Source organism: Solea solea, chromosome 7 (genome assembly GCF_958295425.1).
Source record: "Solea solea chromosome 7, fSolSol10.1, whole genome shotgun sequence".
NCBI classification, from domain to species: Eukaryota; Metazoa; Chordata; class Actinopteri; order Pleuronectiformes; family Soleidae; genus Solea; species Solea solea.
The window spans coordinates 15,398,565-15,542,743 of NC_081140.1; the positions used below are offsets into that span (position 1 = coordinate 15,398,565).

Genomic DNA, 144,179 nt, shown 5'->3' on the forward strand with positions numbered 1-144,179 from the left:
TTAACTTTATGGATGGACTAACAAGGAGAGAGAGAGAGAGAGAGAGAGAATTCCAGGAGAAAGCCCCAGTGTAAGACACTGAACATCTGTTTGCGCTGTTAACACAGGCAGTTGTCTTGTACAACATGGCAGACATTTCTCCAAGTGCGTGGAAGTAATTGCATTGTCCTTTTTTTTTTTAGAAAAGCCAACATCTACCTTAGGCGTTTTAATTGCCAAATGGACAGAGAACGTGACAGCAATGCTTGGCCATACTGTGTAAAAAGCAGCAATCTATGACATGATTGATTTTCCTCAATAAACTTATCAACAATTTTGACTCTGTGCTGCTCGTGATGCAGCCAAGGATCATTCAAATGTGTTAGTAGTGACTAATGTTTGAGTTTGTGCAGGGGAGATGGAGATTACTTGTGAAAAGGCTTGAAGAGTAAAACCTGGGGCAAAGAAGGCACATGGACAGAAAATAAAGTTGGTGAATTACAATCGTGATGACGTGAACACGTTCCTGATTTTCAGCTCATAAATAGTTTCGCAACAGAACCGAGCTGAACAGTTTGACACCAGTGATGTAGTAGCACATAAAACGCTGAGATATGGAGTTAATCATTATAAGGTAAATAATCGCCAATAAAAATCAGCTCAAATATTAGCCCCCCCCAGATTGTATGCTTCAGTGTGTATAGAAGTGCCTGTATACCAAAACCATCAAACATTCTGTAAATATTTAATCATCAGTGGTTATAGAAGTAGTTAATACCCCATGATACAGTAAGTAAATGGCCCTTAAAAAGAGGAACCCATGTTTGAGAAGCAAAACGGCCTTAAAGATTCAAGATTCAAACAGTCATTCAGGATTATGACAAATGTCAGACAGTTACATTGTTGGATTATATTTTTTTACTGATGCCAGCAGAAATTTGGTGTTGTATGTAGGATGAAGAATTTTTCTTCAATTTTTTATGAGCCTAGGCATCATATTTTAACTGCACAAAACCTATAGAATCACAGACAGACTTTATCTGTACAATTAAATAAATAAGTGGAACATGTATAGTATGTGTAAAAATAGAGAAACGAAAATGGCTGTCACCTAGGTTTTGTTTTTATTTCCTTGCACAAGTCCTACACTAATGTAATGTTACCTGCTAATATCATTATTATTATTTTTTTAATTGCCAACCAAATAACATATATTAATCATTTGTTTTATACATACATTTATACAGAGTAAAATGTTGATTAGTATCTGTCAAAATTCAAATATAACACCAAAAGCATAATAAAACAATAAAAAGTCAACATTGGCTTCTAAAATACAGAAGCCAATGTAACGAACTAAGTAATAATTGACAGAAAATGGGAATACTGAAGAAAGACGATTAAAGTATAAGTAGATTAACCCAAATGAGCAAATTCACATTTAACATAGTTTTTCTATAAGTTTGTGATGTTTTTATTCATCATTAATAATTTGAGAATGAGAACATGTAAGTAAGATTACTGCACAATTTTAGTTGAAGTACAAGTTTGGTTGTCTGTTGGAGCAAATTCCTATTTTCAATTAATTTTCCCCCCCCCATATTTTTTCCAGTTCATGAGTAGTTTCTTGTCCTCATACTCAAACATGTATATAGATCATGTCTAATATAAAGTATTTTCTTATTAATGAAATGTAACAGGCGGTGTTAAATGGGGATACTGGAGTAAAAACACAAAACAAATCTTATTTTTAGCGCAACGAGCTCCTCACTGAACTCGTACACATATAGTACATACAGTTATAAACATTTGAAATAAAATATGTTGGGTTTTTGGGGTTTTATTATATGAATGTGATAGTCGTGGTTTAGTCACCGCACGTGTTAACATGGAGTAATGAACAGTGGTATCATTAACAGAGAGGGTGTGTTGTAATTGTGTCCATGAACCGCTGGGCGAGACTCCCTCTCTCTCTCTCCCAGTTTCCCTCTGTGTCTCTCTGTCTCTCTCTCTTGGTGAATAGGAAGGCAGCGACAGCAGCAGATGCTGGATCCTGGAGAAGGTCCGCCATTATCGGGAAGCTGAAAAAAAAAATAGACTTCTACACACCGTCACACGTTTAGCCTGCAACGTTCGGGAGGAAAACACCGCGGTTGGACTCCGTCGAGCTCGCTGTTTGGTGTTCGCTCCACGGTTGTTTTTTTTCCGCTATATGAAGGCAGGGCACTGCGACCGTGCTTCCATCCGGACTCTTTTATTTTTGACACAACAAAGGAAATAATAATTGCTCAAAACAACGTGGTGGTGAACCAAGAAGGAAAAACACACCGAAACAGCTCTTTTCCCTCACGCCTCCCCCTTCCTGGTGTCCAGTCCGTCGCTGAAAAGAACGGAGAGTTTGAACAGCATTTTTTCCCCTTTTCTTGACGAGGTTTTACTTCTTTTTTCCCCTCACACCGAGAGAGACAAGAGAGAGGTGTACATGTGAAAACTTCAGACTGCTGGAAAAGGGGGAGTACTTGACGTGGAGAAGAAAATGGACAGACAGTGTATTTAGTGAGAGAAAAGGAGCGAAATAATCGATGTGAGTCGGGATAGGGAGTGTTTTTCCTCTGCTTTCCCCCCTCTTTATTAAAAGTCTTTCACCGGCTGTGACTCGCAGAGATAGAGTGAGAGGAAGAAAAGGAGTGGACGACAACTGCTGGACAGGGAGGAATGCTATGGTATGTAGAGCACACACTTCTTCTACACCGAATAAAACACGTGAAAGGGCACATTTATGGGAGCGCGAGTGTGTTTGAGGAGAGGTCTAGCTTCAAAGACTTTTACTTATGCACACACACACACACACACACACACACTCACTGCTGCAGCATGGCTTGATAAGAAATTTAAGAAGCTGCGAACAAGAAGAAAATGGGAGGCAACCTCCAGTTCTCCCCTCCTGAGTGCTGGTGTGATTTTTTTTTTGTGTGTGTGGGAAGCTAGTAATATTACTACTCTTAATACATAATAAAAATTGTAGTGGTGGAACATTAATGTAGTGAAAATACAGTAAGAGAAAGCGCATCTGATGTGGGCTAGGGCTTGTCTGGGCTTGTTTTAGAATGGCAAGTTTACAGAGGAGAAAAGGAGGTCATAAAAATGGATCTTGGCCAAACATTAAAATTGTTTGCACAACAACACCTGGAATGCATTGGTCTTATCAGCCACGGGGAGAGGAACAGCTCCAGCATTACCTTGATTACAAGGACTTGAATTATTGCAAGGGAAATGGGATATTTGTGCTGTTATGTGTATCTACAACAGGACTATCCGGCAGCTGCTATGACTGTGCTCTTTATCTCCTAGTTACATTTAGCCAAAGCATTGATAATATATATTTTTAAAAGTTTTAAATCCTTAATTGTAACTGCATGACATTTTTATGTGGTATGTTTAAAGCTGAAGCAGCCACAACCCCTTTGGTTGTCATCAGCTTTTAGGTCATGATAACTACAGGAATTTCTTAAACCAAATTCAAAGGTACATGTAAATGGCTTCCTGGTGACACAATTATCCACGTTCCCCTTTCTTTTACTGTACCTGCCTCTCACGTGATTACGTTCTGTCCACATTAGCTGCCCAAATATCTCTGATATTTAACTTGACTCTTCGGATTATTCTTTACCCAGCAAGATGAGGTTTATATAGGCTGATTGGGGTCACCTTTATGGTTACAATTAACACAAACAATATTCTGGTTTTGTGCCAGAAGTAGTCACAGTATGCCGAATCACACCGGCACTGCAAAGTGCCCCATCAGCCACTCCCTTTCTGTCAGTCCTTCCACTAGACTTCAGTACTTCTCTTTTTAAAAGTGATTCTGCCTCTAAATTATCAATTAAATATTGACTGTGAGCATTTTCACAGGGTGACATAAGTGGGTTATCGGTAGATTTGTAATATGGCTTTTACAGGGAGGGTCTTGGTTTTCTGTACTGCTGTGTCACGGTCTATAACAGAAGAAGAGCAGCAACCGGACAACTTGCAGAGTCAGAGTATACATGCAGAGGAGAAAATCGATTTATTGTCTGTGTACGTCAGACTCCGCCTCCATAGGTGGCGCTGTATCTCTCTATAAGCTAGTGCATATCGAATCAGTTTCCTGTTGACCTGTCCAACACAGAAAAACAACTGGTAAACCGGATGGACTGTGCTGCGGTTCTGTTTTGTACCTGCTGTATGTCTCATCTCTCAGCAACAGTACTGTAGTTTATACGTCTTCTTTCTTTCTACTTCCGGGTCAAAGACCGGGGAAGAAATTTTGGTGCATGCGCAGAATGCCAAGTCTGACTCCAGTACAACTAAGCGTATACATTATTCTCTTAGTCCGACTGAAATCAGACTTTTAACATGCATGTAAATGAGTGTCTTCTGTGAAAATTCAATTGCACAAGATGATTATTGTACTTGTAATTTGTATATTTATAATGTGGATTTGTTGAAATGTTGTCTGTTTGAAAGGAAAAAGGCTCACTAAGATGTGCATCTTGCAGTCTACATTCAATTCAAATGTATTTGTATAGCACCAATTCATAACTAATATATTATCTCAAGGCACTTTAAGGTCAAGACCTTACAAATATGAAGCTGAGCTGGCAATCGTTCACACCTATATTTAGAGCTGTCCATTTCTGATTGAATCGCTCAAGACACAAGTTGGTGTCATTTGTGGACATGGCCCAAGTTGACTCATAAGTCAGCATTTGCTGGCAAAGGGCCTGGCTGAGTGGTTTTTGATGAGTTTCTATTCCTCTGATCTTAATCAGCCATATTGGGAGCACAATGCTAAGAAAGAAGTTAACACACACGTTTTTTTTTTGATAAAGCACTCAGGTAAATGCATTAGCTGTTAGCACTTCTCCCGTTCTCAGCTTGATAGGGCCCTTTGCAGCACAGTCACACCTCTTCAGGAAGCCTCTTCTTCCTCTAATAGCTGTGCCATTTGTCTAGGCAGCAGAATAGCTACCAGCATACCCACTCTTTCCTGTCTGTCTGTCTGCCCGCCCACCCATCGGCTGCAGATTGTGTTGCGAGTCCCTGGGCTAGAACATGTTCCTGGGATTAGAGGAAGGCGGGCTTTGCTCGTTAGGATGTAGGTCAGAGAAGCAGACGCATCCTTTTGATGAGGACACTGAATGTGAGAATCCCATCCCATATAATATGAATTCCTAACACAGGGTGTGAAATGCTTTGAGAAAAAACAGTGCTTAAATTGTCAAAAGGGGACCAAGTTTGAAATGAGAACGGTAAATTTAGGTACTTGGTCTGAAAATATGCTTTAAATCAATAAGCTCCGTTGTGTGCTTGTTATTTCATTAAGGAACAATTTGTTTGTGCCTTATACTGCTCAAACCTTGCCCCATACCACATTACTTCCACGTGTCACTGTTTCAGTGGCCTCTCACCTGCTCATTTGTAAAATCCACAGCCAGCATACCTGTCAGCGCAGTGTGACTCCATATGGCAAGAATGGGAAATTTCCTCACTCATTAGAAAATGTGCTGTTGGCCAAATCTCTTCTCTCGTGTATTACAGGAGGGGTTTGCTTGTGAGTCAGTGTAAGTCTGTGTTTGATGGAGAAAGGAGCTAATTATAGCGGGCAGCTTTGGAGTTTGCTGGACCAGATTACAGTCACTCTCCTCTCAATGGCTGCCTTGTTCTAGTGGCTGATTATTAGGCAGAGAGAAGTGCATTCTGGGATGATTGTATCTGAATTTCCATTAGAAAGTGTGCCTATCTCAGTTGAACTGAGGTTCTCTTCTCTCACCACTGTTTCAGCTCCCTTGCTACTTACAGATTTGCAGATGGGGACAGCTTGACGTAAAGGCTCTGTAGTGAGCTGCTGCTCTGTTTTAGAGGCAGTTCAACTTTGTACCCTGATGACCTGACCCCTATCAGTAATGCTGGCTGTACATAGTGTGGGATTGAGTGACCCATTGATAAAAATATCAGGAATATCCTCCAATAGGGGTAGGACAAAATAATGATCTGGTGATATATATCGTTGTTCTTCCCTGTGCAATACAATAATTGATACACCAGGGTGAATATTGATAATTTAATTAACAATTCAAGGCACTCAAAAGTAAACAGTTTCTGCCAGTTTCACTCACTGGGTGTCGCTACTTCATGTCTCCTTGTGACGGCGCTGCTCAAATGAATGAGGGAAACATGGCTACCTGGCTGAAGAAGAGTTTACAGTGGGATACTGGTGGAGAAAGCTACATTAAGAGATGCTCCATCCACATGCAATACATAGACAGTGCACTTTGTTCTCTATGTTTTGAATAAATGGAGAAATCCCAATGGCTTTGACTTGTGGCTGTAAGGCATTGGTGATATAGTTAAAACTAGCTGTCACCGATGGTGACTGTGGAGATAAAGGAGCAGTAAGTTAAACCACAGAGGAACGGTAACCTCTGCACGTGAGCAGCCCTGCTTTGCTATTCCAGATACAATTACACAACAGGGGTGCAGAGGTCATGAAGAGGGAACATGAGGGGAGAAATGGGCTAGGCTAGAACTATGAGCAGCAAGAGAGTGACACAACAAAGTATGTAGACCGTTGGAGAGGGGGAAAAAAGCTGCAAGAATGAGAGTGTGAAGTAGAAACTCAGCAAACTGCTGCCAGGGTATGCTCCTGGTATGTGCCCTTTCAGCTTTGTCCTCAGGGATCAACCAATCAATGACAACCATAAGTGACCCTGCTGCTTGGCTATTGGCCACAGCTGAATTCCATGAGTCAGCATGTCCGCAGATAAGATGTTATGATTGAGTTGCTGCCAGTGAAATGAGGCCAGTGTCCAGAGTTCAGTAGGTTTGACATGATTGTACCACCTAGATGCATGCAGTGAGTGCCCACATTGTACATAACCCTCAGGATCTCCATGTTTTATTAACTGCATTGGGGATTAACCTGAAAATGGAGGCTTGTTATGCATCAGCACTCCATTACGTTATCATATAAAGGGTATTATGGCTTCTTATTGTTTTCCAGTGAGTCGATGTTTATGCTAAACTTGGGATTTTAAAGGATGGAAACCTCTCACCCTCAGAGACAAAGAGGCTGCCCTGAAATCCTCCCACACAAGTATTAAAGGATAACTTCAGATTGCCATCTCAGGACCCACATGTACACTCACTCATTTCTCACACTTACCTGGCACTTATTAATTTTTGTCTCGACCTGTTGCCCTGACCTACCTTAATCTCCTCTGCTTCATTGCCTAAATTAGTCTGGAGTCAGGAGAAGAAGTGTCTGTGTGTGATTGTTTGACTTTCTTTCTGAAGATTCTCCTTGTGGTGCCTTTCAGTTTCCTTTAGGAACTGTGCTTATGATGCCGAGTTGTGTTGGGGAAAATGAGAGGCCAGGAATAGTGAATAGGATGGCAATAATGGAGTATGTTTAAATATACATATAACAAGAATAATATCCAAATATATATAAACTGCAATATAAATATATTATGGTATCTACATAATATAGGTCTAGTTTTGAGGAAAAAGTATATACTGTATATTATAAGTATTCTAATTTACACTGAATAACAAATCTTTTTTCAAAAAAGATTGGCAACGTGATTGTTGCCTGTTACAATTAAAACATTGTCAAATGAGTTCACACAATGCTGATTAAGCGCCACACTGTGTTTCTCAGTATAGAGGTGTTTGGCTTTTGTGTCACACAACAACATTCCCCCATCTTTAAGGAAGGTGGTTACAATAGCTATGTTAGTAAAGAGAGACGGCAGCTAATAGTAGAAATATGGACTATGGAGAGTTGTCCTTTCAGAAGGCTCTGTAGCTTGATGTTACCGTCTGCCTCCTTGGCTGAAAATGCTAAAAAGCACCCCTGAAGTTGCCCCGTAATTATCATAGTTCTGACTTGTGCTAGGTTTATCTCACAGCAGTATCTCTGTCACTCACTCCAGAAGCTTGGTTAATGTGTGTCTTTTCCTCTAGCGGCTTGTTTTTTAGCTTTTATCAGAAATATGCCTATAGTGTCTTTATAGTGTGTGTGTGTGTGTGTGTGTGTGTGTGTGTGTGTGTGTGTCCGAGCGACTCAGAGTACAGGTGTCAACTATGAAAACGGGGCATGTTTACTGCTCTTGTGGTGTATAATATTACAACTTTAAATAAACCAGCAGCTGCTCTATTCAAACTGTAAGTAAAACCAACAGACTGTGTGACCACCTACAGCCATTTGCGGTCTCTAATTGTTATACTTTAGCCATTATATTAACATTGTGTAGTAGATTATGGTGCGTGGTGGATGTGTATGAGTGTATAAAATGAAACAAACTGCGAGTAGAGGCTAAATGTAAGACTGTGGCATGATGTATAGTTGCGTGTGTTCTCTGGGTGTGTTTATTTATCTTGATGTCTCCAACATAGTGTTGCTGCCTGGTGTTCTGACAACTTCATTGGAAGTGCCTTTGTTCACGCAGCACTCAGGCAGAAGACAGAGAGGTGGAGAGAGGGAGGTAGAAACGTGTTTCACTCCCAACACATTCTAATGAAAGTTGACAGGTTTAATCACAGACTGATGAGAAACATAGTAAAAGGAGAGTGACAGGAGTTGAGAGGTGAGGGAAATAGAAAAGAAATGCACTAGCAGGCAACCATAGGTTTGTTTTTTTGAAGGAACCTCACTTTTTCTCACTTTCCACAAACTCCCCCTAAGCTCTCATTTATCACAGTTGCTTCCTTCTGTCTTTTTCTTCTCTTTTTCAAGTAATCTCTGAAATATTTATGTTTAGATTTTCCTGTTCCCATAGCCCTCGCCATCCACCAATTTTTCTGTCCTCGGAGCGCAGTAGTGTTATTGTCAACAGTGGTTAAGGACACAGGAAGGACATCACCTTGTCACTAGATGTTTGTCTCAGATGCCACTTCAGGGAAATGTGGCCATGACAGTGGTGGCCTATGTCATCTCCTCAGCATGCACCTGACACTCTACCCCACTTACACAGGAGCACACAGAAACTTACCATGTTGTGATTAGGTATTCTTAACTTGGAGCTTGTCCCATGCGTTTTTAACATTTGAAAATAATTATGATAAGCATTTATGGTTGATAAAACTCAGCTTTGAAAGTTTGGAAGTTTGGCATTGAGAGTGTCTACTACCTGAAAAAGAACCACTCTACATACACAGTGTCTATGGCTGACCCTTCCTCATCCTCACAACATAACTGTCAGAATGGTTCTGGCCATTAGGCAGCTGTGTGACAGGGGACATCATATCCTCTTTAAGGTGAGAAGATAAGGTGGCTGTTCATAGCCATTTGTTATCACAGGCTGCGAGGCCCCAGACACCTCCACATTCCTTATCTGGCCAACTCCCAGTCTCGGGCCCAAGTGAGAGTTCATGTAAGCCCAGGGCTGATGAGTAAGCACAGCGCAGCCTGCAGATGGCTGGGCTTTCTGCGATCGATCGCAGCACCACAGCCTGACTGTCACCCAGCCACCACTTAGCTAATGATGTCCATACCATTGTCTCACAGCTTGGTAAATGGCCATAAACCAGAATGCAGCGACTAACAGTGGCGTCAGTGGGAAAGATAGATTTAAGCAACTGAGACGGCACACCCAAAGCAGGCTGAGCCAAGTGAAACTGCGTTATGCTATCTTAGGATGGTGACACAGTCCTTTCTTATGACCACTCGCACTCTCTTTGTCTCTGTCCACTCCCCCTTTTTTTGTTTTTGGCTGTCTTTATTTTGGTGCTGATTAGCCCATCTGCATGACTGAGAGACAGACTGACCACTTCTTCAACAGTAATGTTAGCCTGGGTTTGACCTTTATTAATCTGATTATAGCTGCTGGGCAAATATTTGTTTGCGTTTAATACGGTTGTCGTACTATAATTTCAAACTCTGTTCTGATACACAGGAAAATACTTAATATTATTATCAAAACTAATGACTGCAGCAGTGATCAACTAGAGGAGTGAAATAATAAAAAGGAATCCAACCTATTTTTAGTATCCGTTATTTGACAACCCTAAATGCTCTTAATGAGACATGCTAAATGTTTAGATTAAGAGGCCATTTGAAAATGTGGCCTTGACAGATGTACAGTATGTCCACTGTGTGTATTTTAAATGGGCTTTGCACTGAGTTGGGTTTTCCTTGGGGGTGACATGGATCATTTGTCTTCTCAGTGCCATAATTTCCCAAGATGCAGTTGGGGCCCCAAGGTCCATAGCTCTTATGTCAGAGTTCATTTCCTGTTGCAGTTCCCCAGCAGCTCCTGAGGATCCACCATTTTGTGGCTTTCTGGATGAGGACTGGAGAAATGTGTCTGGATTCACTAATTTCACTCGATTAATTTTTAACCCCAAAAATGTTATTCATAGTGTGCAGTTATCTAGGACTCAACTGACTCTCAACCAGTGTTGTACAGGCTGACGAAAGTCTCTAGGAAACATGTAAAACCGCAGCACAAGATTATTTATTGTAATGAGTTGTAAAGTGAGTCAGTTGCACGTTTTAAAAAGATGACCTCACAATAGTTTTGCTGCTGTTTCAATTTCTTATAATACTTTTACAGTCATACATCATTGCTGATTGGAAATGGCCGCAAACTCTAAACCTGAGTCTGCTCAAGCCCTGCTTCGCCCTCTTTTGCTATGCAGACGTCTATCTAAGTCCTAAGTTGTGAAGATAAAAGTAAGGGAAACATGGGTGAAGAATGTAAACAATTGTTGGAGTTGTTTTTGGTTTGACGGTTGTTCAGGGAGAGGACAGCCTTCACCGCACCATTGCTCGTGTTATTCACAGTTGTTGGAAAGAAGAGAATGCAGGGCTTTTTTCCTAATGAGGGAAAAGGTTGTTGGGAATGTAGTTTGTCAGGTCAGGACGAGCTGGGCCTGTTGTAGCCTAAATTCATGAGACTGCCAGAAAGAATATGAGACAAAGAAAGGTGAACCTCGGTCTGACACTGTATTTATTTATTTCGAGTGTCTGTGTGCGCAGTTTGTATTTGTTGAATGTGTGGTTGTTAATTTGTTATTTTAGTAGCAGTGTTTTAACTCGGGTGAGAAGAGTGACAAGCACAGTGACTTGTTATACACAATAGTGGAGGCAGATTTTCCCTCCTTTCCTTTGGACTAACATTTGGACTTTGCTCTTTGCACAGGTAGGTGAAAGATAAAATGTGTAATGAGAAGCTGATTTACATTGTACAAAGGGTTTTTCAACTGTTTCGTTTTTCATTTTCATATTGAGCCATTCATGAGACCGATTTTACAAGAGACAGCCTTTTGTCACAACAGGGTGATTGACTTTTTGTAGTAGTAGTAGAGGTCAAACTCGAAAAGCTATGCATGTATTTCCAGTAATGCAACTCATTAGTGACAGAGCATACCAATATTTTGTCAACAAAGCTCTTCCAGACTTAATTTACAGGTAGTATAGCTCTCTCCTGGATAAGTAATTTGACTTCCAATCAAACAACCACAACTAATGGTACTTTATGGTAAGTTAATGTTAATGTTTTTTTTTGTAAGTGTAGTCTTAAACACATTGACCTTAACCCTTTGACCAACCATGAAGGAAGTTGTTTTTCATAATAGTCTGGTACCTGTGCATGCCGTCAGTCTGTCTGTGTTTCTTCATGCTGGCTGTTGTGTTTTCAGTTGCTGTGAAGGGCAGGTAGTGAATCACTACGACTGTGAATGACCGTTTGGAGTTCAATTACAAGGACAGTGGTAAAAACATTTTTTTAAAGGACGGATTGGTACTCGCTAACCACAGTGGACTTAATACTTGATACGAAATGCAACATGACTTGAGAGCATGTAAACACGGTTTGATGACACTTCTGGCTTCATAGTGTGCAGTCAACAACTTTCAGTCCAGAGCTGTAATTATTGTGGTCCTATTTAAATTGCTGCCCCCATGTATAATTGCATACATTTTAAAATGGCTCTGCTGTTTCTAAATAGTGCAATTGAAATTTTTTTTTTTTAAATTAAAATGAGAAGAATTAGTAGTTTGAGCTGATAAGCGGGGGTCCGTGGTAATCATCTACTTAATGTAGACTAAATGAATGTGTGTATGCGTGTGCGTTGTGATACACGCACTCGCATACACACATTCATACACAAGTACGACTGTCGCAGTAGGGGCCACTCAAAACACCCTCATGTGGAGGATAAAGTAGTAGGCAATGAAAGAATAAACACAGCTCTATTATTATTAAAGACCCAGCATAGCATACTAGCATAATTGGAAACCTATCAACGTTCCTGCACTGTTCATTACGGGGGTTCTTTACCTCTGTTGTACTGCACGTAAATGTTACATGATCTGCATTCATTACATTAATGAATTTCTCTCTCATGTTTAAGGTAAGCACAAGAAGAAACAATAATTTCCCCTTTAGGGAGACTTAGAATGCTCCCTTTTCACCTCAAATAATAATAAAAAAAGACCCTCATTCTGCACATTCACCCCACTCGGTGGCTTTGTTCCCTCACCATCAGTGCTGCCCTATATTCTTTCTAGAAAAAACCCTGCTTATGTTACAAAACAAAACCAATACACATTGTGATGGGATGGTGAAAACAACCTCTATGACGTAAGCAGCAGCATTGTGTGGTCCTAATATAGTACTGCAGTATAGTAACATAGTATGGTGAAATTAATTTTCAAAATCATTATTTTAAATAAGATATCACATAAATAAGACAGGGAGCTATGATTAAAATTGTGTTTGCCCTGTAATTGTAATCTTTTAAATAAGCACTTAAAAATCACTACTATAGCAGTAATTGCCCATGATTTTTCTGTCATGTGTAATTGAGATGACTAAAAGAAGAAACTATCATAACAGGGATGTTGCTTCCATTATTCCTGCCAACAGCTGGATATTTACTGTGAAGTCAGAAAGAAGGAATGGCCAGAGTTTGATAATGACTAAGAAGATATAAGAGCCATGAGTTTAGGTGTTGGCCTTTACATGCCAAATCTTTTAAGTCCTGCTCTTATGATTTATTTTTTTTGCAGTCAAACGATCTGAACAAGTGGCTGGGACTGGTTTAACCTGTCCTTGAAAAAATATTCAAAGTATGATGCATTTGCACACTGCCAGACTAGAAGAATTCATCATAATCATACACTATAAAGACTTTCATCCTCAATATTTCACAGTGTAAATAATACCCTGCCTCTGTCGCCAGTGTTTGGACACAGTGAATCAGATTCTAGGATATTGTGCAACACTGAGTGTTCACATTCAGTGTAAAGACTGTAGAGCACAGCTTACATCTGAGGCCTTGCCTTTTCCTTTTCCTCCTTCCCCACCTCCCTGAGGTCACAGTTGACAGGAGACATGGGTGGGTGATGTCATCTGCTCCTTAGAGGATCTGGGGGTCTTCAGGGATCCTGTGAGGTTGGGCAGCTTTTCCAAAAGGGATAGACAGGAAGCAGTGATGGCAGTGAGAGGGAAGGAACAGCTCGCTGTGGTTCGACTATGTTTGTTTTCTTCACATGTCAGGGCTAAAGAGGAGGACACAGGATGTCCATGTGAGGGATTAATACCCACAAAGAGCTCATTTGTTTGTGTGTATGTGTGTACGTTATGTATATACAGCTGGAACCATAAAGTCAACAAATTTGAATTTAAGATGTTATTAATTAATTCAGCAGTGTTTTTGTAAATGCTGCCAAATTTGCCTGTTTTTGCTTGATAGTTATCAGCGAGACTTTCAGATTTGCATGTCAAGCTGTGGGAGTTTGCCACTTTTTGAGCAGAGGCTGTTTAAACTCATGCTGGGTCATCAACATGATGCGCTAAACACTGGTGCAACAGTTGTTGGAGCTCTCTGAGATGGGGTGGTGCTCCCGGGGCTTCCTGATGATGTGCCATAGTAAACAGTTCTCGGTGCTTGCTGCACAGCTGGTGCACACTTGACAAACCTCTGCAGTGCATGTAGAGAGGTTTGGAAAGGAGGCTGTTGACTGTTGAGGTTACTCTGAACCTTGGTGCTCCCTGGTGAGCCAGTTCAGTTCACTATTGGTACAGGTATTGGTACCACTTTCTTTGGTATTGTATATTAGGCACATAAGTTTCAGTTTGCATCATTGTTGTAATTTACTCCTTGGTGCTAGAGTCCAAGTCCGAGTTGTCAATGTCAAGTTGCATTTAAGTAGCTGACATACAAATAACTGATCTTTAAATGTAAAATCACATAATAAATGTATAATTAACATAAAATAAAATTATATATTTTTTTTTAAACATTTCCTTTCCTGTGAACAGCAGGTGAAACTTGTATACACACTACATTAGATGCACTTAACTTGAACAGAATATTATTTCTTGTGTGTAAACTCCTATAATTATGGTGCTGCTGTTTTGTTTTATTCACGGCTCCAAACGACAATGATTGTAGTAGTTGAAGATCATAATGTGTCATTGAAGACTGTGGTTTTTAAAAATAGTTTTCGCTTAATCAGCTGTTGTCGGCTCAGTGAACAGGCTGGATGGTGTTGCACAGCCAATGCGCAGTGCAGCTCCAGACACATCAGCTGTGCTGCCAGATCCTTCTCAGACTGTCTTTCTTTTAACTTTATATTTAAATTTTTAATCTTACCCTCCTGTGAGTTCTTTCTGTTTCTCCTTGCACTCAGCTGTGTGCCGTGGAGCATCGTCATCACACAAGCAGAACATATTTTGAGACGATTGTCAGTTTGGTTTTGTCAAATTGGCTGGACTTTTAATTTTATACCTGCGTATGCGTTAATGCTCATTTACACTGTACGTGACCGTGATCATAGTTACAGCTGTGGGTCAGGGAAAGTCAATGCCGCTTACATAGAAAAACAGAAATAAATGCTGTCAGATGCTCTGTTTGTTGTCTTTGCTCAATTTAGAGGTTGAGCAGCTTATGATTCTCTGTGGCATAGGAGGCTGAGCAGTTGTGCTTTATTCAGCTCTACTACAGAAAAAACTAAACACAGCTACATTAATTGTTAATAACATGTTATACATTTCAACTGACACCACTACAAAAGTTTTACAACAACAGTCTGAGTTGTTGACTCCAGTGAATCCTGGACATAAATCGGACACAAGTCAGAGTTCTAGACACTGGTTTACGTTGATCTCCAAACAAAACCATGTTGTTGTGTTAGTGATGATCCATTTGGGCCACAACCAAATAACTCACACTGAATAATACTACACAAGTTCTCGTGAGGGTGTTTATTTATCCTCTTTTTCTAAACTGAAAAAAACTTGACATGCTTTTTATGTCTTTTCATTTTTGCTCCTGAAAACGTGCAGTGTCTTTTGGCTCCAGTCTGACGCTGACATTTTGGTTTACAAGCCATTTTGTTATTGGTCAAACTGCTCAAACCGTTCACAATAAAGGGGTGCAGACTGAAACAGAGCTTGTCAGTGTTCGAGGTAAAAGGGGTAAGAGAGGCAGAGAGGGAGAAGAAAAATAGAGTGACTCAACCAACACAGCTGAGGAATAATGTGAGGGCCTGTGGGGCAGGATACAGAAAGGACAAGTGAGTGCAGGGGAAACGGGCAGAAAACTGATTATAAATGACAAATCCCTAGCTCTTGCGTCCAAACACTGTTAGCTGCTGTATCCCGAGGGTGGGAAAATGCAACAGTGATAACTCCAAACCAATCCCCTGTTTTTATTCTGTGAGCATGTGCGTGTGACTAGGTTTGTGTATCGAGACTCCCTAAATTCAACAGCCTGAGACAGGAAATTTTGTCTGTCCACGCCTCTGTCCTGCAGTCATCATCTACCTGGTGCTTGCTGCCTGACTCTGATTGGCTGGAGGGAAAGTGAGGGATGAGGTGTTGTCACCTAATCTGCCAGCAGATCGCCACTGATGGGCCTCTGTAGAATGGCTTTAGTAAATAACTGTTCCAGGGAAGGCAAATCCCTTTTATCTGATAGCAGCTCTCTCTTCATCTCTCATTCCATTCCAAGTTCCGCACTCTTTCTCTTCACAACATCAGTCAGGCTTTGACTTTATCTCTTTACCTCTACCTTGCTCTCCTGTTCTCATCCTCTATCCCTTGTCCTCTACTTGTCTCTTTCTTTTCTCTTCTTCTTTAATTCCTTCCTTTTTGTCACCTGATTTCACTACCGGTGGGCCTCAGACGTACTGTGAATGAGATGAGTTGGCATTAAAATGGGAACCTCTGGCTCATCAACGTTAGAACATTACAGCACGTGTGTGTCTCTGTGTGTGAGCATATTTCCATATCTCTGGTGTGTTTGTGCACATTAAGAAGATCGACCTGTTTTCACAGCAGCCATTTTGCCTTACTCATTTAGTTGTGAAATCACACAAGCTACAACAGACCTGTACATCCTGTCAATATGTGGATGATAATGATATTAAGGGTCATTTAACTGAGGAAGAGTTAAAGAGAAGTTTGGGGGTGAGATTAAAAATTAAAGTGTACTTGTTTACTTGCAAGTCACTGTCTGGATAAACCCCCCTGAGGCGGGGGAACATCGCTTGGCATGGACATTTGAGTGGAGTCAAATTCTCAGTGACCTCCTGTGTCTGGTTACTGCCACCAATCACTCATGCAAAAGTCACTGACATGAAGCATTTCTGATGTCACACAAAGCGACTGCTGCAGTGGCGAGACTCCAGTAATTAACGAGCGGTGTATGGGAAGAGGTGGAGAAGCCTTACACACACTGACACACACTTTACTTGAAGTGTGTTTTATTGTTATGCTGTCGTGATGGAGTGTTTATAGCTGAATAATGAATTGAAATATTTCAATATTGCAATAGCAATGAGAATAAATGCTAATATGTTTAAGAGGAACCTGATTATTTATGTTCCGCATACAAATCACAACACAAGCTATCTTTCTGTCTTTTCAGATGGCGCAGTTTAATGATGGTACATAACATTTGTCTTTTACTAAAACATCAACATTAGTTAGTCCTCCTAATCATATCATGGCAACATAAATCAACGTCATCCTTCTTTTTGCTTTATTTAAGAAACACAACTTAGCTGGTTGAGAACATGTCTGCAAACATGATCAGGAACTAGATTTTGTCATACTGAAGCTGGTGTATCCTGGAGTTTTATTAATTTTTCTGAACCAGGATATTATTATGCAGATCCTGGTCATAACTGGAATGCGAGTGTCCATATGGGGATAATTGCTCCTCTTCGGCTCATACAGCTGTTAAGCCACTAAATTAATCTGTAATATTTAAGTGTTACTTGGACCACACCGGCTGGTGATGTCTTGTTACACACTCACATAATGAGCAGGTTGTATGGCCTAATTCTGGCTGGTGCACCAATGATGATTGGAATAACAGGAGAACTCATGTTAGTGCAGCCCCACCCTTCTTTATCGACTCTCCCCCTTGCAGTCTGAAAGGAAGCATCTGCCTGCACCTCTGCCTCCCCAGTGCTTGCCACACATGCTTTCTCTTTCTCTCTCTCTCTACAGCCCACACTGATATGGCTCCAGCTATTATCCATCCAGCTCATGCCAATGTCAGAGCCTCTAATCTCTCTTGCATAAAGGCCATGCAAAGGGAATTTATGTTCCTCTGACACAGGAAGAAAAGCAGAAGCGTGGAATCGTTTGAGCAGGTTGACAGATAAGGCTCTTGTGCTTTCTGTGTGGTGTTTTTTAAGCCATGTTAAGCTGCTTAATTAGACATAATCTACAGACCCCAGACTGAGGCAGAACTAATGAAGTTAAAAGACTCAAATCCCATCCTACCATCACACTCTCCTCTACCCCACATCATCACATGCACCTCTCTGTCTCTCCTCTACACTCCTCCTCTCTGCTACCCTCCATCTCACTCTGCTTTTAAGACCACACTCTCCTCGCTCTTCCTCCCTTTGAACAGCATTCATGGCTCACATCACACCCAAACCTCCTGTCCTGCCCAATAAAACTATTACCACAACAATTACAAAACAATTATTTAGTAGTTAAATGCTCATGTTTGATTTTGTTATTGGGAGAGGTAGATGAGATTGATGCAACCGCTTCAATGTTCGGACAAAAATAAAAACAGGCTGAAAAGAAAATGCCTTGCTCTCTACAAAGTGTAAAATATTTTGAATACTGGATCTCATTTAATGAGGGCAGAAATTAAAATGAAGAAATTGTCATTTGTGATTGTGACAGGCGTTAAAGTGATATTATTTCACAACTGGTGTCTCTGATCTACTTTCCACTTTATTTGTCATTTAAATTTGTTTGCTTTTATCTAAAGTTTGTTATAATTAGTAAAAAAAACCTAAACTATTATCAGAATAGTTTTCGAATTAATTTAACAATAATTTAGCAATTGTGCATAGCTGGGTGAGTACCTGTTTACTTTTCAGCCATTTTACAGTACATGTTGTCCATATACCAGCTCCTTGATTTGCCCCCATGTAGGTGCTGTGTTTACATATCTCGCCTATCTCTGCATCTTGTCGGACCAGCTTTCTTTGTCCTGTCTTGAGTTTCCCCTGAAGCCGAACAGCAGTTATTTTCTTTCACAGGGGAGTGGTTGCCAGGCTAGTTAGTTTGTAAAAGCTCATCCTCTGTCCAGTAGGAGATTGCACCTGACCATTGTTGGGTTTCATCATCGACATGAATGCGCTGCCTCACTGCCGATGGTTTGTCACGGAAATTGTTTCACCCCATTATGTTGCTGCCTCTTTTCCCATGCTGTCCTTCAGCCCTCCTTTCCACCTCACTTCTACCATTTTATTCTTTTGTATTGTCAAAGTCAGTCCTTTCTCTGTGCTTTTTGCGCGTGTTATTGTATATTTGCGTTCTTTTAGATGAGGCAGGTGAAAACGACGGCCTCAGCCTTTGGAATGAAAATTACTTTTAGCTCTTATCAGCTGCAGACACTTATCAAATAATGTCTTGTGCATATTTATTCTGCTAAACCTCCTTAATTCTGCTGTCTGTCTGTCTCCTGCTGCCTCTCATCCTTATGTGACAAACCACACAAACCACCTGCCCCTTTCAGCCCAGTATGGCGGTCCTGTTTGGTGGATCTGAGAGTTGCTGCATTCTGGTCTTGCTTGATTAGCCAGTGTGTTATGCTGTAGGCAGCTTTGTTTTGTTGCTGAATGGGCTGTTCCACTGAGAGCACAGGAGACGACGAGCAACGGGGTGATGGATAGGTGAAGGGTCGAGTGGAAAAGCGAGAGAATGTTGGGGAGGAAAAAGGTAAAGGGAGGAATGATATAAAATGATTGGAAGGGAGTTTGATAAATGAAACGGGAGAACGGGTGAGAGCAGAAGGGGACAGCGGAATTAAAGAGAGGATGATGCAGAGGAGAAAATAAAAAATAAAATAACCTCCTCCTGTGGAGAGGAAAGATAACGATGAGTGTTAAGAAATGCTGAGGTGAACAGAAGCCATATCTTCCACCAACACAGCACGGGCTAGTCTGTTTGCCTCCTATTCATTGACCGACTTTCTTTTGTGTGTGTGTTTCTGCCTGAGGAAGTGTGTGTGTGTGTAACTGCATACACATTACAATACCTATGGTTTATATACAGTTTTATTTTAGTTTCAGCCCACAAGAAGGAGATCTTGAGCTTGAAACAATTCTCATGACATGACGAATCCCTGCACTGCACCGTTTTAATACATGCATGATGGACTTTGATGATGTTTCTTGTAAAATATGGAAGGACTTGTGTGCAGTAGTAACTTGATTCAATCGCTGCACATACATACACCTGGTATATTTCCTTTGTACAATTAACAGCTGGGCACTGTAGCTGCTTTAGCTTATATTGATTTCATTGACTTGACAGGGTCAGCTGCTTCACAGCTTTAATTCCTGCAATGCTTTTAAACTAATGCACTTAAAACATAACCGTACCCCTTTCTACCTTACATCTCCCTTTACCAACAGTCTGCCACTTACTCCGAGCTATTGTCCACCTGGCTTCAAGCTACCTGTAATCAATAGCGAAAGAAATGTTGAAAATACTGTTACATTTGTTTTTCCATAACGTAATTGAAAAAAACTGGGATTTTCCTTCAACAACCCAGAACAGATATGAATGTACATGCAGTCATGCAGAGAGCCTCGTAATGAGACAACAGTCTGTCAAAGTTAATTAACATTAATTAGCTGCAGCTGAGTGAATTTGCCAATAACCGTTGCCATTATTGACGGTGAAATCAACAGTTGTTGTCTTAAGCTTTTGATTCCATCAGCTTGTTAATAGGCTTTTAATTATACTATATCACAAGCCTCATTTCTTGTGACATAAAAGAAATGTTTCACTATTTCAGTACAAAAATATCGCTCAGCCACAAGTCCATATATGTTAAACTTTGACATCTCATACTTTCTCTTCATTCATATACAAATGGATGCATTTGGAGGCATAAACACAAATCCTCAACAGCTCTCCTAAACTTGCTCATTCCATCCTGTGCCTGCTGTCTCTCTTTATCTAGGTAACGAGAAATGGAGGATGATGAGAGAGAGCCCAGGCAATTAGTGTTTTTTCTTCTTCTTTGTCCAGTGTAAAAAATAAAAAATACATTTTCAGTTGGGCCTTTTTTTCCCTGAGATGTTAGTGTGTGTAATTCTGTTTGTCTCTGTCAGTGTTGTGTGCTTGGTTTGGTGGAAACAGAGTATGTTGTGGATGGAATAAAGCCCACTGTGAGTGTTGACAGTGTTGCTTGTTGGTGCTGTTGGTGTGGATGAATGCTGAGGACTGTAGGATGGATTGGGGAAAACAAAACTGTTTTTTTCTTCTTTTTACAGAGTGTGTCTGAATTCTACAAATCTCTCTGATAAATTCAAGGTTGCATGCTTAAATGAAAATAAAATATGAGCCTCCTCTCTTCTTGCCTTTCTCTTGTCACTTTCTCTTCTTTCTTGATCAATTTAACCAAGCTTGCGTCCTTTTCGTTCGTCTCAACGTTTCCACTAATGGTCTTTTTAATAGACGATTGGAGAAGAACACACATGCACACATTCATCCACACACAGACCAGAGACTGAAATAAAGAAGCCCTTTATCTCTCCCACCAGAGACACTTGGTTCATGTGCTCGCATGCAGATGAATATGGATGCAAGCCCGTACACACACACACACACACACACACACACACACACACACACACACACACACACACACACACACACACAGAACAAATAACCCTGTTGGACTGGTTGTGATGCTGACATGGGACGTTGTGCGATGCATTTGTGCTCTTGGTAACACAAGTGTGTGTGTGTGTGTGTGTGTGTGTGCGCGCGCGCTTGTGCTCACTGCTGCCACTGTGAAGGGATCTAGACTCTCCAGAGGCATGGTGATGAATGGGCATGTTGTCACTACTCAGGTCCCACTCTTCGCGCTGTCTCCATGCTGCATGTTCTTTTATTATGCCACAGTACTGCATGTGTGGTGTGTCTGCACAAAGTGTGGGTGTGGCTGGGGTCTGTGTTAATGTGGCTTGTGTAAAACAATTCTTGTCTGCGAGGTTGTTAAGATGTTAATTTGCTATATGCATGTGAACAAGGTGTTAACACATAGGAGGTTTGAATGATGTTGAGAAACCCTCATGTGGAGCTCCACATCCTTGCACCTGTGTGTGTTGACTGATTGCTACACACACACACACATTGCATGGATAATTATGTGTGTCAATGGTGTTCAGGCAGTAGGAGAAGGTGTCTCCTGTGCCAGCGTGTAGAAATGTCAGTGTGTGAGTCTAAGGCTCTGAGAAAAGCGCTGTCAAAGCAGAAGCTGAATAATTTGCCTGCAGACACATTCATGATACGCCGTGCATAAATTTGTCTTCCAGTAGACCAGGCTGTGTGGTTTACAGATCGTGTGTGATATGAGAACCCATCACTGAATGTGAAGAGTGTTTCCTCGTGCTGGTCTATACATGAATATTTGTCCCAGTGGGACATTTCTTAGAAGACATGGAGACTATATGCACTACACACACACACACGCATCTTTATCTCGAGAGGAGAGTAGGGAATTTCAGCCCTTTAAGTGCTTAATGCAGATGAATAGGAATGTGATTTATGTTCAGTGGATGTGGAAGCAGGTCATTCTAGGTTGCTAGGCTATTGGAGTGCCTTTTCAAGGCTACATCCACACTACTATGTTGTCATTTGAAAAGTTTTCAGCTAGCATGATCACAAGTAAGCTGCGTCCATGCTAACACACCCATAAACATGTAGCATGTGACCGTTGAGGTACACTGGGCCTGTGTGTGCCAGGACATCGGCTTTATCCTCTGCAGTTGTTTGCTTACGCCTGCCTCACACTAGAGGATAATTGGCCAGATTTTGGTCCCAATCTGGCCCTTACGACATTTGTGGGTGCCTTCCGATTTTAGGCTGATTTAAACAGATTTTTCTGGCCAGTGTGACGGGTCAACAGATGTGATTTTAACGTCATCAGATGGATCAGGTTCTCCTCCATTTCAAATTGTAAGTATTAAACATGTTTCATATTTACGGCTGAACAGCGAGCGAGATGACTGGGGAACAGATGTTGTGTACTTTTGTTTAGAACCGTAATTTATACAATCCAAGTTGAGTCCGTCTTCTCGGCCATGACTTCATCCACAGTGTTTTGCGTTTCTCAACACAAAATATTGCACACACAACAGCAGCCGGCAGTCCACTTCCATGTCTGTTTATATTCTGAAGTCACGTTAAATCACACGAGTTTCTGTGAGATCCAAAATCCCTGAAATCTCCTCCCTGAAATTGTTTGATTAAATGCCAAGTGTGTGTAACTGCGTCTCGACTAGATCGTCTAGTCTGTGATTTCTCAGGATTAAAACATTGAAAATGGGTTACAAGGTTCGTTGTGTCTGTGGTCTCCCACATTTTTTAAAATCGAGTCCGATTTGAAAATCCTCTAGTGTGGGGCAGGCTTTAGTTTCAGAAAGTACCACGAACAATAAACAACTGCTAGTAGAAAATGAAAGCAACGATTACTGTTATGAGGACCACAATGTGGTGAAGTTTTGGATCTAAAATGGCACCAGCAGCGTTTTTGAAACGTCTGTTTTTTGGTGAGGTTGAAAATGCTGTTATAGTGTGGACGGTAGCTTTATCCAGAGCAGAACTTGTATATATTTGAAATGTAAATGGAGTAATATGTTGGCTGTAATGATGTAAATGTAACGTTTATCATCATTCCAACACCTGCACATATAGTCCATATAGTCTGCAGTAAATTAATCTGGTGTGGAATGTGTTGAGGACAATTTGAAATCATGATGAAACAACCGCTGGTGTAGGTGTTTGCTGTCGATTGTCTGTTTGTGGCTTAACATGGGTTCAAAAATCCAGGGTATACCCACTAATTTTAATGTGAAAAAGGCTCCGGACTAAACAAAGCCACTCAACAGATGCAGGAGGCGACGGCAAAATCACAGCAAGGCTTTATGTTATTGTTGGACACGCATGCGTGCGCTCACCTTCTGTCTCGTCAGTGATCTAAATGGGAATCTAACTGGAGGTAAACCTGTCATTGTGCAGAGTAGACCCGCAAACATACAGCCCGACAGACCAGTTAATGTGGAGATAAAGGGATAGTGTTTAATAGGCAACTGAGGTTTATTAGAGCTAGAACAGTAGACTTATTTTAACAGGGCAACATTTACTATTCTGGACTATGTCAGATTGTGTTTAAATTGTCCTCACTGCTCCTCGATGCATAATCTGTCTTTAAATTCTTCTCATTTAATTCTGGTCATTCATTATCATACCCCCCCCCCGATTGTGCCAGGAAATTGATTTAGCTTCTATCATAGGTTGTTTCTATTGAGGCAAGAGCCTCACTTGAAAACTTAAACATCAGAGTGGATTGTGGGAAGGGAGCCAAGAACAGTCGGCTGCTACTGCCACGTGCCACAACCTCTGAAGGATTTTAAAGGTTATTGAACACTGGGAACTAATATATAGGTACATGGCTTTAAATCAATGTGGTTTATAAATTGAAAAGTTGGAGAAATCTCTCTGGCTGCTGTATTGACCAATTTAAAATAACTTTTTTTCTGCAATTAAGTTGCGAGTAGCTGCAGTAACAGGTTGTAGTTTGTGACTGAGCGCACAACTTTCCCTTACTTTTCACTTCAGTAGCTTCCAAAGATTTCTTATCCTCCCTACACTTTCTACCACCATGACAGCAACTCTCCAGTTTGCAATGGGAACAAGACCGGCTTAATTTGTTTGTTTATTCCTTTCTTTGCGGAACCCAACCCCCCTACCTGTATAGAAGATTCTATCATGTTTAAATGTTTTGTTTGCTCTCTTGCTATGTATTTTGGCTTTTTATGAAAGAGCCCACTCAAGGTCATTTGGCAACTGTGCCTTTTGAGTCTCTGCTCCCTCTGCTCACATGCAAATACTTCATTTTTCTCTTGGTATTGAAAAAATTAAACTGTTGACTATTTCATACCTCGCTCCCCCACCCACCACAACCCCCCTCTTTGCTCAAATCCCCATGGAGACAGGAGAGGAAGAAGAAAAGTGAGCTGTGTAGTGAGATTTGTAAGGGAAATGGAAAGATAAATACAAAAGAGAGAACCTTAAGTCCCCTGATGTGTGTTGAGTAGACTCTAGTACAATAATCCCTCTTTATTTTCTCACTACGATCACGGTAATGACCTTAGCCTCCTCTCATCACTTGACGGCAGGAGACGGGTAGCGCGTGCCTGACCCTCCTTTGTCTGACATCGAGGATTAGAAAGGTTTAATGATGGTACACACAGCTGCATGTGTGCATTTATGATGCCGCAGAGGCTGCATTAATACTGGTCCAGTACTGTGAATAAAAACATGTTTTAGAATGGGGTGGTTCTTTGGGGTGTCTTTACTACTGTTTTGTCCCTATTTTTTTTATTTAGGAATAAAATAAGAACTCACTAACATAATTAACAAAGAGATTGCATGTTTAAGTCATAAATTCACCTTAGTTTAGTTCTATTTACATACCTTTTTCCTAAATTCCTTTACAGAATATGGTCAAAATCACACTATTATAGACAGAAAACCAACAATTTTCATTACTGCTTTATATTGTACACAGTTGTAATTAAATTATATGACATTCTCTCTCTGGGTTCTCCGGCTTCCTCCCACAGTCAAAAACATGCAATATGGAGAATTTAATGGAATAATATTAATAATAATATTCAAGATAAGATAAGATTCCAGTTAAATTACAGTATTTATGATTTAAATTCCATTTATACATTTTTTTTTAATTTCAGATCTTCTCAGACCAAAACAAAGCATAACTAAGTTCAGACCTTTTATATGCTAGTGTCCTAGTTTTTTGCCTTCCCCAAGAACATGGAACCATATCATGTAACATAATTAGCCAGTTGACTCATACAAACATGGGATATGATGTAGTGTGGAGCAACAGTGCCAATCAGAGAGAGAAGTGGGTATGGATCGAAAGAATAGTGTGTGTGTGTGGTTGTATGTAGTGATACACTTGGATAAGTGCCAGAAGAAAAGCTATAAAATCCAACCTGGTTCTTTTCCTGTTTAAGTAGAAAGTGTGATGTAATTCTCACCCCCTGCCATTTCCTGAGACATTTTCTTCCTTCTGGCCCCGAAAAGGGAACAGAGCATAGAAAATAGTTTTAATAACAATTTTCAGAATATACATATTAATATTAACAAGTATAAATAATATAATAGCCTACATACAGTACATAGTATAACTTAGAAATACAGATTTAGAAATGTGGAGGAGGATGAGGTCAATAGATGTCATGATCGATTTTTTTTTTCTAGAGTTGTACAGCGTATAACTTCTCTTCCAGTTTGCTAATCTCTACAACCTTTCTCAGCAGGTCCAGACTTAGAGACTGCTCACTACCTCCAATTGTCACTCTCAAAACAGGCTAAAGGTCTCAAAAGGTGGGAACAGCTTTTGCTAGCCCGGGAAGAAATTTAAAACATGCGCACTGTTAAATCAATAGCTTGACATTTTGGGATGTCCCCTCTTTAGTGTCCTGTAGAGAGACGATCAGAGCCAGAGGACCATTTTCTCTGATTGGCCTAAAGAATGCTAACACAGAGAAATGGTTGGCTTGTCCAAAGTTTAAAAACAAAAATATTCCTCTAAAGTTTGTTAGTGACATACTCTATATTGTCTTTTATTGTCTATTATATTTTATTTTATTGTCTTTTACACTTCTGCTTTTGTACAAGTAGTAGCCATTCCACAACTTCCAATCTTATATTGAGCTAAGCTAGCTGAATGTTTTGCTTCCATTTAATAATTAAGACCAAAAATAAATAAATAATATTTTTTAAGTTTATTTATTGTATAATACCGTTTTTTGTGTGTTGACCACTGTCCTTTATGTCGGCTTGGAGGGACAGGGTTTAAGACTTCTACTACAGCTATAGAGAATGATTTTGGCATTTGTAAGAGCTTTCCACTGCTATACAGTATACATAGTGGTGTGCATGTGCGTATGTACAATGTTATTCCTGCCTTACGACTTATTGTGGTCAAATAAATCAATTTGCAGTATGAAAACAAAACAAATACAAAGCAAAATTGCACTTACAGTTCTCCAGTGACCACAGGATTGCCATGTATGCAGTAGAATATCAAATAAGACAGCAAGAAAGGTTGAATAAGCTGTTTCATGGTTCTACATGCGCACGGACACAATTACACAATAGTCTGGCCCTTAGGAAGTGTTCATCTCTCTATGCTAATAGCTGACCCTAACTCCGTCGACTGTGGAGAGGGAACTGTAGAGCGGGGAGACAGTTACAGTCAGTGAGCCTTGGCAGGGTTGAACAGTGAGCTTGGCCTTGGGCCGTAATACCGCTGCAGCTGCCGGCAGATCAGTGCGAAGCAGCAAAGTCTTGAACTGTAATGGTGCTCTAGTGTCTGTCTGGAGACTGATTTAAAATGGATGACCAAGCATAACCCCTGTAACCCCTGGACTATCTGCCCCAGAGCCTGTCAGCCTCCTCCGCTCAGACTGCAGAAGAAGCTCAGAGGTGACACGCCCACATGTAAGCGGAGTGCTTTAAAGGTGATGTGTTCACATATACTGTAGATATTGTGCGAGGAGCTACTCGGGATGTTTAGAGTAGTTATCCACTGCTGCACTGAATTTGGTTTCTGAAGTGACAAAGCTGAGGGTATTTTAGTTGGGAATTATTAAAGCATGGATGGGTTTTATTTGTTTGGCTGTTGTTTGCCCCCCTGCATTTGCACTTTGGTGATGTTGCTCATGGGAGGGCAGAGAGGGAGAGAGAGAGAGAGAGAGAGAGAGAGAGAGAGTGCAAAAAAATTAAAGTGTTGGAGAAAGAGGAGGGGTGATTGGGGTGGGGGCTCTGCAGCCATCTGCCTTTGTGCCAACAGTTGGGTTTCTGTGGCAACCAGTAAAAAGTCATTACCTTTAATTGACACCGTGGCAGGTTCAGGTGTTTTCAATTGTATCATTAGCTTTTTTCCTCTCTGCCGTGACTCACCCTTCTTTGGCAGCAGTCCTCCACTTCATTCTGGGGCTCTTCATTTCCCCCCCCGCTGTGTGTCATCCGTTGTAGTAGTGTGCTGTGGAGCTTTCTTTTCGCTTCCTCGGTGGATGATTTAGGGTGTTTGTGCGTGTGTGCGCACGTGTGTGTGTGCGCGTGTATCTCAAGCACGTGTCTCCTTCTGTACGTTTATCTTGTTCCCAGGACATGCAGCATGATGCCACTATGTTTTCAAATGCCAACAAATATTGATGGATGACATGGTGATGGAGCAAAAATGATCAGGGAGGAAAGTGACATTACCTTAAATCTTGCATCGGAGTGGAGACAACTGTGGAGAAGGCAGATGGCAAAGATGTAGGGAAAGTGGTTGTCTCTTAAGAGGGGGCTATTTCTTTCATGTTTAGGCATGTCAGGGTGATGAGCAATCGTAAAGTAGTCCTATCAGTGCACCATTAGCCGACCGCAAGTGCTAAGCACTTACCAGAAGCCTCTTGTGTTAACCACCTCCTCTTCTCCGCCAGTTCTAACTCTCTCTCTCTCCCCCGAACTCACGTTGCTGGAAACTCTAATTCCTCTCCCCCTTTATCTTTCATTGCCTCATTTATGATTTGAAGAACTCCTCTACCCCTCACTACACTCGCAACAAACTTTTGTTCTTTTGTTTGCTTTTATTTCATGTCTGTCTTTTTTTTAGAGTTTGCATTTCCAGATGGAAAATAACAAGAAAACGTTGCTTTGCTCTTGTGTCTACGAACAATAAAAGCCTTTAGAAGACCGTAGTCTCTAAATCAATTTCTTCATAACAAGGTGTTTTTCAACACATTCACCAGCTCAGCCAATCTTTTCCAAAGTGTCCAGTTCAATAAAAAAGTAAATGTACAAACAGCTTTATTGGGATGATTTGTCTACAACTGTTGTTTGAATCTAGGTTGTATCTTTAACTATCAGAGAGGCTGTCAAATCTAGTTTGCAGTGCAATGTCAAGCAAAAACCATTTATTAGTGCTGTTTGCTTTACTAGCCTTTCACAGAGCAGGGATGAACTGGGAAGACTGACTTTAAATGCGATTGAAAGTGGCACCTCCTGAATAGTCTTCTTGTGCTACTGGCAGGGTACGGTGATGCTGCTGCCCGGCCCGGGCCATTAGCACATCGACTCCACACACATGACAACAGTCTGTATACAATGTGACATTCACAGCCTTGCAGTGGTGCACGTTAGCTGCCGGCATATGCCATTTGACATGCAGCCAGTGTCTTGCATTTTCTGAGCACATACTGTAGAAAAGTTCATATTATCTTCCATTTCCTTCTTGGCCCAAACATGTTCCTTAATTTCTGTCATTTTCAGATTTAATTGGTCTCAAGAATCAGTGGTGCATGAACATTTTTCTTGGCAGAGAAGAAAGCTCATTGCTCAAAAAAAAACACATTTTGTTTAAACTTATGAAATCTAAGCAGAGAGAGACGTGAGATGTGAACGTGCTGTATCTACATTGGAACATATGGCCTAGGTGTTAGATGGTTGGATGGTGGCCGCTTTTGTGTGTGTGTGCCATCTGTCACCTAGTAACAGTTTGGGTGATCTCTGGTTGATGTAAGATCTCCCTGTTGAGATCATAGCACATGATTATATTCAGAGCCGGCAGGTTATAAGTCCAGATGGAGGGAGTTAAGCAGCATTAACCTTGTATTCTGAATGGTGATCAAAAGGAAAATGATTCTGTTACTTGAACTTCAAAGATAATGATATTCAAATGTTAAAGTCTTGGCAGCTGTACATTTCTGATTCCTGTGTTTTCTCACTCCATCTATATTTGATATATACACTGTATATATATTGAATAATTAATCAAAATCAGTTATTTAGGGACTGTAGTGTGGCCATACAGAGAACCTTTCTAGCTACTTTGTACCTCTACATATGTCATTAATGCAAAAATAAATGTGATTGTGGATTTTCAGATACAAGGTTTGAATACAACTCATATTCTATGTGATGGAGGAACTCCCCAAGCATTTTTTTGCAATTGAGACTGCACTAAGAGTTTAGTCTTACAGTCACAATATTCACAGCAGTAGATAAAGTAATAGAAATGAGGCTGTGTGTTCGCAGCACTTCGCTGTGAGTGTGCACAGCTTTCCCATCTCCTTCACCATCTGGAAAACACACCCAGCAGATCTATTAAGAACCTGCTCTCGCGAAGGATGAGTGCTCCACTGAAAATGGGTTAATAATTACAATTATATTAAAGTTAATGTATGTAGCTTTATAAATCATTGTATTTTATGTGGATACCGTCATTGCCTTAGAGGCCAATTGTGGTTTCAAAAAAGTTGAAGTTATTGGAAATCTAAAGCACGTAGTGCTGTCAAATTTGTTTTATCAAGAAATGTTCTTAATATATGAAGTCTTTTATTCCAGAGTTCATCATCTATGTTAGTTTTTTACAGGAAATAGAGAGGACGATGCGCAGTTCACTAACTGTTTATTCTATTATTCAACATTTACTTCTCGAGTATTTTAACTCTTTGTTGAGGAAATCCATTATGCGCAGTCTGATTTTAGTTGTAAACAGAGGACGTACTGGAAGCAAATTTCAATTTACAACAATGATTCATGTTGTATATTCTTTTGCTTATGAACGTTTACAGTTATGTAAAATAATTAAAAAATAATTAGTTATGTAAAATAATTAAAGGTAAATGGGTAAACCCCATTTTTTAACACACACACCACTTGTGTCTAACCATTTACAGGACCATTTACATTCAGCAGCTGCTTCAGGTGGAAGTTTAGGTGCTGGTTTTAATGACCCCCCCCCCCCAAAGACTTTAGACACTTCTCCTCCTATAAATGTTGTAATATTTAACCACAATATGGCTACATTCACATGTGTGCATGTTTGTGCATTCACAACGCATCAGCCCTCATTCCCCTGTTAGGTGGATTAGACTTATTTGTGTACAGTGTAAATCTGTTTGTTTATGCTGTTTCATCAAGTTGGGCTTGGAGGACAGGACAGCTGTATTGGATGTCTGAATGTGTGCATACACTCGTGCTGATGCAGACAAGCTTCTTGGCAGAGGAAACAGGATCAGATCTATGCGTGCAACATCACTGGCACACAGTCTGCCAGTCTGACAGAGGCTGGGCTGTGAGGTTAGATACTTTATGCAGGAACAGGAAGCTGAGAGGCAGCAAGAAGGAGCATGCTAGGATTGAGTGAGGGCAAAATATTGGAAGAATATGACAAGGGCCAGAGGCACTGAAAGAAATGAGGAGCAAGATGGTTCATACCTGGCAGATGGCGAGGAGGGGGGGAGTGGAGACCCACAGATGAGATTTAGAATCAAACCAAAACAGACTTGTCTGTCTCTCTGTCTGACCTTGCATGTACAGCAACATTTGTTGTTCTTGTTGTTTTACTTGTGTAGCCTGTTGAACAGGGATTTCCAGGAGGAAATATTTCCATGTAGCACAGTGGGCCTTAGTGTTTTATCCATAAAGTTCAGCCACTAAGCAGCATAAATGCTTTTTATTCATTATTTTTAGTGACTGCCTAAACTATAACAATTATTATTTCAAAGAGCCCCAGATTAAGCTTCAAAAAGCCAGTTTTTATAGTAGAGTAAACATGCAAATGAAGATGTCTATGAAGTTCATCGTAAAATAGAGTGGGACATCAAACCAGCGTATTTGAGAAAACAAATCAGAGGGTATGTGTATTTTTAATATGTTGTAGTTTAAAAAAACTTCACAGAAACAGCATGTGAAGGTCACAGAGCTGTTGCTGCAGAAACACTGAAAGCCAATCCTTGAAGAAGAAGCCATCTTGATGTGACTATCTGTGCTTGAACGTATGAGTGTATCAGTCGGTTCAAAAGTATTGCCGTCACTGTCCACGTTCCAACGCATCATATTTTGCTGTGTTATCAGTGAGGTCTTCTGGTGCAGGTTAAATGTTAAACCACAATGACACACTCCTCTGCAGCCCTGTTCCCTCTGTCTTATTCTTATACCAGTATCTTGCATTGTCAATTGTTGAGTTACTGTTTGTGTCTGTTTTTTTGTTTTTTGGTCTTATATTCTCCTCTGATCCTGCATATCCTTCCTCCCTCTGTCTGCCCATTTGGCTTTCTCCTCAGGGGGTCTGTCTGTCAGTATCGGGGGAGGGGGGCACTTAAGCCAGTGCATCGTTACATTACAGTAGCTTAGCAATAGCTGTGGACTCAGTAGTGAGTACAGGATAAAGTGAATATGCATTTCTGTGTCAGAGTGGGAGTGTGCCTGTTTAGATGGGCTAGTACTGTATGCTTGTGCTGCTGGAGAGACATCTTAGGTCTTTTCATGTGGATATATCTTTATGCCATTGGATCATGCTAATGCACAGGCACGTGATCTTGCTAAGTGAAAGATGTGAATAACACAGACTACTGCTACAAGCCCTAGTTAAAATGCCTTAATACAAAGAGACTTTGTGTTTTATAAGGGAGTGATAGATTGATTTGCACTGTGCTGATCCCTTAAGCCGTGTTTACACCGAGTGGAACAGTTTGGTTTGGTACAATACGGTGCATATTTTGTTTGTGTTTCCATTAGGAGTAGTACTGTCTTGTTGAGGCAAACGGCCACAAACTGAGCAGAAAAATAAAGCTGCTGGATATCCTCCGTTGTTGTCTGTTGTGTCACATTCGATGTCACACTACGTATCGCGCTGATGCGGCTAGAAAGCTACTGTTCTCAGTCGAAACGCAAGCCTGACCCAGGGCTTTACCGTTCCTAACCCATACTGTACCAAACAAAACCAAACCGTACCATGATGAAAACGCGGCATTAGTCGGTGTTTTTTACTGATAAGAATAATTTATCACTGTCTGATTTGCTTGTGTGGTTTGATTGGTGCATTTTTCTGTTGCCTGGCCACATGTGAAATGCATTAGCAATAGGGAGGTTGCAGTGTTTGTTTTCTGCTGATGTGCATACACATACGGTAGATGGGAACAGCAAGGAAATTTATATTTCCTGTGTGGTAAGTGATGGATGGATGTGCTGTGTTTGTAGAGGAGACAAATGACTTGTGTTTTTGTAGAAACACCGGACCACAGAGCACTTTATGTAAAGTGCTCTTAATGTGGTGTGTGGAACCATTTACATTAGCTACATTTATTTGACTAATTGTTAAACATATGGCTATTTCGGATGGGTATTGTTAGGATCTTATTGCTATTGGTTCCAGTACTGCTTTTCAAAACCGATACTTATCAATACCTTGATTCCATTTTTTTTCTATAATTTAGGAGGAAATGTGAGGAAAAGTGTACTACTTACCTCATCACCAGACACCAGGGTCCTCTGTTTAAAGCAATGTACGGAAAGGCAGTAAATCTTTTATAGAAAATTGGCAACCCCTCTGTTCTATGAGCAGTTTTTCCCCAGAGTCCTGTTTCCTCATTTGGACTTCTGTGTCTATTGCTTGACTGATATTGTCAGTCAAAAATTGCTTAGTTGAAACATTTTAAGTTCTTAAAACCGATGCATATTTAGTAAATTGCCACACATTTAAGGTCTGGTTTACACAAGATGCATTTGGTGTGCATCACGGCTGTGTTGCGTGACTGCTGTGTCGAGTGTGTGTGTTCACACTGCTGCGTTTCACTTGTCTCCCCACAATACAAATATATTTATGACCGTAGGTTGCCAACTTTTCTCTTGGTGCCTGTAAATGTGTGTGTGTGTTGAAATTATGAAAATATGGTGATATAAATTTTTGCTCATACCGCCCAGCAGTATTCTGTTAGCAATAGCACGGACACAATCAACCCCCTGTGTTTCCCCTTTCACTCATATCTGTAGTTTTACTCATGAGACAAATTTGCCAAATTTAGTGAAATGAGCCCAAACATTTGAGCGCTTGTCCTCTGTGATGCTGGAGAATAAACAATAAAGTACAGCATCACACATAATTGCCTGGTATTTACAGCTTTGGCATCATTATGGGACTGTTACTTCAGCACTGACCTCTAAAGAACTGGTACCACTGTACATTTATCTGATTATGCACTTTATATTTGCATTGTGTCGTTTTGCTTCTGTCTTCATCAGCACCCCCACCCGTGTTCTCTTTGTTCTCTATATTCATCAGCATTCTGCATATTCATCTGACAATACCCTTGTCCAGTGAAAGCACAGCGTTAACAGGAAGCGGTGTCGGTGGAACGAGTGTGTCCACCCACCCACACCTCAGTCCTCTGTCTATGACCCACGTATCTTACTAATGGACAAGTCTCTAGAGAGGGTGAGGAAATCGGTAGGAAGAGGAGCGTGGGAGAAAGTGATGGAGACAGTGCTTGAAAGGAAAAAAAAGACATGGGCTATATGATTATTATGTTGCGGGATAGAGGACAGAGACAGCAGAGCAGCAACAAAAGGAGAATGTGGAAGTACAGACTTGCATCTGGCAGAGGGAGGGAAAGAAGAGACAAAACATTTTTCTGCACTGAAGCAATGGGATAGACTGTTGTATTTAGAGAAAAAGGGCGAGAGAGAGATTTTCCCTGCTGCCTTTCTGTCGTCATCATCGCCATCAGACTCGTTCATGACTATTTCACAACTCTTGTTTCTGTCAACTCCCAGCCTACCTGACTGTATAATACTGTACAACCGGAGGGCTTGCTGGGAATCCATGCAAGCTTGCTTGTTTATTTTTGCTCAGCAGTTTTCAATATGTAAGACTGAAATAAATACAATGTGCTTGTTATATTTGAAAAGCCTAAAATGTGTTTATTGCCTGGGTACAATATTAGAAATAAAAGTACTCGCATCGTTTTATAGTTTTTGTGGTTCAACTCTGTAGTTATTAGGCTTGTGTATCAAAGCAGTGGGGACTTTTTTTGTGTATGAAAATAGGCATGAATGAAAGTCAAACTCTTGGGCAATGCTCCCTTGCTAACTCGTCTTTGTAATGAAAGGAATGCAGCCACCCCGTGAACGATACATGGTCTCTTTTCATGGCCAGTGAACACAGCCTCTTCCCTGCTGGTCTTAGTAGCACGTGGTATTATGAACTTCATGCACTGCCGCCCCAGTGTTAGCTTCAGGCTGCACTCCAGTGCCCTACAGATGCATCCTATCTTCTCATCAGGCCAACTCATCCAGGCCTCACCACACCCTGCTTCTCTTGCCTGAGGGGATTGCAATGTACTGCTCAAATGACCCAGACCATTGACCTCTCTCCCCTTTCCTTCATACCCATTCTTCTCTTTACCCCCACCCTCTCCGTGTGCACTAACTTCCCACCCCCTGTCTCCTCCCCCATTGCCTTCAACTCCTTCCTGTATCTCTTCCACCACCTCCTGCTCTCTCTCCCTCTCCTTTTCTGCTTACCCTCATGTTTCTGGGTCAGATGCAGTGCAGGCCCTAAGCTATCTGTGCCTCGGCCCTTAACAACCTTGGGCCTTGAGACAATGGTATGTGGCTGGACATGCGCACCAGACACCAGGCCTCAGGGTAAATTGGGACTAGCTGCCTGACTGCTCTGCAACTGGAGTGCTGCACTAAGACCAGTCAAGCACAGGCAGCAGTGAAATGTATCCCCTAAATGACTAGGTCTATTGTGTATGAAATGCTGTAAACACCCAGAAGACAGAGCGACGAAAGAAGCTGAAATATGTGGCTGTAATGTCACATATGAGTTTCAGTTTGTTAGTTTGGGTTGGGCACATCAGTCTCATGAGGCATTTTATTTTCCACCATTATCTGCCTGCTTCATTCTAAACCGCTGCATCCTCACATCACTTAGGATTGAATTCTGAGCTGTCATGTCACCAAGGTGGGCCGGAAAGGGAAAGAAAACTGTTTTATGTCCTTTTTTCCCCCTTTTTATATTTATTGTACTGCAATTCTGTATGACACACACACACACACACACACCTAACCTGCACTGCATAAGTTGCAGTACTGTTTTAGTTGCGTGTCCCAAAATGTGTGTGGACTTGTAGACTGACATACAAAATGCACACATATGAACATTCTTAGAAAAGATAGGCGGGTCACTGAAGCAGCTGTTAGCAAAGCATCTGTATGCGTGCTGAGCCTGTCTTGTCTCGAGCACCACAGGGATTTTGGGAGTGTTGGTGTTTATTTAATCCAGACACCCTCACAACTGGTCCCTTCCATGACCTATTTAACACATGACACAATGATACCCAGGATGCCACATAGTAGGATAAAATCTTAGTCGCCTGTGTATGTGCATGTGTGCCTTTTTCTGTGTAAACTCTCATAGGACATTTGTGTTAATGTAGGTCTGCTGTATGACCTCTGTACTTTTCTGTTAATGTAACCCTGTCAGCTTACAAGACATCTATCACAAACATGACAAGACAGTTCACTCTGCAGATACAGAATAGGCACTAACCAACCCGAAATCCCCTGTGACCCCCAAAAGGAACATTTTGATTAATTTCGAAGAAAGTTAATGCGATAGCTAACTCTATATATCCTGCATAGATATATAGATAGATATATCTATCTGTGATATCTATCTATCTATCTATCTATCTATATCTATCTGTGGTATATATATATATATATATATATATATATATATATATATATATATATATATATCTATCTATCTATCTATCTATCTATCACATGTAATTGTAATGGGACAGTATTAGAATGAAAGCAGCTTGCTGAGTTGCAGTTTGGAGATTTCACATGTAACCTTTGCTCATGTAGATACTATATAAATTGATGATAAGCAGATTGGATTCATGTTTCAGTTTAACCGGTGGACCATATCCAAAGGGCAGCAAGTCATGTTTTGTGGTTGATTGCAATTTAGGCTGTGTGCCCTGTAATCTGAACATGTGAATTAATCTAGCTCAGCACAATGCACCTTATTATTGCAGGGACTATCTCTTTGGACACTTTTTTTCACATTTTTTATACAAGTTTCAAACACAAGACATGCAAGACATTCTTTTTGATATTAATTCCCTTTTCTGCTGGCATTTGGTTTTACACCTGGTGAATGACTGTAGTATTTCCTCTGTAGTGGTAATGTTTTGCCTGAATTTGCTTTATAGAGTGTTTCAAGGCTTTACTGTAACTTCCAGCTTTGCAAATGGTTGTGGGGTGATTTTTTTTTTTCTTTCTAAAATGTGTTTCAGTGTAGTGAATTTCTTACTCCTCCTACCATTTCCTTTTCATTGTCTACCCTTCTGGTGTATCAGCATTATACTGCGGCCACACCGAACAAAAATGTTTGCATCACGCCATTCTCATTATTTGTGCCACAAGATAGTTTCTGTGCCATTTTGTGTGCCTCTGTTTTTCCACTAAACTTCAAAATGTGTCATTGTATGAGGCAGAGTTTTCGCCACGGTGCACATCCACGATCCACTTTGTGTCCAAAAATTAACACCATATCAGGTGTGACTGCTGCATTAGACTTTGAAGTTCATCTTTGTGCATCCACAGTTCTCTGTTGTCTGACAAACTCCCGTTTCCACTGCAGTGAAGGCTTTGTCTGCTTTTGTGCACTCTGTCAAAAGAGCTTTTCATGATTAATAGTGGTTTTAATGTCTGTTTTAATACATTCACGCCTTAGTTATGACATGGAGGGGGTAGTCTTATACTGCACACTGTGTGCTGGCTGTCTTGTCTTATTGGGAGGTTTCTGTTTCTTACAAATTGTCCTGCAAAGAGAGGCCTTTTTTTTATTAAAAAACATGTCAAACTCCTCATCTTCACACTCATTAATTAATTTTTGCCATGTGTGTTTTTGGTGCACGTGCTATTTCCAGCAAAATTGTTGCATCTGCTTTACATATTTAGATATTAGTAATGATACGTCAGCCAACTATGATCCATTTGTGCAGGGCTATTTGGTGGGGAACAGAGAAAACATATTTTTGATGGAGACAAGTCAGCCAACATGCAGTGCAGCCTTTTAAAATTCAGATGGCTTTCCCTAGTTCGCCAATTAGTAACTTTAGGTCTGGAACATTTATCTCCTTTCATCTTCCTGTATATGTCTTTCATTTATTTTTCAAAGTGGTGGTGTGTTTGTGTGTGTGCATGTTTTTTGTGAAAAACCTACACAACTTTATTTTACTGCTGCTGGCAGTGAGATGACCAACCAAACTATTAGATATCAGATATTAACTAAAACACATAGAGTCTCAGCAAACATGGGGTTATAATGTGGAGGGTAGCCAGTGTAACTGTGCACTTGTGTAATCTAAAATGTAAATGCTTTCACTAAGCTACAGCTGTTTTAATTAATATGCAGTATTCCAGCAGCTTTGCCACTGACCTCAATCTCTTCAGGACACATTCACTGCAAAAATAGGATCACAGATTCAACATTATTTACAGCACGTCGTAGGAACCTCGATGAGAGACACAATAACTTTCTAATGATAAAACCTGTGATTGAAATGGAATGTATTTTCTTAAATTGTTTTCATTAATCATATCTGCTCTCCATCTCACTCTCTCTCAATTTCTATCTATCTTTCTATCTCTATCATGCAGGGTCAGTCTCCAGCCCAATAAACTCCCGTTGCATGGAAACCCTCCTTCCTCGGTAGCCACCTCCTCTCCCTAGAGCTAGTGGCCAACATGGCAGGATGAGCCTCTGCCAGCGATGATGATGGCCAAAAAGCAAGATGTGCGGGCGCCCATCTACAACCTGGTCGTGGTTGGGCTGTCCGGCACAGAGAAGGAGAAGGGCCAGTGTGGTGTAGGCAAATCCTGCCTGTGTAACCGCTTTGTCCGGCCGAGTGCAGATGACTTCTACCTAGACCACACCTCTGTTCTCAGCACAAGTGACTTCGGGGGACGTGTGGTGAACAATGACCACTTCCTGTTCTGGGGAGAGGCTGGTCGGACCATGGAGGAGGGGCCAGAATGCCGTATGAATGTGGTGGAGCAGACAGAGTTCATTGATGATCAAACATTTCAGCCTCACAGAAGCACTGCACTCCAGCCTTACATCAAGAGGGCAGCTTCTACCAAGCTGGCTTCAGCTGAGAAGCTGATGTACTTTTGCACAGATCAGCTGGGGCTGGAGCAGGACTTTGAGCAGAAACAGATGCCCGAAGGCAAGCTAATGGTGGATGGCTTCCTTCTCTGTGTTGATGTTAGCAGGGGTATGAACCGTAGTTTTGAGGACCAGATGAAGTTTGTCACCAACCTGTATAACCAGCTAGCCAAAACGAAGAAACCTGTGGTACTGGTTCTGACCAAATGTGATGAAGGAGTTGAGCGCTATATTAAAGACTCTCATACCTTTGCCCTTGCCAAGAAAAACCTACAGGTGGTAGAAACATCGGCACGCTCAAATGTCAATGTTGACCTAGCTTTTCTAACACTGGTTCAGCTAATAGACAAAGGTAGGGGAAAGCCCAAAATTATCCCTTACTTTGAGGCACTGAAACAGCAGAGTCAACAAATTGCCTCAGCCAAAGACCGCTATGAGTGGCTGGTCAACCGAATTGTGAATAACCACAATGAATCATGGCCCAGTGTCAGTCGTCGCATGCAGTCTGCCCATGAGTACAAGGACTATGTCTTTCTTGAGGGGACAGCTAAAGCCAAGAAGCTGTTCCAACAGCATGTACATAGACTCAAACAAGACCATATAGAGAAACGTAGGAAGGCCTATCTAACCACTCTACCACAGGCCCTGTCTGTACTGTTGCCAGAGCTGGATGAGATAGACCACCTAAGTTGGTCTGGAGTCCAGAAAGTCCTTGAGACAAAGAGAGATTTCTCTCAGTGGTTTGTGGTTTTAGATGACACCCCTTGGGAGACCACACCACACATTGATAAGATGGACGATGATCGAATCCCCCAGGACCTTCTGGAGACCCCTGCAGCTGAATATATCTATGAGACCCACCTGGAGCAGCTAAGGAATGAGCGTAAACGGGCTGAGATGAGATGGGAGTTCAAGGAGAAACTAAGTGTCTCTCCTTTCATCACACCAGGGAAACCCTGGGAGGAGGCCCGAAGCTTCATAATGAATGAAGAATTTTACCACTGGCTGGAAGAGGCTGAATATCTGGATATCTACAACAAACACCAGAAGGAAATCATTGACCGAGCAAAAGAAGACTTTCAGGAACTTCTTCTTGAATACTCTGAGCTCTTTTATGAGCTGGAAGTGGATGCAAAGCCGAGTAAAGAGAAAATGGGAGCCATTCAGGAGGTGTTGGGTGAGGAGCAAAGGTTTAAAGCCCTGCAAAAGCTGCAAGCAGAAAGGGATGCCCTGGTATTGAAACATATCCACTTTGTCTACCACCCCACAAAGGACACTTGTCCCAACAGCCCACACTGTGTGGACAGTAAAATAGAACAGATACTGGCCTCCCGTTTCCCTACCCGCTACCCATCATCAGACATTTCAAGACTAGAGGGGGGGAGGGCTGAACGGATAAATCTTGTCATCCTAGGTAAAGATGGCCTAGCCAGGGAAATGGCAAATGAGATAAGAGCCTTGTGCACCAGTGATGACCGGTATGTGTTAGATGGCAAGATGTATGAATTAACACTACGTCCGATTGAGGGCAATGTACGTCTACCAGTCAATTCCTTCCATACACCAACCTTTACACCCCATGGTTGCCTATGTTTGTACAATTCAAAGGAATCCCTCTCTTATGTTGTCGAGAGTCTAGAGAAACTCAGGGAGTCAACTATAAGCAGAAGGGAACGGGAAAACAGCTTAGCCCAACTTCCACTGTCCCTCCTACTGGTCACCAAGCGGGGGGTAGGATCCATAGGGGATATTGGGGGGGAGACAGCTCAGACTCTTATTCAACAAGGACAGCAGATGGCCGGAAAGCTGCAGTGTACATACTTAGACCCTGCCTCTCCAGGTATGGGGTATGCACGCAATGTCGGCGAGAAGCAGCTCAACCAGATACTGAAGGGCCTCTTAGAAACAAGGAGAAGCATAGGGAGCAGCTCTCCCCCCTTGCCTCCATCTTCTGCCTTCAGAGATTCTCAATCCCAGCCAGTCCTAGAGGCAGACCTGAAGATAGTCATGTGTATGATGTGTGGAGATACGTACGACCTAGACCAGCTCCTTGCTCCCTTTCTGTTGCCCCAGCATTGTCGTCCTGCCTCTACTCTTAGCAGTGGCACCTCCATTATGCTGGATCTCAGTATAGGAGGTCAGAGGCAGAATATTGAGCTGTCACTACTCTCTTTCCATTCCACATTCTCCCTCCGCAAAACCAGACTAGTCCATGGATACATTGCAGTTTACTCTGCTCGGCGCAAGGCCTCTATGGAGACATTATGTGCTTTCCTGTGTGAGGTCCAAGACATCATCCCAGTCCAGTTGTTAGCTGTAGGGGAGAGTCAGATGGAGCTGTCAGACTCAGAGTCAGCTAAGGAGCAAGTGAGTCAGGGAGATGAACTGGCACGTGAAATAGAGGCTAGGTTTAACACAGTAATATGTGGACATGGTGGGGTAGTTGGGGGGCTTCATAAGATAGACCTTTTTCAGACCTTCCTCAAGGATGTTGTAGAGAAGCGCACTATTGTTGAGGCAACACACATGTATGATCATGTGGCTGAGGCATGTACCAATGAAAGCATCAGCCCTCGCTGTGGCTCACCCAGTCCAGTTAACATTCTTATGGACTCGGAGGAGGATATCGACGCATCACCACCTTACCCCAACCTGAGGGATGATGGTAGTCTGTGTTCTCACTTAGGAAGCTTCAAGTTGCCAGATTTGGATTCAAGTGATACCTCCTCTGTCATTTCTGAGCTTAGCACCTTTGAGAGCAAGCTTAACAACAAGATTCCTCCTCAAGTAAAGCCCAAGCCTGTGCGTAAGGTTAACCTCAGCCCATTCATGGACCATCAAGGTGGCCCCAACCGCCGCTCCCAAGCTGTTACCTGGGCACCAGGTAGCGAGGGTGGCTATGACCCCTCAGACTACGCCGAGCCCATGGATGCTGTGAGCAAACCTCGACTCACAGAGGAGGAGACTATTTACTCTGTCCCCCATGACAGCACACAAGGCAAAATTATCACCATCCGCAATGCCAACAAGGGTCATGCAAATGGGAGTGCTGGTGGGAATGGTTCAGACAGTGAAGCTGATAGCAGCTCACTGGAGCGGAGGAGAAAATTGTCTGCCATTGGAATAAAGCCAAAACTTTACAGAGACAGATCTAAACGACTTGGCAAGTTCAGTAGTTTTAGAACAAGCTTCTCAATAGGCAGTGATGATGAGATGGGGGGTCCACCCAAGGCTAGCCAGGATGATGGAGCCCAGAAGGACAACTCCATCGAGGAGAACGAAGACCCCAAAAGGAGAAATATCCTGAAAAGCTTGCGGAGAAATACAAAGGTTAGTATGTGTTTTCATGGTACAAATTAGAATTTAGAAGAGTGCTTCATGTTATCTGTATCTAAGCAATCAATGACTCACTAAGGTATGCATGTGCAGGTATTTATTTTTGCACATAATGGATAAAATGTCCATAGATACCAGTATTGATCTCTGGCTTAGATTCAACCCCTATTTGCTATGGTGGTATAACTATATAATCACCATGTTTGAGAAATAACTCATCAACATACTGTAAGTTGTTCTGCCATATTTCTGACAGCTCTGTGGGAGCTCTGTTAATTAGCCAGATCATCAGAGGAAAAGAGGCTTTAGCCACTAAACTTCTAAACCAGAAGGCAGGAATGTAAATGAATAGGGACAAAGGCACAATATACACACCATTACATCTGCTTATGCACTTTTATGTATGTATATGCATAGTTGCTTCATATTTCCCAGTTTATTAAAGCTGAAATAATTATATTTCACATTCTCCAAGATTTTGAAAGAGTCAACCTCCATCTTATTGTTGTTATTATTATTATTATTATTATTATTGTAATAATAATAACAATAATTATAATAGTGGTGCATAAAGAGTGATACAACCTAATGTAAACATTCTTGCTGTTCCAGATGTTGTTACTGGTAGATGCTGTTACTGGTAGTAGTAATGAGCAAACGAGAGAATCACAGCACAGGCGTCATGTACTTAAATAAAACTGTCACTCCTTAATTGTAATCTACAGAACATAAAGGTGGAATCACATTAGCTCCAGCCTCGCTTCTTTTATGGCTTCTTGTCTCAATGGCACATTCACTGCGCCCTTTGACAACATAAATGCCAAAGGATTCAGTTGCATCACTGATCCAGTGATCAACAACAGTGTCATTTAGTTAATTAAGCCGATGTTGTTTACTGTCATCAGCAATGTAGTGCTGCTTCATTTTTTCCCCTCCTTCCATTCTGTTTTATTTACAGCGTGTCTTCCTTTCTCACTGATTCATACTTTCTGCTTCTCATATTCATTTCACACTTGATTTTTCTCTCACTCTCATTCTCTCCAGTGCTTTCCTTTCCTTTTCTTTTTTATTGGCGAACCAGTATCTCTACTTTCACTAATTTTCCAGCCTGTCTGCTGCATCCCTTTCTGTTTCTGTGCTTGTCCCTAAGATGTGTTTTTGTGATACATTTGACCTGACACCATTAGGCTTATCAGCCTGGCATGCTGTTCATTTACATGGCGACAGGCACAGAATTGCCTGCTGAATAGGAGTTATAGCTGCATATGTTGTGCATGTGTGTCTGTTATAATTACCGTGGCTGTCAGTTGGGTGGAACAAGAGGGGGTGGTTATTGTTTTCACACACTCAGCTGTGATATCCCTGTCTCTTCAGTACCTGTGTAAAGGCTATCAGATCACACAGCTCCTAACTGCTTATACTTCAGACTACCAACAGAATTGAACAGCTCAGTCTCTATAGTTATGAAGTGTAGCTTCAGTAGCACTGACTTTACCCAACGATGTGCCCTGACCTTGTACTCAGAGGGGAGCAAGTCGAATGAGGGATCAATAAAGTATCACATAACACATTTTAAGCCATGTTTTAGAACAAATCCTCCGAGAAAATTAAAGCCAGCTTAATTCCGATCAGTGTCCTCATCACTACTCTAATTAGTACCACTGATTTGTGCCCTACAGCAGGTTCTGTGATCTGGATGTCCACATAACAGGACATTATGGCTTACTTGTGTTTGTAACTAAGTGATCGAGTTCCATCACCTGTTTTCTAAGCAGTTGTCTCGAAGATAAAAGCCAATTGTCAATCTCCTGCAGACTGAAATCCCCCCAGGATGACATGTTATTGAGTTATGTGATCACTGGAGAAGTGTAGCAGTGAGTGACTATGGGTCGGTATAGAACCAGCCATTACTGTTTGTGTGAACTTTGATGAATAACTAGCCACAAGTCAGATTTCCAGTTGGCTCTGGAGTGAAGGCTTGGATTTATGCTCTGTTAACACCATCCTTGTTACTAAGTACTGTCAACCAACCAGTCAAAATATCCTTATTAGTAAATCTATTGTATCTCTATCTCTTTATGATGACCAAATACATATGCCAAATCTAAATTTAAAAATAAAACAGCTGTCTGAGACAGAAAATGAAATGCAGTTAATGTATCTATGTCATGAGAATTATAATTTTATCTGCCAGTTCTTACTGATACCATTTTAAAACCATTTCACCACAGCCATTGACCTATGACCTATGTTTCTGTACCACCGTCCCCCAGTGAAAGGCCAGAAATGTCCCCCCTCTCTCTCTTTCTCTCCCCTACAGCTTTCAAACCTCCTCAGGCAGTAAGAGGAATGCCTCACATTTTTCATTCACCTAGTTCCAGACCAGTGTCCTTATGCAAGAAATAAGTAAACAGAAAAAGAAGTAAGAGTTGTGTTAGAAAGGATTGACCTCTTTTATTTATTTTTTTAGTGGAGAGGGAATTGTGGTTTTGTTTTTCAGCATTCTACATCATAAAGTGTATGTAAATGCACACCATGTTGTCCCTATGTTATTATTAAGGAAATGTTTTGTTTGTCTTTTGTGGTAGAGGTCTGTTTTGTCTTCGTAGTGCTGGCAACGTGTCCTTTCTCAGTCAGCAACTCCGTGGAGTGGCCAGAAGGCAAAACTGCAGGGGTAGATGAAAATAAGAGAGGAAAAATGGTTGACAGAGAGAAGGGAGAGAGTGTGCTGAACAGAGATACACAACACAGTCAGTGTGATAAGACATAAATAGACCATGAGATGTCACTTGGACTTAAAAATAAACAAGCTGGCAGCAAGTCTGGTAACATTGTGTCTATTATTACTAGCCACTCAGTTCACTTAAATATGCGTGGGTTTTTGTGCACTTGTGAACACATGTACTCAAACCTCACTTGTACAGTTCATGCTTAGATCCTGAACTAAACCCTACAAGTGTATTGGTGTCGGTGTGTGTGTGAGAGTTGATGGGGAGTGTTACAGAAGGATTGGGCACGACAGTGGGGGAGGTAGCTCAGAGTGATTTGTGAAGGAGGTTCTGTTAGGAATTCACTCATGTGGGGTCGTAAGGGAAAGATAAACGGGAAACAGTAACTGTCTTGCTGGGAAATTGCAATTCTTTAACCTACATATTTCATCATTGGAAGTTTTGTTGAATGGAGTGTGGACTCTTCCAGTAAGCCAGTCAGTGTTGCTGAGTCACCTCATAGAAGTAGTAGTGCTCTTTTCCCAGATCTTAGTACAGAAAAACACCTTAGCCTTAGTCATGCTGGATTTTATAGGGCAAAACCAATATCGTCTATTTGAAACAATATGAAATGAGTCATAGACAGATGCTCAGCCTTTTTAAGCTCTTCTAGCGGAGTAAAAGAAAAACATAATGTGGCTTTCAGTAACTGTAAATATAGTAGTGAATTGGGATAGAATTTGATCAAATACAAATCATTTTGGATCATTTTTAAATTTTAAATTAAATATTAAACAAAAAAGGGAACTATAATAACTACTACATTTACTAAAATTGAGAACATTACAATGCACATTGTAATGTTCTCAACTAGAGCCAAGAATTTCGCTGTTAGAACATTTATCACAGCAGTTTTCTTCACCAAGCCTCATATGCAAAGATAATGATGTATTTTTAACATCTACATATTATCCTGTACTATGGGGCTGCAGATGTTTTGCTCATGCTGTGTTTGGTAGAAACCTCATAAAAAATGATAGCATGGCGATATTGAGCCTGCGGTAAAATGAGATGGATCACAGAATTATTCCTCTAAATATTCAGAAGTGCAAAAAAAGCTTGGGCGAGCACCCCAGTCTTAATTAGTGTTTCCATGCTTGTTTCCTTGAATGTGCAGCAGCAAGGCCAGTATCCGGAGTAGAGGGCTTGCTGAGCTCCCTCTATCTAATGAGCACTCCTGCCTGTGTCTCAGGCCTGCACCTACAGTCTATGTGCCCAGTCAAGCATGCAGCCTTGCCTGACTACCTTCCTGCCTGGCCAGAGCCTCGGGAGGCTTACAAACCTACTAGAGATCCAGGCCTTGGGGGGCCTTCAAAACTTTCCCACTCAAGACCATTAAAAGACTGTACAATTACTGCTGATGCCTTGGCCAGAAGGAGGCAGGCAGGGAATGTTTCACGAGTGTATTAGAGGTCTCTTAACAGGAGAATAACAAGGGTTAAAAGTAATTAAACAAGAACTTAAGGTGTTTGATTATCTGAGAACTGCAGTGCAGAGAGAGAGGGAGCAAGCGAAAGTAAAAGAAAAATGCAGTAGAATGCCAAAGAAAGAAGGGCAAAGATGAAGAGACAGCAGCTGATATATATATATATATCTCTCTACAAAACAGGGTTTAAGACTGGGATGTATGATTACTTATCAGTTTAAGGTTTGGAGGAATGTGCTCGATGGGTGTGTTGGTACAACTGTTAAACGGGCATTTTAAAGCAAGGTGATAGTCTTTCCCATCTAAATTGAGTTGTTTCAATTACATTCCCTGTAGGCATAGTGTTATTTTGGGAACATGTGCCTGTGCCAGCAGTGTCATAAATATAAAATGTTACTTTTTGAATCCTCCAATTAATCAGGTGTTTCTTTCTTTAAATGTTTTCCCCAGAAACCACGACCCAAGCCCAGGCACTCCATCTCAAAACCCATTGAAAGCAACTACTTTGGCATGCCACTATCCACCGTGGTCTCCCTTGAAAGACCAATCCCTGTCTTCATTGAGAAGTGCATCCGCTTTATTGAAATGACAGGTAAGAGTCTCACTCGAGTCATTTAGACCACTGACATCCTGATTTTGTATCTTTGATACCTGCTTTAAATGTCATCCTCCTGACATCAAACGCAGACATTGAGTCATTGTACACGTGAACATGCATCTGCTCTTTTATTGAGAACGTTTTTAAAACTAAGGTTAAAATAACTGTGAAAATGCTCCTTACATGAAGATAATTATCAAGTGTTTTTTAGTGGCAACTCCCAAATTGTTCCAAGAAATGGCATCAAGCAGATTATGGCAGTTTACGTTGCCTGTGGTTACAGTCACAGTATTTGTGCTTTAGAATGAGTCATCTGTGCCGCATTCAAAAGCAAAAAACAGACAGGTTTGTCATGGTGTTTTATGTTAGTGGTGATGTGACTTTACCAAAAACACTACAGATAAACCTTAACTACGGTAAGTGTAAGCTAATGGTGTGGAGTGAACAGGTTTTCAGTCTGTTGCCTCCAATCATTGACAACCTCCTCTCCTCTCCTCTCTGCGAGTACTGGGAGCACAGATGTGATTATGTAGCTTTTTCAAACCATGGTACCCTGTTGCCCAGATGTTACCCTCCTGCCAGGCAGTTCACATGCCCCCCCTCCCATACCAGCTTGCCTCTCATGCTGCCACTAGTGATTACGCTAAACCCAACGTGACTTAGCGTGGGGTTAATGCCTGTGTATAGATATTAAAACACATATGCTTATTCTTGCTTGGGCTTTAACCGGGATTGTAGAAATAGGGTTCTCATCAACACCTTGAAAGCACATTCTGGCTGATCTTTTTGGGCTGTGGTAGAAACCTGGATTAAGATGGCAGCCTCCATAAAACAATCCCCTTGCTTAAAGCACACTCTTACAAACATACTGATGGATAGTATATTCAATTTCTTCCATATCCTTCGTACATGTTCCACAAATGAACCCTTAAATTCCTCTGGAAATCAACAGCAGCTTTAGGTCTCAAATAATCCAACCAACCCCCGTTTGAAAGACTGGAGGTTTGCCAAATTACTCCGTGACACTTTTTTTTTGTGATGTGAACTGATAAAACTTTTTGCTGGATTGTTGGTAAAGAACAGCTAGAAGCAACAAACAAGAAAAGTACCATCCCTGAGGTGAACCGTGGTGAATGTTGGCAGCTTGCCATCATCACGGAGTTAATGAATTCAGCTTATCATGGTGTTCACGGCCATCCCAAGATGTTCAGGATAATGTCGGTGTGGCTGCCTGCTGGTAGAGAAGAAGTAGAGCAGTTGGATAATGCAGGGCAATGAATCTTAACAAGAGTGACATCCAACAAATACAACCTTTTTTGTAGCATTTTTACACCAAATATCGTAAAAGTAAAACTAAGAGTAAACCATGTCTGTCAACATTTCCAGGAAAACTACAGAGGACTTGATGGTGGTGTTGCTTGTTATCCTGTTTTTTTTACTTTAATGCTTGTCTGAAAGGTAATGCATTGCATTGAATCAAGTATGTCAAAATATTCCCCTTGCTTACTGACATGCCGGTGCATTCCACTGTAATCTGTGTCCTGATTCTGGACTCTGTGCTTGTGGATTACTGCATTCTCAGTGTAGGAGTGTAGGGGCAAAACTCTAGATAACAAGGCATCCTGTCAGATTTCACCTTAGCTGTTCAGATGTTAACTGAAGCAGTCATAGCAGTTAATTCTGGATGAAGGAGAACTAGTTGGAATATATGGTTGTACAAATTGTGTATGTGTGTGTCTGCTCTTCAGAGGTGTTTTTCACTTTTTACCCCCTCAGTATTTCTCCTAATCCTCCCCCCCCTTCTTTGTGTGTCCTTGTTTCTCCTGTTGTGCTCATCCTTCTCTCTCTGTCTCTCCAAGTACCTTCACTTGTCAGATTTGATTTCTTTCATTGACTACCTAACCCATATTTTTGCTCTTTCCTGTCCAATTTTGCCCTCTCTCAATTCTCCCAACCACAATTGTTTTTCTCCGTTTATATTTCATCAACCTCCTTCCCCCACTTTCTCTGCTCTCGCCCCTTCCTGTTGTCAGCATGCGGTGAGTGTGTATTTGTGTATGTATCGGGGTATGTTTTAGTCAGTTAGTAACGTTTAGGCTCTGCTCTTTTGTATATGACTTGTGGTGTTGCTTGAAAAATGATTTATTTTAACTGATACATTTATACGAGTGAGTTTTTCATCAAATATAAACACATTTGTGAGATTGGCTTTTTAAATGTGAATATGTTCTGGTTTATTTGCACTTCTGTGACTGTAAACTGAATACATTTGTTTTATGGACAAAAAATCCCAAACATTTGAGGATGTTGTGAAACACCCCTATCTTTTTACACAATGTTCTGCCTTTCATAGATTAAACTGCTTAAACTGTAACCTTGTGAAAAGAATTGTTATTTCTAGCCCTAAGTGTGCAGAACTATATTATTTCTTATTTACAAACCAACTCATGTTGTAGAGAATGGCAGACACGCAAACAAGAAATGATAGTGACTGGAGGAGAGGAATGAGTTGCAACAGCTTATTTATTTTCGTATGAAGTAGCTGCAAGTCAGACTTAACTCATCCCGTATCTGTGTGTACAATATGTGCATGCAATGACACTCACAGGAAATTGCCATGCAGCGCTGACATTGTAGTGTGTGATTATGAGTGACGTCGTGTGGCTGATCCTGGACCTGCAGCTTTGACCTACATCCTTCCCTTTTCCCCCCTTGAACAAAATTACTCTGAGTTAATTTGTCTGTATTCTTACAAAATGTCATTGAGAGTGTGTGTGTGTATATGTATGTATATATATATATATATATATATATATATATATATATATATATATATATATATATATATATATATATATGTGTGTATATATGTGTGTGTGTGTGTATATGTGTATGTATGTATGTGTATATGTGTATATATAGTAGACAACTTATAGACAACTATAGCAGACAACAACTTTATATATATATATATATATATATATATATATATATATATATATATACATATACATACATACTTGCATTTGTGTTGAATGTGTGTGTAAAGAAAACAAAATTCTGTCAAGCTGCATATATTTTTTCTTTCCCAAAGTTTTAGTTGCTTTCATTCATGCTTCACAACTCAGCCTTTTGTCCTGAAGATTAATAGGAATGTATTTTAGGTTTTAAATGTGCTTTCTGGGTTTGTGTGGGTTAAAAAAAAAAACAACTGTGTAAAATCAATCCACGGTAGACTGCTGCTATCTCTCCTCAGCTCTGGCTTTGTCCCAGGAGTGGTAGCCTCAGTGTGCTTTGCTCTTAGGTGCCGAGGTGATGAATGTGTTTAAGCGTGTGCAGGCATAGCTGCTGGCCGTAGGAGCCTCCATAGCAACGTAAAGGGCAGCACCCAGCGACTGCCTGTCTCCATGGTAAACTATGAAGTCAGCCTCTTGGCTGCTGAACCCAGAGAAATGTTGGGGTCTCAGCTGATGTTGGATGATCAGCTGGGATGTTGTTAAAAAAGGAACGTGCTGCAGCAGCACAGCTGTGCAGTAACTTTAATTGCATTTTTTCAGTGACATATACAGAAATATTGATGGATAATAGCCTACAGCAGAGGTCTCAAACATGCGGCCCCCCAATCAATTTCATGCCGCCTGCCACTTGATATCAAGTTATGAGTTATTTCTGTATGCTTTTTAATTGAAATTAATTGAAATTATGTGAACTATCATCATTAATAATATTATTTCAATGTCTTTTTCTCAGAAAGTTGGACTTTTTTTCACTTGACCGGCCCCTTACTGACCAAACTAGACACCCCTAGGTCATTTGAGTTTGAAACCCTTGGCCTACAGGAAAATAAAGTTATCTGTAAATATTATACCAGGGCGAAAAAAGAGGATGCAGATGAAGCGTTTGTTTGTTGCAGGAAGTTCTCGTATTTACATTGACCCCAGGAAGTGCTCCTTCGGTGTTTGAACCAAAAGGAAGAGCATGCTGCCATCTGTCTCGAAAGAGAAACAACCTTTTCGTGCTGGACTGTTCTTCCCCCGACTCTATCACTCTTTTCCGACCCCTCATCTGTTCTGTACTGTAATACTAGGGTAATATAAGCATATTACCCTTGTTTGTATCCCTCCTTATCTTAATCCTTTTTTTTTTCCCCCACTCTCACTTTTATCACTCTGACCCCAACTCCTATGTGTCTTTGCACTCACCTCCTATCTTTTTTCATCCATGGGTGCTTGTCTTATTTTCCCCCATCTCTCTCACACTCTCTCTCCCCCGCCACTGCTACACTACTCCCCTCTCCCTATCTATCCCATCCCTGTTTTTCTAGTGTCTGGCTCGAAAAGCTTTTGTGGATAATTGATTGGTAGAAGAAGGAGGATCGATGCTCTGTGCTTTGACTGAGAGCTCTCTCATTTCCTCCCTGCCTCTCTCTATCTCTCCCTCTTTTTCTGCCACTCCCTATCTCCCCCATTCTCTCTGGATTGCTCTTTGTCTCCCTTGATTGCCACCAGTGTGAGCAAAGAGGGAGTTGAGGGTGGGAGGTGAAACCTTATCTTTTTGTATACTGGGAAAAAAAGTATTAATGAAGCAAAATGAATCGAGCATTCACTCACACCAGCTATCTATGTGTGGATGTTTCCTTCGTTAGGAAAATGTCATGAGGGAAGAAAAATGATGCATCACCACAATTCATTTAAGGTAGTTTGATGTGTATTTACTAAGGCTGCATATGCACAGAAGGGTCCAGAAAGGGAAATATACAAAGATGAAATATGTTGGGAGGTGGTCAGTATTTGTCACAAAAAAGTTATTTAGTTAGTTGTTAAAAACATTGAAGTAATGTCACTCACATTGTATGATGAGATTGCAGAATATAGTAGGTTGTTGGTTGAAAGGTAACTAAATCAAACATACATCCTTAATATTTAACTTACTGATTCATCCCAGTTGTACACCACTGGACCTACCATTAGCCATACAATACTTGGTTAAAAAAAATGTATTTTTCAAAGAGGAAGTGAGGGAAACAGAAAGGTAGACAGCGTTCAGTAAAAAACAACACCTGGTTTTTCCTCTTCCACTCTGCTGCTATCAGTGGGACTGTTCTGCATCTCTAAATAGGAACACATTCATTACATAGGTCCAGTTTTAGAGGTGTGGATTTTCTCCAATTTCCTGTTACAAAGTGCTACATTAAGAACATATGGATACACAGCTGAATGTCTCGGATCTCTGAGTAAGTGGTATGACTGAATTACATTTTAGGAGAAAAACACATGGTCTCCACACTCTCCTTTTTAAAATGGCAGAAATTAAAGTAACCCATGTTTGTTACAGTGCACCAGTGGGCTCTTAGCAAACCTGCAGGAGTGCTTTACAGGTTTAATAAATAGTGCCTATATTGTGTTTAGATGAAAGGGGATATACAGTAGGAAGAAAATGTTTAAAGCAGCCTGCAGTAGCCCTGCTGCCTCAGCTCTTCTATGCACCTCAGAGTATGTCAAATGTGATGGTTATTAAGTAGCTACTTTAAATAATTTGATATTTGTGGCAAATGAAATCCATGAAAAGGACACTGAGCTAATAACATTTTCTCCTTCACTCTCTCTTCCCCAGGCTTGAGCACAGAGGGCATCTACAGGGTCAGTGGAAACAAGGCAGAGATGGAAGGCATGCAGCGACAATTTGACCAAGGTGCGTTCTTCTTCATACTCTACGTCATGGCAGGACATGTTTCCAAAAAATATTATTACAATAAAAAGGTTAAGCTGATATAAATTATTGTCACGATAAATCTCAGATACCTACCAAATGAGTTTTGCTTTTGAGTGAAACTAGTTAATTGTGGTTTTAAATTTCTTTATGGACAGAAAACAACATTTTGTGAAGCAGAGAAACATTTCTGAGGGGAAGCATTCTTAATGATTATGTTTTGTCTCAAAATATGTTTGCAGAAAACATATAAATACATGTCTACCTCTTCATTCTTGCTTCCAGTATACATTTACACGTTGCGTTTGAAGGAAAGTCCATGAGTGTGTGTGTGTGTACTGTATGTGTACTTCTATCTATAACAAACCTGGACCTTCTTAATTAACCAAGGAATGTTAATTCTACCAAGGGAATTGGCCTCTGCTTCCTTGTAGACTGTAGATCAGCCTCCTCAGTCATGTACCTGCTCGTGTGTGTGTGTGTGTGTGTGTGTGTGTGTGTGTGTGTGTGTGTGTGTGTGTGTGTGTGTGTGTGTGTGTGTGTGTGTGTGTGTGTGTGTGTGTGTGTGTGTGTGTGTGTGTGTGTGTGTGTGTGTGTGTGTGTGTGTGTGTGTGTGTGTGTGTGTGTGTGTGTGTGTGTGTGTGTGTGTGTGTGTGTGTGTGTGTGTGTGTGTGTACTCACAAATGCTCCCAATGTGTATGTCTGCCTGGTGTGGGCAGTTAATTACCTCCAGATTGGTTTGCTTAATGAAGCATGTCGCTGCCGAGATAGATAGCAGAGCAAGATGGCCCGTGAGTGTGCACGTATGTGTACTGTGTGCACACGCCTGGCTGAGGTTTAATCCCGCTCAGGTAATCAGAATTGAAGCCCTGCTTTGAATTATTCTGAGCCTCGGGCCAATGTGACAAGACAATTACAGGTGAAACTGCAGCACAGGTGTCTCGTAGTCTTACTGAAGATGGCACTTGATCACTGTGCTGAAGATTAAGATAAGTTATTGCAGCAGAAAGCGGCATCGGAAGCACCACACTTTGGAAGCTCCCAAAGTGGTAGACCCTCTCATACTGCTCAAGAGCTCTCTAACCTTATCTATATTTGCTTCTTCTATCTGCACATACTGACATTGTAAAGTAAATGTTCTCAGGAAATGACTTTTTAATTAAGCCATTTGCACACACACACAAACACACACACACACACACACACTCTCACTCTCTCGCAGGCACAGACACGAGTGGCACAAGTAGTTTTGCTCTCTTTGGCTATTTTAGGCTGTGTCACCCACCGCAAATGATTCATTCTACTTTTATTTTAACTGAAACTAACTAATAAATCAATCAATCCATCCAATAACTGCATCGACAGTCCTTTCTATTGATGTGCAACATTGTCTATAAGGACTTCAAATCAAACATATAAAAGCAGTTTCAAACATGAACTAAGAAAATATACATTTACATCTAAGAAATCTTTAAAGTTTTTAAAGCCTGTCGAATTGCTGAACGTTTGTTTTTTTGTTTTGTTTTTTTGCAGCAGGATTCACATAATTATGAAATAATTATGTGAAGTCATTCAAACAAAAGTGTTCAAACATTATTTAAATGTTACGCACTACACTTTTTGAACGTAAACTTAGCAATTGTATTTTTAAGTGAGTATTTTGTTATTACACCTTATACCCTGTGTGCGAGCAAGCATAGTTGAGCATGTGTGTGGTTTTTTTTTTTTGAATATGCAAAAACAAATGTGGTAGCATCTATAACGTTTACTTAATTTCTATATTTCCTAAGAATTAAATCTTTATGTTTCCACAGTTTAAACAGTGTGTGTTTGTAAAAATATTATGTCTCAAATGCCCATTTGTTGTTGTTTAGACCATAACCTGGACCTGGTGGAGAAGGACTTCACCATCAACACAGTAGCAGGAGCCATGAAGGCTTTCTTCTCCGAGCTGCCTGAGCCTCTGGTGCCCTACAACATGCAGGGAGAGCTGGTGGAGGCCTTCAGTAAGTCCTGGGGTGCTACATGAGGGAGGGATGTGGGCAGCGCTGTTCACTAAAACCCGAGTTGTATTGGATTTTGCCTGAAATCCTCTTCCCTTTATCGGAACTTTTCTTCAACCTAACAAGCAAAACTCTAACAATCCAAATCCATCCATGGGGAGAATTGGATTTGCCACTTGGTGAGGAGGTGGCAGAGGCAGGAGGAAGGGGGGGGGGGGGCGGGGTATTCAGAGATTTAAGCCGGAGGATGCAGGGATGTTTCCACATGATGGAGGCTGTGGATAATGGTCGTCTAATGAAGTCATAAGAAGAGTCATATTTTAGATAAATGAGGGCACGCCCGCACTCTTCAACACCTCTCTGTTTTTGTGTCGCGTAATCTGTCAGAATGCAGATTTAAGGCATAGCTTAGTCGCCAGAGAGATTTATGCCCCAGGGACTGCAAGGTTGCTTTACTCTCCAAACTCTGCACGTGAATGTGTATTTTAATGGCCGCAGCGAGACCCTTCAGCTGTGACAGAGACATGACAAAGCTCCTGTGGTCTGTGTTGCAACAGATGAAGAGAGGAGAGAGTGAGAAAAGAAAGTGCGGTGGAGGTAAAGACAACTTCAAGAGAGCTTTCACAAGCAATAAAAAACACCACGTTTGGCTCAGCATATAATTTGTTACAGAATGAGAGGTGGAGAAAAGGGAATGTTCAGAAAATAATCTTGGGCGGATGGATTTTGTTGGATGTTGTCATGGCAGCATTACTTTAATTGAGCTGCAGGAAGTTAGTTTTGTTATGATTACTGATGATGGATGTATAGCAAGAGGAAGTGGGCCTGTGTGAAGTCATTCTCCTCAAATCTGTTTTTGATCCAGACTGACCTCATTGAGGGAATACACACTCCAATTCCCTGATTGTAAATCGTGTTTGTGATGTGGAGGAGAACATCTGCTGTTCTCACTGCTGCTCTCAGTCACACACACACACACACACACACAGGATGGACTGTGTTAGCTGGTGACGTCAGCTCTTCTGACTCACTCTGTGCTGCCATCAGGCTTAACACACCCAATACTGTGTGTGTGTTTTTTGTGTGTGTTGCTGTATTTTGTAGGACACTGTGCAGGGTGGATGTGAGGTATGTTTCTCCTCTGGAATGTGCAAGGTCTTTTTTGTCTGAGAACTGCAGTATGGAGTCCTTTAAATCACATGTATGTGTGTGTTTTCATCACTGGAATGTGTGAAATATGTACCTTTTTGTAAGATGAAATCACCGTGACCTGCACTGATCGTTTGAGTGTCGAGTCCAGGTGCTTTCACTGTGCTCTTCCCCGCTCTCTTGTCTCCTCTTCACTGCCCCCGCTGAGCCTCCTCATCGTTCTTTACTCGCCATTCTCACTCCCTTAACATCTTTTACTGTGATTCCCCTAATCTTCCCTTTCAGCCACTCTCTTCCCCCCTCTAACCTATCATCTCTCTTCTCTCCTCTGCCACCATCCAGAGATCAACGATAGGGAGCAGCGCTTCCAGACGATGAAGGACATCCTGCGCCGCTTCCCCAAGGAAAATTACGAGGTCTTCAAATATGTCGCCAGCCACTTAAACAAGTGAGTGAGTGATCGGGTCAGAGACGGCTTTTGACAGCCATGCTGACTACACCACTGGTTGGTGACATTCTGACGGAGTAGATGTTGAGTCATGATTTGTAGTTATCACTTCTGTTTGTATATGTTATCTTAATGTCTTATAAAAACATAGTTTTCCCTCTTTTGCTTGGAAAAGCCATCGCAGCCTAAGAAGGGAAACACATTATTTGATTCGGCTACTCGTGATTTTTGTCCAAAATATAGCCATAACCTTTTTCTGCTTCATCGTCGGGTGTCCCAAGCCAAAAGTAGTACATGGACTTGTAAAATAGACAGGATGTCTATGTTTAGACTCGAGGGTAAATTAAATGAATGCTTTGCAGTAGCAATTTTAATCATGTTAGCATATTGCTCTGAGAGTAGCAACATTGGTTTGCAGGTTCACCACTTTAGTCTTTGTTGATATACTGTATAAATAAACCATTTTCCCTTAGACTCAGCTTTTGTTCTGTGCTAATGCGTAAATGTTAGTCTGTCAACCAGATAAACTACAATACCTGCTAAACATCAGCATGGACCCTGAGCATGTTCACGTGTTAGCATGTAGCTCACAGCAATTCTAAGTTGAGTCACGGAATTATTTAAAATGCAATAATTCAAAGCTACACTCACAAAATATCTACGCTATCTTTGCATCACTATGATTTTCTGTTCTTGTTTGATCCGTCATTCCCAGAGGCTATTCATTTTAATAATCAAATATCTCTTAGAATGTATAGTTTGCCCATTCAAATGTTTACAGGTGTCACAGAAAGGGCCTTAAAAATAGTCAAAAACATAACATATTGCATAAATTTGCTCATTGTGACTTTATTTTGTTCCAGGAGCAATAGATCAATCAAATTTTGAATTGTGGTCAATGGTTTTCACTTTTTTGTGTGTTTTTGCCAGGGTGAATCAGAACAACAAGTTCAACCTGATGACCAGTGAGAACCTGTCCATCTGTTTCTGGCCCACACTGATGAGACCAGACTTCACCACCATGGATGCCCTGACTGCCACTCGCACCTACCAGACAATCATTGAGAGTTTCATCCACCAGTGTGCGTACTTCTTCTACAATCAACCACTGGCCGACGGCCTCCCTGGCTCGCCCACCTCTACGCTCTCCTCCTACGGAGGAACCTCTGCCTACTCCTGCATGGCTGGAGGCTACTCATCCTCTCCGACTCCGTCCCCGACTCCTTACGTCCTCCCTGCGACCCCGCCTGTCATTCCGCACTATGGCCCCCCCATCCATCACCATCACCACCACCACCACCACCATCAGCATCAGTCCCCACCCCGCTCCCCTCCTCCTACTCCCCAGTCCCCTTTGCCAGCGCTGCTGCCGCCCTCCCTGCATCCTCATCACCCACCCACAGAACAACACACGCTGTGAACCAGGGATCAAGGGAAAGACGAGAAGAAGAAAAAACAAAGAAGATGACAAGATTCACACAGGTTTAATGATTCACAAAAGAGAGATTCTAAAGTTTGGGAAGGAAGTGAAGAAGATGCATTGAAATGGGAACAGGAGAAGTTGGGAGAGATTGAGTGAGATGCAGTATGTACAGGGAGAAACCTACAAGTTTGGAAGAATAAAGGGGGCCTTTGAGTCTCTGTTGCTTTTCAGAAAAAATGGACACACAAGGCAGAAAAGGGGAAACCTGAAGAGCCTCTGAACTGGCAGTATGAGCTTTCTCTCTCCTCTCGCCACTTTATCCCACAGTCTCTCTCCATGCCTTATAGAAAACCTACACCTAAACACAGCAACGATGAGTGAGAGATGTTGCCTGTAACTGCTAAAGGGACTCAGGGAGGGAAGTAAAGTGCAGGAGGAATATGAACTTAATGTTATGTTGGGATAACTTCACCACACACACACACACACACACACACACACACACACACACACTTGACACAAACACCCAGTGGCCAGTCTGCCTCTGACAGCTGCTCTCCTCCATCTCCCAGCCTCCCAATTGTGCTGGGAATTTTGGGGGCCGGCTCATGTATTTTTGCAAACTGACCCACCTGCTGTACCTTACCTGGAGGCTGTGGCTGGTGGAGCAGAGAGAGGGGGTCCAGTGTGTGCGTGTTTATGTCACCACTGTACAAAGAAGACTTACGAGAGAAACATGTTTCTCCTCACTCAGCAGGTCGTTCAGTGCTCTCGCATTCCTGTCCGTCAACCTCTCTCTCACACACACAACCCGTTTCAGCCGAGGCAAAATGCCAAGCACAGGGGAAAAAATCTCAACCGACCAGATCTGCTGGGCAGCAGATTGCAGCAAAGGATTCTGGGTGCTCTTACACCATTGGCATTCTGGGAAGGCACCTCCCATTCTCCTGTTTGCTCTGTCTCATAGTTTGAGCGTTGACCTCATGCCATGTCCTTGTAAACTAACAGCGAAAGAGTGAACTCTCCAGTTAGTCTAAGTCTTGGTTCTACGTTCACCTTCTTGCTGTCAAAATGTGCTTTTTATTTTGTCTTTCATTGGAGAAGTTACGCAGGAACCTGAGCCCATCGGTCTATGAATGGCTTTCTGTGTGTGTGTGTGCGCGTCTGCACATGGCTGTCTCCATGGGTTTTTATATTTCCTGATTTTTCTTATATTAGGTGACTAGTGGGATTAATCCCAGAGTTGGACCTTCACCTTTCATGTTGCTTCTCTTACACTGTGGTGGTTTTACAAGTGAGTCTGTGCTGCAGGTTTCATCGCATGGACCTTGTTCAAAAAGCACTTTTCTGAGCACTTTGAAGGCACATTTTAAACTGGAGCTGCCATGACATGACAGCCACCATTCACTTTATTGTCAATTCTCTCTGTCTCTCTGCACTCTCTCTCTCTGTCTCTCGGAGCACACCACTGACATCTAGAGGTAGAAATGAGTATAGCAGCCATAACCTCACTTCGACTCCTGCATGGATGTAGCACCATTTTCCACAGTTGTTTTTTGTAGCATCTCATTTTCTTCTGGGTGCAATTATCTTGAATCATTGTAATTTTATCTCTGTGGCAAAATTGACTTAACGGCTCTTTTTGTGTCAGTGTGTCAATAACCGATCAACAACCCATTTTTAATTTGTCGCAGATCAGATGAGATGACGTACAACCAGGCTCAGTAGTTACAAAGCATCTGGCCAAACAGCAGTAGGTTAAGACACGCAATGAATGAAATTGCCTCTTTATTTTTCATTGTTGGTTTCCACTTCCTCTGTGGACACCAAAGCCACTTGGCCATTTGTAAAGGGGTTGAACCACCTCCACGAAGAGAATGTGATGATTTGACACAATGTAATATGACTCGCCAGAAACTAGGAACTTGAAACAAGACTCTAACGGGTGGGAGACTCTTTAGTGTTGAGAATAATTGTCAATCATGGCTTTAGGCCTTATCATGCTGTCCTCTTAAAACCAAGTAAATCATGCGTATGTAAAGCAGATTCAGACCTGCTCTCTGTCGATTTAAAATATAATTTGCAATAGTGTAACCACTACACCAAACCTCCCCCCTTAGTCGATCACCATCCAAGTGAGACATTTGGGCCTGGGAGAGACGGTAGACAGAACAGACAGTCCATTCATCCGTCTGCATGACTGGAATGGAGCATCACAGAATTCCTCGGCCCGGCCTCGGCTGTTACCATAGAAACCAGCTGGATGGGGATCGAGGAGAAATGCTGAGCCCCGATCCGAGCCGTCGAAGTGTCTCTGCGATTACGTGAGCTCGATAGAGAGTGGGCTTGTGTAAACTTTCATGTGTCCGACATTTTAAGGCGACGCTCACCAACACTGGGTTGCATCTCTGCATGTCTCCACAAATTGCCCTCTCTGTGCCCAAAAGGAAAAATAAAACCATTTTTTCACCAGTCACTGAGCTTTTCTCAGCCTACCTAGTTACCGTGCGTGTGTTTCTTAGAGGTATGAGAGTGAGTGTTTTGGCTCAAATCAAGCTGTGCTTGGCAGACGGCCATTAGCATGATCCAAACAAATGAAGGAGAGGGATGCAGCTCTCTTCATGGTTGTTAGCTCACTGTTAGCTGTCTAGATTCCACACACTGACCCTCAGAGAGGAGGAGGGCTGCGAGGGGGAGGGAGGAAGGGAAGAAGAAGGAGATGAACAGGCAGCAAAGGGGTGAATGGGATCATTATTTGGGAGACGAAGGGAGGAAGCACGGCGACCACTGGTACTTGTGTGTCAGTGTGGGCCAGTGGCGTTCCCTATGTATATTAATGTGTTAATACTGAACTGACTGTGAGGCAGCCAAAGACTGTGGAAAAAGGGTCAAGGGAGGGGATGGGAAGCAAAGTGACAGATTTGAACAATAGAATAAAAAAAATGTGACTGTGGTTCAGCGATATATGTGGCTGCATTGCTTTTCTTTCTATCTTTCTTTTTCTTTTTGCAACAATGGTGACAGATGTCTGTTAATTTAAAATGAGGAACAAGCAAAACTATACTCAAATGGTTGTTTATTGGTATGTTAGGGGGTCTAACACTTTGCCCTTTAGTCGGTGGTGATAGAAAAAAAAAATCTTTTTATGTTTTATTTTAATAATTAAATAATACAAAGCATTTTTTTAACAATTTCTTTGTGAACAACTGAGAGACCAGCCCAGTATAGTGCATGATTTCTTCCTCACCAAGGAAGAGGGCGCCACCACTCTCACTATTTAAAGAGATGATTAAAAAAAAAAAAAGAAGATGAAATATTAAGAAATGATCGGGGGAAGGAAATCTAAAAAAAAAAAAAAAAAAAAAAAGTAAATGAAGTACTGTAAAATGAAACGATAACAACAAACACAACAACTGTCATTTGCTGAGTATGGTAATTTGTCTAAAATGGGAGTGGTGTATACAGCAAGGCCTTATGTGATCTGTATCATAGTTAATAAATGAAATCTTGTAAAACTCTCGTTTTTCTGGTCTTTTTTATTTCTCAGCTGGCACCTGGAGCACATACAGGAATCCTGATCCAGTTTGTGCTGTGTCCGACCCCAGCGGCTTTAATGATTCAGACCCCTTCGCTTTCTGCACTGTGTTGTTGACGTATGAAGACACTTCAGTGTAATTATTTCAAATAATCATAGAAGCAATTTCTAAATTGATGTTTGTGATACTTTTCAAAAACTAAGTGTTTATATTCTTTTCTGTCAAAACATGTTTCCAGGTTTTTCTTGTCAGTTATTGTGCATTTACAGATTGGCATCTATTGCATTTAAGTCGATGACAATATGAAGTGATGGAGAAACGACACATAAAATGGAAAACTACACAATAAAATACTTGTTTTGCTTAAGCACACCTAATTATAGTGTACAAAAAGTACAAAATTCACATATCTATACTTTGTTATTAATATTTCTAGCAACCTATATTACTGCCAAATAAAATCAGAAGAAGAAGAGTTGGTAATGGTCTGTTTTTATATAGAGATTTTCTAGTCTTGATGAGTTGCTTTACACTACCATTTTTTGCCATTCACACGCTTCAACATGAGGTTAAGTGTCTTGCTCAAGGACACAGACAACACAGCCAGGAATTTAACCCACAACCATGAGCCATCCTTACTCCTCACTTTTTTAATACTTTTAGTCCTAAAACTTAAGTACATTTTAAAGCAGAAAATAATATTTGATACTTAAGTACGGTAAATGTCATACTTTTACTTATGTAATATTATAAAAAGTGACTTCAACTACCAAAGTCATTTTCTGGTAAGATACTTGTACTTTTACTCAAGTATCACTTTTTAGGTAGTTTATACAAGACTGTTTAATTATATGGACAATGGTAAAGAGGGGTTACTATAAAGCTACAGTCTGTGGTCGGTCTGCTCCACTGCTGACCATGACATCTACCCCAGGATGTAAAAAACGTGTTCATGTTTTATGAGCTGTAGAATTCACTTCTTTGTGTTTTCACTCATACTTTGCATTTATCTCGCTTTACTAGCACAGTGTTGCTGTTGCCTCTGTCTGCCTTGACTTGAAACAAAGAAAAGGATTGTCGGCAACACAACATCTAAATGCCGCTATACTGGGAAAGCTGAATTGGTGGTGTGCACTCATTTTGACAATGGTTTGAATGCACACTAACACGTACTTGTTCATACTTCATACTTGTTCATATTTAAGTATTTACAGTCTTACGGAGGTGTGTGTTTATAAAACTGTGTAAAAAGTTCAACACAACATGTTCTCTGTTCTGTCCACCAGAGCCACGGGGGGGACAGTACGAGGTCACAGCAGCCCACGGGAGCCTCCCGGGTTCCTGTGAGACGGTCCTCGGTCTGTGCCATTTGAGGGTGATGTGAGGACCACAGTCCCTGAGAGGGTGACATGAAGGCCTCACTGCCATTTCATGGTGCCCTCGTTTGACCTTTTCATGGAGTTAAACCAAAAAAGGAAAATCCATGTCCATGACCTTTGTAGTGCATCTCTCCATTCTGGCACTGGAAGAAAAAGAAAAGATTGGCTGATGGGGAAGGAAAAGGGCAGGGCTGTGTGCACACGGGACGCACGACCCTCGAACTCTAACCTTTACAAAGTGTCATGAGGGAGAAGGAGCGAGAGCGCTGATTGGAAGTCAAACATCCTTAATGTTGGCTGTGTGAGGATGAGACATATCAGGGCATCAAGTGCATTTGCAGATGATGGTGGACAGCAGACATTTTGACACACAAGAGGTGCTACTGATAATGTTCAAGTCAGATTGTTTTCCTTTCCTTTTGAAGTAGTAGTGTATAATGTAGACAGCAACAGCCTGCTGCCTGTTCGGAGAGGGACACGCGAGGACCAGAACATGAATGATGCATTATTTTTGTGTGTGAACACCGGACAACGGAGAAAACATATTTCATGTGGGTTTCCCTTATTTGGTGATTTGTTTGCTTCACAGACTTTCACAAACAAATCTGGAGAACTTATTTATTATTTGTCATAAAAATATGAAAACACAAATATTTTAGAAATCTTTCAAAAAAAACTAAAAATGTTATTGTTATTTATTTGGCAAATAATAAACTGAATTCCCATTTTTATACCAAAAATGGAGCCACTCACTCACTCACTCACTGGGCTTCTTCTCTGAGAAGTCAGGCATTAATTAACTTAAGAAATAAATATAAATATGCACGTAAATAACCATAATTTGACACCTCAATCAAGAAATATCTATATATATAATATACAATGTGCTTTGCTATTTTTTTGTAAAACAATACATTTGAAAATTCATGCATAACAATAATAATTATCTTTTTGCATTACAAAAAGTATCATTTCACTTAAAGAGCTTCTACGTACGGATGTATTAACCATGACAGAAACATAAAAAGATGATTTTGATAATTACCAGTGTTGTGCAGTTAGGGCAGCTGTCGCTCTTGGGCGGCAGAAGCACTGTGTATGACTGTACACAAATGTAAAAAGACAGATGTTTACACTTTATGTGTGAGGTGAAAATAAAACCCACGTTCAGGGCGTGTAAAAACAAGTTCATCCTAACAAACAAGAATGACCCTGATGAGTAGTGAGCTCTCAGAGTGCCCACAGTTTATTCAAATGATAAAGGTTTATTAAAATGCACTAATCTCTGACAACTCTTTTTTTGTATGACATGTTTTGGGTTTATGTTCATGTCACGGAGATGTTGCTCTTCTCTGCTCGCTGCTCCTTCTCCTTGTGCATACACAGGTCCACCACTAGGAGGCGGACTTGCCCCACATTACCCATCAACCACCGCTCTGCTGTATCTGGGTAAAGAAGGCACACAGGTGAAGCTTTGGGCCTAATCTGTGAACGAAAGAAAGAAAGAAAGAAAGAACGAACGAACGAAAGAAAGAAAGAAAAAAAAAAGCCAGGTTGGATGTGGAGACAGTGGGACGACGCGTTAATCCCTCGCTGACAGAGAAGGTGAACTTCAAACTGCAGAGGTTATGGCCCAGAGTGGGTTTTATTGTTGTTTTTGGTGGTGGAGAAACACAAATAATTAATTAGAAGTCATTGTGTGGCGTTGAGAGAAAAGTTGTTTGTCAGACAGGAGGGACTTACTGTATATAAGAAGAGGAAGAAGAGGAAGAAGAGGAGGAAGAGTAAGAAGAGACTTGTTCTTATGCTGAGTCGAGTCACGTATCTCCGCTCAACCGTGTCTTTCTGGGTTTGGGTCTCGCAGCTGCGGCGGCGGGTATTGAATTCAGATTTGCGCCGCGTTTACTTGCTACAGGTGGAAATGCTCTTATCAATAGACACTGTCCGAGTGTCATTGATGATTTTAGGGCTCGTGGCCTCGCTGTGCTCCCGGAGGAGTCATTGATTCATGTCTGGGTCACTGTGGTATTTCCATATTGATAACTCGATTGATGACGATGCTCCAGGAACAATATTGACCAGCCCGAAAGTGATAGCTTTTTGAACTGCCTGTATATAAATGCACAATGGACATAATGTGGCTGAGACACGTGGGAGTGGAAATATTTAGATATTCCATAGAATTATTGCACTGATGTTAGTGACACGTTTATTATCTGTAATGATCATCTCAAACCAGTGAGGAGAGAGTAATGTAGACTGTAACATCGTAGTACTGTTGATGTGTCTCAAGACAAACCATAGAAGGGCCCAATGACACTGGTTAGTTTATATCACAGTTGCCAAACTCGAGGCCTGTGGGCCACACCCGGCCCGCCATGCAATTGTATTCAGTCCGCGAGGTAACATGCTATGCCTTTTATATATACAGTATATATATATGTGTGTGTGTGTGTGTGTGTGTGTGTGTGTGTGTATGTATGTATATATGTGTATATATATATATATATATATATATATATATATATATATATATATATATATATATATATATATATATGTATGTGTGTGTATGTATGTATATATTAGTTATTCACCACTTAAATCTGAAAGGGGCCCCTTAGACTATGTTATGGTTGGGCCCTCAGTCAACTAATGAAGGTGAAGTTGAAGTTATGTGATATGTCTAATATAGGGCCCCTCAGTCATATTAATATTATCATTATTATTGTTTGCTGCCTGACAAAAGGCACATTTAGCTACTCCGAGAAGAAGGAGAATCTGTAACACTCCTTACATGACAGGCAAATTATTCTTGTAACTTAATTTTGTGCCACCTTTGTCCTGCTGGGGTGGAACTGGCTCATAATACATCCCAGGATGACAAGATGCGACAAGGAAGGTAAACATGCATATATACTTTGTAGTGTAATTTTAATATTTGCCCCTTTTATTTTGGCTGTAGAGTAATAGTCTAAACCCAGTCTATTCAAATGGCAGCACCACATGCGCCCATAACCATCTTCATAGTGGTCCAACCTGTGGTTCCACCAGAAACAGTGAGAGCGACACTTTTCACTGTCCCTCAAAGACATATTACATATATTCCTACTGTAGTCTGATAGTTTTGATAGCAGTTTTAATACTTTTGTATTCTGTTAAAGACACTTTGAGATGTTTATCTTTATTTCAAAGAGAAACAAATGCTTCTTTTTGATTTCGTGCATGAAAATTGCATGTGAGATGACAAACACATTTATTTTTTATTTGAAATAGTTACAGCTAAAACTGTGCACTTTTTTTCACACTTTGAGGTGTACAAGGACAGGTATGACCAAAATAATTTTATTTCTAGTTCTATTTTTTAAATTTGTCCTCCCCTGCTGCTTACTGGCTGCAGGAAATGTCGAGCCCAGCTAAATGTCTTGGTTTGAAAATGTGGCACAACTGAGTTTATAATTAAATAGTCCTGGTCCAAACTCTAGTATTTCATGGGACCAATATGGGATATGGCTGCAATAATTGATGATTAGAAATCTAATGATAAATGAATGGCCAACTATTGATTCATTTGTTTGAGTGATTAAATAATAATAATAATAGTAATAATAATAGTAATCTCAATATGTTTTGGGTCTTTACTCCAATCCTTGGTTTGTGGACAGAACGGCACGTACTTGAATGACACTTGGAGGGATGGAGAAGCAGCAATATTTCACTATTTTCTGACTAAACAACTATTTCAGTCATTTAGAAAACTAGAGGCGGCTCCCAGAGAAGGTAAACCTCCACCAAGGCTGCTCAGTCAGTCCCCTCAAGTAGTGATGTGCGCCCGGATCATCATTAAAATCCACTCATCCTCGTGAACCTGATTTCTTGAAAATCATCACAACCTTTACCAAACAAAGAACAAGAAATAACCCAAAAGCAGAAATAGATTTCATAAGGATATAACTTGATGGACTCGTGGGTTTAGTGTGTGCGAATAATTGGTGTTCAAACTAATGTAACCTTTGTGGGCATGCTTGCAATTTAGTTATTATCAAGGTTTTCATGAGGTGTTTACATGGTTTTGCCAGCTCCTCATTTCTTACTGATAATTTTTGTGATATTTTTGCAGCATTGCTCTTACAGTGGCTGGTTGTGTTTTTTTTTTTCTTCCCCCCTCATCAGGTCAAGTGCACACACTGCATAATGCAGAACAACTCCACAGAGAGCTGAGAGTTGTGAACCCAATTTTGCAGACACCCTAATTTAAAGGACAGGGAGACAAGATGATTCTGTGGGACTTGCTCTGTTTGTTGTGGAGATTGCTTTAGAGGCAGAGGGCATTGTGTGGAGATAATAGTGAGGTAGGGGGGAAAAAAAGAAGCTTTGAGCAGAACTGGTTCCACTTTACACTATTAGGGTCAGTGGTCGAAATAGGTCCACGGCCTCCGGGTCCCTGTAACACAGATCAAGGGTCCCAATGTATATCTGCAGATTACATCTCCTGAAGTGGAAAAAAATGCAAATAATAAATGTATGAGCAACGTGCTTGTTTTTTTGCTTGATTAATTATGCCGTTTAATTCCAGATCCACCATGCCGCTCCACCGTATAATTTCCCAGTGGTCTTGGCTGTTTCTTCTCTCACATGCGCTCTCCCCTCTTTTTTTCCTCCTCATTGCAAAATGAATCATGGATCCGACCGTCTGTACCCGGGGGACAGCAGCGAGCTGTCGAATGGGCTGACCAATCATGAGCATCAGAGGCATACACAGATGGAGGCAGTCTTTTGTTGTGCACCGCACTCATCAAGTTAGAAGACAACTGCCGAATTGGCCTGAAGAAAATTAAAAGATGGAACATGTAAGGAGACGAAAAAAAAACCCCAACAACTTCATCCTTGTTTGTAAATCTGTTTCCTCTCTTTCTTTTAACATTAAATGGGCTTCTTCTCTCTCCTGTGCCCTGCAGCTTATCCAATCAGGCTGGTCAGCGTGTGTTGGTGTGAGTGGGTGGCAGGATTTCAGTGCCATTCATGATGTCAAGTGGGACCATGGCCGCTCCTCTATTCCCAGCCTGGCCAACCCTCTCTCAGCCTCCTGACAGTTTCAGGTTAGCCCTCTCTCCTCTCTCCCCTCCAGCTTTCCCTCTGCTTCTCTCCCAGGGGCCCCACTGAGAATACCACTCAGATCCAGGCCTCTGAGCCCCAAAGCCGGCCCTAATCCTCCTCATCGATCGCCCTGAGAATTTCCTCCCCAGCACAGCAGGCCCCGCTCCTCGCTGCTCACACTCCTCAACCCTGATCAGCCTTCTCTCCTAAGTTAGAGAGACAGAGAAAATAGGGCCAGGCACTTTACCTGCGTCTCCTCAACAGATGGGTCGTGCTGTCAGGTGGTAATAGCGGGGTGCACGGTGTTGTTGTCTCTCCAAATTCCAGTGTACGTGGATGTGGTTGTCTCAATGAGCATCTCTCAATATTTCAAGCTGAGCTATATATAAAATGTTTTCCACCACAAGTTGCTATTGGAACTGGTCTAGATCTCTGTGCTGTTGTATTTCTCCACTGCAGCCACTCCAGACCAGGGTTAGCACTCCTTATACCTCCTAACACCTGAACACTGAGTGTGTGAGCGAGCAAGCAAGCAGAGAAGTCTGTAACTTTTAAATATTAACAAACCTCCAATCTGGGGCTGAAACAATTACTCGATTAATCGATTATTAATCGATTACTAAATTAATCGTCAACTATTTTGATAATCGATTAATCGTGCGGAGTGTTTTTAAGGAATTAACGCAAGTTTTCAGATTTTTCAGCTTCTTAAATGTGTATTTTTTCCATTTCTTTTATCCATATAACAAAGAAATCATCAAAACTGAATAATCTTTGGTTTTTGGACAAGACAACAAGACGAGACATCTGAGAACATCATCCTTTCCAGGTTTGAGAAACACTGATCAACATTTTCTGGCATTTTATGTACCAAACGATTACTCGATTAATCCAGAAAATAATCGGCAGATTAAGCGATTATGAAAATAATCGTTAGTTGCAGCTCTAGTCCAATCGATTCAAACCATTGTTAACTTAATTCACACAATTCTGACTAAACCTCTCAGCTATTATTTCTTTATTATTTCAGGACAGACTGAGGCAACAAGTCCATTGTGTTAATAAAGTAAAATGGCTGCAAACTGAAAACAAAAAGTTTCAGACGTTAATTCGACTGCTCAGGAAATCTAAAGATTTCTTGTCCCCACCCGGCCCTGTGCTGCTGGTAGATACACACAAACGCTCCCTCAGTCAGGTCTGATATTATTGCTTGACAGAGCCCATTTACAGAACACAGCAAACGAGTAATGTTATATCGTCTCAAACTAACAGCCGAACAACAAAAATCCCCAAAGTCATTGCAGCTTTTATGAGACTATAAAAAACAAACAAACAAAATCTCAGGCACTACCGCACGAAGGAGGAACAAAAATTAAAAGTTAAAAAAGCCTTCATCGGGTGCAAAATGAGAAAGAATGCGCTGTTGATAGTAAGTTTGAAGTGGACAGTGCAGTGAGAAATCTCCTGGCACGAGGATAGGCCCATATTTCCGTCCAACATGGTGATGAAGATGGAGTAATGGAGGCTGCTGTACGCTATACAACTCTGCTGGAAGATGAGAAAGCATCATTACTAGAGTTCTCCTGGGAAAGCTCCCAACCAACAGTCTATCCCATGTAACATACTTGTTCATAATTTATTTACGCTGCAAGCTTCCCCTTGATTCTGCTGTGTGTATGTTTGTGTGTGTGTGTGTTACACTGCGAGCGTGGAGGTATTTGAGAGTTGTGTTCCTCCATCTGTGTGTGTGTGTGTGTGTGTGTTTGTGCACCAGTACAATGTGGATGATTAAATCTCATACTTTATTGAAACCGTTAGCTTTTTTGGGTTGGCATGTTTAATTCACTTCAATCATGAATGAGAGGTGGATGATCTGGAACATTTGGCCCCCGGTCTGTGGAGCAGTTAGAGTTTCTCTGTCTCTACTGGCATTAAAGAGCCAGTACAGATGGTAATGTATCAATACTCTGTTCAAACAGGGCAAGGAGCCACGTTTCTAAATCAGCCCCAAAGATATTATTGGCAAAACCATTTTTAAGTCTGTCTTGGGGAAATTTACTTACTAATTTGAATGGGTATGAAAGATGAGTGATAGAAATTGTAGTGTAAAGCTTTGAGTGGACATCAAAACTAGAAAAGTGCTATATAAATAAATACCATTTAGTATATTTGTTAGGATGTCGGGTATGTAGACACATAACCCTTAACCTAACCCTGACATAAACCACATTTTTACCCTTACGCTAAGACCGCGTCTTAACCCACAAACGGGCCTTTTAAGGTGTGACAGGTTATGGGGACAAGCCAAAATGTCCTCACTTTCCTAAAAAGGATTATCAAGGTTTTTAGTCCACACACACACACACACACGCACACACTTTCTTGCAGTCCTCAATTCCAGCTCTCTATACTTCAGTGCCTCACTCTTCTCTCTTTTCCTCTGCCCTTTCCTCATGCCTGCTTCCTCCCTTCCTTCCTTCCCTCTCTCTCTCTTTCTCTCGCCTCCCATTTACCCTTGCTCTCCCCGCTCTCCTCGTGTCCACCACTCCCTCCCCTCCGTCCCCTCCTTCCCTTCCCTTCCGTCTCCCCTCTCTCCCTCTTTCTCTTTATTAATTTATTGGGTTGTTATTCTCCTTGCCTGGCTCTGCTAATGAAGGCAGGATGCAGATGAGGGCTAAGGTCGTCTCTGTAGCGATCGACCCCACCGCCCCGCAGCATTGCACTCTGACTGGCACAGGTCAGTGGCAGCTGTCAATCAAGGTGCACAAAACGCACGCACGCACACACACACTTTCACGCGCGCGCACACACTATCTGTAAATTAAATTCATACATAAAGATTATGGCTGTGTTGTATGACAATTAACAATTTATAATTAGCTGTAAAAATTCAAAGGCCTCGCAGCAGATCATTTCTATTACAGTTTCCCACTTTTTTTTGGTTGGTAATCCATTAAAATGAAGCAAAGTCCACCCGCGACCCCTCATCATAAATTGTTTATATCTGTCAGCAACTTATCTGGAGGAATTCTCCCGTCTTAGATTATTACATTTTGATCATTTTTGAGACGGAATGATGTAAAACTGTCTGTCGATTTACAAGGAAATTGCAAAGACTGAAGTTTCTTTTTTTTTTAAATGTGAAGTTAATTCCGGAGAGAAATACACTCCATTATTACCAGTTAATTAGGTACAGCTCTATACAGTTAACGCACAACTGACAGAAATATAACTTATGCAAATCAGTCGCCACGAAAACAGACATTAAGTTTAATTAACACGTCTATAAAACATATCCTTCATGATGGAAGAATTTATTGCAAAGCTGTTTTATTAGGTTTCATTCATTTCTGGACACTGAAACTATTAAATAAAGTCAGTCTGTCTTTATTTAGTCCGAACTGAAATAGCTCATCAACTATTGGATGGATTGCAAGGACATTTTGTACAAATGTCCTCTGTCCCCAAAGGAGCAATATCAGATTTTATTAATGCACTAGGTCAGTGTTCCCTTTGTCAAATAATTTGGGGTTTATGACTAAACGTCTATCAGACTCGGCTGTACCCCGTTTTTTGGCTCTAGATCAATATGCCAGTGTGAATTTGTTTATAAAATCCTGGGTATTTTATTAGGATATTCTTGCATTTACCTTTTTTAATGCCAATGAAGGCACACGTCATAACATGTCTTAAGAAAATGAGACAGTGGCCTGTAGACTGACCCATAAGAATTGAAGTCAGGTCGGAGGTCTGTGTACTTCAGGTCAACATCAGTGGTTGACTTTCACCCACAGCTACTATAGCAGTGAGTAGTCAGTGAGTTGCTAATATCAACAAACCCTCTCTCTCTCTCTCTGCTGCTCAGTCTCAGGTGAAGTGAAAAAGTAACTCAAAAGTGATAAATGCTTCCCCCAAAAACTAAAGATATAAACACGTCAGCGCCAACGTGAACATTTTTAATTGCACTGCCACTCACCATTTAACCCGGAAACAGCAACTCCGCAAAAAAAAAAGGTAAAAGAAAGCTGAGGGAAGAGTAGAGTGTCGCTTTAGTTACCTCATCAGTGTGTATCTTGTCCGTGAGTTTAAAAAACTCCAGTCTCCTGACGTTGTTTTGGCCGACTCCCAGGATGCTTTCTTGTGCCTGCGAGCAGGACCAAAGTGTACGAAGCTGTAGTTCAGTCACCGCCACACGTGTCGCTATAGAGAACTGTTTTTGGAACTTACGTTTAGCCCCTTTAATGATGCTGTGCCTTAATTCTGAAGCTCCTCTGCCTGACAGAAAACCTGACTTGTCAAAAAGGCTTCACCCCAACTCCTAAACTCACAGTTTTGCCATTTAATACATTAGCACGTACTTGTGCGCGTGCACGGGTTTAAGTGTCGTAGCAAAGTGTCGTAACCCCTGCCCTGTGTATCACTGGCCTTGACATGGTGAGGACTTTAGATTCTCTGCATGCTGCATCTCAACGCTTCCTGTACCTCTGCTCTTCATCACAGCATGTCAAGAATACGTGTGTGTGTGTGTGTGTGTGTGTGGGCAGACGATGCTGTCTGCATTCTGACATTGGGTATGCATGTTGATTTTGTTCATGGTTATTGTTGTTGGTTTATTTGTGCGCTCAGCCATGTTCTTGAATGTGTTCATCTGCATCCAAGTGTGTGTGCTCGAGTGCACGCCAGCAACGCACACACGCGCGCGTCCACACACATGCACACGCGTGCACACGCGCACACATATCTCTATTAGCAGTATAGTAGTGTTAACAGTGTTATGCCTTGTGTGAACCTCCCCACCTTTCCCTCATATCTATGCAAAGCTGAGGTCCTGTCAATCAGTCACCTTGGTGACATGGAGCCCCACCTCCCCAATTAGAGCTGACAGGGCAGGATTAGGAGGGGGGCGGGCCCCCGCCGACCTGCCTACGTGTCAATCACGCGCCGGGCATCCACACGCCTGTTTACTGTCAGATCCCATCTCCGTCTGTCAGACGGCACGGCAACCATCGCCCTGGGAGGAGAGGCGGGGATGGTGGGGTGGTGGGGGCTGGGGGAGGGGGAGGCTGAGTGAGGGGAGGAGGTGATCTGATCGGAATTAACTATGCTTCTCCCCACAGACCCACCGTGCTTTTAATTCATGAAAGGAATGAGAGGAAAGTGGGAAGAGAGGGAGTGATCGAGGGAGGAGAGCATTTAAAACCCTGAGCAGGGCCTTCTTTAGAAGTTTTCAGAGTGATGTTTCTTCTCTCTCTGACAATCGCTTTCTGTAACTCTTCCCCCCTGTCTTTCTTTCTCACTTAAGACTCCTTTTTGGAAAAGGTGTGTTCCGTATGATTTATTAACGGCGTCGCTCACTCGCCCCCTTCTTAAAGTTGTTATTTGACCCTGGCGTTCTCAAGTCGCGCAAATCTGTTTTTTCCTTTTTGAGTTAGAAAGTTAAGGTCAATTTATTTAGTTGCGCACATGCTCATGCAAATGTGTGTGTGACTGTGTCGTCGGTGACTCGGGCTCTGCCTACACACCTACACACCTACAGTATGTGAATACATAATGCTGCTCTGTTCCTCGAACTGTGTGCTTGAAAGCAATGTCATGTGTGCAGAGTTCACATCATGCTAATGTGTGTGTGTTTGCCTCTGTATTCGTGGCTCCCCAGTGTGTTTGTGTGTGTGTGTGTGTGTGTGTGTGTGTGTGTGTGTGTGTGTGTGTGTGTGTGTGTGTGTGTGTGTGTGTGTGTGTGTGCATTTTCTTTTTTTTGGCACGGGGGGGGTTGTCTCTGGTGGTGGCCTTACTTTGACCTTGGTGCCCCGACTCTAATCCTTTAGCAAATGAGGGCAGTGTACGGGTGGGGTATTTTGCCTCCGTTTTTGGATTAGAGGACCAGAGCGAAGGTCTTGGGGTTATTTAGAATGAAGAAGAGAGAAACAATAGATTTTAGCAGAGAGAAAAGGGAGGATATTGTCAGTATTGTCAGTATTGGCCACCACTGGTCATATGGGATGTCTTATTAGCCTCCACCAAAGAGGACAGATTGTCACTACCTACGGTTTTTAAGTAGTTTTGTGCCCCTTTACAGAGAATAGTAAGCAAGTAAACTTTCAATATTTGTTTCGGTTTAAGACAAATCCTTCAATATATTTGTTGCCCATTTTTGAGCAAAACAGGTCATTATTACACATTTCAACCTCTCCTCACCATGTCTGGTAAACACTGTCTTTTGTGAAGGCATGAAAAGTTATTAAGGACTCTTTTTTACATGTGTTGGTAACTTCTATGTCCCTTTAATGCATTGGTAAATTTCCACCACATTTGGAAGCAAACCTGCACAATTTAATGGAATATACTTTTATTAGATTGTTAGTTTGTTTTGGCATTTTTTATTATGCCATCAGTCGATTCGGCCTATTAGTCTTTATTCTTTCTTTATTTATGGGTTTTTTATGATTGTGTTGGATTTTATGATCATAAAAATTACACATTTGATTATTTTATGTTTTTGTGTATGCTGCTGAGTAAGGAAATATTTTTGTTCTTGGACACTTTATAAGTGCAGCCAGATGCACTTGACTCAATTATTTCAACCAAAACTTGAGTTACCTAACTAATGTATTTAATATTTAGTAAATGTGTTACTGAGTTTTGATCACTTTGGAAAAGCAGAGATAAATGATGACATTGCAGCGATAAGGATGGATGCATATGGATACACTGGGCATTTGATTATCCACTTATCCAACAGGTTTTCTGACACCTGGTGTAACTATTGTGAGCCGGCTTCTCTCTGCAGGAGCCTGATGGGTGGAGAGCTTCAGCTGTGCTGTATAAACTATGATGTCTCTGTCCTGACCTCCATCCTCTGGTGTTGTATGTCACAGTTCTAAGCAGTTTACTGTATCTCTCCACCTTTCATGTTCTGCTTTAACTCCGGTCATGAAAACAAGAGATCAGTGTGAGACATTCAGAATTGTTAAAAAAGTTGAGTGTGACAGTGAAATAATGAACTTAAACTGATGTATAACTATATGTATGTATGTGTATATATATATATATGTGTGTATATATATACGTATGTGTGTATATATGTGTGTATATGTATATATATACACGTGTGTGTATATGTGTGTATATGTATGTATGTGTGTGTGTGTGTGTATATATATATATATATATACATAGTTATACATCAGTTTAAGTTCATTATTTCATATATGTTTTCATATATGTATGTATATATACACACACGTGTGTGTGTGTGTATATATATATATATACACATATATAAAGATATATATACACACACATATGTGTATATGTGTATATATACACACACATATATGTGTTTATATGTATATATGTGTGTTTATATGTATATATGTATGTACACATATATACATATATGTATATGTTTATATATACATACGTGTGTGTATATATATATATATTTATACATACATGTGTGTATATATATATATATATATATTTATACATACATGTATATATATATATATATATATATATATGTGTATATGTATATATATATATATGTATGTGTGTGTGTGTAATTTTATATATATACTGTAACATGTCGTTCCTGCTAATAGCTAGTGTGTTTGTAGTATTCGTTGGTGCCATGCACATATTGGTTGAACGTGTGTGTGTGTGTGTGTGTGAAATATCCAGGCTTGTGTCTAAGATGCAGCTCAGGTGTCTGTTGGTGTCTGCTCAATGACCTCGCTGTAGGGAGCAGGCTATCAGGCTTAGAGGGAGCCTATCATGTTAATTACTTTACACACACCCCGCCAACCAAGCGTGCAACACAACTGCTGAGCTTACACACACACACACACACACACACACACACACACACACGCACCTGGGCACATACTCCATCAAGCACATACACACCAAATCAGCCGTCTTTCTTTCATTTTGTCGTTTTTCCGTCTTCGCACTCTCTCTGTTTGAAGGCCTTGGACATCAATTCCCCTTTGCTTTCAAGAAAGATTGTTTTATATTCTAATCAATTCAACTCCGTCTTGTGAAATTAATTGACATTCATTCAATGATTTTAAACTCCTCCGAGGATGTGCTTTTGTTTCAGCCTGTCAGTGAGCTGCAAGCGAGATCGGGCTAAATGTTTTGTCATCTCACACTCCAGGGTGAGCCTGCTCTGAAGTGGAGCCCGAGGTCAGCTTAACCTCCTCGTAGTCTCAACTCTCGTCAACTTAACAGCTTGTGATGGGTGTAAAAGGGGCAAAACAATGCAGATTCATGATCGGGAATTTGGGTGAAACTCATTCTTCTGTGGCAGCCTTCATATGTCACCTCAGGTGGAGGATTTGGCTTTTTTTTAAGGATCATTTTAGAGGTTTGAAAGACAGAGTCCGACACTCTCAGCGTGGGGAGATGGACGACTGGTATTGGCTGGGGCAGGTTGATGCCTTTAGTTAAATGATGCTGGCACGCAGAGGGATTGCTTTGGGAAGTTGTCATCCATCATGATATTAGAATGACTCAAAGCAGCACTCTGCTTTTGGGGTTATGGTCTGGGATCCATGATTGATGTGTAGTGGTTGTGTGTTTTGGAGCTTGGAGTGAGAAAGGACTCCGTATGAGCTAAAAATAAATAATCAAGGTCTGTAGTTAAACCAGAGGAGGTTGTTTAATATTAATCTGATCTGTTCATGTTTCGAACGGGATCTCCACCGTTTAACGTGAGTGCATATCAAACAATAATGATCACGGCAGCACTCTGTGAATCCACCATGTCACAAAATGTCTCCTCCTGTCGTCAAAATCAATACGTAATTGTTGCAATTGATTTCAAATATTTAATGTGGTTGATCTTTGACCGTAAATGCCACCAAACTGTCCAAAGAAGAAAAAGAAGCCAATATGTTCTTTTCATTTAAATAGAATGGGGAGACACATTTCACTCTATAATCTCGAGTAAATATTGTGTCGAACAAATCAACAAATTATGAGACGTCGCAGCACACTTTGCTGTTAAAGACTGGAAAAGGCAGTCGTTTGCACTGACTGAGTAAAACAGTTCTAGCACAGCTCGTCTGTACTTGGTTTATTTCGCTTTTCCATTAGGGATAGTACTCTGTACTTTTTAGCACCTGCTCCGGCGAGGTTCCAGGTGAGCTGAGCAGATACTAAAATGTGACATCGACAGACTGCCGGCCACTGATTGGCAGAGAGTGTCGTCATTGGAGGAGTCATGTATGCGACGTCCGACACAGCAATCTAACCGAACAATGCCAAATTGTATGTCAGTTAAAAAGATTTAAAAATCCCAAAAACTGGCGTTAATCTCCAGCATTTAACAAGGACAGTTCTAAAATCTCAATATTTAATGGAGGAGTCTGGTGTAGCGATCGTGAGCCGCATCACAACCCGTCCAGACGTATTTTAGTCAAGTGACTGAGTCAGAAGGAATCTGTGCTCCGGTCAAGCAGGAAGTACTGAACTAATCTTTTTAATGAACTGATTCTAATGGAAGTCCCAGGTTCGTGACCCGGTCGGAACATGGGCCTTCCTGCATGCAGTTTGCATGTTCTCTCTGTGTGTGCATTGGTTTTCTCCAGGTTCTCCGTTTTCCTCCCATAGTAACAAAAACATGCAGATTTAGGCGATTAGAATAAATTGGACACTACACTTGACAGTATGTGTGAGTGTGAGAGAATGGCTGTTTGTCTCTATGTTGTCCTGTGATGGACAGACGACCTGTCCAGGGTGTTCCCCGCCTTTCACCCTATGTCAGCTTGGATTGGCACCAGCGCCCCCCTGTCATCCTCATGTGCAGGATAATACGGTAGAAGATGAGACGATGCTAATGATTCAGTACACCGAAATGAACTGCTTTGCCCGTCACTAGCTTGTGTGTTTGTCGCGTATAAAACACCAGGACCAGTGCTGGATTCAACCTGTCACTCTAACCCCACAGAGATGGACAGATATATCGCAAAACTTGACAGACCGAATTTATATGATCCTCATAATGCCCCTGACGGTGTAATGTAAGTCATTTGTGTGTTAAAGTTGCTGTGCAGACGTGTGTGTTACAGAGAGTGAACCACAAGATCTCCGTTGCTTGATGGCCTCTAACGCTCTGTCGTCATCTGCTCGCTGTGAGCACATTTTATAGCAGTGATTCACGTCCACCGTCTCTCTGGATCTGTGCGTATCCGCTACAGTGTTCTCCTTGTAAACCTGTCTCCGTTGCCTGACATATTGTCTTGATTTATGTGTCGTCTATAGAGGTGAACAGCGCAGTATCCTACCTTGGTTGTGTGACGTCAGCTACCGGAGCTCTACAGTGTTACTCCTCACTACTCTTGCTCTTTAAAGAGAGATGTCCAAGTGAGAGCTGCAAATGTCTCTAGCTGGAAATGGCTGGTTAGATAGTGCATCAGCACAAATGTCATAACAGCTAAGTTTCTTCAAAGACTTTATCAGACTGATATTAGTATGAGTAGAAATGCAATGTTGTGGCATGGATATTGTATAAGACCCAAAAAGTGGTGTAGAGCCAATCCTAATGAATACACACAAGAAATGATTTACTTCCACAGGCTTTTAATGCCCTTGGCGACTCTAAAGTTTTCTCTTTTGTTTTTCTCTTACTGGATATACTTGACGTGCATATAAGTTCTGTCTGTAGTTCACAGGAGAGAATCTGTATTTAAACTTAAAGATGCTTTTAAAGAATAGTGTCTGCATTTATACGTGCTGTCTTTCTGTTGATTCAAAATCCATTCTCTGCTCTTACTTTTAACCATCAATTATTACAAGCTTTCGTATTAGGATAAAAAAGATGCAATTAATTGTGCTCAGAGCAAATATTGTACATTTTTTGAATCGATTGACAGCCCTACACTCGGCTTCCTCACGTGTCTTTTCTTCATTATGTACACGTGGATGCCCCATGCGAGTCTGTGCTCTATCGTATTTTCTTTAAACTGAAGCATTTTGTCTGTATTTGCCTTTCTCCCTTTTTCCCTCTCCGAGTCCAAGTCTCACCTAAGTTAATTCTTCAATTAGCGCGATCCTGATATTCAGGGGAGATCATGGAGAGGGCCGCCGCCAATCAATGTCCAATTAGTGAAGAAAAAGGGACAGCCGCTGTGGTCATTTTTCGAGAACAGGAGGTCGGGGTGGGGTCTGGGGTTTAGGGTAGAATGTGCAGACATAAAAGGCAGGGAGGAGGCATTAAAGAGATGAAAAGAGAATAAAGCACTGAAGACGTTCGAGGTCTGTAAGTGGGTGGAGGTGAGGAGGGAGCACCGGGGTCTGAGGAGGTGGGGTGTGGATGTTAGATGCTCAATCAAGCTGTGTGAGGACAGTGTAATTAATCCATTGAAGATGTCTGATTGCTGATGACTTTGGGAATACCAGAGTGGTGGCTGGGCCTGAGGGAAGGGGGAGGGCGGGAAAACAAGATGGATGCAGGGATGTGAGGAGAGAGAAAAAGCAAAAGGGCAAACAGATGGAAGGCGTGAGATTAATTGATACAAAGTAAATACAGTACTTTTTAAATGAGAAGGATGACTTTCAGTGACAATGCAGAAAAAGGAAAGGAAGTGGGGGGAAAAGAAGGGGGAATTGATGGTGTCTGGGTTGGGTCACACCATCACTCAAGGCATTGTTGGGGTAAAAGACCTCCACCACATGCATGTAAAGAAAGAATCACCTCATCTCTGAGATCCTCTTTACTAAAGCTTTCTCCTGCGAGACAAACAATTACCTCTTCTAATGTTAATATGCTTTTAAAGAGGCTACATTTGCTGGTACAGTTTTGCTTTTATTTAATGGACTATTAATTAGTTTGAATGCGTTTTGTCTCAGTGGCTACAGTACAAAGTTGGCTTGGCTTTAACTCGGCTCCTGATCAGCATGTAATTTACTCACCCACAGCTATTTGGAGGCTAAGCCTTTATAATCTAATTAAATTTGATAAAGCAGGGTAATCTTCAGAGTATTATGGTGAATACTCATCATTGTCGAAGGTTTTCTCTTTTTGCATACTTGTCTGAATGGCTTTTAAACCTGCAGTTAGGCCGACAGCGGAGTAAATATTCATTGTTTTCGGGGAGAGGGTGAAAGTAAGCTGCTGGATCTTCACAGCTCTCTGGCATGCATGTGGAAAATGCTGACAAAAGTAGCGTTGTCTAAATGTTGGACTATTTTTGAGGTAAAGTAGACAGACCGGGTCATGACAAGTTGAAATGCACTTTACCTCTCTTGACAATTCCAGTCAAATCTGTGCACACACCTGAACAAACAGTGCGGGCTGTGTGCGTGTCATATATTTTGTTGTTGTGCCTCTGCATAGTTTTTTATTCTTTATTTGCTTGTATCTTGTGCTAATGGATGATATATCTATTATTCTTTTTCTTGTGACGGTGCCTTATTAAACTTACATAGTTCAGCTAATTGCATTTTAATTTTATTTCGACTTTAATTTGTTGAGTTTACATTCATATCAAATGGACTCATTTGTTGCCCTTTCATGTTAATAAGCTGAGTGGGTGACAGGAATAAGTTGAAAATCCACTCCAGACAGATTTTATCACAGAAAGACAAAAAGACTCTAGTGTACCTTTTAAACCGAAATGTTGCATTAATGACTGAAAAACTTTATTTGAAATTGAATCAAGTGGGATAATATGCAAATATCTAATTCAATTTCAAGTCTATTCTCATGGGATAATACAATATGTTTACTGAAGGGTACAAGTTCCCAAATGTCTGTGAATTGCAAATAAACGCACAATTATGTTGCGTGTGCAGGACTTTAAGGTGATCACATGAACAAAAACGTATTGCAGATCAATTCATTTTGCTTTAAGAAAGGGAAGCTCATTTTTGTAGTGATCATAGTGATTACAGTAAAATCATCACAGCCAACAGACGATTTATAACAAACCAAGCAGGTGTTTCTGGATTATAATGCATGCAGAGGAAACGTATGATTGTAGTGAAGTCCGGTGAAGTCCCACACTGTTCACCATATATGAATGTAAACACCACTGAGAGCCAGAAGATGAAGGTCAATTGTAGACCCTTATTTCAGATCTGATTATCAGTACAGACTCGAGACAAAATAATCACTGTATTACTGCGACAGAACATTCATCCATGCGCTGTCATCCTCCTAAAAAGATCTTCCTTTTTCTCTTCACACCGTTCAGTGCGTTTTGAGGGAAAAAGATTAAATTTAATGTTTTGCTTTGGCTGAGCTCCTCCATTTTTCCTCCTTATGTTCATTTACAGCAGGAATTACATTTAATAATTAATGCAAAAGTGCAACCTTTAATACATTCAATGAATAATTGAAAGTGAACATGATACTATTTAATAGACTGCTTTTTTATGTATCTGCATGTGCGGAATGGTCAAGGCTTGTGTTTAATGAAATCGCCATGGCAACAACGACAAGCGGGAGCTTTTGCATTTAACTTACTTAGTCACACGAGCACATGATCCATATGATTATGTACCCGTGTGCCTGAATGACAAAGTCATAATGTTTAATTTTACCTCCAAAAATTGTCTGCGTGTCATTAATCAATTTCACAAAATGTATCTTATGAGCTGATCGTAACGGAGTGGAATGTGAAGCAGCATCATGTTTCAGTAATGTGTGACATTACTACACAAAATGCACATTTACACGTGTGTGCATATGCATTTATAACGTCTGTTTGATTTGTTTTCTTATATATGATGTAAAGTGACCTTGAGTGTTTGAAAGGCGCTTACAAATAAAATGTATTGATTTTAGTCGGACTAACGTGTTTACGTGACGTTAAGAAAACAGAATTATTGTCTTAGTCCGACTAAGCACATACATGCAGGAGTAATCGGACTATGAATCACATTATCCAGGTTTGTTAGTCCGACTGAGACCAACTTGATTTTAGTTATTATTATGGTCCAGTGTGTAATATTTAAGTTGGTTTACTAGCAGAAATTATAAGTAAGTAGGGAATGGCCTTGCTTTATGGAAGCCGCCATTTTGCTGCTCCATGTTTTTACAGCACCCCGAGTGGACAAAGTGTGTGTGTTTTGAATCGTGAAGTGGAATCTTACCACACCTTTTCTTTGCCTGTTAGGTCTGTGAAAGAGTGAGTGCAGGAGTCCGTCAGTTGTTACAGTCTGTGGTCACTAATTCTGGACCTTTTTAAAGTGGAACTTTCTGATAGCTTTTTCCCTTTTTTTTCCATGGCGCTCCCTCTTGTGTCTTCCACTTTATCCTCACTATCGTAAAAACTCACCGCTGACACTTCCCCTCTCTTGGCCATCTACGTTTGTGTTCGACGGAGCTGGACGAACATGAAACATCTAGAAAGTGCAAATACGCATAAATACATATAGAGTTTATCCCAAACATATTTTCAAGTGCAACACTAAGAACGCCAGGTCCGCATTGGTTTGCATGCTTCTGTGTTTTTCAGTTCTCGCCATTCAAAAAAAAGCCGGTCCAACGTTTACTCGCGTTTGGCCCCGCGCTCAGTCGTTTCCTCTTCTCCGCTTCCTCCGACAACTGTTTTCTCTGCTTCTTTTTCATTGGCTCTGCCATGATGAACTACAAATAATGCTATCACTGCCTTCATCTTATGGCCATAACTTGGTTAAAGAGTGTGTGTGTGTAGTGCAATTTTTATTTCTCACGAGACGCTAGACTTTTGCGAGACCTCGTGACTCCCGGTTAACAGCCCTGATCTTGCAAAGCTGGTCTTCCGCTAAAAGACGATAGGAAGAGTGAAGACAGCCCCGAATCTACCCACAATAACACATTTAAGCATCACGATGACTCTAAAGCTGTTAAAGGATGGTAAAAATACGATAAATATGGTATATTACTGGTTATGACTTTGTGTTTTCTCAGTGGCATTAATTCTCGGGAGACGGTGTGTGTGTGTTTGTCTAAAGGGCACATGAGGTCATGGTTGTAAGGAAAATAAAGATGCCAAAAAAAAATTTGTTGCGAGAAAGATGACAGTCTGAGATAGAGTGATATGAAGATACAAAAAGACTGAAGAGAAAATTGTCCAGAGTGGAGAGAAAACAGTGACAGGCAGTGGCGGAGCGCAGGGAGAAATGTAACAGACAGGGAAAGCGAAGCGGAGCAAGAGAGGGAGAAAGAGAGGGAGACAGGCAGAGACAGACAGAGAAAGAGATAGACAGTGACTGAGGGAGAGAAAGACGGGCTGTGTGAGGATGCAGAGAGTGTCCCCCTCTCTCGGCTGCTGCCAGAGGCAAACAGACAGCCTCTCTGCTGGTGGAATGCTAATGCAACAAGCTGCTCCTCTCTTGTCTTCCCCCCCTTTTTCTTTACCTTTCTTCTTCTTTAACTCCACTCTGTGCAGAAAGTTTAGAGAGTGTAGGCACAAGCTTCCACTTTGATAACGGCAAACCCAACGCTTTCACATTATTAGCACTTTGCCGATCCAGATCTGCACATGATGGTTCTGCAGGTGCAGTGAGTTACTCAGTGTGTGTGTGTGTGTGCGTGTGTGTGTGTGTGTGTGTGTTCATGATGAGGTGAATCTTTGATTAGTTATTTTTTGACCTCTCTCCTCCACCCCCTCCCCACGTGTTTATACCAACAACATGTTTGTCTGCAGCGGAATAGTCATGACTACCGTGGTGTCAGTGGGGGGTCACCATGTCAGGGGCCACTCTCAGGTCAGTCTGTCGACCTTTCTGTGTCTGTGTCACAGAGGGCTGACCTCTGACCCGCCCGGGCTGGAGCCTCAGCCTGACCAAAAGACACAAAGCAGTTTGTTTGGAGACGACGAATGTGTGCCGAGCTTTATCGCCCGTGCGGGTTGTTCCTCCATCATTTAACACATTCACATCACATCACTTGGAGAAAATGCCCGCAAGTAAAAACAATGGTTATTTTTCTACTGTGAAGACCGTCATCAGTTCTCAACTCCAGGCAGGACGTAACCTTGAGTGGAGCAAGTCAACACACACACACACACACATACACACTCAAACACACACCCTAAACTCAGTCTGTCTCCCTGTGTGTGTGTGTGAGTGTCTGCATGGAGATGGCAGCTTCTGAGAAATGGTGGCACACTCTGAAGTGTGATCCATTTAGATAGCAGCGAGCTGCTCCCTCCTGCGCACACAGACACTAAACTCACACTATGCAACAAACAAACACAGGCGTGTGCACACGTGTGTGTGTGTGCGTGCGTGCATATGTGCACCTGCAACACACAAATCTGTGCACACAGACAGAAACGGATCTTACACACACACACACACACACACAGAGACAGTCTCTTGACATGCACTTGCTTGGTTGACAAGTCATCTCAGATAAGCTTGAGTGACAGGTAGGCAGTGTTGACTACTAGTGTGTGTAGAACACTTTGCTAGATATCGCCGCCTTATGATTATTGTGTAGTGTTTATAATAATCAGATTTGTATTATTTGCCTTTTAAAATAACAGGAGCCTCATTTTAACAGATCGTATGGAGCAGATTTATTTTTTTCCCTTTCTCCTCGGCTCTTCCCGTGGAGTTCGTCCTGTATGGAGTGTATTTATTTTCAGATGCTGCCTCCCTCTGTTTCATTTTGGCTGTTAATTTCCCTGCCACCTTTTTCCATCTCTTTTCAAACATATTGCTCTGCCACTGTCATCTGGAGAGAATCTTGAGAGAATCTTGTCAGTTCTTTGGCAGCAGATGTTTGTTCAAGCTATATTTTGAGGATTCAGGCCTTGTATACCGCCCCCCCCCGCCCTTCGCTTCCTCTATCCCCAGGCCTCCCCATACTCCATTCCTCTATTTTCTTATCTACTTTCTTCTCCTACTTGCTCCTCTATGTCATTGGCAAGTCTCTCCTGTCTGTTTCTCTCTGTCTTCTTCTCTCATTCCCCCAACCTCTTTCTGTTTCTTTTACACACCCTCCTCTCTCTCTCTCTCTCTATCTGTCTCTCTATTCTGTGACTGCTCTGCCTGGTCCCCCTGTGGCACACCGTGTCGTGTCCCTAATTTATTTATAATTAGTGCTCTTTGTCGGGATGCGCGGGGAATGTTAAAGTACATGCCACCTCGCTCTGGGTACAAATGGACTGGTGTTCCTCCGTCCTCTCTGCCCGCCCTGACTGCCCAACTGACAAGGCCACTGGGATGGACAGATCTTACATCCCGAAGTAGACACAGACTCCTAAAATTATAACGACTCCGTAGAGAGGAAGGCTGTACACTGCAAGACAGCACCACTTTATCAAATCAATTCTCCCTTTCTTACTTAGAACTTAGTAGAAGTTGCTGCAAATCACATTGTTTTGAACTGTTTTTCTGGGAGCAATTATGTGTAACAAACAATTGATTCTAAATTTGAATCAATCAAAAGCCCTTCCTCACATAATATATATTTGATCATTTGTTTTAATAAAAGAAAACTTACAGGCAAAATGGACTTTCTGTGGAGAGTTTACAGTCTGACTGACACCTGCTGGGATACAGATACACTTTGTCAGCGCGCTCACCTGTGCTACGCCAGAATGCAAAACAGAATAACAAGATGGGACAACATGTAATCTGAAAGTGTAATTTATTAAACATCCTGTTGAATTTTAATGGCCATCACTTGTAAGGTTGAGCTGTTTTGGGGGTTTGAGTTACGGGGGAGGAGGAAAAAAAAGATACTTTTTTATCGCACCACATTAATGTCAGCGCTGTCGTCACACGTAGCGTACATGACCAGGAATGACGGCGCTGACAGGACTCACTGTGTGTGTGTGTGTGTGTGTGTGATCAGCCAGGAAGAGCTTTTGTCCTTGGGCTGAGAGGGCACCTGGCTCCTCTTCCCGTCCTTGTGATCTCTCTGTTCCCTCTCTCTCGTGCCGCTCTATCCCTTCTCTATCTGTCTCTTCCTCTCTTCTCTCTGCACGGATCCCTTCATCCCCCCATCTCGTGCGCTCCCTCTCCTCTGCCCAAGGCGATGCCGTCCTGCAGGCTTTGATCAGGGGGCCAGGGAGGGGAGAGGAAGTGGGTCAAAAAGTTGTGCTGGAGACTGCAGGAGAACAAGGCTGGAATATCGAGTAGGTGAGGCTGGGAGAGAGGGAAAGATGGGGTAATCTAGTGAGAAAGTGATAGAGTGAGGGAGGGTGGGATTGTTGGGGGGGGGTTTAGGGAGGGAGTGGGTAAAGAGGAAGGGGAGAGGGGTGTGTGAAGCAAGCGTGAGAGGTAAAAGGGAGGGGTGGTGGGCCGCACGAACTAAACAAGTGGAAGGAGATAAAAAGAAAATGAAGAGAGCAACAGGAGGAGATAGAGGAGAAGGACGTGGGAAAGGAGAGGTGTCTTCATTTACTGAGAGGGAAAAAAAAGACAACGCATTTGTCTTGAACGTGATGCTCGGCATTTAAACAGCCAGTTGGAGGATAAGGGCTTGTTTTAACTAATCTACACAGTGCAGGACAGATAGTTTTGTGTGTGTGTTTGCATAGGCCTTTCACTGTGTGTGTGTGTGTGTGTGTGTGTGTGTAGCCTGGCAGTATAGCCCTTGACTGTGGCTCTTTTTGTGTGTGTGTCTGTGTGTGTATGTGTGTGTGAGAGTGTGTGTTTTCAAAGATCATTAAGATGCATGGTTTATTAATATTCAGATCAAACCATTAATATTCGTCAAGTGTTTCTGCTCTCCTTGTGTCGTCAGCTCACCTGGGACGGGGCAGGGCAGAGGGGGAAAAAAAATAAAGGAATGAAGGTGGGGGAGATGTGGGATGGGGGGGTGCAAGAGGGGGAGTTTAAGGGGCAAATGAAGGAGGAGAAAGACAGGATAATGGCAAAATAGGGACAAAGTGGGAGCCATGGTGATGATTTACAGGGACTTCTGGGGGTGAGGGGAGCAGAAGGTACAGTGGAGGTGGTGGAGGTCCTATGAGGGGTCACGTGTATTGTAATGGACAATCTGGCTATGCAGGGACACAGGGCGTGGGGGTGGAAGGTTTGGGTGTTCAGGGGGTCCACCACTGGGACTGTGAGGTGAGAGGGGTGAGGGATTTTAGGGGGGAGCAGGGAAGTAGAGGGAGTTTGGTTCTGTAGTAATTGGGCCAAGGGGAGGATAAGTGCAAACACACACACACACACACAATCGTGCACTAAAAACTACAAAAACACACATCACTTTTAAGTACGCACACATTTATCCACACAATTTTCTGAAAAGATGAATTAAACAAAATGTACAAAAACAGTCGGACATTTAACTACACACATGCGTTTAAATACATATTTTATGAAGGTGGAAAATGCATGCGCACATGTATGCTATAGATTTAGTGCCGATGCAGCAGTGACACAAAGGGAAAGAATATAACATTAACGTAAGCATGCAGAAGAAACGCTCAAATGCTCATACTGCAACTGATGATTTCAGTTAATTGTTAATCATCCCATTTCTTTCATGAGGAAATTAAAAAAAAAAGGTTTTCAATGTCAGAAAACAATGTAAAATGCATAATGTAATTTCACAAGCCCCAAGGAAAATTGCTTTCTTTGTCTGACCCACCGTCTAAAACCACAATATATTCAGCTCTCGCAGTGATGCAAGCTCCTGTGTTTGAAAAGCTAAAACCAGAGACTCCACCTTTCTGCTGATACAATTAACTGATTTTCAGTTAATTTTCTGTCTATCAGCTCATCAATTATTGACTAACTGGTTCAGTTCTACTCTCATTTATATGAACACGCACACACACATGCACACACACAGTACAGATACACTCGGGCATGCATAAAGGCGGACAGCAAATTAAAGTGGTAATTACTTTTAAGCCCAGAAAGGTGAGGGATTGTATGGCAGGGAGCAATGGGTCACTGTTGAATAGAGAATAGCGGAGCATGCAGACAGTGTGAAAGGCAGATATGCATCTCAATGAAATATGGAGGAGCGTACGCAACAAAAGGCGGAATGGCTCCTTAATGGCCACATGCCCTTAAAGAATTATTGTCTGATATATTTGGAATATTATCTACTCTGCGGCACTTATCTTTAAACAACCATACTTACCATACATACGGCATACTTCACACTTACTGTCCATGGGAGCTGTCGTAGCAGAGGGTTGAGGAAATGCTGTGTTCTGCTGTGCTGTCTTAAATATCACGCTGACAGCCACAGTGACCAGGGCTTTTTTTTTCTTGACAGAAAACAAATAACTTTCAATTTTGCAGAAGTAACCGCTTCATATCAATGTGTCTTTTAAAGAGCACATTGTTTAACACAGGTTTGTACTGCAGTTTGCCTGTGATTTGACAATACTTTAGCAGAGTTACAGGTCTAACTGAAACAAAACAGGATCTTAAATGTCTCACACTGCAACCCAGCAGTGTCTGTTTTAACAAGTACTTAAGATTAGAAAATAAACTGATCTGAGAACATTTTACCTCTCGGGTGCCTAGTTTGTGAAAGTATTGCCCATTACAATTGAGAACTGTAGTGGTCAGCACTCTTGCCTCTGCAGCAAAAAGACTTGGGTTCGCGACCTTAAGGCCTTTCTGCATGGAGTTTGCATGTGTGTGCATGGGTTTTCTCCAGGTTCTCCGGTTTCCTCCCACAGTCCAAAAAACATGCAGATTTGAGGATTAGGTAAATTGAGCACTCTAAATTGACCGCAGGTGTGAGTGTGGACGGTTGTTTGTCTCTATGTGTCCCTGTGATGGACCGGTGGCCTGGGTGTTTTTCTGTGCAGCCTGAGGGAAACACACCACAGGATTTCTCCGATAATTATCAGCCTGCAGGAGTGTGTACTCTCAACACAGATAGAGCTTTCCACAACAGATTTTCTTGCTTGACAGTAGCAGGCTGAGGCGGGCGTGTCACAGTCGGATGAAATTCTATAATGTAATGTTTTTTGTTTTTTTTTTGCTTTAGACAATGGAAGAGGAGAACAAACTGCATGACCAAAGCAACCAAAAAATGTAAACTTACCAGAATCAATTTGACTGTATCCCCATAGGTGCCGTGGCTCCATGGAAGACCTGTGTGGTGTTCTCTCCGGGATCGCTGATTCTGAACGGGGGACAGCGAAGGCCCAGAATGATGCCAGAGTATTATTTGTCCCTGGTGAATGGAGCTGTCTCACGACATCTAACTCTTCCCCCCCTGTGCACTGCAGGATTTTGCCGGCAGTCGAACAAATCTGTAAGTAGAGACAACATTTTTTCAAGTTATCTCACAAACAAAATAACATAAAACCAATATCTTCCAGTTGATCGGCTGTAACTGCTGTGGGAAAAATATTGAATTTAAAAATAGAAGGGGGGGCGGGACCACGCACACATTAAATTAGAAGGGAAAAAGCCTACTTTGCAAAGGATGTTTCATCAGGAGGAGCATGGATATCTGCACAAACCCTAATTTCTCTATATTCAGAGTGATCAATTAAGCTTCTAGTTTACCATGCGTGCTTTCCATGGCGATGGGGTTCCTTGGACTCTCTTCTGTCTCCACCGAGCTTTGAGTATGTGCTCAATGAGTCTTTCTAGCCGTAATCCTTTTTTAAACAGTTCATTGGTGTGGTTTTAATGTAAGTGACTGTAGCTTTGGCTATCAGAAACTATACATATGCTATGTTATCAGTATGTGCTGAAACTGTATGGGCCTGCCTGTGAGTGCCAGTGTGTGTGTATGTGTGTGTCTCACCTCTACCCCCACTTTGGAATGTGTTGCTAGAACAGAGGAAGTGTTGAATTCATTCATTCATTTCCTCATCCAAGTAAGACATCCCCAATCTTGACATCAGGGTGTTTAGCTTATCTAATATTTCCATACCAGACAGCATGTAAACTTCTTTTCTCCATTGTCCCTCTGTCTTTGCTGTATTCTCCTTCGTCTTCATTGGTTTATGTGTTGGGTTCATGTGGACAGAGCTGTTCTTTATTTACATATGTCATTTTCTTTATTTACCTATTTAAGTATGTCCATTTCAACTGCTGTAGAAACATGGCGGCACAAAATGGCGGCGTCCGTAAAGCAAGGCCCTTGCCTATTCTAATGCTACAAAAATCAAGCAATTACACCAATAAACCCTTCTAAATATGACACACTGGACCTTTAAAGCCTCAGCAGGATCAAAGTGATCAGTGATTTTCATCTCACATCTGACATTAAAATACTAACATTGCTCAGATGAGCTTGGACAAAAGCACAGATGACCTGGTGTCTCTCCATCTTTAGGTCTTCTTTTGGCACCTGCCCTCTCTTTCTAAACTGCCCTGTGACCTGATTGGCCAAAGCCTCCCGTTACATATTTAATTGTGAGGCTGTAAAATGGAGGAGAACAGAAGTGTCATTATTGTGGTAATTATTGATCAATAACACCACATACTTATACATTCAGAAACAATGTGCTGGAATATTTTTTTTTAAATATGCTCATGTGTCTGATAGTTCGATAGTTCTGGAAGTATTTCAGCTGGGACGCTTTATTTGTCATTCGACGCACGTCCACATTGTGTTTTAGCTGCAAAGATTCTGATCCAGTTTTCACCATTTTTAAAACGGGGGGGAACAGAAAGTCTGTGGCAGTTCACGAGACCCACAATAAATCACATCAGTCTTCACCATAAAACTGCCTCATGATGTGCAGCCTTTGTTTATTGACCTCCGCTTTGTGCGTTTGAGTAAACACTTACGACCTGTGATCCCTGAGCGTCACATTCCTTTGCCAAAACAATTTAGTCACTGGAAGTAAAGATAGTGAGGACTTAATTAATCTACATGATTACATAATTACACATATGATATTTGCTCAGTTATTCTATTTTATTTATTTTACACATTCACTCCATCATGTGAGTTTATACTGTGGTACACTTATTTCACAATTAGGGTCCAGAATTTATGTATTCCATGATGAGTTTATAAAATAGGGTATTTTATAAGATTTATTATTTGATCTTAGTTGAAGTACTCAGTGTTATACATATTTTCATCTGTGTTTATGTTTATTAAACTTTCACGTTGCGAGTACAATTATAGCTATGAATTCAGGTAAAATGAGGTTAATCTTTACCAGTAAATATGTGTTGTTACAGTTTTAATAATAATTTTGAGATGAGCTCAATATCATTTAAATACATGTTTTGCATTTTCATAATAATAATTGCCGCTTTGAAGATGTTAAGGTTTTCTCTCTCACTATACGTTGAAAAGCCTTTAGCAAATGCAGACAGGCTGAAAAAAAACCAAAAAACAAGGTCAGACGTGGGTGTGACTGTCTCCCTGCCGACAACTATTGTTACTTGCAATTTCACATGCATGTGCAGAAACACCGACACATGCCCTGACTAATGAATTCTGCTCTCATTTACACACTTGATTTGATTACATTTCATTATCAGGTTAACGTTTTTTCCAGCCTCTCAGTCTGGTTTTTGTTACTTCCCGCAGCAACCCGAGTTGTGAAGGGAACACCTGTAATTCTGCCCCGCGAGGCAAACCTGCGCCTTTCTGAACTAAGCCTGCGAGCGCTCTAACACACACACACACACACACACACACACACACACACACACACACAGAGTCAGATATTCCCTGCGAGTCGTCTTCAAGGACGCCTGGGGAAGACTTGGAGGACAAAATCACACACTCCCTCTCGCAGTGTCTCAGACTCGCTGCACTTTTAATGCAGACAGAAAGCCTCCTCCAAAGAGATGAGGCACACACAAACTCTCTCTCTCTCTCGCCTCCGTGCTGATGCACACTTGCACTTACCCTCACTTAAACAAACAAATACACTGAAAAGGTCCCTTCACCTTCCCATCTATTTGAGAAAAGCAGGACATTTCTGTTTCTCAGTTTCTCTGTTTCAAGCTGTTTAGTGTGTGCGTGCGTGTGTGTGTGTGAAGGGGGCTCACTGGGAATCTTTGACAACCTCATTCACTCCCCTCTCCCCCCCCCCCTCCCGGCCGCACCGTGGCCAACATGCCCAACAATGAGACGAGAGGGTGGGAGTCAGACAAAAAAAAAAACCCCACTGAATGCGTCTTCATTTGCCTGAACTTTTCACACGTCTTTTCCCTTTTGTTGCTGGCTGCCTGTTCTCTACAGTGCTGCGAGCCACACGGCCAGTTTCAGCTGGCAAGACAGCCAACCAAAGCAGCACTTTTCCTCTGTCACCTCCCTCCTCCCCCCACCCCCTCCTTTCCACAATGTTAAGCCCATTTTTAGCTTGACATAATCTGAAATGGTACTTAAGTGAATTTATGTCTACCTCAGTGCATTAACTTCTGCTGTTTCCTCCTTTTATATTGCTGTTTTGTGTGTGTGTGTGTGTGTAGCGGGTGCAGCGATGGAGGGAGCACGAGGGAGGGAGAGATTTGAAACTCAGACCACGGAGTAGACAGCCTATCAGTATTCAGTAGAGAAAGTGAGTGATGGAGGGAGAGAGAGAGGCGGAGAGAGAGAGAAAAAAAGGAGGAGGGAGTGATGTATCAATATTCTGAGTAGTATTTGAGGGCAAGGGGAACGAACAGAGGAGAGGGGGAAGGAGGGAGGGAGAGTACTTCAGTGAGTCTCTGAGTGCGATTATTTGTTCACGTATTCTCTTGCATGTATGTGTGTGTGTGGATCTGCAATCGTATGTGTTGTTTTCCTATGTCTATATGGGTCTGAGCACATGGCACATAGGCTGTGCATACAGTCCAGGTTGGACAAGTAATATGTACAAGTGCTAGACACTTCCTTGGGTGTTTTTCATTCATTGCTGCTCTATAGACTAATTCTGTCTGAGTGGTCAGCGGAACATTCAGTATGTAAGACCATTGAATTCATACAGCATTTTTTTTACTACAGGTTGTGTCTGTGAGGAAAAAAACAAGTCCAGCAAAATAGGCAACTTAGTACTAAAACTCTATCCAGTTTATCCCAGTTTGCCTGGGGTGATAGAAGAATAGACAAGTCTGGCCCTTTTAAAAAAAAAATAAATAAAAAAATAAAAAAGGCTGCAGCCTGTGCATCAATAATCAGAGGATCACGACACGTTTCAGAAATGTTGTGGAAAAGGCAGTTGGTGGTTTAGTGCAGAAATCCTTTTCGCCCATGTCAAATGGCAAAATATCTGGTCCCCATTTCCCGAAAGCATCTGACATTCTTAGCTTATAGACTTGGAGCGGGACCGTACCAGTCGAGCAGTAAGCTGGGACAATCTGGTGTTAATGCTGTGCTAGATTATTACTCCTCTTCATTTCAGAGGAGAAAAAATGGTTGCGCGTTGGAAACGGTACAATGTCACCTTGCTGATTATTTTACAAGGCAAACAAAAGAAAGAAAGAAAGCATCAATGCATCTGCATGCACTGTAATAGACTTTACTCCAGATTATTGTATAAAGAGGTTTAACTGAGCCTTTAAAGTTAGTTAGCTCACAAGTGTGTGTCAGTGCGTATGTGACAAAAACAGGTCATTGTAACACTCAATTTTGCAAGGTCACATGATCAATTTGAGGACAAAAGTAGACGACAGTCTTTTTGCCTTTTGTTGAAATAACTGCCAAAACACGTCTGTGCCAAAACCCCCTTGTGGCATGATGAAATTCACCAGTTTTTTCTGTTTGTTTTTTAGCAGGACATTGTTCTAGATTAATGAAAAACATTGTGTCTCCAAACGTCCACTCTGGTTTCTGTTAACCACGACCAGAACTGTGGTGTAAACTCCAGCACGTCGCTGAGGCACTGATGGCACAACTACAGTACAAACACCATGTGTTTCACAGTTCATTAATAAACTGTATCTAAAACTAATCAGTAAAGTTTGAACAGATCAGAAAAGTGTCATAAATAAATGAGATCTTTTAACATTCATGTTCAACACGTGAACAGAAAGAGAGATATTGTTTTGCTCTCCTGAACAAAGTTAATGACAAATAGTTTTCTGCTATTTAGTTTGGGAAAATGTCACTTACAAGGTAAAACATTATGTTTTGGAGGGTAAACATGTTTTTGTCGAGGGTAAGTCTCCAGAAATTCATACAACGCTATGCAATTTCCTCCTTTGTGTGTCTGTGCGTGTGTGTGTGCCTGCGTGTGTGTGTGCGCGGGACAGGAGTCACAGTTTACGTTCGAATGTGATGGAATCTCCCACTTGTTTCAGTCATCCTCCCTCGCTCCCTCTCCTCCATCTCTCTCTCTCTCTCTCTCCCTCTTTTGCGCCGGCTGCTAATCAGCATTTGAAAGGCAGCTTTGACAGTGAGAAAGAAAGTGAGGGGGGCACGGAGGGGTGGGGGTAAACGAAAGCATGAGACACAGCGAGTTAGGGAGGGAGAGCCGGAGAGAGACTGAGGCGAGGGGCTGTACAAGCATGCCTTTTATATTTACTAGTGACTGAGAGAGAGAGAGAGAGGGAGAGAGGGAGCAGCTGAAGGCAGAGACAACTGGTGTGCACGGCTTTCCCAAGAGGAAATGAAAAGAAAGAAGCTCAGCGAGGAGAGTGAATGAGTGAGCGGGAGAGAGGAAGGGTGGGAGGGAGTATGTCTGCTGGAGAGAGAGGGAGAGAGAGAGAGAGTGAGGGCGAAAAAGAGATTCTCACACTGGCTGTGTCCTAATCCGAGTCCATCTCCAAGAAGCAGCGGAGCAGAGTGTTAGTGAAGTGAGTCTGAGAGCCAAGGAGAGCTACATCATACACACACTTACACCCACACACACACACACACACAATGTCTCTCACTCTCTGTCACACACACACACTCTTGCTGCGGGGGTCCGCGATGTGTCCAGCAGTGTGGACGCGGCTTTTGTGAAAGTGAGGGGGATTTGACGCTGCCCCGTCCCGGCCACCTTGGCTCACACACAGACACACGGTATTTGTTTGCTGTGTTTAAGCTCGAGGTGCTGCTGGTGGAGGAGGAGGCGGTGTGGTGGTGGTGGTGGAGGAGGAGGAGGAGGAGGAGGAGGAGGGAGGGCACTGCCAGGGCAGCGCAGGGGCACCAGAGAAGAGAGGAGAAGAAGAAGAAGAAGAAAAGAGGAGGAGAAGGAGGAGGAGAAGAGACAAAGTGGATCACATCAACAGCAGCAGACTGAACCCAGGACATGTCCGTCAGGTGAGTAGATAATGGATCTAACAAGTTATTGTCAGCGCACGCAGGCGCACATGCACGCGCACACGCATGGATGTGTAGTCACTTAGTCTGACACCTTTAAGTTGTCACCTTTCATCAGATTTTTCCTGTCAAATGAAAAACGGAGGATTTTTGATGGAGTTAATCTGTTGCTTCATTCATGTTTTTTGCAGAGATAAAATTCTCAGCTGCTTTTTTCCGTGTTCAGTGAGATAAATGTCCAGCATGTTCTGTGATGTTCTGTGTGCAGCGCAGAACTTTTCTGCTGTGTCTCGCTTAGAAGCAGAACACAAATGTAACTCATTTATTAATTAAGCAAAAACTCATTAGTACATTTCTATATTGGCCATTAGATAAAAGTAAAAATCATTCTTTCTTTATAAAAAAAAAAACCCAACTAAATGATGAGGTGGAAGAAAAGAATGAAGAGTTGTGTTTTAAATGTGACCTCTGCTCACCGGATCTCTTTTTTACCGTAGGTGCTGTTCCTCATATGTGTTCAAATATCCATTTAAATGAAGAAAATATGCAAATTAAAGTGTGTTTTCGTGCAGAAATATTGCAGCAGACTTGATTCTAATTGAATATTGATGCGTTTGATTTTAATCACATAATTGGGCTAAATGTTGCTGCACCTTGAAGGCAGCATTATTGCTTTTTACACACGCTGTTCATCAATTTAGTTTAACTGACAAACACGTTCACTGCAAATACCCTAATCTTTGTTTTCCAGATAAACTATGTTGTGCGCTGAGTGACCACTCTAATAACGGCCCAGCACTTTCTCATAATTGTGAAGTGCGTGCGTGCGTGTGTGTGTGTGTGTGTGTGTGTGTGTGTGCGTGCTGGAGTTAGAGCTACAGAAGCGGGGAGTGAGCGGCTGCGTGTCCGTCTCCACCTGCAGCGGCAGAATTGGTCACAGTTTAGTGGCTTAGTAACATTCGCTGCCTTCAGGGTGCTTGCAGCAGGTGGTCCAAATTGGCAGAGTGACCGTGGCAAACGACTGTGTTGACTGTGACTGTGTTCACTGCTGCTGTAAAGTAAATAACAACATCAAACCATCACATAGTGATTTTAGAATGTTCACATTTTTTTTATTATCATTTTCAGGTGTTTTTTTGAATTGAAAGTCAGAATAGTGGAACCGTTTTGGGTTGGTTTTTTTTCTCATAAAGGGCAACTAGTGTGTGTGCTAACACTTAATACGAATGCATTTTGTATGATTTCCCGCACATAAATCCTCTATCCATGTGTCTATCCATGTGTAGGTGTTTGTGTTGACACACTCTTCCCCAAACATCTCTCCAAAGTCTGTGGTGTTTAGTGCACCACCGACAGCGTCATTGGGACACACACCTGCGGAGATATCAGGTGTTTAAGATAAATTCACACCAAACCTGCACTGCACACTCGGGATGAGGTGACAAATTCAGCGCCCTTGTGAGAAAAGTTACCGTTTATATTCGTGTATAAAGGCGATGTTAGGAACTGAACTGAACATTTTAAAAAATGTTTTCATTCTGTTTTTTTTTTGTTTTTTTTAAATGAAACAAGTATTTCTTTATTTCTTCCCCTAAGTTTATGCTGCAACGCTGACACGACACATGCAGGGTCAGGTCGTGACATTGCATGTGACTGGTACAGTTCATACGTCAGTCCTCTGAGCCACTAAGCCTCTCCATCCGCTTCAGTTCTCGCATGTACAGGATGCTTTGGTCGTGACCTGCCTCCAGGCCTTCTTTATTAGACCCAGACGCAGGTTTCTCCTTTGGATTTAAGGAGGTGCGTTTCATGCCAACATGAACAGCAACTGTGCGACAGACCCTGGTTTTTGTGGAAGGGAGAATGTTGGCTGCAGAATGCCCCGCTCGAAACTCTGCACGTGAAACGAAGCAGAAGGAGGTGTAATAAAAGGTGGTTTGGAGCTCTGGCTCTACAAGCAGGCACGCTTATTTTTCGCCCCATCAAAGATTACTGCTCGCGTGTGTTGGTGTTAAACTCTTTACGGCGCATTCTAAAGTCAACAACCGTGACGTTTTTCAGTTTTGCTTAATTCATGACTTTATCTCTGCCGGTTGACAGCAGCAGTCACTTTTTGCGACTCATTGTTGTGAAGTTTTCAGGTAGATTTCACCTCTCCCTTCCTCCCCTCTTCTTTCTTTTGATATTTTTGTCTCTCGCTGTTGCTCTTTTTACACTCGCAGTAAGGTGGTCAGTGTTTGGTGTGTTGATAGACAGCCGCTCACACACTCCTTGCTCTCACTCTGTGCACATGTGTGTGTGTGTGTGTGTGTGAGAAGAGCGTTGACAGACAGTGTGTGGGTCTGTGACAGAGGGTGTCAGCGCAGTGTCAGTGAGATGTGTTTAGTGTCACACTCTGCTGACCTGATCTCCGGTCGGACTGTCCACTCCGGCCCCGCTGTGGCTCCTTACATAACCCCCTGCTGTCATTCACACACGGGCCTGGAGGGATCCACAAGACTCACACACACACAAACAAGCAGTAACTCAGTGACGTGCACACACACAGACACATCCACAGTCTCCTCCATGTCTTTTTTTTTTTTTCTACTACCTATTTAAAGCAGAACAAACAACGAACAAAATATTTGGAGATATCCAAACAAAGCATCAAACTCTGCAGTGGAATATGGCGCGAAGCCGGCGAGTGGCCTTGTCTCTTCAGTGGACCGCTGCACGACACCTACACAACTTGTGCAACTTTTATGGAGAGTTTGACACTGCTCTGAACTCTGACATCTGCACCACGCTAATTGATGCTTCGGTATTAAGATGAGGACGTCTCTGTGCTGGTGTGCACAACAACAGTCCTGACATTCAGTGCACAAATGAGTGTATGTGTATACGTGTGTACACGCTAGAGAGAGAGTGAGTAACCCCTTGTACTGTTCTTTGGCCTGTGGTTGTTCGGAGGTCAGTGCTGATGTAGTCTCTGCCTGCAGGAGTGGATTTACTGTCTTCAGAGAGAGAGAGAGAGAGAGCTGCATCCTCTTAGCTGACTCTTCCGCACTCAGAGGAAGAACTTTCTGTTTCCTCTGTTTGTTCACCAATAACATCCACAAATTTCGGGAACATCTGGGACACTATGCAGAAATATTATCAGTATTCTCCTTACATGTGAACACATTAGCATTTCACTGTTGTGAAAGTCAAAATAAGATGGGATTTTTTTCCCCATTGACTTTCCGGTAAGTCGCACTTTTCTCCTTAAGTCTTGCCTTACATTATGATCGGAGGTAGTGACTATTATTTTTGACTTGGCCTATCTTATAAGACCAGAGTTCTTTTCTTTCAGGCGTAGATGTCGTCAGAGTCATGGATGAACAACTTCATGACGGGCTGAATTATTCTTTCTCTTTTTGCTCTGAATGATTCACGATTAGATGTTTTGTACTTTTGTACCTTTCAGTTGCTATGGTGAGCGATTGAAATGTTTAGATCTTAATGCTTTAGATCTGAATACTGAATTTGAAATCTCCATTCTGTGTTTCTATCACTCTATCGCTAAATTTGGCTCCGGGTATAAAATGAGTAAACAGTTAAAAATAAATCCCTCAAATTTGTACACATAAATAATTTGTCATGTCTTGTCGGCTGATATGACGGAGTCCACGTCCTTTATCGAGTTATTGAGCTTGTTATTCACTCTCAATACTGAAGGAGGAATGCAATGTACTTGAGGGAAAAAAAAAAATCACTGGAGAGCAATCTTCACAGAATATGTAGTGTGCACTCATACTTTCCATTTCTTATTTAATACAGAGCAGGTGTAGTGCTGTGTTTTCTTTTGTGCATACTCGGGTCGAAGTAGACGATAATTATGACAGGCATGGATTGGATTCTGCTTAGTGTCACACCTGTGAGGAGTGGACATCAAAACACACTAAAGCTCTCTGTCATAAGAGGAGGAGGAGGAGGAGAAAAATATAGATTACCAAGGGTGAACATTACCAAATCTCCTTTCCTCCTTCTTTTCCTCACGTCTTTATCCATCCATCATTTTTGTCACCCTGATTTGCCTCTCCCTTAACCCCTACTTATGCTCTCTCCATCCCCTATCTGGTCTCTGTCATCCCCCTCTTTCCCCTCTCTAATAATTTATTTATTGCTTATCTCTTTATTCCGTATTCTTCCAGTTTAGGAATGTCCACATTGTGACCGTACACTGCTGGATCATTCATACACGCTGTTATCATCATTACTTTACACCCTTTTCCAAACCCTCCTCTTTCTCTTCATCACCACAGAGTTACCTGGGGGCGGGCGGGGTCATTCTGGTCCAATCTAACACCGTATTGATTCCATTAGATAATTAATGACCCAGGCAAAGGCCAGAGAGGAGCAAAGAGGAGGTGAGGAGAGATGGTGGGGGACACGGGGATGTGGTGGTGGTGGTGGTGGGTGGGTGGGTTCTGACGCGAAGGCCCTTGAGAGTTGGAGAGAACCTTGGGTTGGGAATGATCCAGAGTCATCAAGGTCAACTGCAGCCGGCGCTCCAATACGGAAGCAGAATGCCGAGCGAGAGATTATGGAATACTGAGAGAGAGGGAGAGAAGTGGGGGAGAGAGATCTTCATGTCCAGCAGCCGTCGATTGATCAGCGGGTGAAAAATTGTACATTAAAAAGTCTTTTGACTTCCAAATCCTGAGGTCCAACCAGGGCCGTAATGCATGATAAGTAGTTTTCAGCCCTCCAACCAGAATACCAAACTTCATCTCCCTGGACGTTCCAGACACTCATTTACAACTACTCAACAACATGAAAGGCAAGATAGAAAACTAGCTACATCAAATATTCTGTTCATGTTATCACCAACCATGTTTTCTACATCTTCCATGATATCGAACGCTCTCTATTTGATAAAATATTATTCACAGCAATATCTAACATTGCTGTTATATGTGTTCTTCACTTTTTTACCCTTGGTCGGCGATAATTAAAGAGGTGCAGGGGCTTGAAAAATAGGTAGAGTCTGGAAACCGGTGTCAGGTTTTCAAAATGAGGTTACGATTGTAGCACATTAGAGAAATCTGAATTTCAGCTATATATTATATTGATTATGAACACATCTTGACTTAGATGGACCTTTGTGCTACTTCACACACAATCACTGTCATTTTCTCTTCTGGTCAAGGATAATGTGAATTATTCTCATCGTAATTTATCAACTTCAGCTACACTGGCCCTATTTTTAATGATACACTTTTTCAGTTTCAGTCCTACTTATTATGGGTTATTACAATTTAGAGGTTTTTTTACTGATGACAGACAAAATTGACAGTAAGACAATATGTCATTATTTGGAAAGTGACCTTTTTTGGTGCTGTACATGTCGTTTCTGGGCCGTGTTTTTCCCTTACCTTTACTCTCTCACTAACACAGGTTCCCTGTTTTCAAAAAGTGGCTTGTGAGTGCTGCATTAAAGCAGCACTATGTGTCGCAAATGGCTGTCACTCGCAAATACCCGATATCTTTTACTGCAGGCTCTTAAAGGGCTCCTGCATGATCATGTATGGGTTACAGGTACAGGGAAATAATGTGGAGTTGCAAAAGGCAGTTTTAATGTTGCAAACTTGGTGAAACAGTCTCCAGGGACATTTTATTGGATATGCATCTCTATAGCTCGGCTATCAGGATGCCAGGTTGAGCAAACAGCCTTGTCTACTGCATTTTCTAAGTCAAATGAATGTGTAATTGGTATAGATATTAGTCTTATTTGTAGTGGAGAGGACATTTAAGAAAAAAAAAAGTCATAAAAATCCTCCGATCTATAACTATTTTATTTTTCTTGTAAACTGCACGTCATAAGGCTTGGTCCTGCTCGCCACCTTTGCATGATCGCTGTGTGCATGTTGTCTCCAGTGGGCGATGAGCTCTCCTCCGCCTCCACCTCCACATTCACAGTCTCGGCCATGCAGGCTCTGTATTGGGCCCCAGGGGTTGAGGAGATGAGGCATAAAACAACCATGTCTCTACCTAGGGGAGGTGGTGGCATGGCAGTGAGGCTATTGTCTGTCTGCGTGCTCTTTGACTTAAATGTGTTAATTTGCCTGATGCCCCCGACTTCCCGAGGGGAGGGGTGGCTCGGGGAGAGGAGGGGCACGCTAACGAACCTCTGACAGCTGGAGGCCCTAATTAAATGTCCCTGCTGAAAATAAACAGTGCAGGAGCCAAGCAAGCAGCCAAAGAGAGAGAGAAACGCACGGCAAACAGCGGCTGTGAGCGCTCACCGCAGTGCCCCCCCCCCCCCGCTGCATTTGAGATGGTGCCAGGAGAGCACGGCTCTATAGGGTAGGGGGTCGCAAACACACACTCATGTATACACGCGCACATACAGCACACTTATGAATATGTAGTACTGCAGCAACACATTGTCAACACCTGTGATCTCACACTGGACATCGCACTTACCTTTTCCTTTAAGTAGCAACCAGTCGTGAGTCGCCCATAAGAATCCAAACTCCTGTTTTGAAACCTCAGGATCCGCAGTTTGACCAGTGCTATGTTGAGGTTTTGCAGCCAGAAATTCAGACGTCACCTGCAAACAGGCTCACTGGTGTCCACATTATATGTAGTGTGCTTTATCTTCTGTTTTCCTCCAAGTGGGAGCATATTTTTCAAACTTGCCCATCATCTTCTGTTGAAGAAGACCTGAAACTAGCGATTGAGACCATTAACTCTGTAGGAAAATGTTTACGCATGTAATAAATCAAATGAGAAGAAGACATTACTTGCCCCCCTGGTAGATGTAGATATTCTTACTTACATATTGTCCTCGGCAAACAAACAATGTCCACTTTTTTAGATATATAAGGACAATGTTTTCCATTTGTTATAGTTATTACTGTTTCATTTCGAGATGATACCGCTGACATTCCGGCTGCAGAAGCATTAGCAGTCAAAGTGGCAGGACCCATTTGGGTGAGTGCATTAATAGGCCGCCCAACCTGCGACAAGGTTATGTGGCTGAGTGAATAATTACTATGGAGGCCTCTGTCCATTTTGTCCCTGTGTCTGCCCAGATAGAGTGAGATGCAGAGGGAGATTGAAAGATAGAAAGATGGAGGGAAGGATTAGATAAGTGCAGATAGGGTCAATTAAGAGATGAACATACAGACAAGGGGATGGGGAAAACATGGGCATGTGTGTTTGTGTCTCCTTTTGATCTTGCTCTCCGATTTTACGCAGACTAATTTAGCATGTAGTGCATTTATCCAGGTGAGCTAGGAAAGGTGACAAAGGCAAAGCTATTAGACAGTGGTGCGCTGCCCTCTGCTCGACCCTGTCTCCTCTGCACCAGACTCTCTGAAACGGGGACTGTTCATGCTGCAGGTGGGAAAATACATAATAGGTTTCCTATAGATGGATAAAGTCTTAGAGCCTGCGAGAAAATAGAATAGAATCAATAGAATTTCCCTGTGAAGAGGTTAAAGCAGTGATTGGCATATTGAAGAACCAACGTTTGGATTAAAGATACATAGCACATCTTTTCAAAAGAAACAAATCTCAGCTACATTTAAACCGTTGTCCATTGAGTTTGTCTTTTAACGGCAATTTCGATCGTCCAGAATTCAAAATGCACGCTCGTCCTAACTGAATGCAAAACAAACAACTTCCTCCCGGTACAACTGCTTATACAACTGTATCACAGCCGCTGCTGTTCCTGCACCACACAACTCCAATTTCCCTGAATGCATGCAGTGTGGACAAGTTACACCACGATAAAAGACGGATATAAAGCACAGCTTACTGAAGCGCCGTAGAAAGACAAATGTAATGTCTTGCATGGCAGAAGGTAACTAAAATGTGTGAGAGCAAAGGAGGGGCAGAGAGAGAAATGACTCAGAAGTCCACAGGGCGCGATAGAAGCTTCACACTTGAGCTTTAACATCAGTTTTGACATTCTTTCTTTGAATCCCATCCAACTATTGATATGCAAAAAGACATCCATGTTCTGTAATTACTCACATACTAATGTCATTTTTAAATTTTCCATAAATTTTCTCCATCCTTGACATTTATTTTAGCTCCCATGGTATAGTACACTTATACATTATGTATCACATAACATTTAATAGGGCTGGGCAATGTGGACGAAAAACGTCATCAGGATGAAACCACGTTTCACATGAGTCTGTATTGATAATTAACACAATATGTCAGATAATTAAACATTACATTTAGTGACCGTTGAAGAGGTTGGTTTATTTGTTGTACTTTGTCGTACTGTGATATATAAGTGATATAAGCATATTTTAAACCAAAATGATAAACCCAGTAAATTTTATACTTGGTTATCATTGTCGTGCCCCAAGGCCAATCCATAGTTTCATTCTTTCATTAATTAAGTCATCATCTGCCACAGTTCATCACAGGGCCAACATATCGTGACGGGCAACCATTTACACTCACACTCACACCTACGGTCAATTTAGAGCGTCCAATTAACCTGTAAATATTGTCATACAACCAGAATGTGGTTCCACATGCATGCCTAACCAATGCAATTTCTTATTTTAGTATGAATGGAACTTGAAGTACATACATGTGACCTGAATGTGTACGTAGCTCTCTGCACAGAACAGAAACAGCATGGAGAGCCTTTAAATACAGCCTTACAGAGCTGCCAGAGCCTTAGTCTGACTTTACTTTTTAATCAACATTAATGCACAAGTTGTAATAAACAGTCTGGTTGAAGGAGATATTGAGAAATGAAAAATGTTTTTTTGCTTATCCACCAATGGTAGCCAGTCTTTCTGAACGAGGTCCATTTTAGCACTTGAAAACATTATGATTTATAAGCTTTATGGCTTAATTCACAATAAAACTACCCAAGATGCACGGACTTGGCACCTTGTCACTTTTCAACAACTATTTTCTAATTGTTGAATCTCTTATTGACTCTTGTGCCTTTGCAACTGCAGGTCCAAGAAGTTTTCATGTATGTATATGGCTAATGTTGGCCGTTTTTTTTTGTGAAATCATGTCTGCCGGACCTGGCCAGCCTCTACTGATCCCTCTTAGCCAAGGTCAGAATAACCATGCTCAAACTCAAACATTATCCGTGTCTACTAGTCCGTTCTGCAAAGCTCTACATGACTCAACTGTGCTGACCCAGCCGGCCCAGAGAAAGAGACACAGAGAGAGAGAGAGAGAGAGAGAGAGGGGAAGGGGGCATCTCAGGCCCAAGGGCATGACACTGTGGTGCTCGGGGCCACACTAGCCCTTTAAATGTCAACACAGCACAGAGGGGAGGAGGAGGAGGAGGAGGAGGAGGATGGTAATCTGGTGAGGAGAGGGACTCCGTTTGAAGACAGAGAAGAATATTGGCAACTTCCACAACAGCAGGGTAATGTTTGAGATGGTGCACAGGGTGCGTTTCATATTTAGAGATGATTGGGACATCACAGGAGACTCAGAGTTTTGTCTAATGTCTCTTACTTTGGGAACAGCTGCTGACCTTTACGTGTAGAAGTACATGGGATAACTAATTACTTCCTCTCAGCCTCACTTCTTTCTTGCTTGCTTTCTTTCTTTGTCAAAGCACTTCAAAATGTCCAGTGTGTAAGATTTGGGTGAAATCATTTTGCAAGTCTACAATCACCTGAATCGTTGTTTGAGTTGTTGAGTCCTTGATATTTAAATCCTCCGTCTTCTTTTTAATGAGCAACGTAAACACCTTAGAACTCCTTCATGCTTGCAAGCGATCTACTTACTTCACCTTTAAATGCACATCGTAGTCTATCATATTCAAAAACCTTTATTGAAAGAAATTCTTCAAACTCACCGCGGGTCTGGAAGGATTTTGTAAATTGTGACTGAAACATGTTCACTAATTACGAGATTAAAGGCTCACTGCTACGTGGAAAAATTCGACGTGTGCTTCCCACTGTAATGACTATTATTAGTCAATGAATCAATCTTACCTGACCTTTTGCTCCTCCTCTGTTTCTTTCTGTCATGGATCTCCAGGTCTGAGTCTGTTTCACCCTCAGCCAATCAGAGCCTTCGTTAACAGCAGCGTCGGCGCACGATTGGGAGAAGGATGGCGACCATGCCGTTCGTTAGCGAAGGGAAGTGCGTGAGTGTGGAGTGGGACTTTCTGCAAGGACTGCTGGCCAAGCCTCCCACCCTACCCTGGTGAGACACACACACACACACACACACACACACACACACACACACACACACACACACACACACACACACACACACAGATTGATACTGTATAAGCCTTCATGCATGCCCATGAATTAATGGCTGTACGGTGAAAGCCTCGCGTTAACAGCCTGACAGCCTGAAGAGTTTCCCATCAATGAGACACAATCCAGGAGGTGGAACATATAACCTGTTCTGTTGCTCACCTGCCAATCCTGTCAGCACTCTGAATCTCCTCCCTTTACTGGGAGATTAACTAAATTTGGCTCGAATTATTAATGGGTGGTCATTTACAGGCGGATATAAAAACTAAGCAGAATCAATGTGTGCGTATCGATTGTTCTCGGTGGCCGGGGTTGAGGCAATATAATAATGAGATGTTACAGAGGCTAGCAGTGTGTTCTGAGCCCACAACACACACAGTGTGCACACATGTAGAAACACTGTCCGCAATGTCACAGCAGCTGTGTGGCTCACAAAGGTATAAACGTGGGAAAACAACAAACAGCAATTTTCTTTGTTGTTTTCTTTCTTGCTTTCACACACACACACACACACACACACACTCACAGGTACGCAGCTATTCTTGTGAGGACTCTCCACTGACTTACCAACTGAAGCTTTACACTTGACCATAACCAAAACCAGTTAATGGCTGTCCCCAACTTTAAACTAACCACAACTCCCTTCTCCCCTCTAACCTTAACCAGGACCTCAGAAATGAGGTTCTGCCTCATACAAACACACACACGCACAGACACACACACACACACACACACACACAATACTTGTGGTCTTTCTTTGGATGAAGTGGCTGTGACAACATAATTCCACCACTCAGGCCTCATTGAGGAGAGTCAATACCCAATCAGAGAGACAGGCTACCTGAGCCCCAGCCCCCCTCTGTCACTCTGCCCCTCCCTCTCCTATTGATCCCTCAATCATGGCTTCGGCTCACCAGTGCAGGACCAGATGAGAGAGAGAGAGGCAAAGAACAAGAGGTTGGAGGGAAAGTGTGTGTATTTGTGTGTGCGCATGTGTGTGTGTGTGTGTGTGTGTGTGTTCATTCACATATGGATTTTTGAGAAAATGGCATTATTAAGACTGTTCTGCCAGATAGAAGAGGGGCGTTTGTCTGTAATTACCAGGCCAAGAGATGGGTAAGAATGGAGATTGCTTCACTTGAATTGCAGCAGTGATTACAGTCATATGTGTTTATAAAATGGGTTATTTAGATTGATGCTCTGGTCATTAACACAAAGCACAACAGGTGGCCAGTTTCTTACCTTTTACACAGTGCTGATTTAGGCTATTTTCTCTGCTCTTGGGTGTGTTTTTCTTTCCTACTTGTATTCATGTCTTACATTTTTGCATCTGTCCCTTCTATCCCCCACTCTTCCCCTCTTGCCTTTTCCACCCCCCAATATACCCGCTTCCCCCCCCGCCCTGTCTCAACCCGCAGCCTGCAAAACCTTCGTAAAGAGAAGTCTCGCAATGCGGCTCGTTCACGCAGAGGGAAGGAGAATTTTGAGTTCTTTGAGCTGGCGAAGATGTTGCCACTACCTGGGGCCATCACCAGCCAGCTGGATAAAGCCTCAGTCATCCGGCTCACCATCAGCTACCTGCACATGCGCACCTTTGTCAGCCAGGGGGACCCGCCCTGGAGCCCCCTGATGGAGGGCGACAGCAACTGCGGCAAAGGTGAGGCCTGACGAGAAACACTACTGTGAAGATGTGCTGCCAGACACAGCGTACACATGTTTAGTAAATATGAAGGTATATATTTGAGAGTATCTATCATACTGACCAACTGTTTTAGTGCGTTCACACAGAAAACAAATCAAATTCTCTCCTCAGTTTTTCTGCACAAATTTGACTGCCTGACCATTTGTGTTTAATGACTCAAACAATTCACCAGCTGTGTGTTGCACCAACCACATCTGTGGGTGTTTGCCAGTGTGTGTGTGTGTGTGTTCAGCTCAGCCTCCAACTGCTTTCAGAAACACACTAGAAACTCTGGTTCTTTCTGTTACCTGCCCTCATCTGTGTACCTTTATGAAGCTAATACATTGAGCCTTGGGACGCATGCAAATTTTTCACTCAAAATGAAACACTAGTAATCCTGTATGGATGCCTCTTTGCATCAATCTGCCCCACCATGTGTATGCATTTAAAGAACCTCGAGAATGTGTTGTGCTTTTGCTCTGAACACACAGTGGATAGGAAACAGGGCCCCTGATGTTTAAAGGGCATTGAGGTCATGTCCTTGTGCATTTTCTCTGTGAAGCTGAGCTTGAAGCAACCAGCAGGTGTTAATATTCTGTATTTATATACATAAATATTCACTGAAATTTGATTGTTTTTAGCCCAAAAAGAGTTTATAGTGCAGCTTTGTCATCACATTTTAGTTCTTGGCAGCATGCAGAGCTGGAAACAAGACAAAACCAGTAATTAAATTTAAGGAATTTAAATACTGAAATATACAAAAGCAAACAAACACGATAATTCCAACTAGAGAAAGCACTCCAAGAGTACAAACCGTCTCCAAGGCTTCTCATTTTCCATATTTAGATCACTACCAAAACCTTATCATTACACTAATGTACGTACCCAGAAAAATCACAGGTGAAAGCCAAACCCTAATTGTTTCAAACATTTCATCCTGAAGATTTGTCATACATATAGTGTTATAGTGTGTTGTTGTAGGCATTCACATTTAAAATTTGTCAACTGCAGTGTGCAGGTTTGCACCATTAAACATGGCTGTGACGGATCATTCCGCTGCTGATTCCTGCAGTTCTGTCTACAATGCAAATGCAACTGCAGAGATAAATATGGCGACGCGTGTTGCCAATGGACACAAACCGCTTTTAAAGTCGTGTTTCAACTCACATCTCTCTTTCAGTCAAAAGCAATCTTCCGCAGTCTGATCTGCCCACTTACACCCTCCCACAGAGAGACACCACAAACACACAAACACGTAGCACAATCATCTACTCCTCTATTAACAACTGTAATTACTGCCGCTGTGTTTGTGAACACACCTCACAGACCTGTAAACATACATGTGCGTACAGACATATGATGATTTTACATAGGATAAATGTGTGTGTGTGTGTGTGTTGGGGGCGGGGGGTGTTACACAAAGCGGGAGAAAACTATTGGTGCGATTTGTAATTACAGAAATTAACTATATAACAAGGACAGTGTAATTATACAGCCCGTCTAATTGCTACTATTACTGAGGGGGAAATGATGCAGCTACAGTACAAATTAGGTGTGTATGTGTGTTCATTGCTGTTCATATCTAATTTGAAAGTCAGCAAATGTGAGCCAAAAACCACGTTATATGACTTGAGTTACTATCTTTATCACAATATTAACTAATGGTATACACCAGGCAAGTCCAACATTCGGCCCGTGGTCCAGTCACAGCCCCTCAGTCAGACATAGCTTCAGTTTTATCATGTCATCGTCATTAGCTCATCTGATAAAGAGTTGCACTTTAGGCCCTGGCTCCTGGACAGATTCATGCATTCACGTCCTATTATGTTATCTGACTCCAGTTGTGATGGATGTGATTTTTAATTTTTTTCACTCCTGTGTGGCTTAGATATGGTTACATTGCCATTTAAAAATGACAAAATGAATGACAATGAAAATACAATTATTATAAAACAGTGCATTTGTATGTAACTTTTACTGTTAAAGAAAAGGTCTGAAGGGACCATTGGCCCCCGGGAATCTTCACATTTGATCAAATCTGGCCCTCGTTTGGACGCCCCTGGTATACACAGTGTGATGTATTCACTTTTAAAGCGTAACTAAACCCACTCCTCTGCAGCTAACTCTGCCTAAGGCCTGATTTTTTTAAAAACTGCCAAGAAGTGGGCTGAGACCTGAGTGAGGGACTCACCACACCCAATTGACACACCAATCGTTGGCTCCTTCCAATGCAGCCGACGTTTGCTCATTTTAAAAGGATACATTGGTGTGTCCTTCGAGGGTGAGGCTATCCCAGAAGTCTTTTTTATTTCTTTTTTTTTTTGAGAAACTTTTAATTATAACAACACGAGAACAGACTTGGTGGAGCCTGGGTAATTGTAAGCCAAATGCAAAAAAGAATAAATAAATAAAATAAGCTAACAATACAAGAAGAAGATATAATTATGATGTAATTAGATATAATTTAGAGGCTTTTTTTAACATGGACTTACTCAGTAATTTCAGCTCATTCTTCATATTATTTAAACAGGGTTTAGTTTAAAAATGTACATTTGTGAATGAAAGATAAGAGTTAAGAAGCTTAACCAGGTTTATTTGACACGGTCAAACCTGCTTACATTATCTGCTGTGAATAATTAATCATTACAGAGTTGACTGCCTTGAATTGTTGACTTACTTATATTATGTTGTTGTTAAACTATTATAGAAATAGTGTTTTATATTTATTTATCTGTTGGTCAAATCATAAATCTGTGAGCAGTTAAGTTATATTGGTAAATCATATTCCTGGTTAGTAATACTGAAGGGACTACTTACTACTACTACTTTTACTTTTACAAATTTGTTGAAATATATGTGATTTTCTTTTTTTGGGACGTTTTGGCTGATTAGGGGTTAAATCAGCAGTAACCGCTCAGGGTTTGGGACGTTGAACTTCACGCTGATTAGACAAAAGAGTGATGAAGTGATGACCAAAATATGGACTAAAATAACATAACAAAACAAATAGCATTACTAGATACCCATAATGTACACTGGATTCCACCCGAAAATAATGGTTTATCAAAGTATGGAAAATAATAAGTATGGAAAAAAATGTAGGTGGCTTCTGTGCTGCTGTTTTTTAGATTTGGCCAACATCACTGCAGGTCTGACAGTTTTTTGCGTGACAGAGGCCGTTTTCAAATGAAGGCCGTTTTACAAACTGCAGCAGATTAATCTCATTAAGCTGTCAGATCTCACACACACACACACACACACACACACACACATATATGTACTGTATTATGTTTCTATTTGATTTACAAACAGCGGAATGCTCACAAACGCCATGACCTTGACTAAAGCTCTGCAGGCAGTGAGTTGTTTTCCCTTAGTGTTCCACATTTTTCCTTGGCCTTGATAGAAAAATATCCTGCTCTTTGGAAAAGTAGGCGCCTAAGTAGCTGCGCTGTCCTGTGCACGACTCGAAAGTGTGGTAGAAAGATGGATGCGAGGTTTGCTGCTGCTCACATCGAAATGAGAAGCACCGTGGACCATAACTGTAAATATATAAAAGTCTGCCGCGGCGGCGCGAAGGTCACGGAAAATGGTGAGGCATTAGACAAACACAATGAATGGCAACAGGTGCCAGCTATGGATGGTACAAGAGTGTGAATTATCCTCAGCATTTTCCTCCATGTGGTCGAGATCTAATGTGTGTATGTTTTATTAAATATTTGGAGCTTTTTTTTTTTTTTTTTACAAGCAGGTCACAAAGACTCGGCGGGGCTGAGGCTGAAAATGTGATGCTAATTTGGACATCAGTTTGAACAAGTCTACCCACAATGCTTTGGCAGGGTTTTAAGTGTGATGCATGACTTTAATTCCGTTAGTGGAATGTGGTCAGAGATCCAGCTGAAAGGAAGAGGAGGATGGAGAGGAGGGGAAGGGAAGGAGAAGGAATAAAAGGGGAGGAAAAAGCAGAGGTGGACTGAGGTGGAAGAGGACTGTGGATGGAGGAGGAGGGTGGGGGGAGTTTGCATTCCTCCACACTTCCTCTGAGGTCTGAGGGTGTTTGGACGGGCGAGGGACGGCGGAGAATGGAGAGAAGGTGGATGAGAGCAGAGGAAAGGGATGGAGTGGAAGGGAGGGAGGGGCTGGTGTGGCTTTTGTCTGCTTCCCACGTTTCAAAGCCAGTCTTGAAAAATGAATAGACAGAGGAAAATCAATTGCATGACCTTCACAGAGAGAAAGAGAGAGAGATTGAGAAAGCTGGAGAGAGGGGGTTGCAGAGAGAGAGACAGACAGAGAGACAGATTATGGAAGGATGGAAAGGAAAGGAAAGCCTGAAAGAAGGAAAAGTAAAATGACCCATGATGGTCATTCCCATTTGGTGTGTGGGTTGGTGTGTATGTACTTATTTGCACAGCCCATTCAAGGACTGAACTCTTTTATTTGAAATCATTTATATTTCAAAACCTGCCTATATTGAGTAAATTTTGCTTTGGGGGACAGTTTTTTTTTTCTTTTTCTCTGCATTTTTAAAGCAGAAGCTATATTTTGATCTTTATTATTGTGGCCTTGGTTATCATTTCTACAGGTTGTGATGGCTATTACGGGACGTCTAGATTAACTGTATTTATATCTGTGAAAACACACAACTATGCCAAGTTAAGTAGATACAAAATGAACACTTAATATGATGAGACGGCAGTTACGTACCACTTTCCAGCTGACACCACTGTTGTGGTTGAAGGAGCCCAGTGCAGTGACGCCCTGAACCATGAGTGGTGTCATGATGCACTGATGCGCCCTGCAACAAGTTGGGAATATGAGAGAACATCGGACTTCTGACCGATGTTTAGTTGCTCTTCAAAACCAACTCACAAGGATGTCAGCCACTGGTGTGTCAACTGCTATTTCTGAAGTCGGGCGTGTAGTCGCCCCCTGATGGCCACTTAAGAGAATCTAGGTTTAAGTCACTTCTGCATCTGCTTCACCCTCTGGGGGTGGTAAGGCTGGTAGTCGTCAACTGCAGGCTATGGCTGGTTCCATCTGTGTTCTGTTGCTATTTAATAATAATACATTAGATAATGATGAAAAAGAATTTCATTATTTTTACAACTTTATTCTTGTATTACTACGAATTTATTCGCATGATATTACAACTGTATTTTGTAATATCATGACTTTATTCTCTCGTAAAAATTATCACTTAATTCCCGCAATATTTTACGTCTTAATCTTTTTTAATATTACAACTCTATTATCGTAAAATTACGACTTTGTTCTCATAATACGACTTTATTCTCGTAAAATTACAACTTTATTCTCGTAAAATTGCAACTTTATTCTCGTAAAATTACGACTTTTTTCGTAAAATGATGACTCTTCTCGTAATATTACAACTTAATTCTCATAAAATCCGCCTTTATTCCCGCGATATCGTGACTTTATTCATATAATATTCTGACTTTATTCTGGAAAGATTAAATCTTGTTTGGCCCTAATACTCCGTCGTACATTTGATTCAAAGGTTTGGCTGAATAAATGTGTAACACCTCAACCTACAGCAGGTGCAGTGCAGCAGCTGTGGTCCTCAGTCTTTTATATGGTACAGTACAATGACAACTCACTGCCAGCAACAGGGCCAGCTCAAGTGTTTTACTGTCTGTGTTAGTGAGGTCAAACACACCTCTCTCCTCCTCACCACTGGTGACATTGACTTTCTTTCTGCCTTCCCTCACTCGAACCCCATCTCTCCCTCTCCTCCTCTCTTTCACTGCCAACATCTCCCTTGCCTCTCTCCTGTCTCCCCCCCCCCCCCACCTCCTCATGTTCTCCCTGCGTCTGCCTCCCCTTTAGCGTTTAAAGCGGCCGGGGCTTTTAAGGCAAGTTAATTGCACTCAAATTATGTTCGACCGCAAGAGGAGTGAGGGAGTGATGGAGGAGAGACAGTGAGAGATAGGGGAGACATGGCAGGATGGGGGAGGGATGGATGTCAGCATGAGCAGATAATTGCGTCAGAGAAGGACACTGCGATTACACACTCTCTCTCTCTCTCTTTCGCTCTCCGTTAGTGAACAGCTGAAACGTCACATTTGGATGTAAGTAAGCAGGTGATCCAGCTGTTGTTGTCAAAGTGTGATAGCGATGGCAGAGCCAAACGTGAGAGAAGACGGGGGACACTGTTTACACTGTACAACACTGTACAACACTGTGCACACAGTATTCTCACCGGTGTACTGTACTGTGTGTCCAACTGCTCTGCGCTGTCCCAAACCAAGCGTGGTCACTCACTAAAAATGACCTTCCTGTCCTTTTTAAAAGTAGGTTTGTCGTCCCTCCCCTTCTGCAAGAAAGCCAAGACGGTGATCATGGAGTAAATGAAGTGTGCTTGAGTGCACCCATTATTTTACAGTATACTTTTCGACTGTTTAAGTGCCTAACCCGCGTTCTCGCGCTGCACTGCGCGTTGCCTCACCTGTCCTTGTGAACGCACTTGAAATGCAAACTGAGACAGGACAAGAGAGAGGGGAGCTCAAGAGTGAGAGTGAACGTGAGGTTCACTGCGTCTATATCTGTTTGGTTCCCATGGCAACATCTTAACCTGGATAAAAAGGCTGACACTGTGGGGGTGCACAGGAGGATGGTGTTTGTGTGTGTTTCTGCATGTAGGATGGGGAATATTTGGGTGTGTGTTCACGTATGTGTAGCCATTACTCTTGGACCTGAAGTGGGACTAAATTATGTATTAGATGGAGTATAATGAAAATCATTCAAATGAAATTTCTATCTTTTCTTCTCATGGAGTGCAGGGGGAGACCCTGGGAATTGACCTGCGAGTCAGACTATAATTAACGTGTCCAATCGTGCCCCGTCCCATTCTGTCTCCTATTCCCACAATGAAATTAAACCTTGCAGCAGCAAACTCCAGGGAAGCTAATGAAATGGGAGTGTGACAGAAAGGAGCAGTAAAAGTTCTCTGGTGCACCCACAGGTTCAGGTCTGCCTCTTGGCCTGTTACATATGCTATAATATGTACACACAAGCAGAAAGTGAATGCATACTCACCTGGATCATTCAGCTTTATCACTTGAGTCCACTATTACTTTGATAACATGACTTGGTTAATTGCTGATGTCTGGGAACGCGGCTGTAAAACAAAAAACAATGTCAGCAGGGTAAAGACAGGTATAAAACAATCTAATCCACTTTATTTGGAGGTAAAACTAATAGTAAACACAGTCTAAAAATAGGTACTAATCTATTTTCGCCGGTGCTTCAATGCTGGTGCAGTAGATTTTTGTGCAGCTGGATTCCTTTACTTACAGTCCAGAGTATGAATATGTGGAAAATGTGTTCTGAACAACAATTGAATGACACCCAAGAAGCGCATAGTCGTGTGTAGCAGCAGAGTGGCGACTCCGCTTTGTAATAATAATAATGATGTGCCTATTTTTAAACTACATCTTGCTGTGTTGATGTAAATTGAAACTGCCGGCACGCACTTTAATGTTGCATCCATCAATTTCTTTCATTTTGATTGTGCGGGAAAGATTATGAAAGAGAAAAATAGTATTCAAACAAAGCAGTCTACCAATTACTTGCAATTCTCAAAACTTCAGTTTCAAATGAATAAAAGGACTTATGAGGTATTTTCTGGGAAGAATGTGTCCTGCTGTTTCTGCTTCAAAGAGTCATGGGAGGCCAAAAGGCACCTGCTGTGTGGGTAAAACATGGTTTATTTGAAAAATCTCTTTGTTTGACCTCCAAAACTCTCTTCCTGTAAATGACAGATATGAACTTATATTAAAAGAGATCTTTGCGTGGGATCATGCATGTGCTTTGTGAAGTGACAACACATCCTCTTTTACAGTGATCATCAGTTTTAAAGTAATGCTGAGCACTTCATCAGTTACTGTAGAATAAAAGTAACAAATTGTTCTGGAGTTCAAACCCTGTTTTTATGTGTTTTCACTTGAATGAGGTCTTGCATGTGTGTGGTCACACTTTGTTTTTTGTCAGCATTTGTATGTTTGAGTGTCTGTTTGTGAGCTGCTTAACTTAACATGTCCTGGTGAATGTGTGAGGGCGACGGTGTGAGCTGAGGAAGAAAGGATTTTGTTGTTGGTGGTGATCCACATTTGTGCACTGGGCAACCTTTTTGCTGCGTTTGTGCTTCCTGTAGTTTATAAAAGAGTGTTGTGTTATATGTGTCTTTGAAAGCTAATTCTAAATGAATGTTCCAGACAGGTCCTCATAATGCAAAGTCCCACACACACACACACACACACACACACACACACTGAAGCAAGGGTTCATAGCTCCATCACAGAAGGATCTTTGTTCTCAGGGTGAGATACCAACACCACAAGACTCTCTCTTCATATGTGTCCCCACACGTGTGCGCACACACAAACACACACACACACACACACCAGTGTGTTTTGGTTTCCTGGCCACACCATTGTACCCTGGCAATCTTTAATAAATGGTCCTCTGTGTATTGGTGGGTTTAGGTGCGTATGTGTGCATGGACTCATCCGTCATGTCACATCCTTCGCCCTGCTGACACTACTCAGCATTACTGATCACCCACCATCACCTTCACTCCTCCAGGGATCTGGGACATGAAACTCAGGACACACACACACACACACACACACACACACACACACACACACACACACACACACACACACTCACACTCCCTCCATGCGTTGCTTTTCACTCTTGCAGTAATCACAAAATAACATCAGCGTGTGCATGTCTCTGTGTGTACTTTCATTCATTCTCATATGGTCATGATGGGGGTCGCTTCCTCCAGACTCCCCAGTGATGCAGCTCCATCCCTCCCGCCCTGCGACGGTGCCTGACAGGCAGGCAGAGAGTGTGCGATGGACTCCCCATCCCCCTTTCAGGCAGCCAGCGACTGGCTAGGCTGAAGGGTCCCAGCACCAGACCCCCTTTCATAGCCCTGAATGGACTTGCCTTATTTATATTCACACTCTGTCACACGGGGGGACCCCAATCTCACAATGCCACTGTGGCTTTGTCCAGCAACTCTGTATTTATGTGTGTGAGTGAGCGAGAGAGAGTTTGTGTTGTTTAATCGGGGGGCATGTTGCCACTGTGTAGTCCGTACATGAGAATTCATTGCTGTGTGTATTCCTAAAGTGTGGGTCTGTGTCTGTGTGTGTGTGTGTGTGTGTCTCTGTTGCTCTAATGGAATGCCTCCCTCTTCTATTCACCGAACCCACATCACAGACAGGCAGCTGGGCAGTGTGTGTGCGTGCGTGCGTGTGTGTGTGTGTTCCCCGACCCTCCCTCTGTGTTCACTTGTAACCCAGAGCAGTGCTTTCATTTTCCTGTCATAACGCGTATTGATTTCCCTCTGCCTTGCAGCAACACACACACACATACACTCTCTCTCTCTGTCTCGGCTATCCAAGGATCCTTACGGTCTTGCGTGCAGCCCCGCACACATGCACACACTCCTATGTTCTCGCACAAACCACGCACACACTGCTGGATAGTGGACACAGTATTCAAACGCCGCTCTGTTGGACTGAGATTAGTGCTCACATATGGTGCACGCTTTTCCAATCACACACTTGCAGGTGCGCACACACACACATACACACGAGCCATCATGCACACTTTTTGACATAAAACAGTAAATACGGCTGATTACTAAATTAATCTTCCACGTCACCGCAGCCTCTTGTGCCAGCGCTTGCTTTGGAGAAAGTGATCAGTCTTGCCTTCCGTAGAGTTTTCTCATTTTCCCAGTCGTACCCTCCGTGCGCCTCTCGTACCTATCTCCCCCCCCCCGACCCCCCCTCCTCAAACCACCTCCAACTCTATTTGGATTGTAATTGCCTTGGTAAACAGCACCACTTTGGCACTGAAGCAGCCCTGATAGCTTGTGTTTGGGATGCATTAAGAGTGGCGATGTGGACACTGTGTGTGTGTGTGTGTGTGTGTTTGTTTGTGTTGTGTGCCTGTCCGTATGCTTGGTTGTTGTTGTTGTGTCTGAGACACGAGCGTCGTGGTCGATTCCTCTTGTTCATGACACTTGATTGGTTCAAGTTCACAGGTTTTATTTACCAATCACTTTCTGTAATTCCTGATATCACATAGTTAAAGTAAAAAAGTGCTTTTTATTTCTGTTGATCATTGACAGACAATTAGAGCAGAGAGTGATGGGAACAACGACACCTGCTCAAACTCTTCTCCAAGTAAAATCTATCGCATTTGTTGAGATAGATTTCATCTACGTTGAGGGAGATGAAAGGCTTCCACGAGCCCTGTTACTGTGACAGAGACGTTTTGAAATCTGTATAATGATAATTATATAATGTACATGATAATGTATGTCACTGGCTGCTATAGTGATCCTGACACTGTCCTGTCTTAATGGATTTATAATCTGACCATTGATGTTGAAATCTTTCAAACATGGAAGTTTGTTGACATTATTTGCTGCTACTCATGGAAGAAATAAGTTCAATTGCCTCGACTTTTAGGTCCCTGATGCTGCTTTGGAAGGTCAAATGTGTATTTATGATTTAAAAAAACAAAAAAGAAAAAAATCAACTTTATAGTCTAAATACAAAGAGTTACTGTTGATGTCATTCATTATCTGATGTGTGTGTTTTCTCTCTCTTCTCTCTCTCTCTTACTCCACAGTAAGACGATCATCCCATTCGCTAGCTACTGACATATTTGAGCTGCACCTCGGGGCTCACCTCCTGCAGGTAATGACCTCGGCATGTGCTTGTGTTGTGTTTCGACACAATTCGGGTGAGTTTGTGAGGAGAGATTGTGTCTGCATTTCAGTAGTGTTATGATGTAGGAAATTCTATATGTGGAGCCTCTCTGTCCCGGCATGTGACAGAATTAAACATACCTGACAGAATGTGGACAAAGCAAAATCCAGGACACTCGGGGGAGCATGTATGCAGTTTCAAAATGACAATTACTTTAGGAACAAAAGAAAAAAACGCAGCTTCTACAGGGTAAAGTGTCAAGTATTTAGTGTGACCTTCCCTTAGGGTTAGACTTGAACACGAGCACAGCTCTGGTTCCTAATTAATGTTATTGTTAAAACCTGTGTATTGTCATGTAGACAAAATATCTCCTGTGAAAAAGGTCTCTTACACCAAGTGTATTGAAGCCATATGAGTTTAACTCATTGAAGTCTTGCATATAGAATATATTAGCAAGATGTCAATGAGTTAAACAGTTGGTTACATAATTCCAGTCCAAACGCTAATAATCACAGTTTGGTAGACAAGAATAAACAACATGAGGGACAAAAAAAGTCACGTACCTCTTCCCCATCACATAACAACAGAAAGGGAAGAGGTAACGTGGGAGACGTTAGACAAAAGCAACACATAACCTAAACTTAAGTTCCACATGCCTGTCAGGTAAAACACATTTTGTTGAATTATGAATAAAAATATCAAATTCAATTCCATATATAAGCACATATTATAATGTGTTAGATATAGAAAATGTCTCAGTCATCCATGTCATTGTATCCTCAGGAGTATCAATAGAAAGACAACTGAACTTTCTTAATTTCCTTAAGATGACTGTTTCTTCAGAAAAGTCCAGTTGCCTACATCTACACTCCTGAGGGTTTAATGTATGGAAAACTTTGTGTGTCACAACCTTTGACAACTTCACTCTGATCAAACCTTAAACAGAAAACCACATTTGCTGCACAAGTGGCTGTGCTGCAAATCAGTGTGTTGGTTCTGTGTGTGAGCTCAAGTCCTCACTCCTTCAATGTGGGACTTTCAATTTCTAAGCAAACTCCAAACACATGAACACACATGGGCACACACTCGCACGTCTCATAACCCTCAGATGCTTGGACAATATTGTTGGCTGCCAAAGAATGCCTCCCTTTTTCACTGACGGATGAATGGAGCCTGAGGGGGATTCTGGGGCAGGAGGGCTGCAGGGATGACGAAATGCGGGATGTAGAGACAAAGAGTGAGAGGAAGTGTGGAAAAGGTAACACCACGGATTGTACTTTAGACTAGGAGGAGGTGGAGGGAGGGGAGAGCAACTAGAGGAGAGAGGGATAAAGAAAAAGTTGGAGGGATTAAGTTGGAAACAAGTAGAGGAGTGGGAACAGTTAGAGAGAGACAGGAAAGGCGAGGGAATCGAGGCTAAGAGTTTAGAAGTGAGACGGTTGTGGTAAAACAAAGAACCGTTACATATGTCTGCTCTCCTCTGGCATTTTAAAGAGGAAGGGAAGCTCAGGGAACGGCGCTGATAGAAATCAAATTAACGCTCCAGAAAAACTGTATGATTCTCCCCTCCCAGCCGTCCTTCCGCTGTAATAGCCTGATAATTGCACTTTAGTTCTCCGACATTCAGGCGGCTGGTTCCTCCTCGCCACGACACACGACGCCTCACACCCAGGCCGTGCATTTGCATACTGGATGTGTCAGTTGCATAAATTACCAGTGCCACTTTAAGCACTGGGCCGCCAAAATAGCAATCATTCTTCTAGAGCAAAGTGGCACAGGTCTGTGCGTGTGTGTGTGTGTGTGTGTGTGTGTGTGTGTGTGTGTGTGTGTGTGTGTGTGTGTGTGTGTGTGTGTGTGTGTGTGTGTGTGTGTGTGTGTGTGTGTGTGTGTGTGTGTGTGTGTGTGTGTGTGTGTGTGTGTGTGTGTGTGTGTGTGTGTGTGTGTGTGTGTGTGTGTGTGGGCTCATTCCTGGATGCTTGTTATGACGATTAATATTATTCTCTGAAGTAGTCCTCTCTAATGGCCTGGCTGTATACCTTTCACTTCTCATTAGAGTCATCGCAGACGGTGATGACTCTGGTTCTGTCTGTGTCTTTACTGGTGTCTGAGTGTGTGTCTGTGTGTGTAATGTTCACGTCTGTCTGTGTGTGTGTGGGCCAGTACTACTGGACAAAGCTTTTTCTCTGAGTTTATTGCAGCTGATTGAAACACCCCTGGTCTCTAAGCTTGGTTTCTCAAGCTTCTTAGCTCTATTTGCTTAGCAATGTGTGTGTGTGTGTGTGCGTGCACACACATGCGCGCGCATGTACGTGTGAGTGCATGCACTTTTTTAAATTGGGAAAAGAGGCAGAGGGGTGACAGGTTGTTTGTTCTCTAGCTCATTGTAATTTGTTCGATACACACTAATTGCTCTAATTTGTCTGTCTTGTTTCTGTTTGCCTCTTTGTGTGTGTGTGTGTGTGTGTGTGTGTGTGTGTGTGTTGGCTGGTGTGGTGTGTGTTTTTTTTATGTGTACAGTCTCTGGATGGCTTTGTGTTTGTGGTCAGTCAGGAGGGACGCTTCCTCTACATCTCAGAGACAGTGTCTATCTACTTGGGACTCTCGCAGGTAAGACAGCCCCATCACATGCAAGCATGTGCACACACACACACACACACACACACACACACGCACACACGCACACACACACACGCACACGCACACACACACACACACACACACACACACACAAGAATAATCCTTTGTATACAAGTGCATTTGCACTCATGTGCCTATCTTCTGCTTACACACTCATATCCCCTCCCATGAGTGTGTGTGTGTGTGTGTTTGTGTGTCCGAATATCTTTGACTGCACTCCTCGCGCTCGCTCTCCTCTCGAGTGCAACTCTCTTGGGGCCAGTGCTACTCCCTCTCTACCTCTCTCTCCCGCCCTCTCTCCCTCTCCAGGTGCTCACCTCTGTTGATTGCCTGTGGCCTCTTGTACTGTGAATGTTAAGTCCTGCCATTTTGCCCAGATGCATAAATAATAACAGTAATTACTGGTCCAGCAATCAAAGTGTCGCCCCAGCGCACTGGGCCTGTCTGGGGGAACAAATCGATAGGCATCTTAAAAGCCACATTGATTGTAGGGAGGGGGAAAAACACCAAGGGGGATGGGAAGATAGATAGAGACAGCTGGAAAGAGAAAGAGAGGGGGAGGAAAAGAGGAGAGGTGTGATAAGAGAGAATGTTTTAAAGTAAGAAGAATAGTACAGCATGGGAGGGAGGGAGGGAGGGAGAAAGAGGGAACAGAACTAATTTAGCTTTTTTTTTATGTGGTAATTTGATGTGATTGGGGTGTCACTGTCCACCCACCACATTACTCTCTGTCTTAGTTTGATATGAATGTCAAAATGTACATTTAAAAGCAGACGGTCAGTGGAACCGTCCCTCCAGATGAATTAGCCTCTGATATGACGATATCAAAGGCCCTTGTTGGATAGAGCTGAACTCTTTGAAGGTGTGCAATGTTAGGCCTTGCTAGGTATAATGACGATGACGATGCTCACAGCACACTTTGCTCAAACTAAGTCCTCGGCTTTAGCAGTGTTATGTCTGTGATTTAATTAAATTCCTAACAGAGGAGAAAGGAGAGAATAGATATATATGCTGTTTCACTTATCTGCTCTGCAACAGTGTTCAAGAAAAACTACAACTTTGGACCAATTTTTAGTTTTCTAGCCTCTGCAGCAGGGACTTGACACAAATTCTCCTTCTGAAATAGGTTGTTGGTTCGTTGCTGTGAGTTTACTGACCACTAAACCATTCTGTGTCAGAATGTGGTGTGGGTAAAAACTACCCCGATCAAAACTTACCCAAACGCTTGTGTCTCCCTTTCCTCACCTCGTTTAGCTGCATGTTTCCAGCTGTAATGATGCTCGAGATTTGCCTTTTTAATCCCTGCAATCACTTCCCCACAAGCCAGCGACACACGCTTATCTTTTCCTTTCAAAATAAAATGATAATAGTTTGTCCGTTTCCCTTGGAGATCTAATCCTTTCTTACTTTTCATGTCTTGACAGTCATCAGAGATAATAGCCACACGGTGTGGCATCCTTCACTCTCAAGTAACCGCTCTACAACCATTTGACTTTTAATCACCGGAAGAATTATATGCGAACCTTTTGAATTTGCTGAGTCACATTGTCACACAGATTGTAAATGCCCCAGATGTTAGTGTCTCCAAAATCAGTTATTTAAGTATGACGTAAATGTAATGCATGTGTACAAGCTCCACGCAGAACTATAAATCCACCACTGGAGTCACATTAGAAACAAGATCAGTTGCATTTACAGCTAATGTGAAGTGGATGAATGAATACAGTGGCCAGTAACATATGGGCACGCAAGTGTTGTGTATGACAGACGTGAAAAAGATCCCGACCTATTCTTTAGGATGACGTGAATTCAATATTTGTGCAAGATAAGGAGAGGGGCGCCTTGAGTTTTCACTTATGACACACATGCGCACACTCACACACATACAGTTTAAAAAAAAAAGGACAAAGAGGAAGATAGAGTCGGGTGAAGCTACAAGACGGAATAAAAGGGTGATACAGGGAGAAATGAAGAGAACCAGACAGACAATTGTGAGAGGGGAAGAAAATAAAGGAGAGCAATGGAGGGGAGAGAAAGAGAGACAGTGGTTAAGACGAGAGAGTGTGTAAATAGAGTTTAAATGTGCAGTAGGAATGAAATTCGCCTTGGGATTGCCTAGGTAAACAAGGCAGCTGAGGCTTTGGTGGAGATGCTAATAAAACAGAGCTGTTCTTATCAGCTGAGCAGATGGCCTAACCCATCACATCTACTCAAACAGGGCCCAAACCATCAGCATTCTAATGAAATTATTTATGATCAAAGATTACGTAGAAAACCTTGAACATACAACGGCACGTTTACCTTCCCAAACGGATGAGAGTGGGCGCGGGTGTGTGTGTGTGTGGGGGGGGTTTATGATGAGAAAGAGAGACAGTCGAAAAGAGCAGATAGAGTGATTTAGGGAATATATGGACGAGAGTGTGTGTTTATGGAAACAAACGATGAAAGAGGATAACAAATAAAAAAGAGAGAAAGGTAAGGTGGGATGGAGAGGACACAAACACTTCACTATACTTTGTATGTGAGTGGAGGCGGACACAGGGGAGAGAGGAAGGACAGACAAACAAATGATGTTCTGAGTGGAAAAGTGTAACTGGTGGTTTGTTTAGAGGGCATGTCGCCCCTGTGGACTGCCCCTGTCCTGCCGTCTCCTGTCCCCCCCGTCTGACCCCACTGCTCTGGCTTACACCCTGGGCTGCTCCCCAGACGGGGGGGTTGCTTAGCCGGCTTAACCCAGGTCAGACACCTTGACCAAGGGCACAGCCTGCCGCCCACTCCCCGGGGTCTGCAAGTATCATTTTTCTTCTCAGGTCTCCAGTCCAGGAGCATGAGGATAAACCTGGGAACGCCACATTACAAATTTTTTATTGGGGGGGGAGTTGCTGAAGAAAGATGGATGGAGTAGTGGAAGTGTAGACAAAGGCTGGAGAAAATGAAGAATAGGAGGTGGAAAGGATGCAGAAGTAAAAGTAGGGGCTGGGAGGAGAAAGGAAAGGGATAAATGGGGTAAAGAGAAGGGAGGAAGGATGGTAGATTGAGGGAGGAGAGAATTGATCTGGGAATGGTTAGTATGCAGCCCCCGCCAACCCTCCCCCCTCCCCACCTCCCCGCCTCTCTCCTCTCCCATCAGTCAGTGAGGGCTGAGGGCTGAGAGTGTGTTGTGGACCACTGCCCGGATGCCTCATACATATTAAAGCCCCCTGCTATTATTTATATCATGTCTCTCCTTCCTCTGCTCACTGCCCCACCAACACCACCCCCAATCCCCACCACACCAACATACATGAACGTGAATGTCTGCACACACACACACACACACACACACACACAGGTTCATGGAGATGCACTGACAGACACCTTCTCACACAAACAATGACACACAATGACACACGGAGACAAAAAAACAGACAGTCTAGTCACATACACAGAGAAACAGAGGTGTGTTGTGCTCACGCACGCACGCACAGACACACACACACACTCACTCTCACACACACACTCGGAGAGATTTGAATGATCTCAGTCTCTCCTCACTCCCTCCGTGCCACATTCTATACCTGTTTTTATGTCTGAGCCTGACTCATCCTCTCAATCGCTCCTTCTTTTTCTCATCTTCTCATTTCTGTCTGATCTTTTTTCAATCCCTCCCTCTTGCCAGTGATGGAGTGATATTATTCGGATAGGTCTTAAGCCCGCTAAAGCCCGTAAGGACCTGTTTGTCTCTCTACCTTGTTTTCCAATGCCACAGGGCCAGGGGATTGTGTCTCTGTCAGATGGCTGGTACAGTGCAGGGTCTGAGCAGAGGTAAATTTAGTCCTTGTTTAAAAATGACAAGAATTCCCTTTGCACAGGATTTTCTATTTATGAGAGACAGACGCCTTAACCGTTGATGGCTGTGTTGACAGATAGGCAGGCAGATATTTCAGAAACCAAACCGCAGGTTTATTTGCCTGTCAAATATCCAGCACCTTAATGACGATAACTATTCATTTTTTTTAAACCGAACTTGACTTTTCTCAAGAGAAATATTTAATAACATTTTAAAGTGTTACATTTTACAACAAGAAGAAGAAGACTCCTTAACAGATGCTCAGCAAATAGGAAGACATTTAAAAATGGAATTTTAATGTACATATCCACAAGCTCTTTATGTTCAGCATCGGAATTGGTGCAACCTTTAAAAACGTGTGTTGGAAACTTACACTTGGTCCTGAGGCTTTTCTTAATTTAAAATTAAGAAAAGAAAAAAGTTATATTTAGAAAAAAACTGTGTAGTTGTAGATAAACACCAGATTTTTGCGTGTTAAATTTGAAATTTGAGCAGTATAACAGAAGCATATTTATAATTTGCATATTGTCTCAATGTGCTGTGCAAAAACAAATGTAAAGTATGTACAGGCATTTTTTCCAACTCTCTCCTCTCTGGCGACAATGACGCTGAATCTCCATTATTACCATAATAACCACACGTTGGCTTTGACTTGCAACTTCTCAGCTTTCAGAAACAGTTGGAATTTTTCCGATAGCACAAACTGTCGTGTAATTACGGTAGCGCTTGTGTCGTCTGCGATACGCACGGTGTTAAAGGGTTAATTATAAAGAAACTTTTTTTGGATGCTGTGCATCTCTATTTCTCTGTATTTATTTGTTTTAACTCTCCAGTCCCAACCAGGTGAAGGTTATATTGTTTTCACTTGTTTGCAAAGTCTGGTGGCAACACATTTTTCCTGTATGGGGGAAAATCGCACCATATGGTGCCTATCAGATGTAAACATTTAATCAAATACGTATTAACAGGTGGCAGAAGAAAATTTGGGCATCCACCAAGAGATAAAGCCCAGTGTGTCTGGGACAAAGAATCTCTCTCCTCTTTTTTTTCACCGTGACCCGTTGGGGTTTCCTCCATCTTTACTTTTTTCCGAGCATGACTCTCATTCCTTCGCTCCCACCTTCCCTCTTCCCTCTCTTCATCTCCCCGACTGTGATGTCCTTGAGGGCCTGCTGAAGCTCCCATAAAGCCTGCAGTAAATGGCTCTAATCCGGTAATAAATGGCTGTGTCCTACAGACAAGGGTGTGAGGCTGCTGCAGCCATGGCTTTATCAGATGGAATGGTATTGGCACACGCATGCACACACACACACACACACACACACACACACACACACACACACACTCATTCACAGATGTAATAGAAGCTGCATACATGTGTGTAAGCATGCATGCACATGCTCGCTCTCTCTACCTCTCTCTCTCTCTCTCTCTCGCTGTCTCTCTCCCTCACACACACACATGTTCATTTACACAGCTTCAGATGGAATCACACCTGCTCCGATTGTGCTGCTTTTATGGATGCCATGCAAGAGCAGCGCCATTATAACCTTTAAATGATTAGAGATGCGACTATGATGCATTATGATGATAGGATCATATAGAGCTGTTGCACTGCTCTTTATGCCGGCTGGGAGAGACTGTAACTGAATGAAGGAGCAGAGAGGGACATGGAGGGGGGGGGGGATAGTAATGTGACCTTTGGAGATACTTAGAGTTCACCTGTTTTTAATCAGCAAATGCAATTGATTTCTATCTCCCCTGGTTTTATTTGTGTAATACTGTAGTCACTCAGTCCTCTGAGACTGGACTTAAATGTATGTGCCCGTGTGTGGGTGTGGAAATGTCTTACAACCTTCACACTCCTTGTTGAGTTGTAACCCAGAGCAGTGCTTTCATTTTCCTGTCATAACGCCTATTGATTTTTTTCTGTGTGTGTGTGTGTGTGTGTGCGTGCACACTCATTCATGTGCAGGTATTTGTGCTCTGGACTTCTGTTTTTCATTAGTGTGTGTGTGTGTGTGTGTGTTTTTCCTCAGGTGGAGCTGACCGGCAGCAGTGTGTTTGACTACATCCACCCTGCAGACCACGTTGAGATGGCAGAGCGACTTGGAATCAGGCCGCATCTGAGGGCCGAGGCCGGCTGCCACGTGGCTCCAGAGAGCGCTTCCAGCTCCGCGTCCGCCTCGTCCCTGGCTGGTACTCCTGAGCCAGGTGCTGATGATCCTGTCAATTTAGAGAGAGAGAGAGAGAGAGAGAGACTGAGAGGAATTTAAGAAAAAAAAAAAACTCACTGAACTCAATCTGCATAATACAAACAGCATAGACCAAATATGAATAGCTGAATGTCTGACTTTTTTCTGTTTTAGCTCCATCTAGTCCCCACACTCCTGCCGACGAAAGTCCTGATCGTGGCTACTTCATCCGCATGAAATCCACACTCACCAAAAGAGGCCTGCATGTCAAGTCTTCTGGATACAAGGTACCGAGTGTTGTCATGATTTGAAAACACACACTAAAGCACTCACCTCCTTGTTGTGGGGCCTGGTAAAAAAAAAATAACAAACAGACACTTGTGCTTGTTTTCTGTGTGTTTTATGGCTGTAAACTAATTACATATGGGACAGCTTCACATCACAGACTATACAGTATGCTTGTGTAAATGTCTTACAAGGCAAAGCATTAACCACTTACAATTGCACTATATTCATTCTTTATGCTGCAATAATTAAAACAATGTGTGAAGGAATATGTGATGTTTGTCTTGTGTTTATCAGGTAATTCATGTGACGGGAAGAATCCGCTGCCGCCCCGCGCTCATGTCAGGCTCCGGGCGCTCAGTGCGTCGACCTATGGGTTTGGTTGCCCTGGCGCACACACTCCCGCCTTCCACACTTAATGAAGTCCGCATGGAGAGCCACATGTTTGTCTTCCGAGTGAACATGGACCTGCAGGTCACGTATTGTGAGAACAGGTGAGAGTTGTGTGCGCGCGTGGATAATGTTATTGCGGTGTCACCGCTTAGAGAGATTGCTCGAGCACCTTTTCTCTTTGGGTTCACAGGATCTCAGAGTATATGGATCTGACCCCAGCAGAGGTGGTGGGACATACCTGTTACCACTTCATCCACGTAGAAGACTTGGAAAACCTTCGGCAAAGCCACGAGGACTGTAAGTCACAACAGTAGGCACATGTCGGGAATGAGACGCTTCATTTTTTCACACATTATTTAACTGGGGGGGGGGGTTTAAGAGCACGATGCAGTCTCATTCAGTCCTGTTGTGGTAGGCGCCCTCTGCTGTCATCATCATGAACTGCCAGACATGTAAAGTAAAGCTCTCCTCTCCTCTCCTCTCCACTCCACTCAGTGCTGAGGAAAGGCCAGGTAGTGACGGGTTACTATCGTTGGCTGCAGAGGAGAGGAGGCTACCTGTGGATCCAGTCCACAGCCACCGTCTCCATCAACCACAAAGCCCCGCACGAACGCAACGTCATCTGGGTCAACTTTGTCCTCAGGTCAGTATACAAGCGCAGCGGAGCCACAATCTGTTTCCCCGACTGCAGCCGATTATGTGCCCAGCTCATATGTTGCCGCCACCTCACTGTGAACACGGACCCTTTGAAGGCATAGATGATGAAACGCAGGAGGATTATTGGATGTTCCACACCATTCAACATGCGAGAAAACTGATGAGGATACTTAATACAAGATAGTGACATCAAAGTCAAGCCCATTTAACCAGGGTCTATTAAAGTTAATACTTGTTTAATTTTTCATATAAATACTCCACATAGCTAAAATTTTAAGATTACTGATCATCAGATTTTATATTTTCTAGATTTTAAATACATTTGAGTTTAGATGTAGAAGTGTATCTCACTTTGTGTTGCTTATAATTATTATACTAATTATAATAATTATTTTATTATACTTTTTTTTATCATAAACATAATTACTTTTAATAACCTATCTATGACTAAGTCATTTTTTTATGCTTCCAAATGTAATGTGCCATCAGTGTCTTCATGTAGTATTGGTAATTTTTTTTTTTTAACACAACTGCAGGTAACTGCAAAAAAAGGCTTTTATTTCCCTGTATACAAACACACACACACACACTGATGCAAATGTACCCAGAATACACGCACGCACACACACACACACACACACACACACCCGCACATGATAACAAAACTGTGTGCAAAGCGGCAGAGCAGTCAGACAAAAACAAGAGGAGTAGGCTGAATTTCAATGCTAATTGGTCTGAAGCTATATAATTACAACAAATGGATGTCAGAATTTTGGGGCTGAATAGTGTTTTAGTTAATTAGTGCTGTAATTACAAGAGCTCATTAACTTCTCCAGTTGCCTCCTCCTTGTCTGGGCTTAACTGTGCATAGGTGGGCTGCTGAGTGGGGCACAGTGTGTGTGATTTTATTTATTTTTGTGTGTCTTTAAGGGCGGGGTCTGCCTGTGTGTCTGTTTGCATGTGTACTGTACGTGCTGTCAGGCCATTGTTTGGAGAAGGGAGCGTGCGTTAGATTGAGGTCAGAAGGGTGTGAGGCGCTTTGGCTATTGGAGGTTGTTATTAGGCTGATTATACGTTGTTTGCATCTCTTAAGTATTCACTGAAATCAGCGGCGCTAATGTTTTTTAAAGGCTGTAAGTGGCAGATGATCATTTTTTTGTAAACTGTCTCTCTCTCTTTCTCTCTCTCTCTCCCTCTCCCTCCACCTCTCCTTTTCCATTTGCTCATCTATCCATCATTCCCATCATGCAGTCGAACGGAGTTGCCCGACACTCCGCTGGATCTGCTGCAGCTACCGGAGGGTGTAAGAGCAGAGAGACTTCGGGTTAGCTCCTCTCCCACCGTCACCTCCCCACAGACACGAGGTAGGAGGATACACGCACACGTGAAAAATACCACAACCAACATCTCATAAAATAAGTCCCAATGGATCCACAGTTTCTGAAATACTCCGATCAGCCTGTCCGGCACCAACGACCATGCCACATTCAAAGTCACTCAAATCACCTTTCGTCCTCATCATCATCCTCAGGTCATCTTGACTATGTCTGCAGGCTGAAATTCATTCAGTTCACATGTGTACCTAATAATAGACAGCTTGATTATGGATGTATTCTACCAAAGCTGTAAGGTTCTGGGAAAGCTTGAAAACAGACCTTGAAAGTGCATCAATTTCTTTCATTCATTCATTCATCCATCCATCTTCTACCACTTTACCCGCTTTTGGTGGGTCGCTGGTGCCAATCCCAGCTGACATAGGGCAAAAGGCGGGGTACGCCCTGGACAGATAACCAGTCCATCACAGGGCCACAGAGACAAACAACCATCCACTCTCACAAATTGGACACTGGGAAACATTTCGGAACCCTGTTTCCCATGAAGTCCACGCACACACGGAAACACCCGTCTGTGTTTGGATGTCATACAATCTCCCTCTCCCCACAGGTTCCCAGTCAGTGAAAGGCTCAGCCAGGAAGGGGGAACCTGACACTAAGGGCAGAGAGAAATTCACTCCCGCCGCCATTCAGTCAGAAGACCGGAGGAAGCGCCTTCTGAGGTCCGAGCCCGAGGGCGCTCCCCCCGAAACCCGTCGCAGACTGGAGGACCTGCGTCACACTGAGGAGAGCGTGTCCGCCTCCTCAGACTTGGCAAGTGACAGTGAGGGGGAGGAGGAGGAAGATACACAGTGGGACCAGGGGGGAGAAGACGGTGACAGACTCAAACAGGAAGACGGTGCAGGAGGAGGTAAACACAACAGAGGAGAAGACAACCCGACTAGAGGAGAGAGAGGAGGCAGGGGGTACAACGGCCGCGCTGTGATACAGCAGCTAAAGAGTGCAGTGACCCTGTCTCCTCTGTCCGGCAGCCCCAACATCAAGACTGAACATGACTCCCTGACCACCGGGGGCCGCTGGGGTTCACACACACAAACCTCCACTACCCAGCACCAACCGTCACATGCACACACACCCTCCAGCAGTCTCAATGGCGACAGCCCCACCACTCCGATCCCTGACTCCTCCTCCAGCAGTGAAGCCCCTCCTAAAGGTTTGTTCACTCCCCCGTCCCCTGCCTTGTCCCCCGCCATGTCCGTGTCCTCCCCGCTGCCCCGTGAGGAGAGGGCAGTGTCAGGCGTGGTCAATCGCGGCGGCGGCGGCGTCGGCGCAGGTTGCGGCCCTGACTTTGAGCTGCTCCAGAGACTGGCTGCAGGCGGCGCTGCGGGTCGGGTCCTCTTTCACCCCCTTGCCCTCGGCCCACAGGGCCCTCAGAGCCTTTACGCCCCAAGCACTATCCGCTACGCTCCACCTGAGCTGCCTCCGTCACACCACCACGGCGCAGGACACGGTGATGGCCTGCAGCTACGCTCAGACCACCACAAGGGACCCCCGCCCGCCTTCTTTCCCCACCTACAGCGGCTGGCCGGCCTACCACCTTTCAGTGGTTTCTCGCCGTCTGACAGTCCGTTCTCCTCCAGCCTGCCCTTCTGTATGAATGGACTGAGGGGGGCTGCGGGCTCTGAGGAGGACTGAGGGTGGAAAGGGGGACGTGAGGGGAGAAGATGAATATGAAGGATGGAGCGGGGTGACAGAACAGAAAGAGAGAGACGTTGAAAAGGGCAAGACAGACGGAAGTGGCAGGATATTTAGGCCTCTAAGGACATTACTAATTGGACAATGAGTTGAATAACTGAGATCTAAAGTGTGTGACACGTTGCTGCCACGGGGAATTATTATGTGTCCGTCCACTGTGGACAAGTGACAGTGATTTGCAATGAAAATGGGACATGGAAACTTTTGACTGGTTGTCCCTCAAGACTTTCCTTCTTTACAACAATAATGAACTCTGCTCCGTGTATTTCTCTAGATGACTGTGTTGATTTTTGTGTCTCTTCCACTCAGAGAAGCCATAATTGTATATAGAGACGAAACCATAAAGACCCTCAGCTCACACCCTCCTCACGCTCACCCTAATTAACCCAATTAACTCTGAGGACAGTAGACCGATATGGACACTTGTCTGTAGGAACGAAAGTGACTTTTGAATTAAAACTTTTATTATTGCAGTATCACACACACATCATCTCTTACACTGAGATCCAGGTGAGAATTTGATCGTAGGGTTTACCATAAACTAGATTGAGAAAAGCCCTCAAGTGTTTTTGTTTGTTTGTTTTTTGTATTAAGAGTCAAAATATTAATAATAATAATGATAATGATAATAAAAAAAAACAAGTATTCATCAGTCAGCCATACTTAAAGCACACCTTTGGGACAAAAATATGAATAATGTCGTCCCAAACATTCCATTATATATAAAGGAAGAAAATGCAATGCAGACCAGATACTATTTCTGTTGTTTGATTACAGGAAGCTCATTTGTTTCACTAAATATTAAAATATAGTATACTCTGTATGATGATACGATTGTGTTTGTGTATGAAAGCCATATTTTCTGTTTTTGTTTTTATTGATTTTTCTTTTTTTGGAACCAGATAAAACCGATGGATGAACAGTGTGAAAAATGTGTCTAGACAGACAAAATAACATAGTTTTACTGGATGCACAATGTCATGTATTGTTTTGGGTTTTTTTTTTTTTCCTTGTTATTGTCTAAAAGTTATTTCTGTAAAATGTTTTAGGAGGGAGGGAATGGTGCTGGACAAAAGTGTTTTATTGTCATTTAAACCTCTGCGTTTTTCTGAGCACTTACCAGGATTTGTTCTGGTGTGAACTCGAAGCACTTCATCACTTAACGCTCACTGTGTGATCCTGTTAAAACAGAAAACAATGCAAGAGTGGTCACTAATATCTTATCCTGACCACAGTGTCATAGAGGGAAAAACACTCATTTAAAAAGGCAGGTAAAAAAAAATAAAAATAAACAAATAATAATAGCAGACCACATGTGGTCATTAAAAAGGTGACCATCAGAGGTCAATAAAAATGACCATAATTACACTGATATTGATTTCAATTATTCAGTCAAATTTAAAAAAGAAGAAGAAATAAAGTAAAAAAAATAAAAGAAAAGTGGAAATATAAACACTTTAAATTTCAGTTTTTTGCTGATTGATTCATCATCTCAGGACTGTAACACTTTTATAGGAAAAAAGTAAATAAATTAGTGCTCAGAATATTTCACCTCCCATCCGAGCTGCAGTCCCGAGTCGCGTGGCTGTCGTCTCATCCACTCAGTTTTATTTTCACAATGCAATATTTCCAATGTGACCCCTTTTTACCAAAATGAAGACTATGAAGAATTATGGGGAAAAAAAGTGAAAATAGTCCCCTTTTTTTTCTTTCCAATATTATAGAAATGCTAAATAAAAGTCACGTCATCCTGTAGCACTTTGAATTAAATCCTTCAAATACACTTGAATTTATATAATCTGTCAAAAAAGCAACAGAGTTTCTCCTTAATTTAGGTTATGATTGACTGTTTGATCTGAGGGCTCAGATGTTTCACGGGAAATAAAAGAATAATAAAAAAAACATATATACATTTCTAATTGTTCAGATCCAACATGCACTGCACACCCTAAACTGTAGCTGCCACACACAAACACGTGTGAGCGCACATATTCTCGGGTGTTTAATGCTATAAAGGTATAAATGAGTGTGTGTGTGTGTGTGTGAGAGAGTGTGTGTGTGTCTTTTTTTTTTTTAAATAGCTAACCCGTTGCCCATCACTGTGAATCTAATGTTATACTCCCATCATTGTGAATACTCCGCCTGCTCATCAAATAAAATGAACACATGTAAAAAGAAAAACAGTGATACAGATGATGATAACATTAAAATATTCCAATAGAGGAGCACAACTCACAGCTTTGTTGTTTCTTCTTTTCTGTTTTTTTTGTTTCTTTTTTTAATTATTTTATTGACTTATTTATTACCCTGTTAGAGTTAAACATGTGAAGTGACGTTTCGGGCATTTTTACCAAACATTTTGTGAAGTCTTCTTCTTCTTGAGTGTAACATGAATTGGCAAAAACACAAACAGCCGAGAGCAGCAACAAACAAAAATACGGGTCCGACTCGGTGGCAGACGTTACGCATTATAACGCACATAGTTCTATTAATCCTTAATGAAAAGTGTGGAGCAGGTGAGATGAGCAGGCCTCCGTCCTTCTGAGTGTGTCGGATTCAAAGGCAACGCTGTAGATTGGACTGAAATGAACACAGAGTGTGTACTTACTTATAAAAAACTATATGCAGGCTACATCACGATGTCTGTGTGTGTGTGTGTGCATAGCTGGTTTGCTTGTGTGTGTGTGTGTGTGTGCGCTTGTCCATGAATTTGTGTGTGTGTGTTGTCTGAAGCAGCCCCAGGGAGGGGCTCTGACATTGAAGACGGGTTAAATCCTGTTTTACATTCAAGTGGCAGGCCCTAGTTCATTAGAGTGAGGATCATTCCTCCTCAAGACCAAAGGAAGCGCATACTAAACAAGAGCAGTTGTTGGGGAGAAAATGCCATTGTACGTGCAAAAGCCTATGTACTGTATAAGTGTGCGCCGGGAACCGAGCTGCAAAAAACAACTGCCTCCCGCTCTCTTTCTCCATCTCCTCTTTGTCGTGCAGTGTTTGTCCAAGGAGAGGAGCTGCTGCTCGTACAGTGGAAATCTCTCGCACAATTTGTATCAATACCAGTGTGTGATCATGTGCGCCAGTCACGGCGGCTCCACTGACTGTCTTCTACTCAGCCTGTCAGTGAGTCACCCATGCGCCCTCTCTGTCACTGACTTTGATGGCTTATCTTAGCCTCTGCATTGGAGCCGCGCTCCCGGGGGAAATATCGTAGCACATGTAAATGCATTTGGAAGAGTAAAAAAAAAAAATACGGGTTGGAATAATAGAGTGAGGGATGGAGGAAAGACACTCAGACAGCTTCCACCTGGCATGGGCTTACTACACATCAATAACTATCCCTTTTCTTGAATATTTCCAATATTTTCATCTTTGTCACTGTTTCCTAAATCTCCTCTCTCCCCCGTCAGCCCAGATAAGGCCAAACCAAACTTAACGCAGTTCTCAAAGCAGATCCTTTGATCCATACACATGGCATTTAACACCTGAGAGCAGATGAGCAATCTGTGCTCAAAATAAGCAGAGGTTACGGCTCCTACTTTCAGGGTTGAGAGTGTAGGAGTGAAGATGAGGTTTGGGAGATGTATGAGGCTAGACCTGGACTTGGAGTCGTGGCTGGTGTTATGATTCCAGGAGCTGCAAGGGTCTGGGGGTAGATGGTGTTTGTCAGTGAGGGTGCGTCTCCTGCCTCTGGGCGCCCTGCCCTTTAGACGCGCCAGGCCTCAGGAGCCTCCTGCATGCCAAGCAGACCTGTGCAGTCAAATGCAGCCAGGGAGGAGAGACGGGAGGGGAGGAGAAGTGGACGTGAGGAGGAGTCCAGAAAGCTTAAAAAAAAAAAAAATTCGAGGGCGAAAAGGGTAGAAGAGGATCTGTGGGAGAGAGCCTAAGAGGGAAGAGAGGGGCCCGCGGGGAGGAGGTGGGGTGCTGGTCACACTGCAGCAGCCGTTCAGACACACCCTGCATGTGAAACACAACTGCACTGAAACACCCTGGGAATCAGCTAAGACGAGGAGGAGAGGAGAGGAGAGGAGGGAGAGGGAAGGAGACGGGAGGAGAGGAAGAGGGGATGACTCTGAGGTGAGTCTCAACAGCAACGTGTTGTGTCGATGGCTGGGAGATATCACAGACCTTCGCCCTAACCCAGTCAGTGATAGTTATCACAGACAAAGCCCCCCCATCGCCAACACACACACACACACACACACACACACACAACCCCATGCTGCTCTGTTGCACTTCACATATTCACATACTTGCAGATAAGCAGCTCATTATAAAAATTATGCATGTACAGCATGTGTGCGTGAGCAGTTTGTACATCCTTTGCCTCCTACAGCAGAGGAAACAACCACTGACTCTGACAGCATTTCTACACTATGCTGGGCCTTGTTTGCATAATCCTAAAAAATATGACATCCTATGAGGCGTCGGGTTCCAGGTAGAGAGGCCTCTGCTCCTCGTGCTCAGAAATTGCTGAAGCTAAATTTCTTCTTTTTTTTCTTTATATTCCAGATCCAGGAAAGAGTCCGTGTTCTCTCGGTGAGTGCCGTCAAATCTCTCTGTTGTTGTGGATAAACGTGAGGACACTGAGGATGTTACAGGAGAAGTTATCAGTTTTATTGAGTCCATTTACAAATGATGCATGAAAATCTGAATAAAGGCCACACAGCGTTGCAGTGGTTAGCACTGTTGGAAGAATAACATTAACTTACTTTATTTATAGCAGTACAAAGTTAAAAAGTGCTTTATAATAAAACTAATAACACACAAATACCGCTTTTTTATATCAACAACTTGAGTACCAGTACCCATATTATTCCGATACAGTCATTTTAGAGCATTTGAGTGTATGAAGCTGTTGACAACACATTTGTGCTGAGTCATTTCAAAGACAACTGTGTAACTAATATTCTTCTCCCCAAAAAAAGAAGGAACTAATGTGTGTGCATAGTGAAGCATGCGATATATTTATCAGTTTTTTTTTATCCTTTTCCCATCCCTGATATAAAATCTAACCAGAATTTAAAAAAAGATGTTTTAGGCCCATCAAATAGCTCTCAGCACAGCAAAAGCATGATCACCTTTAGTGCCAAATCTAGATTTTGGAGCATGGCACAGTGAATCTCAGAGATGAGCAGATTATAAAAGGAGTTGCTCTGGAGTTTACCTGCTCTTCCTTTGTGATCTGGGTGAGGTTCATTTGAGACTGTAAATGTCGCTTGTCTCTGTGACGAGAAGGTGATCTGTGCGGCGTTGTCCTCTCGCCTCAGGCCCAATTTCAGCTGAGGTTGTCTCCAGAATTAGTAAATAAATCCGACATGAACGCGGAGACATTTGATGTCTGCTCAAAAAGATCAGTGTGTGTTGGTGGGAGTGTTTTCCAAAATCATTTTCAATGATCCCAGTATTTGTGGTTCCAACACAAATTGCATACACTGCAGGTATGTGAGGTGTATTTATCTAATATTATTAAATATGATTTTGTCTTTCTTTCCCCTGCTATTTAGTTAAAATGTGATTTTAAAAAAAGAAAACAAGTGAACACAAGCTGAAGTTTCCAGTCAGTTTTATTACTGTACATATGGTAAAGTATAACAGACAAAAGTAAACGATCGTGAACTCTGTTTCCACACACAAAACTAATATAACAAACGTTCCCATACCATCAAGTATTCTTTAAGTCATTAAAACAGCAACAAGAGATCAGCAGATGGTGTAAGAAAAGGTACTGTACATTTATAACAACAATACCAAGCCTATACAGTAAGACTCAGAAGTGATGTGGAAAAACTCCAAAAGTCTAAACGGTACTGTAATAACAAACACACAGAAATGACAAAAGTGCTATTGTCCTCACAATTTCTCTTCTTTCTTTCTTTCTTTTTTTTGAAAAAATACTTCACAGGGTTTTCAAAACCTCTGTTCAAGTTCATTCTAAGCCCTCGTTCATTTGCAATAAAAACATGCACGTAGCATCTCCGTTTACCTCGATCTCACACAGGATGTGACAACCAGCAAGACTTTATGGGAACTTCAAGTGTCGTAGCTAATTCTGACAAACAGACACTTGCAACAGCAGCCTGAGAAAAGCAAGTAGATCAAATGTGATGTTCACAGTGTATCTTTCTGTCTGGGAATGTGAAGATGCACCATTTCCAGACAGGCCGATGACGCAAGTGAAGCAGCATTGAAAATATCTGTGTATATATGATTATAATTTCTATACAAAAAAAAAACAAAACCTCTTTTCATCAGAAGCTATCAAATTATCAGAATTTTCTCAGATCAGTTGTACAAAGGATCCAAAAGTCTCTCTTCAACACACACACACACAGAGACATCACTACTTCTTCGCGTCCTTGCCGTCGCCATCCTCGCGCCTCTCGCGGCACTCTCTGCACTCCTCCTCCTCGTCCTCTCCCTCCACCTCGTGGATGATCTCCACCTCCAGGCGGCCAATGTACAGAGATACTGCGCAGAGCCAGAAGAGGGCGACGCTGGCCACCACGGCGCCATGGAGCAACAACGCCGGCACAGACATCAGCATGATCCTCCGCAAGGCAAAGAGGCTGCTGATGTACGAGGCACTGCCGAACGACACACACGCGCCTCCCAGGAGGAAGAAGGCTGAGGAAACAAAGAGGACAGAGAGAGAGATCCAATTAGTTTTCCACCAGCGTTTATTTATGTGGGTGTAATTAAAAGATAGAGAGCAAAAATTAGGAAATATAAATGTTTATGAAAGCACTGTGCACAAGTCTAACATCATTAGATTTGTTGTTTTAGAAATGCTATATGATAAATTAAAGTGTTGTTTTTTCTCTCCACATAATATCCAGCGCAATAACTACTCATTATAAGTGATCTAATTAAGAATTTAACACTCCAAACTGGCATTTCAGCCTGATATGACATGTGTTAGAACTAGGCATTAGGGTTATCATTTCCTTTTTAACTCCTTAGAGCAACCAGAGACTGTCCTATTGACGTTACTCAATAGGACAAATTCTTTAAATAAAAAAAAGTAAATCAAAACTTATGTCTTGCGAACTTTTCAGACCAAAATAGTGACTAATTCGATGCTCTAGTTTTAAGAAATTTTATTTAACTTAACCAGCACTCACAGATTTATTTTATGTTGCACATCCACAGGTCCTCAGGAGTGTAGATGCAGGCAAACGGACTTGAGTTTTCTTGCAAAGCGTCACCTCTCAAACTTTTCACTGAGAGATACCTATACTACTGAGGACGACCTGGTTGACTGAGAACCTTCACGGACACGTGCACTGAGCTCACTGAGCTCGCTTCACACGCTACTGTGTGTTACTGTAACCAGCAGTTATGATCTACAACATGAAACAGAGTGGAGTGTGAGTGAAGTCTGTACCATACGCGGCTTCTCGCCCAACTTCACTCTGGACAAAAGCTATGACTCCGACCCCAGTTGCCAGCAGGCCGTTCCTGAACCACGAGAGGAATCCTGCAAAACATTCAAAGCCAGAAATGAACAGCCGACACAGTAAAGCTTCAAATGTTGGACATCTGTGCAGAGAACCAAAATGAATCACAGTATACGAGCGTTTAACAGTCACTGTCATCACAGCACAACACTAACATAAATATAATAACAAGACAATTCTGATCAGAGTGTGTTTGACTTTGTCTAGCCACGAAATCATGGAGAATTACTAAAAGTTGAAAATGTTACACATTCTTAAGAATTAACTTCTTTTAAAACAGTACAAATATTTTAAGGAGTTACCTATTTTTATTGTTGATGCTTCTTGGTATAGATAGGAACATGACTACATAATGTTAGACAATAAAAAATACAAACAAGTCTTAAAAAGACAAACGTTCTTTCATGATTGGTGAACAAATAGGTGATAGATAGATAGATAGATAGATAGATAGATAGATAGATAGATAGATAGATAGATAGATAGATAGATAGATGTTCACGTTACCTGTTTCATGTGACTTTCTCAGCATCTGCAAAAGAATCACAGAAAAAGCCTTTAAGCATCATCTACTTGGTATATTACTGTAGATTACGACTCAAACACACTGATCTTTTCTGTTAATAATGCGTTTAGTTCTTTTGAACGAAAGTAAAAGCAAATGTGACATTAAATGTTTTGGTTTAAATTAATACTGGACTAACCAAAGCGTCCGCTTTGTCCAGGTCTGTGAACTGGTGGTGGTGGTGCTGCTGCTGCGGCTCCGGAACCCGGCTCTTCCCCCACGGTCCTTTCTCGCCTTGCCGCAGCCGAGCCGTGCCGTGCAGCCTCCGCACCGGGGCTTTGGCGCAGGGCGGCCGGACCAGCCCCACTATCCGGGCGAAGTAGGACGCGGACTGCGGCAACTGCCTCCTCATGAACAGCGTCAGGAAAGCCATCACATCCCTGATCCAGGCTAAAAACACAACACGACCTCGGAGTGACCTGTGAACTCTCACATGGTCAACGACAACCCGGAAACAGCTTCCCGTGAAAAGGTAGGCACAAGTAAAACAGCGCCATCATGCGAATTAAACGAGACATTGTTACGTTACAGTTCAATGTGTTTGAATATTTCAAACCGCAGTTGATTTATTATGTACTATTATTTATATTTGTGTGTGTGTGTTGGACGTTTGCGTTTGCTGTCAATTCACTTCCGCATCAAACAATACATTGTAATTACAGACTAACGCCACACGATGGCGCCAAAGAAATGTAAATATTGAAAGCACCTTCCACGTTTTGTATTGTAAATGGTGTTTACACATCTCAGGTAGTAAAGCTGTCTGTATGATATGAACATTTAAGTCAGTTTTATTTATGAAGCCCAACGTCACAACAATTTCAACACAAGATCCCCACATCAGGGGAGGAAAAACTCCACAAAAACTCTACAAAAACAGGGGGAAAATGGGAGAAACCTCAGGAAGAGCCACAGAGAAGGGATCCCTCTCCCAGGACAGGCAGGCGTGTCGTAGGTGTCACATGTACAGAAACAAGTTCAGCAGATTACAAACAAGACATTACATTTACAAAGACAGGAAAGAGACGACGATAGAGACCAGGAACATTTAAAAAAAAAAAAGTAATAACATTAATGACAGTTATCATCATTACTACCATCGTCAACATCTCGTGCAGGGTGTGACATCATGCTTTTTGTCCCAACGACATCTGGGCTTGGTTCCAGCTCCTCATGTGATCCTCAGAGAAGGACAAGCCATTGATGAAGGGCAGATGAGGATTATATTTATGTTATAATATATTGTAATAGTTATTATTATTATTATTATACTATTATACTATACATACTTTCTGCATGGATTTAGCAAGTTCTCCCAGTGTGTGTGGGTTATCTCTGGGTTTACCGGTTTCCAAAAAACATGCAGATTTGGCAAATTGGACACTAAATTGACTGTAGGTGTGAGAGTGGATGGTTGTTTGTCTTTATGTGGCCCTGTGATGACAGTGTAGGGAGTGTCTGCCTCCCTACATTGCCTGAAATCTCCCTTTAGTGACTCAGTGGCACTGAGGTCAGGAGACTGTCATGATCAAATAAACTTCTCTTTTCTCCCGCTGTAACCAGTTAAGGGTCAACTTGCCTGACCTCATGTTTTGGATCATTTTTGTGTGTGTCCCACATGCAGCTTCTGGGCTGATGAAGACAAATTGTTTTTTGTGACACCATGCTTGATTAAATTTTGACTCAACATGCCCAAAACATCAGAGATTCACCTCCACATTGACCGAACACAGTGTTTATGGTTATGATGATCATATGGTTCAGTTATGATCTCATTACTCATCACTCCAGCACAGTATTCCACAAATTCTGAGTCTTATCTTGCTACTGTTAAGTGTGTTGTAAATGTAAATGACTGTTGGTGTAGTAACAGTATTTTTTGTCTTCTGCAAAAAAACAGAGAGAGGGTCCTACACTTAAGCTAAAATGTCTTTTTCTGACCAAAGAAAAGGGCCTGCCGAAAAGTGACTGCACCCTTTAACTCTGGATTGGTAGGGGTTACATTCTCTGTCTTTTCAGCATGAACAGTAGAGGAAACCAGGTGCATGTACAGTGAATTTGGTCACTATCACTCCTTGCAATAAAAACTTATAGGGTGCAGTAACCCTATAAGTAATCCGGCAAACACAGAGAATGTTATGCAGAATGTAAAGGCAATCCGTTACAGTTACAGCTCTATATATACTGCATTATTTTATTCATAATTATACTCTTAAAAGTACAAGTTATCCAAAAAGTTACTTAAGTAAATGTAATGAAATAATCGTTTTTACCCACCTCTGATAGCACTTACTGATTTCTCATTATGTGTTATATGATTGCTATCTAATATGACGTTAAAACTTTCTACATAGTTTTCTGCATTTATTTCCTAATTTTCATAAAATCATTGACACTGAGGTATTGAAATATAACTTTATTTATACATGAAAGCGGTGTAAAGTCACATTGCAACAACGATAACAACAACAACAATAAAAGTGGCAAGGTAAAGCATCTACCCTCAACAATTGTTGACAACTAGCTTTCATTATGAAAACATGAGGTTACTTGTTTTATCTGTGCCGTTCTTTTTCCGTAGCCTCTTCACTTGGGCTACAGGACATTTCTATTGTACAGTAAAAAAAAACAACATTTATCTCGGTGCTGCGCCTGCCAGCTGACACGTACGAGTAGACCTACGCTCACTTCCTCTGAACCGATGCGCGTTCCCGTCGGGGGCAGTCGTTTTTCGGCAAGCAGTCTCTTTTCGGCACAACACCGGGTTGGTGCTGCGCGAGCACAGTGTAATCAAAGTGATGGGGGAACACCTGTAGGCAGGTGGTCGAGGCGTTTTGTCGTCTTTTGTCTCCCCACGGCTTGTTGTAGCGTCGATACAAGAAACATATTGTATTTTTACTTGTCGCGGACCTCGTTTAACGTTCAACAAAATACTGTATTAACACGAGCGGACTGAAGGTTTTGTTGGATGAGGAGAGGGGGCGTCATTCCCCAGCGGTGTACTCTGGGACTGCAGGTAATTTCAATCTGTGTTTGTATTTGAATGTTTTTGTGTAGTTTTAAACGAATGTATTTTGTATTTAGTTGGTGAATATTGTGAAGGTTTATGATCGTGTTTTTGTTTGGTTACAGAGTTACACTGAGCCACTGCCTTGTTGTTGATTTTTTATTTTTAGTATTTCGTAATCTGAAGACACCTACTATATCAACATGCTGTGTGCAATAAGATAATTACAATAAAATAATGTAATTTGAGTAAGTAAACCAAACATTTCAAGAGACATTTGATAAATGCATAACACTTCTGCATGCAATTTAAATCATCAACTTACAGTCGGTGTAAAGCCATGAAAAATATCTCTTTATTTTGACTTTGTTGAACCAAATTCGAATGATTACTAAAGTAACTAAATATTTACAAATTAGGATTCTAATCATGTAAAATTCAGCACTTAATGGGAAAGTTAAGGGGAAATTTACTGAATGTGCAGTGACTGTTTGTCCACTGATTCTCTTTTTTTGGGGGGCACAAAGTGGTCTATATGCTGAAGAAACAGTGAAATGTGAATTTATTGCATTTTCACAAATAGAATAAAGTCAAGCAAAGTTAATGTCATACCCAAAACGTCTAAAATATTTTCACATCAAGAAGTGTCCCAAAAAAGAAGATAATCAGTAGACAAACAGTCGCAGTGCACATTCGGTAAATTTCCCCTTAACTTTCCCCTTAAGTGCCGAATCGGAAGCTGGCGAATCGGAGGCTAACTTCAGCGTCTTGCAGTTGCTGTGGTTACCATTAGTTGGCAGCAGCTTCAGCTTAGCAAGAAAAGCTAACGTGCAGTCGTGCTACAATGGCTACAACCCTCTAGCACGTCTGCAGGACATCATACTGGGGGTGTAGAAGGTACTTTAGCGTGCGTCTTGTGACTCAAGAAGATACTTGCCAATTAGGGCACCAGGGGTGTGCATGCTACTGCTTTAGTGGGGACCACAGCAGCTGAACATCACACCTGCTCAGCTGCTGTTCTGTAACTCATGTGTGAGGAGGAGAAACCCCCTCCAAGAATAACTGAGACATGCTGATTCTGCATTGGCACGGATATGTGTGTTTATGAGGGAGACGTCTGTGCTCGAATGTCTCCTCACTGAGGGTGAGTGGACGTCCTCTTCCTGACGGTCCTTTGTCTTCTTTATCTCACACTAAATCAGGTGACAGGCGTGGTGTTATTGGGTATAAGACCGCACCTGTCACCTGATTTAGTGTGAGAAGTATGGAAAGCTTCGCAGGGGTCGGTGTGTGTGTCTGTGTGTATCAGTGAGGTCTTTGATGTGATGCGCAGGTCGCTCTCACGCTACTGTACACAAAAACAATGGCAGACTGTTTGTACTGTATGCTAACACACACAAACACTCTTATGCACACAGAGGAGTGCTTTTCACAGCCAATATTATACGAAACTAAAACAGAAAAAGGTTTCTGAAGACAGAAATTCTCTTTATATTTTGGCACTATATTAAGTAAGGCTATTTGTACAGTTCCCATACATATCCAGGGTCACCTCTATCACTCCTTGTCCTCTTGGCTGTCGCTCACTCTTTTTTTCCTTTGCTCCTGTTTTCTCAAGCTGGGGATACTAACCCTAACCCTAACCAATTTTGAAAAGACTTAGTGCACACTATCCAACTGGTTTCAGCAGATTTTTTTTATGACGACTGAAAGACTGGGGATCACATATTTAACAAGAGGCCTACATGATTTGTCAAACCAACTGAAGCCAACCAAACGCATCAAAGTCTCAAGAGAGCGACCATGTCTACGAGAGCGACAGTTTAAAGGGTAAACAAACATCGCCATTGTATTGATATTCAGCTACTTCCTTTTTGTTAATACCTTCCTTTTTCCTCTTCTGATGCTATTTCCTGTGTCCCACCTGCTCTTTTTCATTGGCTAATGGCAATATGTGTTTGCAGTTGCATTGGTAAACAGTACACACTACTGACTGCTAATTGTGCAAGTCTGGATCATGAAATGTAAATGTTGTTTGTTTACAAAAGGGAGACATGACCATGCAGGTCATAGGCAAACTGTTTTGATATAAACAGTTGTATATTTTCTGTTTTTACTGCACAGATTTTGTCTTCTTTTGGTTTGCAAATCTGTGTCTTCATTCAATGTCCTCTCTTAATGCTACTGTCTTTTTTATTTTTAAGTGGTCATCTGCTAGGGCTATTTCAACTATTAACAATATGTGGATGTTTGACTTCAAATACTTGATGTTGTTTCATTAACATTTTAAGAAACAAACATACATGGAAACAGAAATGTTGACATTTTTTGTTTTGTTTGTCAGCAAAAGGCCACTAAAAGCCTCCACTAGCTGTTCACTCTTGTTGTTCCCCTTGCTTGACTCCTGTGGTGTCAGTGAAAAGGATCTAAAGAGGGAGAGAGGGAGAGAGAGAGAGAGAGAGAGAGAGATGGGCAGAAGGAGGAGATGTGTATACGTGCAGAGCTGCACTAGTCACAGTTGCACAAGTTACAGTGTAAGGGATTTCAGTCAGCTGCATTGGAGCCCTAACTATGGCCAAGACAACATTGTTTTTCAATCATTGGGACAAACAAGTTCATACAAGTGTCAACTGGGCACCAACTCCATGATGTGCTGACATTAATCAATAAATAGAGAAGTCAAAGAAGTCATTCCAAGAAGTTAAAATGCTGGCATGCTACACAGAACAAATGCACAAGAATACAAAAATTAAACACATCAATATTATGTGCTGTTGTCAAATTGCCCATGTTATTCTGAGAAAGTTATTTTGAAGGGAAATATTATGATGTACCAACACTACAGGACACAG

The 144,179-nt window shown here is 42.1% G+C and overlaps 4 protein-coding genes and 1 long non-coding RNA gene across 6 annotated transcripts in view; 4 read left to right on the forward strand and 1 right to left on the reverse strand.

Moving 5' to 3' along the window:
* The first annotated feature begins 1,998 nt into the window (after nt 1–1,998).
* arhgap35a (Rho GTPase activating protein 35a) lies at nt 1,999–60,961 on the forward strand. Of its 2 annotated transcripts, none has more exons than XM_058633380.1 (7): nt 1,999–2,702; nt 38,079–41,916; nt 46,567–46,708; nt 52,328–52,405; nt 54,298–54,429; nt 55,918–56,023; nt 56,954–60,961. In XM_058633380.1, exons 2-7 carry the CDS (start codon nt 38,191–38,193, stop codon nt 57,441–57,443), a joined length of 4,674 nt encoding a protein of 1,557 aa, XP_058489363.1. In that variant the 5' UTR covers nt 1,999–2,702; nt 38,079–38,190; the 3' UTR covers nt 57,444–60,961. The 2 variants fall into 2 exon arrangements, with proteins under 2 accessions (XP_058489363.1, XP_058489365.1); XM_058633382.1 differs by lacking the exon at nt 1,999–2,702 and adding an exon at nt 11,017–11,165.
* Nucleotides 60,962–66,008: 5,047 nt separating this feature from the next.
* On the forward strand, nt 66,009–94,336 carry LOC131462859 (uncharacterized). The gene is made up of 4 exons (XR_009240921.1): nt 66,009–67,211; nt 67,320–67,460; nt 88,455–88,639; nt 93,541–94,336. It is a non-coding gene; the product is annotated as an uncharacterized LOC131462859 (long non-coding RNA).
* A 65-nt stretch (nt 94,337–94,401) lies between these two features.
* Nucleotides 94,402–132,533, forward strand: npas1 (neuronal PAS domain protein 1). Its single transcript, XM_058634920.1, has 12 exons — nt 94,402–94,534; nt 104,546–104,713; nt 106,194–106,432; nt 117,134–117,201; nt 119,731–119,820; nt 125,719–125,893; nt 126,049–126,161; nt 126,457–126,653; nt 126,743–126,849; nt 127,048–127,195; nt 128,461–128,573; nt 129,154–132,533. Exons 2-12 carry the CDS (start codon nt 104,619–104,621, stop codon nt 130,236–130,238), a joined length of 2,430 nt encoding a protein of 809 aa, XP_058490903.1. The 5' UTR covers nt 94,402–94,534; nt 104,546–104,618; the 3' UTR covers nt 130,239–132,533.
* Nucleotides 132,534–135,844: 3,311 nt separating this feature from the next.
* On the reverse strand, nt 135,845–138,760 carry tmem160 (transmembrane protein 160). The gene is made up of 4 exons (XM_058634102.1): nt 138,460–138,760; nt 138,263–138,287; nt 137,683–137,775; nt 135,845–136,922 (listed from the first exon to the last, which is right to left on the reverse strand). Exons 1-4 carry the CDS (start codon nt 138,691–138,693, stop codon nt 136,639–136,641), a joined length of 636 nt encoding a protein of 211 aa, XP_058490085.1. The 5' UTR covers nt 138,694–138,760; the 3' UTR covers nt 135,845–136,638.
* Nucleotides 138,761–141,167: 2,407 nt separating this feature from the next.
* The window catches only part of egln2 (egl-9 family hypoxia-inducible factor 2), a 29,366-nt gene continuing 26,354 nt past the window's right edge, over nt 141,168–144,179 (forward strand). Inside the window, exon 1 of the mRNA XM_058633753.1 lies at nt 141,168–141,336. The gene's annotated coding sequence lies outside the window, so the exon portion shown is untranslated. The remainder of the gene's footprint in view (nt 141,337–144,179) is intronic.

What these genes read in the sequence shown, in the direction of transcription:
- arhgap35a (XM_058633380.1), top strand. Translation starts at nt 38,191, where the DNA reads ATGATGATGGCCAAAAAGCAAGATGTGCGGGCGCCCATCTACAACCTG. An exon ending in GCTTGCGGAGAAATACAAAG is followed by an intron (nt 41,917 to 46,566) that starts GTTAGTATGTGT and finishes TGTTTTCCCCAG; the next exon opens with AAACCACGACCCAAGCCCAG. An exon ending in CCGCTTTATTGAAATGACAG is followed by an intron (nt 46,709 to 52,327) that starts GTAAGAGTCTCA and finishes TCTCTTCCCCAG; the next exon opens with GCTTGAGCACAGAGGGCATC.
- npas1 (XM_058634920.1), top strand. Translation starts at nt 104,619, where the DNA reads ATGGCGACCATGCCGTTCGTTAGCGAAGGGAAGTGCGTGAGTGTGGAG. An exon ending in TCAAGTCTTCTGGATACAAG is followed by an intron (nt 126,162 to 126,456) that starts GTACCGAGTGTT and finishes TGTGTTTATCAG; the next exon opens with GTAATTCATGTGACGGGAAG. An exon ending in GTCACGTATTGTGAGAACAG is followed by an intron (nt 126,654 to 126,742) that starts GTGAGAGTTGTG and finishes TTGGGTTCACAG; the next exon opens with GATCTCAGAGTATATGGATC.
- tmem160 (XM_058634102.1), bottom strand. Translation starts at nt 138,693, where the DNA reads ATGGCTTTCCTGACGCTGTTCATGAGGAGGCAGTTGCCGCAGTCCGCG. An exon ending in TGGACAAAGCGGACGCTTTG is followed by an intron (nt 138,288 to 138,459) that starts GTTAGTCCAGTA and finishes ATTCTTTTGCAG; the next exon opens with ATGCTGAGAAAGTCACATGA. An exon ending in GAGAAAGTCACATGAAACAG is followed by an intron (nt 137,776 to 138,262) that starts GTAACGTGAACA and finishes AATGTTTTGCAG; the next exon opens with GATTCCTCTCGTGGTTCAGG.